Here is a 144,179-nt window from a genome sequence, read left to right as displayed (position 1 = left end):
AATGAGACTTTTGTTTTTAAAAGTCGACAATATAGATGGCGGGTACAAAAAATAGGATATACAACAAGTAAGAGTGTTATATTCGACTATGCAGAATCTTATATAAACATTATCAAACCAACATCCCTTTCGGATTTAATAAATATTAATTTTTTAAAACAAAATAATTGGGCTATACGAAAAGGTGGACCGACCGGTGAACCTTACATATAAGAAATGTTTGAGGAAATTTCAACTCTCTAGCACTTTTCGTTCGGACTCCATCGTGCTTTCACCAGACAGACAGGACAGACATGGCTGTCCCGGACAAAAAATATATATACTGTTGTGGGTCTATGATCAATATTTCGATGTATTACAAATCAGTATAACCCCCATCTTTTTGGTGGTGGGAATAAAAAGAAAACAAACAAAGTGTAGTAAAAATCTAGGTCTCCGCTGAAGTAATAATATTTGGCACAGACACACAACATGCAAACAAATAATATTGTAAAAACTTTTACAATAATTGTATTTTAAAATTTTTTAAATAAGTATTTGTTTATAAGTTATGTTTATAACTTTTTAATTAAAGTGACACACATTAAATTGCTTAGAATACAACTATTAACTTTTATTCACTTGCTTACTTTTTCAACTGCGAGATGTGAATGAAGAAGTGTGAAGAGTAGATATGTAGATACTTTCTAAACTAAAGTTAAGAGAAAAAACCTATATAAAATAAATAAATTAATTAAATGTAATTCACATTATTAAAACTCAATTCCTTAATCGATGCCGACGGATTACGTAAAAGCAATTATTTAGCAAAATATTAATGAAACATTTTCACAATTAAAAGAAATTCAATAAAAGTCTTAAAATTCATATTAAGTACCACTTGAACTTTAACGTCTATGATACAATACAGATGTGCTCAGCATAGCGTATGAGTAAATCAACCCTCTATTTAACATTATATGATTGGTATCAATAATATTAGACCATTTCGCTTGCAGCTTCTTCATTTTCATCGGTGTTAACAAAAATGTTATAACGTTAATCCTAAAATTATAACAAAATAATAAAAGTCGAAAAGAATAAAAATAAAAGGAAACAAATCAATACAATGTAATCAAAAAACTGAAAGAAACGAGATATCAAGTCGAAATACTTTTTATTAAAAATAAGTAGACAAAATAAAAGAAGTACATTGTACATATGTATATGTATGTATGTATGTATGTATGTATGTATGTATGTATGTATGTATGTATGTATGTGTCTATTGATCTTTAATTTTTCTTGCACTATGGCACTCCATCTTCATAACATGAATGTTGATTTCGTACTTGCACAAAAAATTTAATACAATAGAGTTTTTGTGAATGTATTCAACTGGAAGTACTTAATTCCGTTCATTAAAATCACTTTTCTACACACATATATACATGTAAGTATGAACATTGTTCATATATGTACATACATACTATATCTACGTATTCGTACAAACACGAATTAAGAGTTTTTGAATGGATGGATGAATGAATTGAAAACCCAGTTTATTTTTCAGTTGTTTCATAAATGTAGCATTTGTTTAAGAGCCTCAACATCTCAAGGATGTGTGTTTGTGCGTGTGTATGAGTTGAAGGGTATTTAAAACTGTAATTACATTTCTTCCTGTGGTGTTAAATACATAGTTTGATATCCTATAATTATAGTGTACAACGATCGTAATTACTTTTTAATAAATATTTCAATTTCAAAAAAATCAAAACTTTAATTTAGATTAAGATTTGTTTTTTAAAACTCTGCAGGATATTGTATTTTGATATTTATATACAATATGATTATTTTAGAATATTAAGAAAAATAAATATAATTAATTGCAGTATACTTTTTAGTAATATTGAGGCATAACTTTTAGCAATCTTACATACAATATACATATGTATGTCTGTACATCAGATCTGCTGCAGCTAAAAATATGTTTCTTTTATTTAGAAACAAATACAAAACTATATTAATATGATTATCATCGAGTGGAAAATAATAAAATATTAATCACATACTAGGTAGTTCAAAAAATCTGTAACTACATACTTATATTACAAATTTTCGCATTGCTAATCCGACTGTATTTTATTTTGTTGACATATCAAAACATTGAAACATTCCCAGTTTACATAGAAAATTTAGATTGATATAGAACCCTATTTTAGTTACATATCTTTATTAATATATATTACAACCATAACTAAAATTAGGGCATATCTGTAGTCGGTAATGTTCTAAAAACGTAAATCTTTTTTTTTAGACATTTTTACCTACTATGGAAGTGAGGTCGAATGACTTCCGAAGAATTGAATTTTATGATCTTTATTTTAATAAAATTACAAAAATGCTTGATAACAGCTGTGGACAATTTTTAATCAAAATTTTTGGTTGTTACGTCCTTTTACGTTTTTCTAATTAAGTTAGTTTGAAAGAAGATATATGTTACATCAGATTTATATGATTATATACAATTAAATTTGCGACCCCATAAAATATGTACATTTGGATGTCCCAAAATAAAAGTTGCCGATATTCCCGGCCAAAATTAAAATTTAGTTCATTCAAAGATAACATTTCTTAAAATTTGTGTACTGAGGTTTTTCAACCTTCATGGCACGATGTGATGGATAATTCGGCACTGCTTAACCCTAAAGCAAAATATTATTTGGCTTTGAATTTTCACAATTTTGCTCGCCTGTGTAATATTTGAAGATAAATTAACTAATATGTTCATATCTCCCCCTTGCAATCGAAACATGTGGTAAAAACGAGACTCTTCGTGATAAAGAATAAACTTTCGCTACCTTGAAGAAATCTGCACGAGATATGTAAAGTTATCATGATTATAAAATTAAACATTATATACATTCCATCAAATAAGTCGTTATATAGTCAAAATTTTATTCGACCTGGGGACTTATGAACATGGCCTATAGAAAAAATACAAGTTTTAGACTATCCATCATTTAGAACAATTAGATATCAAAATATGTATCTACGAGGGTCCATAAATAACTACACAAAGTGGTCTGTAAAGTAACAAATGGTTTTGTTCTGTTTATTGTGAAATATGTGTACATTGACTTTTTTATAACAAACCCGAAGTTAGTACTGTTACTTGTTTTTTAATAACTTCCTAATATTTAGTTGATCGTTTAATGTCGTTCAACAAATCATTCGTTAAATTAGATAGATACATTAAACTCCAATCGAAAAAATAATCGACCGGATTTCATTCATTACTGTTTATTGGTTTGTCAAAGTAACCTAATATATGAAGGTAACCAATTAGTTGCTGAAAAACGCATTATCTTCACTAAAATTAAAATGTAATACAATTTGTTTAAAATATTTTTTTCATATTTTTTATTAAACTTTTAAAATTATTTGATTTAATGTCTAAAAAAAAGCCATCTAAATGTATGTCTTTTATTTTATATTTTTAATATTTATGTAAGTATATTAATTAATTTTACAATACTTTTTCTTTTGGCAATTTTTATTGAAAATTCTACTATATAAAACGAAAATAATACTAGAATTATAATACAAATGTAAGGTATAAACAAATTGGATAATAAAAAAATATTTAAAAATTTATGCACAATAATTTGGGAAAAATCATTTAAAATAAAATTGTCAATGAAAAACAACTACTATATTATATCACTTTTATTTAATTGTTTATAGATGTAAAAATAAAATTAAAACTAAAATTTTATTTACATTTTTGTTTGTTCAGAGTCCTTGTACAAAATTATTTTACTCAGTTGTCGTTTGCATTTCTATTCGTTCTATCACGCATTGTACAATTTTAATGTTCAGTCTTCTGATTTGGTCACCACCGACACTGGCGTAGAATTTCCACTTATACTACCAGTAGCATGATTGTTCATGGGTGATTTCGGCGAAGCTGCTGCCGATGAGGTAACCGTTACGCCACCAGATGTCACCGCTGTAGAACCTTGCACAATTGTAGGACTCTCCCGCGGGCTGCTGTTGCTGCAAGGTGGACTGACTTGAGCTGCACTGTGTATTGACAAATTCTGAGGATAAGCAGATGCATTAAAGATGCCATTTAAATTGCTTAGACCCATGTATTGGGAGAGCAGAGTATGAAAGTTAGGTAACTTGTAATGGGGCATTAAACCCTGAGGCAACAGCGCTGGGTTGAATGGTTGGTGTAAGGCAAAGTGGGGTGGCCAAAACTCAGTTGGTAAACCAGCCGGATGTCCGGGAATTCCATGCGGCAAAGGTATACCCAAGGGGAATTCAGCCAAACCTAAAACAAAATAATAATATTAGTTAAACATTAACTCTATAACTTGTATGTAAATAATAGTAAATTTATATTAATTAATTTTGCATTAAATGTGTGGTTTTCCACAAATTGTTAAATAACGTGACATTAATCAAACAAAGCGCAAATGCCACGTAATGTTAAAGAAAATCAATTAAATGTTAAAGAGTGAAAAATAAAACTTACCTTGTTCGGGTAATAAATAACCATTCTTATCTTGATTCATGAATTTTTCACGTTTACGCCATTTGGCACGACGATTTTGAAACCAAACCTGCAAACATAAAAATACATTTAGAAATAAGAGTTTGAAATAATATTATATAAATTATATTGAAAAGTTCGCTTTAATCGTTACAAATGTTTTTAAGCCTATAATTTCCTCAATAATTGCCATAACCAATTATCTCAAACACCACCAGCACAGGCAATCAAACCCCATGGCTAATACTCAACACAACCGCCAACAATTTTCAATGAATAAACGCCCAATTAACCCCTTTAATCATCATTGTGCACTCTTCTCAATAAACAGCGTTTGCCCCATCTCCCTGCTCTTGTCTACATCTTCCTAACCATACATTTTAATACAGTTACTGACGACACCAACAGACAATAGAATCCAATCGGAAGTTAAATTCTCTGATTTGCCTTCTACAACTACAACCTCTGCTTTTCCCTCACTCTAAAAAAACAACACTCTCACTCACTCCTACCCACATGGCAAACAATAATATGAACAACAGTCGCCCACTATAGCAGTCATCTAGCCATCTACTGATAAACAATAAAAAGACACTTTTGATGAAGTAGAATCATCCTCCACCTCCTACACATTATAAGCATAATCACAGTCATATAAAGATGTTAGACTTTTATAAATGTTCTCATTCTTTCCTTTCCTCAGTTTCTCTCTTTCTGAATCTTTATCTGCATTGAAAATCCTTAGAGGGAATAAGCTTATTGAAAAACAACAAGGTATGATTGTATGATGAATAAATAGATGAATGTATGAATAATGGCCATGATGATACTTGTGTATGAAAGTGTATATATGTGTGTCTTATTAAATGTAATTTACAATTGTGTTGTTGATTTTCTAACAAGTGTAACCGAATTGAATCAATTGTCCAAACAAATACAAGGTCCTTAAAGAAAATAATCTATCCAACTACAATACAAAATATTTAATTTCAACATTTCTATTCCAATCCACTTAAACAGGCTGTATTTTAAATGTCTCTCTGCCACATTTCTCACACTTTCCACCTAACCCCTCTCACAGTCACATGATGGTTGTCGAACAATGGAATGCATCTGTGCGTATAGTAAATTAGTAATGATTTCCTGACAATAATTGTTACAAATTATTGTCATACTTTGTCGTCTGAAGAGTAGTTAAAGTTAAGTATAGAAAGACTGCAACATAAAAGCTGTAAATGGTTTACTTATTCGAACAGTGTTGAAACTCAGATTTTTCTGGATATTTCCAGGACACACAGCTAATGTATGTATGTATGTATGTATGTATGTATGTATGTATGTATGTATGTATGTATGTATGTATGTATGTATGTATGTATGTATGCTTATTTGAATGGATGAAGAAAATTTTAGAGAAATTGTAAAGAATACAGCCACTTAAACATATGCAATAAAATGAAAACAAAAAAAGTCATAGAAATTATCACCCATTTACAATGTAAGTAAAGAATTAAAAGAAGATTCAAAGAGAGAATGTGAAGGAAATAGAGAGAGATGATGATGATACGGCAATTTTAATTGTTACAAGGACAATTATAACATGTAATTTAACATGCAAAAGGATGCAGGATTTCAGGTTTTCATTTAGTTTTTTCCTTCGTAAATAATTGTAAATCAAGAGTTCATCAAATACATCAATTATAACAGTTTGTATAACAAAATATTTAATTTTTTTACTGTAGATTTAAATCACATAAATAATGGATTTTAAACAAATGTTTTACCAAAACCCACAATTATTTTTTCATAATTAGACTTATAAAAGCTTAATTAAATATAATTAAGTCATTATCTACATCATCAACAGAATGCGGGTGCAATTATTATTATTTTTTGATTTACATTCAAAAATAAAGAAACTACATTTTCTTGTTGCCTGTAAACAAAAGGATTTTTCATACAGAAGCTATTAAAGCGCTTAAAACATTGATAAATCAAAACACGAGTAAGTCCTTTTTATTTTGTTCTTCTCTTTGTTAAAGGAAATTTGCATAAGAAATACTTGAAACTTTAAAGGTACAACACACAAAGAGACCAGAACAAATTTCAATTTTCGAAAATAGTTTTAAACACTTTCACACACACTTTACTTAAGGGCTTCAGGGGAGGGGATGTGTTGGCTAGATGAGACCATGGTATTTAATAGAGATTTTCCAAACGATTAGATGATTGTTTTAGCCTAGTGTTAGTATTTTATTGAATTTTTTATTTTGTTATTATCTCGACTTTGTGAGCTTATTGTTTTCGGAATTAACTATTAAATAAAAAAATTCATTCGTAAAGATTTCCCAAAAAGGGTGTTTGCACTTTTTTCAAATTTTGTATCGCTTGTTAATGGACAGGAAGGGAGGGTTGTTTTAAGCGGCAACATTAATAACATTCGAAATATTCGTTAAAATTCACACATAATTAGGGTGTTTAAAATGGATAACAACAATACAATAAAAGCAAAGAAAATCAAACAATTAAATAAGAATTAAATAGCAAAATACAATAATGTGAATCAACCAACAACAATGACAACATTTGTTTGAAAACGAATTTAAAATTTTGTAAATAGTACTTGACCTATCAATACATAAATCTATTTCAACAGTTCATCATCATTATAATAGACATCATGAGTGCAAAAAACCTTCAACAATAATTTGTTATTTTTCCTCCAATCTACTTTTGCTTTAGATGATTGAAAAATCTATTTTATACGCGAGATGAACATTTAATTGGTCACTGATATTATCATCTCTGCTCTTCTCATCATTACCCACACTCGTACGTACTCTGGTCGCCTAAGAGTCCTTAAACATGTTATACATGCACGGAAAAAGGATGGGAATTAAGAAAATGTTACAAAAATCAACATCGCGTGTCATTTCGAACGAAAGTACGAAAGTAACAATGCTAATTCCCTGTTAGTATCATTTCAATTTTATAAAAAAGGTTATTTACTCAAACATACACATATTCACTTTTTGTGTTCAATTTAATCCTTGTCGATTGTTTGTATCAATTTGTTTATTTATTATTTGTTGTTGATTTTTTCGTTTAAATTTCATAAAAAACGTTTACGCGTATTTTGTATAGATCGTTGTAAAGGATTTTATACTCGTGTAGTTTTGCTTAATTTTTTAACAAGGCAATTATTTTCGGATTTATTTATTGCATTTGCTGAAGGACATACACAATACAAGCAAACGTACATAAATAACAATGTATGAGTATAAGGATATTTAAGCTTTTATTAGGGATTTATTTGTATCTATGAGTGGTAACACATGAATGTTTGTACAATGTATATTGTACATACATGTATATATGTATATGAATGTGTTTAAGTGTATTTGAATTAATGCTGGTCTTTTTTCCACATAACTGGTTTATATATTAAAAATATGTTGTTTGCAACATCAGAAGAGTTAAAAGAAATGGTTTATGTTATCCTTGTTTATTAGGCTGGTCATGCTTTGTTAAAAATTTATTGTGATTATAATCAGTTCTTTTTTTATTTTATACAATTTTTTGTATCAATTATACTTGCAAAAGTATAAAATAAAAGTCAGAGTTAGTTATAGAAATAGACGTGAAAATGTATTAATTTTTTTTATTACTTATTTCAGTAAAGTAATGATTTAAAACCTGGTTTTGATTTGCAAAGGATTATGTCAATTATACAACAAAAACATTAAAAGAAATAAAACTTTCTTTGATATACATACATATGTATATATGTACGTAGTTATATCAATTAATTTGATGTTTCAATCCCAAAATCCCACATTCAATGGCAATTATAGACTTAAGTTTTCGATCAATTGTACGAACGATATGTAGAATATTAATAAACTATTTACCTGTACACGTGCTTCACTTAAATCCAAACGCATCGCTAAATCTTCTCTGGTGAATACATCCGGATATTGAGTTTTTTCAAACGCTCTTTCCAATTGATGCAATTGAAATGTTGTAAAGGTGGTGCGGGATCTATGCCAAAATAAACAATAAATGAAATATTTGTATTACACAGACGTTTATAAGAGGATCAAAGATTATGCCATAAAAAAGAAACAACACTAAAATAAAATCTATTGATGTTTGGCGCTTTAGTTACCTTCTGACTTTTCTGGGCCTTTCCATATCCAAATCGTGGCCATTATTTAGACTGTTCGACAGATCATCATCGGTATTGTCAACATCTAAGCCATTGTCGGTATTGTCTGGAGAATCTTCTCTTTCGCGCTTTTCAGCATGTTGCTGCAGATGCTGATGATGTTGCTGCTGTTGTTGTTGCTGTTGTAGATGATGGTGGTGTTGATGATGATTGTTAAGATGCTGTTGCTGCAAGTGTTGCTGATGCAGAGCCAATTGATGCGGAGGTATTAAATGTAGTTGCGTATGTAATTGTGGCAATATGGAGTTTTGAATAGGACTTGTTGAATTGTTGCTATTGTTGTTGCTGCTATGTAAAGATTGTTGGTTTAATGATTCAGTTGAGTCTGCAAAGGTAAAAGGAAATTAATAGTTTCTTCTTACCAAATAAATAAAATATTATTAGTTTTATCTAACATCTAAACCCAATTCCTAAATTAATATTAATAATAATCAAATTTAAGATTAATTTAATTCATACTATCGTCATAATTTTTGAAAACATTTAAAATTAAATTTTCGAGTCATTATGTATGCAAACAAATCCAATAAGATTTAAATTAAAGCTTTTATATGTAAATTAGTTTTCAAATCACTTGTGTGTGTTTCAACGTTCGGATCACTAACATACGTCATGCTTGTTGCAACATGCCCCATGGTCTAAAAGGTAATTGAATTACAATGATGTTTTAGTATCATAGACGAGAGTACATTCAACACTATAGAGATTAGAAGCAATTGATTTTAGAGCAGGTGTTATAAAGCACAAAACCACATCTATTGAAACTGAAATTGATTGGGATGTACGTACATATGTATGTATCTATGTATGTGTTTAAATGTACTTATGTGAATAAAAACGATTATTATTATTTTCTGCTATAAATTCCAATCTATTAAATACCAACCACTTTTTGTTCTGCCAGAAAGTAAATCTTTACGAAACCATTTTTTCTACTAGTAAAATTTCAATTCTATTGAATTCAATATTTAAAGTAAACATACTACTTAATGTTAAGTGGGTAAACAATGGGTTAAAAATCAAACACACTTATTTTGAAAATGAAATTGCAAATTCTATATAAAAGAAAAGAAATTTCAATTGAATTTGATTTTGATTTTAGAGCCTCTATTGTAAATTTGTATGCATAAATACCAAAACAAAAAACCAAAAAAGCTTAAACTTTTAAAATTATTTGTTATTGTTGTTGGATGGCTTTTATTTGAAAACAAAGTGAAATAAATGTTTGTATGAATATGTGAGGATATTAAACTGAATGAATGAGTATAATACTTGAAACATTTAAATATTCTGTCAGAGAAAGGGAAGCAAAAAGGTAAGGATAAAAAAGCGCGAATTTCTAGACAATTGTAAAAAATTAAAATCAATAAATTCAGGTTTTCAAATACATTTATTTAATAAACAAACCCCCTTTTCATTTATAAAATTTTACACACACAGGCGCATTATTCATATAATTATTTTAGCACTCAAAACGATATGCACATACAAACATACGTATTCTTGCAAAAATTATAGCAGAGTTCATACCGTTATTTTTTTATTTGTAAACCTATAATCAAAATTTAATGAACCTCAAATTAATAATTTCATTTTTTTAATTTTTCTATTACAAACGATATGTCTGCTGCTTCTCTACTGGAAAAGCTTGTTTGACACAGCATGTCATCATTTATCCACTAAAATCGTAGCATTTACAAAAAACCCAATAACTAAATCACTTTTATATTTAACAGGATACAGGGAAATACGAGTCTCAAAATTCAAACAGCATTAATTTTTAGTTGGAAAGAAATAGAGATATTGTGCATCATGCTTCATCGCCATCAACAGGACTATATTGTATATACGTATGTATGTATGTATATATGTATTCGCAAATGTTCAAAAGAATATAAAATGAGGTAATTTTCTAAAATCAAGAAGAAGCATATATGAAATCAGCGAAAAATAGCAAATTACCCAGTTAGTCATTCTCTAGTATTGACAAATCTTAAATGTGAATGTGGTGATGATGTGTACATTTTCATTTGTACATATATATATTCATACATATAATGACTGACTGTAACGATGATGTCGGCGTTGACGTCTAAATCATAAGCAAATTATAAATTCACCATAAAACTGAATTCATAGAGTACGTCTTATACATAATGGGTTTATAACCCTCAAAAACAGTAAATATGAATTCAAAGTTTTTGAATTTTGTACTTGTATTGTTGTTGTTTTTAATAAACGTTTCATATTGCAGCGATGATCGTAAAATCATTATATCGAGCACGACTACGATGATGTCCTGTTGAGCTTTTATATTAGAAAAAAATTAACAAACTAAAAATGTACATATTTGTCAATAACAGCAGATGAAAAATGAAATGTTTTGATGTGAAGGCACAAAGGTTGGCAAATGGGTGATTTCCTTTTTAGGTGTCAATTTATTGAAACTGATACAGAGTTTTTTTATTATAAAAGTGTGTATGAGATTTCCAGCGTAGATTTATAGGTGTTAAATATTGACGCCCAATATTCGGTTTGCAATTAATATGTTTAATTCATATATTTGCTACAATTTTTCATTTCAAATCTAAATGGATGGCGGAAAACATAATTATCGAAAAATAGTAACTAGCTTATTAACCATATATTTTTACATTTACTACATATCCAATTTATATTGTATGTTTAAGAGTGTTGAGAAACACGATGTTTTTATATTGCGTTTGAATCGAAACAGTTTCAATGAATAGATTTATACATATATAACTCATAATTAATATATATTAATAATATAATTTAATATTAACACTAAGGTCTTCACAATATAATATTTAATGAAAAATATTATTGTTTACACCATAACGAACTAATTTCGTCAAGAGATGATTCTGGTGCTTTTAAAGCCTAAAATATAATAGATCCCAAACCAGTTGCGGATATACAAGTGTTAATATAAAATATATAAATTTGGAACCTTAATTAACTACATACTGTTTCTCTAAATCTTATTGGGGGTTGTAATAGATTCTAATAATTGTCGGAATTGGATTTGAAAGCTTCAAATAACATGAACAAATTTAATAAAACCTCGTATTATCAATTTTGTTTTCGATCTATAAACTGATTCGATATTTGCGAACAAAAAGCCGAAAACATAAAATTTCATGAAACCAATGTATTTTTTGGTCGTTTTTTTTTAAACAAATTCCGACAATTATTGGATTCCATGCTGAAAGCTGAATATTACTAAATATTTAAATATGAGTTTAACTATTGCGACGGGTTCTGAAAATATATGTTATTAAATGATAAACAATAATTATGTATGTAGTTAACTGTAGAAAATATAAAAATTCTTAAAATATCACATTAAATGCAATACTTCTAAATTATTCTACTACATAACTATTGATACATTTTTGTATTATAATGAAAAGTTTTTCAGAATACGCAGTATTCAGTCACAAAATTCCATTCCGATCAAAGCTGGAATTATTTTCGTTTAAAATGTTCCTTGTTTTGTGGTTTTGGTTCTTTGGATTTTTTATTATTTAAAATTGTATAATCTATAATTTTACTAAAAATAAATCCACTTTCAATCGGAATGGAATCATGTAGTAGTATTGTACACATCAATTGTATAACAATTTAAATATTGTGAATTTACGGAATTTAAATGTTTACCGTTGGTTGCTGTTGTTCAGAACTTACCACTACGCTTCGTTTGATTTCCCAATATTTGATCAATACTGTAGACTGCTCGTGGTCGAGAAACGGGACTTTCTTGAATAGGACGAATAACTGGAGCCATGATAGCATGTGATGTTGTGGTTGTCATCATTATATTTGGCGAAAATTGGAACAGAACACCTTAATTATTTTTGTTTTTAACTTGATTATTTTTTAAATTATTTTAAAAATCATCAAATTATTTTTTGTTAAATATTTCACTTATTTATTTAAAACACTTTAAATTTTCAATAATTGCACTTCTTTCATAAATCGTTTCGGTATGTGTATATAAATATTTTTCCGTAAGAAGAATTCTTCACATTAAATAAACATTTGTTTTTAATTAATTTAATTATATTTATATATGCATAAATTGTATTTTTTGTCAAGAGACGTGATGTACGTTACGACCATTAACCACCGACTAAGCAAGGAACTGTTAAAACATTAGCATTAAATACAATTATAACAGTTATTTTGTAAAGCCAACCAAGTGTCTGAATGAAATGGCAGATCTCGTGTCTACGTACTATTTGGCCTGCATACAACCCCTCTTTTAGTTCATTGAGTATTTTGTGTATCGTGCGTCTCTTTTACACTCTAATATATTTGTTGTTAGGAAATAATAGGAGGGTTGGTTTTCATACAGGTAGTTTTATTAAGTTCACTCACTCACCTTTAAACAAACACAGTGAGAGAGGGGTGTTTCATACCACAATGTAGTCTTTGGTTATAACGCGATTACTCGTCATATATTTTTAAGGATAATAAGAAGAGTGTTAAAAACTTATTAATAAAATATTGTCAATTTTATGTTTTATCTCGCTCTTGTTCTCCACAAATTAATTTACAAACCATTTTTAAACAATTATCACTCAATAATAATTTATTTATCTCTAAGCGAATACTTGTGATATATTTGAATTAATTATACATTAAGTCTCTTTGGTCGCAATTAAATAAAATATCAACTTTATCGCTCTCGCAGATTGTCTCACTCTCATATATCTTTTATTTGATTTGTCTATCATCGTTTGCCGTTTACCTGTCCTTAACGCCATCATAATTTTTGTTTTTGTTGTTTACTGTTTATGATTTCCATAATTTTTATATGATTTTTCCCTGTTGTTCTTCCTGTGGCTTTTATGATGATCTTTTTGTTCTCTCAAATTGTGTTTACCAATTATGGCGACCGCAAATATTTGTACATACACAAATTTGTACCTTTCCCTAGTGAATCATTCGACTAAACAACGATTGCGGTTTATCCTTTTGTCTCATTGATCCATTGATCAATTGTAAGTGTTCAATGAATCCTTTTACTTGTATTGGATTTACGGTTATTTTCGCCATTTAAATTCATTGATTAAACCTAATATATCACAGGATTCTTACTAATATCACAGATGTAATATAACGAAAAAGACAGGTGTATTATACACAATGTTAATGAACATTTTTACATGACTTTTTCACAGATCGATTAGAAAACATTTTTTTATAAAAGTGTAATTTTTTATATTATTATTTTTATTATTATTATTATTATTATTATTATATATTATATTTTGGTAACTTATAGTTTTGGGGCCTGTGAAGTTAAATATTGCATTTAAAATGCTTTTAGTTAAGTATTGAATTAATTAAATTATAGTATGGTCTTGTTCTAATTATTTCATATGTAACAAGATATTTGTAGTAGAGTTTAAGTATATACGCACTTTACATGGACTTAGATCATTAGAATAATAGATTTTCGCCAATAGACCACGAATGAGGAAAACAATTGAACATTAATGGAACTTTGGTTTTGATTCATAAAAATCTTTTTGTGTCGAACTTTATCATTACATCGCCATTTAGATACCTTTTTCTGAAGGCTAAGTCAATGGTATAATAATTATAATATAAAAGAACATACCATATAATACCCTACACCTGTTATAAAAATAAAATGTGATTTAGTTTTTATAATTAAACATTTATGTTGAATTGTACCTTGCCTCAGAAAATGATTCTGAACCGATTGGTATACTTTAACGTGGGACCAATATTATCGTGCATTACAAATATCTGGGTCTGTATACTGGCGCTATTGACCTTTAAAGTCATTTTCTGAAGAAGACCTTGTATGGTGGTTAGGTTATGGTCCGATCCTCATACATTTTTGTATAAAAGTTTTGGTTAATACTAAATATTAAAATAATTTTCTGAAGGGATCCTTATATAGGGTAGGGTCAAATATGCACTGATCGTAATAAAAATTTTGGTTCATATTAAACTCATTTATGTATATAAAATTTCATAGATACTTATACTAGCATTATTCGGGAATTAATTAATTAATTTAATTAATTCTTCTTGTATAGAGATTTCGATTAATATTAAACTTGTTTATGTCAAATTGTATTGCTATACTGAGTAGAAACAAGAGTACATTAATTAAGCCGATAACTTGTTCTTACTCACAGAGAATATACTATGAAAAATCTTGTATAAAAACATACCCAGTCACCTAATTCTCATTCATACGACATACTCATTGAGAAAAACTTGCGACACACTAACTCCAGGAATACGGATGGACACAGCACATATCCAGAATTAAAGATTTTAGATTTAAATTTAACCAATGCAACCACGTGCACCTCGAAGGGATGTCATCAATAAATAAGATAAAGTCCGAAACCGATTTCCGTGGTACTCTGGTTCTCTTGTTCGACCCTATATCAAATAATTTCCAGGAAAGTTAGTATTGATAAACTTGAGATACCAGCAGCATCTCTTTTCCCCGGGATTTGAATAACATCAATGTTAGGGCCTTTCATCATGTTAACATGCCCTAGGGGGATCAATTGAGACAATTTTTTATATTATCGAAAATAATGGCATTCAAAAAATATTTATTAATTTTTTTATATTATCTACAATAATGGCATTCAAATATATGTTATTTTAATATTTGAACGGAATTTTATCATTCCTTATTAAGAAATTCAAAAAATCCATACGGTGTTAAAAGCAATAAATCATTTTAGAATAACTTAATAGTAAAGATTTCACACTTTTAAATGTGAAAATATGCATTAAGTGTCAAAAATATGCACTAAACAAATATTTCCTCACGCAAAATCAGAAAGTATAGAGGACCACATGATACCCTACACCAGATACAAATATATTTAATTTGATTATAGTATTTTAATATATTTTTTAATTATCTGAAAGAGGATTTATATGTAAGCTGGTGTCAAAAATTGTGGACAGACTAAGAAACCGATTCGGAACCGATGCTTTAAGGTGGTCATATGAATTATTTTTGTAAGAGGAAAAAAAAAACATTTAATTTCATAATTTTAGAGATGAAAGTTTTTTTGTAAGAAGATTTTTGTTAAATAATTTTAAAAAAAATTTAATAAAGAATTTTACAAATTTGTTGTAAAAATATATAAAACAAAGAAACATTTAAAATATATTCAATTTAAATCAAAATATGCAATTTATGGATTCGAAAAGAAAATAGTTTAAAGTTATTTTGAGTTACTGACTATAAACATGCATTTACATAGAAATCCTTGCCCTGCTTATAACTAACATTCATACTAAACTTTCTGTGAGTAGGCATACGCCTCAACTGTACCAGTAATTTTAAGGAAAACGCCGAGGTTCTTGTTTAAGCCTAGTGCCAAATATCAGAAATATAATTCACAGATTTTCATTAGAGGGGATAAACCACTAGTAACTTAAAGGAAAGCATGATTTATAACTTTTTCTCTACTACAGATTACCTGTCCATGGCCTAAATACGTAGAGACATGGAATACTTATGTTTTTATCCATTGTTAAAATAACACGAATTAAATTATAAGAACTAGAATATTTCAATGTATTTAACAATTTCCTGAGAAGTCTGCTTACAGAATGAAAGCACAATGCTCTGCTTTAAATATATCAAACGTTGTTTGTTAAAATCCTCATACCTAAAAAACTTTAAGCAGGATCATTTGGCAACGATATATAATTTAAGTGATCAAATCAATTTTAATTTATATTTTAAAGAGGTTTAAACAAAATGTTAAGATAACAATTTAAAAATGAAAACAAAAAGTCATGATCGTTTAAAATATTTTTAAGTAATTTGATACTTACGTTAACTAAACTAGAACATCAGATCTTTAATTTGTGCGACCTGAAAAATGGAACGAAAATATCCGCTCGAATCGTATCTAAAATCTCTAAAATACTATTTTTTAATACCATCAAACTACATAATTTAATGAGGTAAATTAAAAGGACTTAAACAACAGACAAACCATTTAAATGTTGTTCATTTATTTTTCTAAACGTAAAAGAAATTGCTTAATCATTGTGAACTGAAACAGACATTTGACAGAGAAATCGAAAGTGATGATCTTCCAAAGAGAACATGGCTTACAACAGTACAAGATCTATAACTCATTAGCCAAAACTGGTATCCTTAGCGAGGAGAGAAGAGCTCAACTCATGCTTGCTTAGGTAGCTAAAGCCCACAGTTTTTCTAACGTACGTTGTTCAATCCTAACTAGGGCAGTAGTCTAAAATAAATGAATTCAGAGCTCTATATTAAAGATGCACATTACTACATTAAACTATTGATCAATCATCAAAAGAATGTTACTCAATAAAATCATCTACGATTTAACAACCTAAATAAATATACTTAGGTATCTTGGATCTACTTAGTAATTATGCCATACATTGATCCATGTAGCTAAGTACATATTTTAATCATGAATTTAAAATACAACAGCCACTTGTTATGAGTGCAGTTGAGTTCTAGCGCATGATTAGTCTTTTTTGAGGGCTTCCTTTTTCTATGGATATATAGATGGCTCTTGGTAGCGTCAGGATTAAGATGATTCTGTATATAATAAAGAATATTTGTTTTATTGTATGGTTGTGTTACTTGTCGTTCGTGCTGCCGTTGTTTATGGCGTCATTTTGTCAGCTGTCAAAAGTAATGATCGCACTTTCTATTGTTCTCGATGAGTGTCATTGTTTTACTTTCGGTTTGTTTGTGTTAAAAATACAAAGAAGTTGTGCAAGTTTTCACAAATTAGCGCCTTAAGTAACCAAAACAATTCCTTATGCAATCGATGTATACACATGTAATGTAACCTTTATTTCTTAAATTATGTTTCCGGGAAAAATTGGATTAATATGCAATAAAAACATACATACACACATATATACGTTTGAAAAGATTCTTAAATAAAATAAATATTATTATTCAATAAAACAAGTTGTATATTTTATGGAATCAACTGTATTTTTTATAAACGTTACATATAATTAATTTAAGAGCACTACTTTTGAATTTGATTAAAATTACTTTACATTTTAGATCTTGGTAACTAGATTTTTTATGTTTTAGCCACTTTCAATTATACCAATCCCGGGAATATTTTCTTTCTATTAATCCATATCATACCAAATTATGATGTTAGAATATTGAGCAATTATTGATTAATAACACTATGCAACAAATTGACAGTCTGGGGGGCGAAAAATTTCTATGATAACATAAAGTACAAGATTATAATATTGAAACCCCCAAATCGTTCTATATTATCGGTCATTAAAAGTTGCGCTTTTTAACACTAAATTTATTAAAACTTCACAAATACTTTCAGAATTCATTTTAATAATATATTTTTTGTTTAGCTATCTGCAAACAAAAAAATGCAAGGAATATTTATTAATGATTTTTATTACAACCCAGCTTTTATCAAATATTAAAATATCAATAAAAGATTTTATTTGACAAATTTTGCGAATTTTATTTAATTGGTCTGAAACAAAAGTCAAACATTTTGCTTTTTTTAAGTTATTTTATTTTAAAGTTTTTAAATTAACCATGTTTTAAGTATTTAAATATATTCAAACTTTCCGTTTAGTTTTTATGTTTTTATTTGGAGACCGCGAAAATTTCAGAATGGATGATTTAAATAACCCTTCGGATGAGTTTTCACATGATACCCTATTCATTAATAGTTTCATTAATTAATGTTTAAAATCACGTTAACCCACTACAAACTTTTAGTTAACGATAGCGATAAAAGTTTGATCTTGCAGCGAAAAATCCTTCAGGAGTTTGTACACACAAATGGTATCCTTTCAATTTGTGAAAATCATGTTGCACAGTGTAATTTATTATAAATTTGTGTTGAAAAAATATGTATGTATATAATTCTATTCTTTGTGAATTTGGATCCATTTTCGTATTGATTTTGACAATAACTTGATTGGCACAAGTTTTTTTAATATGTCAGCATGTAGTTATAAAAAGAACTGATCTTGGCTTAAACTTATTATTATTATTAATATAATTTAATTATTATTATAATTATTATTAATTTAATTATTATTATTATTACTATTATTATTATTATTAACGTTTAAAAACTATAATAGCTTAATGAAACTATCAATATTCCTATATTTGACCCCATTTCGGATCTAATATATTTTGTACGATTACAATATATGTCCTAAAATCTCTTTTATTCTCTAGTTCTCAATATTTCTCGTCGTGTAAAGAACATGCGCCTTTCAGCAAACATTTCATTGGGTACAAGTAGAAACCGCAAACCAATACCATAAAATTTTCGCAACAACAAGGACATAATGTTCCCCATAATGTGGAGGCATAATGATTTCTCTTATCGTTGTGTATGCGTGTATTGCACTAAAACAGATTGTTGCTGTTGTTTTGTTTTTTAAATAATAATTACGACAGTAATGAAGATGATAATGATGATTCAATGGTGGCAAAATTCTAGGAATACAAGTAGAAATAGTTAACATTCAACTCACCTTTTAATAAGGTTAACTAGGTACTGGTGAAGTTATTTTTTGTTGTTTGTTAACATGGAGAATGTTGGAAAGAAGTGAAGGGTTGGGGAACATACAAATATGTCAACATCATCGGTATCATAGTCTTCTTAGTTTGGATCACAATGTTTTCTTTTTGTTACTGTGAGTGGGTAATTTTCATACATAACTATAATATTTTCTACAATTATGTGTATGTGTGTGTGTGCTCTTACAATATAATTTACATACAATATAATTTTACTAATATTAACGCAACAGTAGCAACATTTTTCTTTGCTATTAAATTTAATATATTAAGGCAATAAAACGATTTTCATTTGTTGACTTTTACCACCATTCCCCTTCCTGGTTTCTTTTAATTCACCCAGGCATTTGGCTCGCTTTTGTTGTTTGCTTCATAAAGTTGAATCTCGTAGAAAACGATGGGGATGATGATGATATGATGTTAATGGTAAGGACTTGAGTATGGATGTGGGTGCAAATGAGGTTTTCTGTGGCATGTTTTCAGACCTTTGGCAAAATAGTTTTGTTGTCTTGTCTTATAAAGATTAAGTACTTTGATGTTGTTGTTATTGTTGCAGTTGTCGAGGAAACTGTAGTTTGAGTCTGGAAATGATTTTAAATTTGATTTTGATTCTTTTTATTTATTGTTTATTCTGTTTTTATTTTTTTATTTTGGTGTTAGTGCTGCTCTTTTCTATTAAATTCATTTAGTTTGTTTGCTCTTCTTCCATTATTTTTTGTTATTTTGCCATTTAACTTGGTATTCTTTTGTTATTTCAATTAAGTTGTCATTTTTTTTCTCCACATTAAGGAGGGTGACGCTAATAATGATGATAACGATTACAATGTCTATTGTAATTTAAAAACGGACAGACAGCAATTATGTATCTTAAATGTGATCTCTTCATTTTAATTAAAAATATGGATAAAATAAAATATTTTAGGTTAGTCTGTATAGTTATTAAATATTTTATAAATTGTAATTATTTAACCTCTCTAACTAAAATAAAAGGATGAACTTATTTAATCGTTATCATCATCAACGCTAAATTTATTTAATATTCTTACTTACAATAATTTGTCGTAATTGCTTGGTTTTAAATTACACATAAAATTTTTAGAAAAAAATATTTTTAATAAATAAGTATAATAAAATAAATTTTTAGGGTGATATTAATAAAAATTAAATATTAATTAAGATTGTTTAGATAATTTAAGTTTTAAATGAACGAAAAAAACAATCAAGAGTTTTATATTCGAATATGCTGAGTTTTTTATATCCACTATCGAATCATGTGTCTTAAATTTCAAGTGAATTTTGAAAAGTGAACCTATACTATATAATTCGGTACTTTTTATACCACAATTTAATAATTTATTGGATTTATTATAAACTTTTTTATAATATAGAAATAGTAATATAGTCAGGATGATGGATACTTCTTTTTAATATTTTTATAAGCTTTCGTCTTAATTTATCTATGGTCAATTTTGTACCTCTCCTATTAATATTTTACAAAGATTTTGGTTTCAATAAAACTTGTTATGGTATTTTTAAACCAGTTATGGCCGTTAATTTTATTCGATAAGAAAGGCCATTTATATGAGATATGGTAAATTATGGACCGATCCCCAAAAAAATTTACAGTTAGTATTATGTTGCAATAAAACTTGTTTATATCAAATTTCGTTGATTTACTATTATTTTCTTTATGTCGAATTTCGTTGCTATTCTCTTGATATTGGGCTTTACTTAAATTTTTAGAAGTCTTTACTTGTAACATTTTTTCATCATTTCAAGTTAAGTTTCCAATTAAATAAGTAAGAGTGTGGCAGACCATAAGATACATTACACTCAAAAATGTGGTTAGTTTTTCTAATAATAAAGCATTTAATTAGTTGGACAATTTTTACATTTCCAAGAAAAGCCTCTATTTATAGTTCCATTCTTAGGTGCCAAACTGTCTCAACTAAATATCAAATCTATTTTTGAATTTTTATCGAAATTCCAAGTATTAACCAAGATCTTTTGATATTTTTCTTTAAATAAGCAAACGTGTGTCCTTTATTAACCTCTATTTGCATGGATTTATCACATAAGAAGATCTAAGTGTCAAAATGCATGAATTTGATATTTGATACTTTCTACATATGAGTGTTTTATTTGACCAAAAGTAGAAAAGTACCACCGCAAATGTTGTTCCTTGTAATTTTATCAGAAAATTCGTGTTTAACAAGGATATAGAGATACAGAAGTGAAAAGAGATTTGTCAAGTAGTTGGTACAAGTAAACAGTAGCCATCTATTCAAGATCTCAATTTTCGTTTAGATAGGCGTTTCATATGTGGCATAAACATTAAAACACACATTCACACACAGCGATGAAAGTGAACTAGATTTACAATGAATGTGTCAATAAAGGATACAAAACTACATGTATGTATTTTATATTCACTTCTTTTATGTTTGTAGGCGTCAACACATTTGCCACTTTTTGCACTAATTTTTGCCCAAATACAAACTACTTCTATGCCGGCATTTTTCTTTCATTTCTTTTGAGAGTTTCAACAAAAAAATTCAGTAGAAATTATAGTATTGTGACCACTTGAATTACATAAAAATTGGCCATCTAACAAAAGGATATTTTGCATATATGTATGTACATACATATATGTATTAGACAGCAATAGGAGCAACAATAACAGCAAACAAAGCATCAATGTTTAAATAGCCAGGATAATAATGGATTATAAAGAGGAGTACGAGTTTGAAAAAAAGGCAAATAAATCACAACCTACACTGCAGGACAATTTTAAGTTATATCTACTTTTACCCATGTAAATTTTTTCTATAGTATATTTCACTATAGATATAGCGCATTTACTACAAAACTGGCATAAGCCAAAATTTAGTTTTTCGTTTTAAAGTCTTTCTTATAGTTTTGTCTATTTTTGAAAATGTCAATTACTTTCAGTGTGGGTTTCACATATATTTGATAAGTTAAAATTTACTTTAAATTTAGATAAGAAAGTTATAAAAACCAATTTTATTTATATGTGTATACATACAAGAGGTTTTATTACAAATCTGCTGATCTGTTGGAAAAAAATTTAAAATCTCATAAATCATTCCATGATGTTTTGCTCAATACGAAGTTTTTTATTTATGCCACTCTTATGGTGAATGGGTGATATCTATGTGCACTAGATCGACTCACAAAAAATGGTGTTTGAATTACCACTCTCAAAATATTCGCTGTAATATGATGTTACCCAAAATATTTTCGGTTAAGTATTGTTCATTCGTGAGCTTGACAGTTTTCAAGAAAATAACGTATGTAGGACACAATTTTTCCTGTTAAATTTAATATTTTACCCAGATTCACATCATTGGACGCGGCTTTAAAATCCCTTTCAAACGATACCCCATTATGGCAGTTTGTTTCAAAACATAACTAAAAATTTAAAAAATAATTCCAAAATACCTTTTCTTTATTCGGTCTAGAGTGAGTCGGTCTAATGTATATACAAACATATATTTGGCAAAAAAAAAAAATTAAAAAAAAATAATAATTCCAAAATACCTTTTTTAATTCGGTACAGAGTGAGTCGGTCTAATGTACATATATATATTGTGCTAAATATGTATGTAATTGTAAAAACACATCTACTCTAAAAGCAATACTTATAATATTCAAGTACAAAAAGCATACAATTAAGTAGAACAAATGACCGAAACTCAACTTAAAAGAACAACTATTTGCTTCTGCATTTTTTTGTCAGTAATTTAAAGGCTCCTTTTGCTTAGACCACTAAAGTGTTCATAATCGTCTATTGTTATTTTGAATTTTTACCTTTATTTTGCTCGAACAATTATTGTCCTTGTTTTGGACATTTATGTAAACACATACATATGGGTGCGGCAAGTAGGTTCTTACGCCTACACATACATCTAGTATGAAGCGTGCCGACAATTTTCCACAAAACGAAAATGAGTGTTTGATTATCTGATGGTTTGATAAGTTTATTGTTGCAATCATCTATGTGATTTACAAAAAAAAAATGCATTCATACAAAAACATATTTACTTACATACAAACATACATACAATCTGGTATGAGAAATAACTATTCTTTAAGAATTTTCACAGAATTTAACTCTTTCCTTCCGTCTCCAACAATAAACAAATTATAACACTTCCTGTTTGTGACTTTGCAAAAATTAAACTCGTTGTTTCCAAGAATTTTATAACATTCTGCAAATGGATATGTATTTATTTATTTTTTCCTTTCTTTAAATTATAAAACTTTATGTTTTAAATCACGATAGAAAGTTAGGCAGACCATCAAACTGTCCATTTTTATTGTTTTAAAGTTTTTTAATTTAATATTCTTCGACATTCTTAAGCTTTTAAAGGATCAATTAGTTTTAAGTTTGTATTTCATTGCTGCAACATGTTTGCAATACCACAAACATATTTATTACCAGCTGTGTGTACCCGGCATTGTTTATTCATAACACTGGTCTGCAAAAAATATTTTATTTGCTCCTTTGAATTTTATCGCATGACTATGACAGCCTATGTGCGAGATGCTGTATTTAGTTTCATGAAATATCAATTTTAAATAATTAGAACTCAGGCCGCGATGCTGGTGTAATAGTTATAATTTGCATTATTTATTATTAATCATTTAATAAAATAATATATATATATATATATATATATATATATATATATATATATATATATATATATATATATATATATATATATATATATATATATATATATATATATAACTTTTGACATTTTATTAGGTTGTTTTACAATTAATGTATTTTATGAACGTATTTTTTGGCATTCCGTTTCTAACACATAAAAATATTCATCCAAGACCTATAAAAGTATGTATTTATATTCTGGATCTATATTAAATTCTAAGGCAATCTAGTGAATATATATATATAAAAATTTATATATGTAGATGTTATAAATGAGAAAATTGTTTTCATAATAACAAAAGCATCGATTCATAAATATCAGATTATTTATAGAATAAAATGTCCGACTTATATAAAATTATTAATGGGAATATATAAATAATTTTAAATTGTTATTGTATATATAAATAAATATAAAAAAAATAATAATTAAGTATAAATACTTACTCGCTATTGACTCTCCCGGTAGTGCAGGGTATATGTGTGCAACTATAACCGCATACACGTTCAAACACAAATATCCTTCATATCTCAACTTGTTAACTACAATTTTCTGTGGATTTTATTATTGAGTTGAATATACCTATATATATGATATATGTACATTAGGGGAATAACCAAATGTTGTTTATATTACCACAGGATAATGAAATATAATGTAATTTACGGAAATTAGTTTTTTTTTTGGGCTCGATTCAAATCAAAAAACTTTACGCAAAATAAAAATTTTCTAAAATTGGTCATATAATATAAAAGTGTTTTTTATCAAAACTGCAAAAAATTTATTCTTGTCGAAGATTTTAAATTTGTGTTAGATTTTATTTCAATTATTATAAGTTACGATAACTATTTGCAGATTTTGCGAAAAAAAAATATGGGAAAAGTTTTGGCCCTAATATACATATGCATGAATAATTGTAGTTGTATGGCGTGTATCCTTAAATATATTAGTTATTGTATTTATATTTATTCGTCTAGTTATTACAACCTCAAGGCAAATGGCTGAGAAAAGTTACTAAATTAAACATATTATATAAATACTTAATATGTATGTATGTGTGTAACTGTGCAACTTTCCACAGGACTCTAAAGGACTAGAGTTGTAATATCTTTTGAGTTGAGTAAATCAAGATAAATACATAAGTACATACATATATCTTTTTTAAATAATATAATCAAAACCAGATTCTGGTTTTGTTGACATAAAAAAATCTATAACAAGCAAGTAATTAAATCTGTTTTTGTGTTTTCTTCGTTGTGCGTCTCGTTCAATATACAACAAATTATCCCACTGCGATGATCTGTAGTTGATGTGTTGTTGTTTTTATGATAATGAGAAAATTGTAATATAATATGGTTTATAAGACTAATAGCAACCGTTCCTGCAGTTTAATTCAAGACATGCAAATGTAAAATTTTGTATTTCATATTTATTCTATTATTTTATTAAAAATACTCACAACGTGAACACGAAAACATATAGAGTAGGGTGTAACCGTTTGTATGAAGATTTAATATGGTTTCCACCGAAAATGAAAGTTTGGTTCATTCTAAGACACCGTTTCTCATTATTATAATTATCCTGGTCAATATTTCGTTATCTGGGTTAAAGGATAAAAAGGTATTTTTTATGTTTTACCTTTTTTATATTTCATGATACATTTTTGTGCTTATTCAAAAATATTTTAATTTTATCATTTTCATCAAATTATTTAAAATGTTTACATACATGAATATATTTTTTAATGTAATCAAATAAAAATAATATATCACAAACCTCAACAGAGCGTTTTTTCAAGCTAAATCACATGTAATTTAAATTTTTAATATAAATAACAACATTAAAATGTTTCTTACAAAGAAATCTAAAAAACAAATACATTTTTAGGTAAAATTGTGGAAGTATGTATTTCTAAATTATTGTGATTTTGTTTGGTTATTTTAAGACTTAATTTTGTCACATGCTGCTAAAAGATATTTTGTGTGAAAAAAACTACTTAATGTATGAATATTTATTTTTCTCGCATTTCCAAAAAACAATAAGGCAATTTGGACAATTTGTATTGATATAAAGATTTTTAAAAGCTGTTGGATAGCTCAGAACTATATCAAATAACTTGTTTGGATATTATTGGGTATACTTACCTTCTTTGAAAAAATGTTAAAAAATACAAAAACCACAAATCTTTATACTTTGGTTCAATTTCCAAATGTTAAATGGACAAACAGTCAGTAACATCTATTTTAAGGCAACGCTAATAAATTTACAATTTATGGTTTAACCATTTTTAATTTGGGTTTAGTTTCTTACATGAGTTTATTCGACCGATTAATATATTGACTAAAATACCTTACAGCGGATATAAGCATTACATCCATAACTTTTGGGATAGATTGTAAATCCAATCTATCGAAATTTGCAGAAATTGATCAAAATAAAGTATTTAAGACGATAAAACTGGTATCTGGACAATCTAAATAAAGAACTAAAAGTCGCGGTCATAATGAGATAGTGAAATTCAAAGTTAAAAGGTATTAAATCTTTGCATATATCTCGATTATTGTTCTTAGATAGGTAGGTTGATAGGTACGTCAAATCCGAAGAAATTTGTCGGCCCCGTTGTGCGCACCTTTTCAGAAAAAAAATTTCACTGAGTATATTATTTTTCAATGTTCAGAAACTCAGTTTCCTGGACGTAATTCCTAAGAATTTTCCAATCAGTGTTATTTAGATGTGTTATTTCCGAAATAACATCACTTTCAACATAATTAGATCTATTTATTTGAGGAGATTTCTTATCTTGTTCTCATCAGAGTCACCCCATAAGATCTTTGTGGTTCTACCCTCCTTTTCATTATTCCAAGCGGCCTTATAGGATTCTTTCAGCCATATTTTTAATTCAGCTTTTGTCGCGTCGAATGGTTTAGTGATTGTCAGGTTAACTACCTCGAGCTCCATTCCCTTTAAAGCCTTTATATTTACCCTTTCGTTACATACTACTCCCGAGTGGAATGGTACCCATGTGATGTAAACCTTACCTTTGGGAGAGTATTCATTTAATTCTATCACCTAATAGATATAGAATCCCAGTCCCACTCTATCTCCCAATTTGGAGCCATTCGAGTAACAACGGATTCCTCTAGTTTTCCGCTTAACCAATACATTCTATCTGGGATCAGCATTTCAAAGTTTCCGACATTTTCTGTGTCTGGTATGCGATCAGACAAGTCCGATGATTGTGTATAACCCTTCAATGTGTCATCATCAATGTATACTGATGACGTGTCCTATAATAACTTTTGGCCAGTTCGCCTAAATCACTAAATGAACTACGAAAACTTCACCTGTCTTATAAAGAACTTTGTTTATAAGAAACAAATTTCACTTGTCCCGCGGAGTTCGTTATAAACGAGTTTGACTGTACTTTGTAAGTTACCGGTATTCACCTTGTTGCGAAATGTCCAAGGTTCCTGGATTAAAGTTATATTTATGTAGAGCTCTCTCTTCTCTTTTACCACTTTGTTTTTTACAAATATCATGCTGTACGCTTGAGGCATTGTCCGCCACGGAGACCAAGATACCCACCCCTGTAGTATTATTTTATGTCAACACTTGCCATCGGTACTGGGTTATTTAGGCCCTGCGCCGTATCTTTTATCTTTTTATTTTTCATGTTTGTTTTTTATAGTTTTTGTTCCGCGGCGAAAATAATATTCTAAGGTGCTGGGGAAGAACAAGATGGTCAATGTTGTGATTTACTATATATTTTTTTATAAATTAGCAGAAAATATCTTATTAATTCATATTTAATCATTTATGTAAGAATTTCGTCTTATTATCACAACATGGGTTTATGCGAAATTTCAAAAAGGTTTAGGTGTTGCAGTTATTTTTTCAATTTAAAATTACATTTGATGGATTAAAATTTACTAAATAAATTAAATACCGAAAATTGCACAGTAGTAGATGCATTTTATAATAATAAAAAAATCTAAAATATATAGTATTATAACTCGAAACGGTGACGATACGTGTTTACTTTCTTATTCTTTTAAATTAGACTGTCAACATTCATATGAATTCAATATACATATAACAATTAATGCTTTCATATTGATACGTTAATCTCTGTCTGAATATATGGAAAAGTTATAGTTTTTTTATTTTTGTTCTAAGTACACCCAGTAATTCGAGAAGATCATCCCATCCCATTGATTACTAATTGCATGTACCACCGATTCTGCAATAGGAAATAAAGGAACTATGGAATATATGGACTAGACTATTTACAAATTATGAATTGACTAGTTTATTTATCAAATAATGAACAACTCCGGTAGGTTAGTGGTTAGTGTTCTAGTCTGGTAGACCGGAGGTGGTGTGTTCGATTCCCACCCTGAGGAGGAGCGCACAACAGGCTCGATTGAGGCCTAGGTGTATTTCTTCGGATTTTATGTGTATACATCCTCCTTCAAACTAACTAACTAAACAACAATTTTTATATATAAAGAGGGTTAAATTTAACCAAGTAGTTAAAATTTTTGAAAACTTTCGTCTAAAAGAGATCTTTTGACTACTTATTAAACTACTGGGATGTATGACGACTATTTCTGCAACTATATTCACAAAAATACTCACTTTAGTATTTTCATTATGAAACTTGTTCAAAAATTTCATTAAAAATGGTTGCCATTGTTTATTCTTTTAACCCGAAACATTATAAAAGTATAAAATGAAACCAAAGCAAATGAAATAAAAGAGGGGACTGGATATTAACACATGAATAAAATATAAATTATGTGAAAATTGTTAACTCCCCACCTACGCGGATGGAAAATTGCAGAAAAAAAAGAAATAATGTAAAAAATATTTAATCCATCACCCATAAGCAAATTTTGTAGGAGACAAGGAATATGTCTCACAGTGAGACTATTTATGTATGGTAGGTGTAGGTGGATCGGTTATCTCTGTATGTTAGTTGGTATGAGAGAGCGTCGAAATGTTGATACAAAAAATAACAAATTTTTTAATATAGCGTTGAAAATTGCACTCAATTGCCTGGTAATACTTATTTGTTCATGTTTGTATGTGCGGATGTTTCAAAAAATCCTTACACACATGCCGCATGTTGCAGCCAACCAAATATTCATTCAACGAACGAATGAATGAAAAAACGAACCACTTTTGGAGAATATATTAAAATTATTTTTTGTTGATGAGTGAAATGTATAAAATAAAGAAAAACAAAACAAACTACATTAAACTTGACTTGGTTCTGGAGAATGAGAGCTGGAGATTAAGTGATGATGTTGGTGTCTGTAGTCGCATTTTGGACTTAATAAAATACATGAACAAATTAAAATGCCTTCAAATTCATTTTGTTATTTCTTATTTGCTCTGTAAATACACACACAGCCACACTCATAAGTAGATAGATTCTATCTCACACTTACCACTTGGTTGACTTTTTATTATTGCATACTATTAGATCTTTTTTAAAAATTTGTGGCAAATGCAATTTTTATTTGGCTTTTGCATTTTTCATGCCGTTGTACTCGTACGTCATAGAATCTTTTACATATGCTTTAAACACAAAAAAACAAGAAACAAAATTCAATTTTAACATTTGGAATATATATGTGTGTGTGTTTTTTTATACACACACACATTGTTGGGTGATTGGTTTGGGTGGTTGTGTGTGAGTTGTTAAATGCAATAAGCAGCAGTTGAGCCTAAAAGCTATGCTATGCAAATATTCCTTAACAAGCGTTTGTATAACTTTTTCTATGTATGTATTTTTCCAATTTTTGTTCATTTTTTCCGGTTAAATTTTGCGTTTTTCTTTTTTTATTTACAATTGTTGTTTTTTATTATTTTCTTTTTTTTAATGGCGAGGGAATTAAAACTTTGTCTGCAATTGGTATCTCTTTTTTGTATATTTTAACAACAACAAAAATTGTTTCAATTTTTAGTAAATTTTGGGGCGAATGCTTATGCAATTTTTTTCCATTGCATATATTTTTTTGTAATTCGTTCGTACTTGCATTCATGGATGGAACAGTCATGTGTGGTCGTTTGTACATACATATGTACATATGTATGTATATACTATATACCGTATGTATGGTTGAATGTGTGAAAGTAATTCATCTCACATAATGAAATTTTTTATGTGTTTGTTACATCAATTGCCAAAAAAAGAGATGCTAAAATAAAATCGAAAAAGGAAATAAAAATAGACCACAATATACACAAAATTTCATTTTTTTCATTTAAATTGTATATAATTGCCTATAAAATAGACTATGTTGCTGGGAGATTAAATTGCCCTTTTTGTTGCATGTTTCTCTATTAGAGGTATAACCTAGAGAAAACAATTTTATTCCTTTTGATTTTTCTAAAGGCAAATAATCATTTTATTTTATAGTTTTTAATGTTTTTTTTACACTATAGAGTGGGTGATATTATATTTTAATATTCTATATAAAATGTTATTTCCCTAATGATTGTAGAAATCTATTGAAAATTTTGATCATCATTGACTATTTGTAAGTACAAACATACACACACATACTCTCTGGTTCATTGTGCATTTCAAAATATATTCATACATACATAAATGTAAAAAATGTGTAATCAAGAATTTTTTTATTAAACATTTTAATTACTTTTATTGAGTCACAATTCAATTTAGATGACTACATTTTATTGCCAAATAATTTTGATCAGATATTAAAGAAATCCGAGGTACATGTAATCTTTTATTTTAAAACTAAACACTGTACTCAAAGAATTTAAGGTTTTAGTAAATTTGTAAAAGTTTTAAGTTTTTTCTATATCACAGTGCATCATTAAGTCGCTGGACAAATTTAGTTTTAGCATTTGTGCAGATGTTTGCAAATGTTTAGACCTGATTGAGCATTATTTCAGTATTAAAATGGCCAATGATGCGATTATTTTGCAATGATAGAAATCAACCATATGCCGGTTTTGAATTCAAAAACAACAAAAATTTACATGTTTTGTAAAATCGAACAACAATTTAAAATCTTTTACGATTTTCGGGGTTCATATATTAAAAATTCTTAATATGGTGATCTACTCAACAAGACCTACAAACCGCACATAGTTTGTATTATAACGGTGTAGGGTACAAAGAACTAGTGGTATTTTTTAAGCGGTAATTTACTATTATAATAATCTCATTTCTTTTTCAACTGACATTGGTTGCATTTAATTTAAATAATTGTTTTTATTTTCTTTGTTCAGCGAACAAATTTATATACATTTCCTTTTCCACTTAACATGGATCCTTCATAATGTCATTGATATTCAACTAAGAACCTCCCCAAAGAAATTTGGTTTCTGGCACATTTTATACATACATATATGTATGTACATATGTATGTTGTATTTCCTCTTCAATTCATTTGATTACAAAATAATTTTATACACAAAAATAATAAAAACATTAAAACGAATATATTACTATGTACCTACGGGTATACGGAACTGGTATATAAAGAATTAAATATCTAAATGAAATAAAATCAAATAAAAATATTTAGGGTTACCAAGGTTACATATTTTTAAATTTAAAAGTAGATCATGTAGGAAAATAATTTTAGTTACATAAGATTTCAGCAAAAGTTATATGTATGTAAAATTTTAAATGCGTTTTATCCAAACTATGTACGTCTTCTAATATAATATTTTTTTTGGCAACTCTTTTTTGGAAATTCTTCCTTAAGTCGTCGCTAAACGTAGATGGTTGTTTATATGGAAAGATAAATAGATGGTCTGACTGACTGGCTTGACAGACTTGGCTGGTTGACTTCAATGCATACTAATGACATCAAATCCACAAAATCAACAAACAAATGAAAAGAAAATTCAATAAAATTGTTACCAAAATAAAAAAGCACAACGTTAACAAACCAAAAAAAAGTAAGAAAAACAAATAAATCCAGGACCAACGGAAAGATGACAAAGAAAAAAGTCGTTACTTGAAAATTTTGTTTTCTGTTTGTGACTTTCTTTCACTTTTATTCTAATATATGTGTGTGTGTTTGTATCTTTTTGAACGAAAAAAGTGAAATTCAACAAAAATTAATTAAAAACATCTAGACGTCATTGATGTTATTGTAGAGGGTGGTTGAGGTTAGAATAGTACAAACAATCAGTTTCATCCAACTTCTGCAGCAACAAAAATAAAAAACATACAGGCCAAATAACGCCCTCTTTTCCCACTTAGTTAATGATGATTGAGATAAACATTGACTTGATTCAAACTTTTTGTAAAATAAAAAATTAAAAACAAAAATTTAATTTGAAACTGTTTGGCAAATAAAATAAGCGCAAAAAAGAAATTACAAATCTTAATAGATGTCAACGGAACAGCTTGTTTTAACATGTTTTGCACTTATTTTCCTGAGTTTTTTAAATGCCATTAAAACTCTTCAATTGGGGTTATTGATTTTTAAAGTGCGAATCCCTCTCCCACAGTTGCACACATAAAGTTAAACACAAAAAAAAACGAGTTAAACAGGCACTGCTAAGATGTATTGAAGTTTTGTGGAGATTTTCAAAATGGTTTTTCATTTGCTGTTTATCGAAGAATGTTTTATTTTACCATACGTTTTCATTTAGGGTACAATTGTATAAAAACATTTATGTATGTATATATTGTACAAGTTTGTATATTTATTGATATTGATTCAATACACACTCCCCATAACCCCTACAATTTGCAACATACATACAAAAGCATATAGAATGTATTTTCTTTATTCGTTAAGAGCTTATATTGCTAAGAAAATTTATTTCCTTTTCTTTGCAACTCTTGGAAAATAAATCCTATAATAGTTTGCAAAATGCATTAACTCGACAACTAGAAACCAACCCATTCGTTCCTTACACATAATAATAGGCTCTTTAAGTTCCCCTTTTCTACTTTCTCTCTGGCTTTACACATTTGATTTCTTGTTAAATACATATATTGGATCCATTATATTTATTGAAAAAAATCCATTATTTAAATATTTTTCATTCGTTATATACTCCCACACAAATATACATATATACATATGTATGTATTAAATTTTTGTACATAAATACACATTTTATTGTTTGTTAGAGGAATATAAAGAAATCGAACATTAATAACCTTTTCCCTCTTTTGTGCAGATTTAATGAATTTAAATAACCGAAATAAATGCATTGATTTTATATTTGTATTAAATATTAAAATTGTAATTTATTAATTAAAGGAAATTATTTTTATTAATCAAGCATGGCCGAAATTGTGATACCCTATACAAGTAATGAGTATATTAAAAATGTGATTTATTTCTTAAATTCCTTATATTTTTCCAATTCTCATATATTTAAACAATTCATCGGTGGAAAAGTTATTTTATAAAAGTGGGTTTATAGACTTTAGGTCAATAATGGTATGAACTATACTAAATTTACGAATGATTTATTTCTTATAATAAATTATTGCTTAAGAATTTTATCCTAACAACAAGGATGACAAAATTCCTTTCAGTCTGCATATGTTCTTAATCTCATTATCAAATTCAACACAAATATGTATTTATGTATGTTTCAAATACATACATACACAAAAATCAAGTATCTAAATTTTATTATAATCATTACATATTTAATTGCAAGTCTTTAACTGAAATGAACTGAATCGATAAGTTTAACACAAATCATGTGTTTGTAAAAATAAACTAATTTGTTCGACAACTTTATTTATCGCACAAATTTTTGTTGTTTTCTACGTATTATATTTGAATTAAATATTAAACTTAATTTATTACAATATTTTATTTTATACAGTATTTTTTACAAACAATAGATTTATATATTTGTATACATATCGTTTCTATATTATTACCTATAATAGGCTTTTACACCAATTGAATGTCAAGATAAGCAATAACTCAAATATATTTATTGTAATTAGATAATGAGTTATCTATTTCATTTAGTAGAAATATTTAACTTTATTTTGTATCAAAAATCTTTCAAATAAATAATATGGTCAAATCTGTTAAATATCTATTCTGAAATTTTGTTTTAATAAAATATTGTACAAAAAATATAATAATATATTAGAAAAAAATTAAAAATTTGACTGTTAGTCGCCAGATTTTTTATTCGTTTTCGAATGTAAAATAATCAGTTAGTGATTTTTTTATAAAAAAGCTGTCAATAGTAGAGCAGTTTGTGGGTTTTAATTTGTTTGTGTTTATGTTTTCAATTTTTATTCGACATACGAAAACAAATGTCAACGACGACGATAATTAAAGAATGAATAATAAAAGGATATTAATACAAGTTAATAGTGAAATAATGATGATAATATTGCTATATTAATGCTGATAATGACAATGGTGTGTTGTTATTGAATAAAATAAGATATTAATAATAATAAAGGGCGGTTATATTAAATTAGTGTTATAAACCACAGAACACAACAGCTTTTGTTAACATGAAAAATTCTCACAGTTAACAATCAATAAATATGTACATACATATATACATATGCTTGATTTGCATACATACATATTTATTTTATTAAACAAACATACTTATACACATATCTATGTACATACACATACAAATTTATTGGATTGATTTTTATTCACCATCATCGTAATCATATGGGTATGTAAGAGTATTAAAATGTATAGTTTACATACATATACGTATGTATATCTACATACTTGTGTACGCAAACAAAATATTGTTAAAAATAATAACAATTTATTAAACAATTTTATGGTGTTATCTTCTGTCATTTTTTACGTATTAAATTTATGTTTTTTATTTGATTATTTGTACATGTTTGTACAGACGTAGAATCGTACCTGTTGATTTGCTGTTGTTTATATATACAATCATTGGGCTAATGATCCTTCAAGATTGTGTGAGCGACCGTTTTAAACCTAATAGATTCTAGTTTTACTAGAAGGGGGATTAATTAGTACGCCACCATATGATATAACACTTGCTTCGAAATCTATGTGACTTCCTGACAAGCTCTTATGATCATATTTGAGAGAAGAGTGTATTCTATGTGAGTAAGAGAAAAGTCCTTGTCACTAGGTGCTTGCCGACTAAACTGATGACATCCATCAATGGGCAAAGTTATTGCATATAGACTTGGCACCTGTGTGTAATATTAACATTGAGACGTTGGTAAGTCGTCACAAAAGCTCACCCTGAGGGGTAAAAAAGACGTAAAGAACTTCAACATACATGTTAAGAGGTAAAACGGGATGAATTATCAATACATTAAATTCATTACAATTTTTAACGAAAACTCTTCTTAAATAATAAATGAAATTAAAAAATATAAATTTTTATTGATACCAAAGTTGTTTGTTTTTTACTTTCAATCTTCATTTATATGATTTATTAATGTTCATGAAAACGTATGGATACATACATATGTATGTATGTAAGTATGTTTGATTCATGTTAGCATTAATAAGTTACATAAAAAATCATAAAATCTAGTTTCAATCTCATTTTGACTTGGTAATATATGTTGTAAATGTGTCCTGGTTTTGAATGTTACAAGTATAAAATTGGCTCAAATTATAATGATTAAGGCACAACAACTGCCATAAATGATGAAATTATGAAGAGGCCTTAATACTAATGTTTGCAACAAAATGTAATTATCATACAATTGTATGCACAATGCAACATTGCACATCCATCCATACACACATTCCCACAACCACAAACGGCTGCAATTAATTCTAACAAAACGCACATTAGAAATAATGAATTATTAATAATCAGAGGCGCAACCAAAAAACTATGTGGGAAGAGAAAAAAGGCATATACCATACTGTTAAAAAATAATTTAGTTTTTTAATATAACAAAGACTCTAGATTGTTGCAAGATTTTATCATATATTCTTATTTATATTGACATTCTTATGTAAGCGTGCCTGCTAGTTATTAAATACTAATGTAAATGAATAGTCATGCTGGTTATGATGAATCCTATATGTACCTCGTAGAACTTGAAGTTTAATTTTTCAAATCAAAAAAAATATGTTATAGTTCTTTAAAAAATAGTAAAATAAATCGTTTAATCAAACAACTGTTTAAAAACCAAGACTACTGTTTTGTCCGTCGACTGCTAGTCCTTTCAATTTTAAACCCAGCCTGTAGTTAGTGTCCTAACAATACCCTCATGTACATGTGTATATCTAACGATCCGGCCATGTAACCGAAGATAAATAATATGTATTGTGTTTTAAAAAACATGGGCTTAAGATACATATCGCTCATTTACAACAAGACTGCCACAACTCAAAATTCGGGTTTTTTTGAACTGCGAATTAAAATAGTACTTCATATAGTTTTATATATTTATAATGTCTATTCATACGGATTTTTTGCTGTAAACATCTAAACTAAAATTAACGTAATGTCAAATATTTAATAAGTAAAATTTTTATATTAATATATTTGAAATCGGCTTATTAATTTTTTTTGCAGAAATATTAAAATATCGTAAAATATTCAAAGATTTTTTATTACGCCAGTCTTGTAGAAAATGAACCATTTGTACATACATACATGTATATACATATAAATATGTATGTAATTATGCACATGTAGATATGTAGAATATGAATATGCAAGGGGAATACATTTTTGTGGTAGTAAGCTAATAAGTAGTAGTAGTATTTAACAATGCGCTAATAACGTTTATTAAAACCAGATGAGATTTAAAACTCATGCTTGTTTGTTGTATGTTGTACATATTGTTAATACATACATAAACATTATGATGAATCCTGTAATGACAAATTACACATTTTCATACATACACATTTGAAAATAAAATTCAAGTACGTATTATTTGAATGTGAATGCTTAATATCCTTGTTAAAAAAAAGGAAAAACTCGAAGCGAAAAAAGTATTTCATAATATGAAACAATAATACGACAACAAACGTATTTTAATGTTCATTTAATTTTGTAATAATTATGTATTTATACGTATTTATATCTCATTAGTATCTAAAAAGTCACAACTCAAAATTATTTTTTATTAACTAAGAATAATGAGAAATAGTAACCCTTATTTTTTAAGCTTAATAGTTTTTAGAGATATTTTTGTATAAATATATAAATATCGAACTTAAAGATTTCTTCCTATATAGCAAATTGAAGGTCTCCTAAATATGTTTTTGTACACATACATATAACCTATCTATGAAATAATGGACCGATTTCAACCATTTACAACCATAGGCTTCGTCCCTGTGCCAAAAAGCATGCTTGGTCCAAATTTCATCAAATTGTCTTGAAAATTGCGACCTGTACCTTTCGCACAAGGTTTACATGGACAACCAGCCAGTGGACAGACGGACATGTCTTAATCGACTCAAAAAATGATTCTGAATCGATCGGTATACTTTAATAACCAATATTTTGTGTGTTACAAACATCAGCAAAAATGTATAATACCCTCCCCACTATAGTGTAGGATATAAAAAGACTGACATTAGATGTGAAAATAGTAAATAAATTTAAGTTAAATGAAGCTTTCAGTGCCGATTTACTTATTGAGTTATGGAATTTAAGTTGTAAATGAGTGATAAACATAAATATTTCAAGTCTTAAAAAAACCCATAATTTTCTTTAAAGCTCGAATATGTACATACATATAAGTATGTAAATATTTTTCAAAATTTAACTTTTAGAATTACAACAGTCTTCATATAAATGGGCGATATGTACATTTATTAAATCTTTTCTATTTTTAACAACAACAATATGAACATTAAACAATATAAAATAATTAAATATGTAATATCATGTAGTTGGCTTAATAAAGATACTATAAAGATATATAAATACTATAGAAATGCAAACATGTTTAATGTCCTTACATGTTTGGTGGTGCATTTTATGCAGGATAATTTATATTATGATCTCCATTTAATCTACCAACATCACGTAGCTGCTGCTCAGTTCTACGCTCTTCCTCGTGACCATCTTGACCCACCCCAATACGTTCAATAAATTTGGCCCCTCTAAAACCGTGAGTCTAAATGAAAAGCAAATACAATTAAAAAAAAAACACAGAAAACTTTTAAAATGTTAAACTTACTTCGTAAAACAGTGAACGTCTCTTTTGACTTATTTCCGGATCAAAATCCCATTCAGTTCTTTTGTGTGTTATGGGCTCTCCGGCAACATTATTTTGCAAAGTTTCAGTTATTAAACGATAAATAAAAGATTCGCTTTGTTGAAATTGAAAAAATAATATCACAAAAAACAACTAAAAAACAAGTGAAATTATATTACATTATATTCGTTTTAAATATTATTCAAACTTTGAGCTATTCTTACACTTGTACCAATTAAAAAATGTCTTTTTAACATTTTTATAGTGAAATTTTACTGCAAATCACAACAAGATAAATGAAATATTAAATAAATAAAATTTGTTTTGATCTCTTCGATCAACACCGAATCACTAAAACCACCATAAAGAAACATCAATTCCAAACTTGTTCAGACTACATTGCCGAATGTGTAGCCAGTCAGGCATTCAGTCATAGAGTTAGTAAGTCAGGTGTACACAAACCCAAACACACATAAAAACTTAACAAATAATACAAAAAACTTCAGTTTCATTCGATTTTTTTCAAAAATTGTAAACATACTCATATACTCATGTTGAATCAATAGAAATTGAGCAATAATTTTTGTAAGAGAAACGCCAGATTCAAGTCTCTGTAAATCAGAGAATAATTATTAAAAAAGGTATTTTTTATTTCTCAACGTTAAACAAGGAAGCTTAAAATTATTACTTCAAAAGAAGGCTGTATGAATGTATAATATTTGTGTTAAACACAAATCGCTTCAGTGATTTTTATTTTTTTCCAACATAATTTTTTATTACTATTTTATTAAATTACTTATATTGTTGTTAAAATAACCTAATGACAATTGTTATGATTAATAAGGCCTTACTTTATGTTTATATATAAATAAATTGTCTACAGCTCCACTTTGACTTTAATTATGTTGACATGAACACTGAGTAAAAAAGAATACACATACTATGTACATGTACATATGTATGTATATAGTGCTGAAAAATGCAATAAGAACGACCTAAAGTCCCTCGTTTTATGTCATGTATATCCTTGTATGTCACCGGTACGTAAGTGTTTTGTGTTCTACTCTGTCAGAGGATGTGGTTTCGATTCTATACATGATCCGTTACAACTAAACATTTCCCAAATCGAAAAACCTTATTTTCCCTATTATTTCTTTCAACACTGTATGTACTTTATTTATTACTTATAATACGAATGACATTGTTTTTGTTAGGTGATCTTTAGATGGGGCTTTCCAACAAACTCGTTCCCATCTCGGACTGTAGTGTATGAATGTATTAATACTGACGATTACATAAGTTCCAGACGACCGTACAGTTTACAAAACAAAACAAACAAACTGACGATAATAGTACATAAACAAATACACACAGACAATGAATATGTATGTTTTAAGCTTGGCCTCGTTTTTTAAGTTTGCAAAAAAAACACTGTGGTATTTATGCAGATTCCTTCCGTATATTTTTAACCAGAGCACTATGTGTGACTCACGTATTATTTGTTCGGATAACCAATTGACTCCGAAAAACTTTATTACTATTCTAAATGTAATTAATTTTTGTTTTAAATCTAATAGATTTATTGCACGAAAAATTGATACATTTAAATTTTAAAATAACAAGTAAAGTGGTTAAATTGTTTAAAACTAACCGAATGATCGACTTATGTATATACATACATATATATCTATGTACATACATATGCATATATTTTTCGTAAAAAGTTAAGATATTCGACTAATGACAACATCGTTAAAGTCAATTTTTCTTTTGTAAAATTTATTGAATAATTTTAAATTATAATATTATATTAACCGATGTGAAAGAAGAATAAAAACATTGAATAATAATTTAATACTTTCAACTTGAATTGTTTAAATGTAAACTGAAACATGCATTATTAAGGAACGTTTATGTTACTCTCTATTATTTTCCTAATGTATATGTATGTACATAAAAATGTTGCCAATAATTAACGCATGCATCTAGTATTGTTGTTGTACTCACTTACCTGTCTTTTGGAACGTGTAAATGATCACGTTATAATGCGTTGTTTACGTTAAAAATAATTTCCGTTTTTTGTTGTTTAATTGAAGAATTGTCTGGAACATGTTTAATTTTTTACAAAGCAGTTTAAAATTGTTTTGTTATTTTAGAAAGCCTCTGTACTAATAACTTTTTTCTTTAAGCCAAGTAGTAAAGACATAATTTTTTTGAGAATTCTTGAGTTATTAAGAGTTAAGAACTGTGAAACTATTACTGTTTTTTTTTTTTTCAAAAAAAATATACATATATTTATATTGTAAAAAATTTATCTGGCAGCCCTGTTGACAACGACTATAAAATTTTGTGTAATTTACTCTCTTTGGCGATGTTTCTCTTTCTTTTTGATAATTATTTCTTTGCTCTTTACCATAAACAAAGCGAAACACATACCTACTACGTACAAATGTACATAAAATTATAATAAAAAATTTTAAACTATTACAACTACAACCAGTTTCAATTACCTTCTTCTTTCTGTCTGTTTAAGCCACCAAAAGCCAACAATTGTCATAAACATCGACTAGTAACAAATTTAGTCACAATTTATACGGGAATAAAAGCGGTTACAAAACTTTAATAACGGATTAGGCGTTTCAAACAAGAAAACTAAAATTTTAAACTTGGTTTAGTTCAAAAAAAATCCAGGAAAAATTTTGTTATAAATTCTTAAACATTGTACCTATTGAAGATGTTCAAGTTGGGCATATTTCTTTTACCAGTAAGTAAAATCGAATAAAAAAGTCTTTATTGATTTTCTTAATTAACAACAAGATAAATGAAAATAGCAACACAACATATCAAATTGACACCTTATTTTCGTTTTGGCTTGATGACCTGTAAAATGGAAAAGAAAAAACTTTCTTAATGTAGAAATGTCTAGTGGCACCATTTTAAAATATTTTTTTTTTTTATTTTGCATTAACAACTCGTTGATCGTGCACTAAGTGTTCAAAAAAGTTTCTATTTTTTAAAAATATTGCGCTAAATGAATGAAACTTTCATAGTAAAACACAAAAAAAAACCTTTTTACTTTCAACTTCTACAACTTTCGTCTATTCTACACCCATTTAAGCATGCGCAGTGAATTTCAATTGCACCCAACAAAAACGTTATTTTATTTAAAAATTTTCTTATTAAAAAAAATCAAATAGAAATATAGGAAACAAGGTCATATTTCATAAAAATTAAAATGAACAAACGGGTGACTGACCTTCATTTTCATGTCAACAATAAAAAGTTTGAATTTCGTTTTAGTCATCATCTTAATGATGAATTGAACCGCTAATGAATTATTACAACATTTTTTTAAGTATTTCTTCTTGTTATTTACATTTTTGATGGTTAATTTTTTTATAAAAGACCTTGGTGATTTTTAGTTTTTTCATAATGTATCATCATGTGAGTGTGCATGTGTTTTAACTTGACCAACAAAAATTAGGTAGTTTCCAAAGAAACTGCTTAGGCATCTATTTATTACAGAAACAGACCCATTTTTTAATTTTATTATAAAATTCAAATTAAACAACTTATGTTTGTTGTTGTTGCTTTTATTTATGTAGTTTTTTTCAATCTGCACAATTGTGACACTGGTTTTAAAGCACTTTGTGCCAACAACAACAACAAATACAAAAAATGTGTGTCATAATGAATTTTTGTTATTCGCTTTCCCGTTCACTCTCTTCGTTTATCAAAAGATTACATAATATTTGCAACATTTCAGCTTAATTACAATTGGAACCGCTGTCGACAAATCACAAAAAAGAACGAGCGACGAATTAAAACTAAGCGACAGTCGTAGACTACAAAATGATTTTTATTGAAAACTATTTTTTATGAAATAAAAAGGAATGATTAAGAAATTATTCTGAATAAAATACGGGAACAGGCATATTATGTTTCTCTTTTTTTCTATTTCATTAATATCTTCCATTAATAATACCACATGCCGGAAAATGCGCATTATAACAGCCCCGAATGAAAAAAGATCGCCAGCGATCGCAATAAAAGTAAATTAGAATCTATCTCAACCACAATGTCGCCAACCACAAGACAATTTATTTTCATATAAAATTTATGAAAACTCATTGTCGACAGCGGTTGTGTGTTGTATTCCACAAGAGTACTTCTAATATTCCATGTGTTGATTATGGAATATTTTTACTTTCGAAATAGAAATAGGAATAAATGTTAGTATAGTGTTTAATATTTCGATATCAATTGTTTAATGTCGTAATAACTATTAACTGTTTGATTTTAGTTGAAAAATCTTTATGCCATACAACAATACAACACCGATTATGAATTGGACAATTGTAAATCTAATAATACTTAGCAAACTTACAAACCATATGAAAATATATATGTACAATAAAAGGGAGCAACCGTTTTGAAAAATTCAAAAAGTAACGATATTAAGCTTTAAATTTTATTAATTGTTTAAATATTATTAATTGCATAAAAGCACAGTAGAATCAAAATTTTGTAAATAAACATGGATTTTTTGCTAATCCGAATTTAATTCAATTTTTTGTATATTTAGTTTGAGCATAAAACAAATAAAATAAAGTATAAAAAAAATAAATTTCTTTCAATTCTGCTTTCAAATTTTATATCTGGCAATTCAATTTACAAACCAATTTTCAAATTCGCAAACTACGTGGAGTATCAATTTCAAATTTTCTAAATTAATTTTAAAAATTCGAACTTTACATTGTATTGTTATCTGTTGACTACATAAACATGCATAAGTAAAATTTCAATATATTTGAACTACGGGAAATAATTTAAAACATAACTCGGAATTCTCGAATTTAATTTTGATTTTTCGAACATAACATTGTCATCAAGTAAAAAATGTGAATGAAAACGTGGGTGAATTATTTCACAAAGTATAATATGCATAAAATTATATTTTTTAAATTCCGAATTAAACAAATCAAATATAAATAATTTTAATTATTAAATATTTTATTAAATCGTTTCTATTCTTTTAGGTTCTCCTAATTGTTGTTTGTCTGCTGCGACTAGCAAATGCCACTGTACAACCCAGAGCGCCAAATTTTCAATATTTTGAAAGGTAAAATAAAAATGACATTTAAAGACACATTGTTCTCCATTTGAATTTATTTATGATTTTATTATTATTTTAGACCAAAGTATCGCTACCCTTATTATGATTCCAACGGACGTGGTAAATTGTTATATGGATATGGTGGACCAGATCTATATCAGTACAAAACTTATACCCCACTTGAAGGCATACATTGAAATTCAGGCATTATAGTCAATATTTATTAATAAGTTAGTTAATTTATTTTATAAGATTTCAAGAAGTAAATTAAATATTTTTATACATGTTTATTAATTATATGTGTAGTTGCAATAAAAAAAATATATTTTTCGAATATCATTTCTATCATGTAAATACAGTTTTAAAATTCTCCGCTTTATGTTTTTCTGATATATTTCTAAAGTTGAAATTCTCTGCTTTATGTTTTTCTTAAATAGTTTTTTAATGTACAATATTATATATTCTACTCAATAGCAAAAAAAATAAGTTTTTACAAAACTACTTTTATGGCAAGCAATTTTTAAGTTTTAAAAAATTTCCTAACTTTTGAATTTTTTAGTTAGGCATGAAAAATTTTTTTTTAATATTTAACTTCGAAATACAAAAAGAATATTTTTTAACAATAATAAATCAATAACACTGTGCATAAGTGATTAAGATATGAGAAATTTGAAATTATAAAATTATAATTTATAATATAACGGAATTTTTGGTGAATTTATAAGCAAGAAATAATTTACTACCAAAAATTACAACCATGTTTGTCATAATAAACAGCCCACCGTCAACTGTCAAAAAATACTGATAAAAACTTTTAGGAAACAAATAAATACTGGGTAGGAAAATTTTGACATTTACCTTGTGGACAAACAAAACAATTCTTTGACAAATTAAATAAAAAAAGACCGCAAAGAATCCCAGGATTTTTTAAGAGAAAACAAAATGTCTCGTAAAGAAGCTCTATCACAATTTATAAATCAAATTCATGGACGTCCGGTTGTTGTAAAACTCAACAGTGGTGTTGATTATAGAGGTATGTAGGTGGTAGTAGCAAATTTGTACATAGAACATAAATTCTTGATTTGATTTACAGGCGTTTTGGCATGTTTGGATGGTTATATGAATATAGCTCTTGATCAAACTGAGGAATACGTCAATGGCCAACTAAAAAACAAATATGGAGATGCCTTTATACGTGGCAACAATGTTCTATACATATCCACACAAAAAAGAAGAGTATAATTTAAAATAAAACAAGTTTTTATATGGATCCAAATGAGTTTAATTTTTGTGTAGTTTCCTTATTTATTATCCTCAAAGTTCTGCTAATTTCATATAAAACTAAAACAAAAAGTTATTTTTAGTGAAGTGCGCTCTCTATATATTGATGTACCTTAGAGGAAAAAGGACCAGCCGAAGGCCATACAAATTAGGGATTTATGTTTGTTTCCGAAACCAATTTATTGATATTTTTAAGGTCACCAAGATTTTTACCAAGCTTTTTTTTTGTAGCGGTACATGTATTCATAGGACAAGTAAATCCACACTTCCTTAGGCCAAAATAATACATTTCAAGTTGTCTTGTACATAGGTAATTTGTTTTTAAACGTTTACTGAAGATAGTCGTTTTTTTCTATGAAAGTATTGATTTGGTATAAATATGTATGTAATATAACAAATCCACTGTGGCCAAAATATTAACAGATATTAAGAAAGTTTTTTAAAGAAACAAATTCGATTTAATAAATAAAGATTAAATTATGTAAGCAACCCTTTTTGGTTGTTTTTTTTACAGCACTTAATGAACAGCATTATTTCGTTTAATAAATACAATTTACTTTAAATAATAATAAATAGAATAAATACAAATTATATGAAATATTTTCAAGGTTTTTAGCTAGGATAATATCTGGAACCATAATCCTTAGGTATAGCTCCAAAATGCTTCAGTTGCTTAACGGAGTACCCCTTTCCCAAAGCATCGATAAGCCGTTCACCTTTCCAACCAAACTTACGTACGTAATAAGGACGCCAAGCTCGACCAAAATGGGGATCAAATGGAATTTCACTCTCTTGAGTAAAAGGCGAATTGCCCAAAAATAAATTTTCGAAATAATCTAAAACTGCCTTCTTCTTTTGAAAATGTTCCAGAAAGAGATTTGCTTGAGCTGCTCTTTTTGGATCTTGCGATGGCAAGTTCTTAAAATATTGAAAATTTATTAAATCTACATTAGACCAGCCAATCGCATCATGAATGTCGTTCAATATCGCCTGATCTTGTTGAAAAAATGATGCTAAAAGCAACTATAAATGTTAACAGTAATTAAACCCACACACAAATATGCGTTAGAAATTGTTCAAAAAGTTATAAACATAAATTTAATATTTACCACAAATAAAAAAATTTGAACCTTCATTGTACCAACTAATTTTATAATGTTTGCGGTTGAAATTATTTCTGAAGACTAATATAATTTTTGTTATTCGTGTGGAAACAAACTATCTTTAACCATTAAGTGTCCAAATATTGACCAATAAAAATTATTACAAATTAAAAGAAATAAATAATTGCTTAATTTTAATTGAAGCCACCGTTTAGTATTTGCTTGTTTTGTTTATAATACTTTTGTTTACGCGTCTTTTGTCACCCACCACACTGCTAAATCCTAATTAGTATTCATATCAGGTGCTCAGTGCAACTTCATGAATTATTACAAATTTATGTTTGTGCTCGTCGCATAAAGAGCTTATAAGAAAACTCCCGATTTTTTTTATTTAAAATAATTTACATGTGCGAGTACAGTCATCCAAGGTCGTTTAATTGAGCTTTATAAGAAATGTGTAATTAAGTGATGTACTACTGTTTATTCATTAAATTGCATTGTAACTTAATATCATTTTCATGTTATTTTTATTATGAATTTTGTTGTTGTGTATATTTAAACATAATTATTAGTAATTATTTATTCTATGATGATTATTTATATTATTATCAAAGTCCAAAGAAAATATTGAAATACGAAGAACTAAAAGAAATTTCCCTAAACAACATGCGCAACATCATTTGAGAATTCATTCGTTTAAATTAAAATAGAAAAAAATGTTAACTTTACGTTATCCTGTATTTATAGGGACAGAAGCGAATTGCAGTGCAATGAATTTTGATGGATTTTAAAATCAATCACAAATTATAATTCAAATTAGTTTTACTTAGACTTAGAGATAGATAAAAAGATGCTCAAGAGACTCGAGTAAAGAATATTCACTGTAATACCAGATAGTTGTTTAATTGGCCCATGCCAACAATTGCTTCATGTCGGGATCATCTAAAATAGAAACGGCTTAATGAAAAAAGGACACATCAAAATCTCAACAGTTTGAACTTTACCATCAGGGACATTTTCTACATTGTTGGAGATAGTGGCCTTCTTCTTTTCCTTTGCCTTTTCAGCAACTTCATCATCTGGTACTTCTGGCAGCGTAGTTGCAGGTTCTGGTATGCCAATTATCTCCTTATCGAAGTTCTCTTGTTCTAGTTCATCTAGTTCACGTTCCAAATCTTCATCGTCAATATCAGCACCAAATGCTACAGGATTTGAAATGGCATCCGAGATTTCACGCGCCACATCTTGTTGTTCAGCAATATCATCCATCATGTCATGGACCTTATCAACATCCCTGAAATTAATTAAAGTAGTTATAAATCACACAAATTATAATCTACATTCGGTTAAGAAAAACTCACATATTTTGATGGGCTGCTTTAAGCGCATCGGCGGCATTTTTCATTGTTGTCAAAACAGCAGTATTCGTGTTGGCACTTTCAAGTGCTTCGCGCTGCATTTCAATTGTAGATAAGGTGCCATCGATTTGTTGCAATTGTTTTTCCAAACGCTTCTTCTTTTTCAATGCTTGTAAGGCCACTAAAATTTATTATCAAATAAAGTTTTCATATCATTTTTGAAGTAATGTTAATAAAATTTATCAAATATTAGTTGAATAAATAAACTTAAAATTAATTTTGTTTCATTTTGAAATCACGGAGAAATAATTAATATTTTATTAATCATACCAAATTCTATCCATCCAAATGCGGAACTGTATTGAATTTGGGAGCGTAATTGATTTTTTGTAAAAACTATACAATTGTTTATTTTAGGAGCGCTAACATGTTAAATGTGATAATTAAAGATGAACTAAAGATTTATACATAAAACTTTATATTTGGTAAATATTAATCAAACCTAATTTTTTTCTACTTGAGCATTTAACCTAACCTTTCATTACACCAAAATCCCCAAAGTTTTGCAATTTTGCGGAAAATGTTCTCAATAAAATAAGTCAACATAGAAATTAGACAAATTTTAATAGTTCTGTGACAAAATAGAAAAAATACAATTCTCCAGTTATGAAAAAAAATAATTTTTTTTAAATCTCCACACTCCACTTCATATTTTGTCAATTTTTTCTTATAAAAATCGGATCAGCAGTGTTTAAATAACTAGACTATAACGAAAAATAACTACTTTTGTAGTTAAAAAATGTTCAAAAACTAGCAGTAAATCATTTACTATAGATGTAGCAAAAAATAATAGCAATTGATATTTAAATGTTTCAATGTTTCAAAGTTGAACACTTGAAATAGTAAATAGGAAATAGTTAAAGCAAAAATATATGTAATATTAGGTAGCAAACGTAGTTCTTCTAACACTGCGGATCAGACAAATTTACTTTTTGTAGTACTACTATATGTTTAAAAGTTTGAGGCCTGAAAAGTAGACAAAAATAATTTATGTACTTTTGCTTTTTTAACACAGAGTTGTTACTAAATATTCCAATTTAAATTTTCAAATTTTAATTTATCTAAAACGCATAATTTACATTTGCTGGATATCCCCTCATGGTCTCATTTTGATTTTTTTATAAACTACTGTTTCTGATAGGAATAATGAAAATTGGAAATTTTTAATATTATATATAAAAATTTTGCGAAAATAGCTATGTTTAGAATGCGTATAAATTAACAGAATAAAGTAAGTTATTTTAACCCTTTGAGGAATTTAGTGTACTAATTTTATACTTTCATTTCCCGTCTCAGGAAAAAAAACAATGACTCAAAATTTGTTGTATAGTGTAATAAAAAATTTATAATGAAATTTTAAATTATAAGATGAATTTGAAATAAAATTTTTCGATTGAAAATATGTAAAATATCATGTAAATTTGCAAGTAAATTTGACTGATGGCATGTGTTACGATTTTGAGATTTTAATCGCACAATCTTCTCTTAAATCGCTCTTGTCGTTGAAATCCATATTAGCCATTGTGGCTGCTTTTAAATCTTATGTGAATTTTTTGACGTCACAAATTCGACAGTTTTTCATTTAGAAATTTGACATTTCTTATAGTACCGCCGTGGACATATGAGTGATTTTACTTAATAAGTCAATTTCGATAGTTACAAAAATCATGTAAAGAAAACCCATTTTCAAAATTTTTCGTCAAAAGTTTGATAGGTGTAAAAGTAGCTTAAGGAATTACAAAATTTAAAAAGCTTTTCTTAAAATCATGCAAAATTTCTCATTTTTAAACACAAGAAAATATTTAATTGAATTTAATTAAAATTTTGGCCAATGGTTTCATTTAAAATGTAATATGAGAGATCAAAACAAAAAAGCATTAAATTATTAATATGTTTTTAACATTACGTTCTATTGGGACAATATTATCCAGAGATCGTCACATCACATCAGAAGCATGAGGCAGAAATTAAAAATAAATAACATCATTGGAAGATGAAATAGAAAACAAACAAAATTTTAATAAATTCTAGCAGTGATAATGGTTGTCAGTTTTGTGTAGACGAGATATTAAAAACAAACAGGAAAATGTAATTATGAGTCATAATTTACAATATAATAAATAAACATTGCAATCCAACGGCATCATTGGTGCTGTTGAAGATGAGTAGTTATTGTACAGAATCCCAAGTTTTTTTTTACCTCTTTTATTTTTGGATGCATTCTTTCTAGCTGTATTTAGTTCCTCTTCGATTTTGGATTCTAAAAATTCTTGTTTCTTGATAAGCATATTCTCGGTTTCTCGCAGTTTTTGTATTGCTTCGCCCGTAGTTGGAGCCTGTTCCTTTTTGCCACCAAACATTTTACCGAAAAAACTCATCGTGATTGTTTTTATATATCTCTTTGTCTAAAAGCACTATTAATATTTGAAATATTCACTTTCTATTAGAATTATTATTGCGATTTACAAATATATAGATGTAGATTCTATTTTTCTTCAACAGTGCGTCATCCAAAACTGACATCTGTTTTGACAACGGCAATTGTTTTGTTTTTACAAAAATAGTGGGAACAATTTGGAAGAAATATGCGGAAACAACTCTGCATAAAAATCTATTACAATTTTAGCAATTTCAACAAAAATACAATGACTTCATAACTCAACAAAATCTCCTTCGTAAAGATATTTATTCAAAATACAATACTTCAAATTAAAAATATTGTGAACATAATTCAGACTTTTATTCTAGTGTACACTTATGTTCACACTATAATTTTTGTAAATATTTTCAATGGCTTTTCGTAAATATTTTTAATATATATTTTATTTCTTATTCTATTATAATATACGCTACAAATAAAACGGTTTTGTATTGTATACGTTAAAAATAAAAAGGTTTTTTTATTGTTTTAAAAAATGCATGAATGCCAACCGTATGCCAAAAAGATCCGAAATATTTTTTGAAAATCAAATTGCAAATTATGTTTATACTAAACAATTGAATTTGATTGAAATACTAAACACGCAACTCTGCGTAAATAATCTATTACAATTTACACCGATGTTTAAACGTCAAAATCATAAAAGGCAAAAAGCGTTGTTTACATTTTGGATGAAGAAAATCGTGATTTTGAGGAAATATTTTTTTCATTTTTTAATGTTTTAAAAAAATCGTATTTAAATGGCTAATCGTACTGTTAAGGAAGCCAAAAATATACACGGCACAAATCCGCAGTATCTTATTGAAAAAATTATTCGATCTCGCATTTACGATTCGAAATATTGGAAGGAACAATGTTTTGCTTTGACTGCAGAACTATTAGTGGACAAAGCCATGGAATTGCGTTATATTGGCGGCGTTTACGGAGGTAACATAAAACCAACACAGTTTCTATGTCTAACATTAAAAATGTTGCAAATACAACCGGAGAAAGACATTGTGGTAGAGTTTATCAAAAATGAGGAATTTAAGTACGTTCGAGCTCTTGGTGCTTTTTACTTGCGTTTAACTGGCAGCGCGTTAGATTGTTACAAGTACTTGGAGCCTTTGTATATAGACAATCGTAAACTGCGAAGGCAAAATAGAGTGGGTCAATATGAAATTGTTTACATGGACGAATTTATTGATGAGCTGCTGAGAAGTGACCGAGTGTGTGATATTATTTTGCCGCGAATACAGAAACGATCTGTTTTGGAAGAAAATAATGAACTGGAACCAAAAGTGTCTGTACTGGATGAAGATCTGGACGAAGATTTAGTAAGCGAGGAAGAGAATGCGGAGGAAGAAAGTGAATCAAAAGGAAAATCACAAAAGAAATCAAGAAAAGAACGTTCAAAATCAAGATCCGTATCGCCTAATCGTCGTGATGGCAGTAGTGGTGCGGGACCAAGTCATAGTAGTCGGTCTCGAGACTACAACGAAGACCTCGAGCGCTATCAACGTGAGCGAGAAAGGGATCGTCGTGATTATGATAGGAACCGCAACGATCATCGTTATGATGAACGTGAACGAGACAGAGAAAGGGAACGTGATCGCGACAGAGACCGTGGTGACATTCGTCGTAGAGAGGATTATATAGATGATCGTTATGATCGTCGTGATGATTACCGTGGTGAACGCAGTCGGTACGACCGCGATCGTAGGGATCGACGTCATTAAATATGCTACTTAAATAATAATAAAAAATAATTGATTAATAAACAAGATTTTAATTTGTTTAAGAAAACAATTTTTTAACTTTTTATGAAACAAACCAAAATATCTAAACCATTTTTTAATTTTTGTAAATTCGCTGACTAAGGGAATTTTTTTTCGAATGTTTATTAAGTGTTTACATTCATAGGCGCACTATTTAAGTTCTAGTTTTGTACCCTTTTTATTAATAATATTTGAGAGGCTTTATTTTTAACTGTTCACAAAGAAATTTTCATTTTATTATAAAATAATGAAATAATCATTGTATGGAAAATACATTTTATAATACATAATTGCTTCTTGTTAATAGATATGTAAAATGTCGATATGTAGAAAATTTATTAATTATACTTCGATTTCAGGATTTCGACATTTTCATTTTTTTGCGGAGTCATTTCAATAAAGCTCGAATTTTCCTAAAAAAAATTTAAACAATTTACAAATTATAAATTGTTGATTATACCTATAGTTTTGAAGATAACTTTCAGTTTATTTAGTGTATTTTACTATAATTTTCAGTAGTTGTTCTAAAATGCCTGTTGTTGAAATGATGATTAACACTTAATATCTAAAAATATTAAAAAAAGTTGTTTTTATTATTTATCAATTTTTGGAACAATCTGTTCAATAAAAAAATTACAATATTTGAAAAATAACAACAATGGAATGAAGGAGAAAGCAAACAAATGTCAAAACAAAAGTCAGCTGTTTGTGCAGAATAAAGAAAGCTGTCAGACAAAACAGAATTACAAGACTATACCGTAATAGTTGGACGATTTTACGAATTTGATATTAGTAAGTTTTTACAAAAGTTTTAAAATTATATCGTAATTAAATAATTTAATGGCATAAACAATCCAACTTTTTTGAATCATTAATAACCTGTGTATGTATTTTGGATATTATTATATATTTTTTTTAAATACAACTGTTTTGACAATTTTTTGCACCACTTTTACTGTATACTAAAAGATTCACAACAGAATCGATAAAGGTCACCTTGAAACGCCAAACTCTAGTGTCACCTTGGCGGAACGCACTCATACACACATACGCTATTCTTTTCGTTCGTTTAACACAATTGGGAAGCCAGTTAATAATAAAGTTTTTAACAAAAATTACTTCATAAATTTCTCAAACAAATCAATCACTATTCCAGTGTAAACGATTGATACAAAAGTGCAAGTCAACAACAAAATTTGTTGAAATAAAAGCAAAAGTGTCGAAATTTATCATAGACATTTCAACGGTCTTTTTTTTGGTATACAGAAATAAAGTGCGTGTGTGTTGAAAAGAAATAAAAACCGTTTTGCTTTTTTGAAAAGTTAAAAAATATTAGATTTAACTTATTCTCGGAATTTAATAAGCATTAAAGATGACGACTACCAAAGTTAAACAACGCTTTATTGAACGTGGCTCCCATAAGGGAAAGGGCTTGGCCGTCTTCACTAGTGGTGGTGACTCCCAAGGTATGAATGCTGCCGTAAGAGCTTGCGTCCGGATGGCAATTTATTTGGGTTGCAAGGTTAGTAGTTAGTGTTAATAAATTATTTCTAATTTGAACAGACATTAACCTTTGAATTATTTTTATTACTCATGGTCGTGCGACAATTTTTTTCTTCACAAATTTAATTAAGAGATGATAAGAACCTCCTAATTTGTTTTCTTATTTGACATTCGACATCTATTTTTGGATTTTATTCTTAAGATTATTTGATTAGTTGAAGAAACGGGTGCCAAACAAATGAATTATTATCAATTTCTTTTTGCTGTAACTTTAGTTTCATTTCACTTTTTTTTATTTTTTAATGTCATTTATTTTGTTTATTGCACACTACTGCATCGTCTGCTGACAAGTGTCATAGCAATTTGAATTCATATGTTTTCTTTTTATTACTTAAATCTAATAGGTTTATTTTGCAAATTAATAATTATCTGTGTATGTATCTATCTACATTCATACGTACATGAAACAAAATTTCTTTAAAATATCCATTTACGTTGCGTCTGTAATATGTACATTGTATAAGTACATATACAAAATATGTATATATACATAAATATGTACCTATGTATGTATGTTTGTACATTAGGATCATAACCAAAATTAGGCCCTATCTTTACGCTATAGCTACATACATAGTAGTTTTCTAATGACGAAAATTAATTCGTTATCGATATACTTTTTTTACTCAATGAGAAATAGTTATGCCCGAATTGCCATTTTTAAAAATTGTATAAAAGTTACCACCCTAATGTATATACATACAGTTTCTCACATAAGTTATTATTCGAAGAATCCTTAATTTTAACTCATTGACGCTCACGCAGTAAAAATATGAAACTACCAAGATACACACTTAATTTTTGAGAAAATATAGGTCTTCATTAAATTCTACAAGAATTGCCATAAAATAAAATGTAAATCAAAAACTTTATTGATATATTTAAAGTAGAGAAATCGATATTAAAAAAATAACTATAAGACAGCTATAAAGCCCTTATTTACGGAAACAGTTTTTTTATCTAAGGAATCATTTTGCATTTTTTATATTTATAACTTGCTTACGTCAAAGATTTCTTCGTAATATCTACAAATAAAATTACCTCTTAAGAGCAGGTGCTTGAATTTTTAATATGTAATTCATATACATTTGAAATTCAGTTCTTAAATTAGACTAAATAATAGTTAGTAAGCATTTGTCAAAATTTTTGGGTATAAATTGCAAAATATATCCTGCAAAAATTGAGACTACTCTGCATATGCACGTAAATAGTACTATTTTAAGGACTGGTCCAAAACTAATCCAAATACCTATATGGAAAAAGCACTTAATTTATTCATTACTTTTGGTAATCGAAATTTCACATTTTGGGCTTTTGGTGCTTGTAGATAATCATAAAAGTATTAAATATTTTGTAAAGAAGTATATTGTGATGAAATCTCTCTTAATTAATGTAGTTTTTTGTTAATGAATTTGACATTGATCAATAGATGCGTCTGTAAACGTACTTAAACGTTAATACAACTATGTATGTGTGTATGTTTAATTGATAGAGTATTCAAACGATTCTTAAGCGAGAAGAAAAAAGTTCGGTCAAGTGTATGAAATTTATATCAAATCTTTATATAAATTGTAATTTTAACGGTTTTTATAATAGTTATTAATTTAAATTCAAAAATTTTAGCAGCACATAATTATAAACAAACAATTATTGGCAATCGACAAAAAATTGCATCAACGTTTCTCGTTCGGAAAAAAACGGTGTGTTTTTCTTTTAAGAAAAAGTATATAATAAAATTATATACTTTTAGACTGCTATTAATGAAGTTTATAGTAACATCTATAAGACGGGCGAAAAATTATAACTTTTAATTTATCAAACATAAATGCATAATTTGTTTAGTTAATGATAATTTGTAAATTAATGAATTAATTCATCATGTTAAATATTCTATAAAAAAAGTATTTAGTTTTATAAAAAATACTTTTAAAAGAGCTAGGAAAAAACGAATTTATCCACGATTATTTAAAATATTTGGATAAATTTAATTTGTACTTTTAGTCCTTCGTTTTGGGTTATATTCAGCTTATATTTTTGAGTTTCAGATTAAAGCGCCATTTTAGGATTTTTTTTAACTTTTAACTTTAAACCACTATAACTTTGGTGGCTCTCGATACCTTCTACCAACGATCAAACCGTATGTAGTAAATAGAATGCATACGGTGGACCGATATAGTCCATTTTCAATACCAAACAAACCTTATCAGTAGCGAATATTCGTCAATCCTCTAGCGTCTTCCATTCGGACTCTATCGAGCTTTCAACAGACAGATGACAGACATGGCTAGATATGCATATATACTTTTGTGGGCATATGATAAATATTTCGATGTGTTACAAATGGAATGACGAATTTTTTATGGCGGGTATAAACATATAATTCACATATACCTAAATATGTAGCGTTAATCTCAGTTTAAGAGCAAAAAATCTAAATATTACGTAAAATACAAGTATAATAATTTTGATATTCCTTTCAGGCCTACTTCATTCGTGAAGGCTACCAAGGAATGGTAGATGGCGGCGATAACATAGTCGAAGCTAATTGGGCTTCGGTATCGTCTATAATTCATCGTGGAGGTACTGTAATTGGTTCAGCAAGATGTACTGATTTTCGCCAACGTGCTGGTCGCCTAAAGGCAGCCCACAATCTTATTCAAAAAGGCATTTCTAACCTGGTTGTTATTGGTGGTGATGGTTCATTGACTGGTGCAAATTTATTCCGTCAAGAATGGTCATCATTGTTAGACGAATTATTGAAGGAGGGAAAAATAACTGAAGAGCAAAGGAAAAAATATGATGTTTTGCATATTGTCGGAATGGTAAGTACAAATATTTATATATGTTTAAATAACAAAATTGTTTTCTGATTTGGAAAACGTTAATTTATTATGTAAACATTCTTGTAAATAAATTTAAATAGGATTTGCAATTTTTCAAAAAACAAGAAATCATTCAATTATGCGAAAAGCCAAGAAATTTCTCGCATAATATTTTTTATCCGTTCCAATAACGTTATAACACTAATATTTTTTAGGTCGGATCAATCGACAACGATTTCTGTGGTACTGATATGACAATTGGTACTGACTCAGCTTTACATCGAATTATTGAAGCTATTGATGCTATCGTTAGTACTGCATATTCTCATCAACGTACATTTATTATGGAAGTTATGGGAAGACACTGTGGGTAAGTTTTTTCGAAAAGACAAACACACAAATTAATTTATTAAAGTTTACGATAGGATGTCTATGAAAGACGTAATAATTACAGCTTGTGGTGGCATCCGTTCGTAAATTGCAAACATAATACATATTTATACTTAATTTTAGTTCAAGTCAGGTACAAATTCTATACTAATCTCGAATTCGAAAACAAATCCAAATTAAACAAACATTCAATTGGCTAATAGTTTTTGTAGAATGATTTAAACTACACTCAATTTTGTATACATATTAAGCTATTAATTCCTTTGCATAAGTTATTTACCCGTAGTTACTGGCATTATATCAGAGGCTGACTACGTTTTTTGTCCTGAATCGCCACCACCACACGATTGGCCAGAAAAACTTTGCGATAAATTGATACAGGCAAGACTAATACACATATTAATAGGAGTATTATTATTTCTGTATAAACGAATCTTTCAATCTCACCATAATAATAATCATCATTTAAAGCATATATACTCAATGAATATAAACTAAGATAGTTTTCAATATATTTAGACAGATATTGCTTGATTTATTTATTTTAGTTAGACACACGTTTTTCTTAAAATTTCTTTATGGCTTTGGTTTCATTTAGTTAAGGATTCAAAAACAAAACAAATGATGAATTGGCTGAGATATATTGGTGATAATGGTTTAATGAAATCCTTTTTAATTAAAACTTATGTACAACTTTAATACTAACAGATATTAAGCTAGGTCCTTTAACGTTTGAATATATCAGATGTTTGCACGTAAACATCTAATTTCACATATCGGTCATACAATCTACATGATTGTTTGTAAAAAGAAATAATTATTACTATGTACGTATGTTTATGGAGTGTAACATCCCACCACCACCTCCCAAAACCACCAGAGATGGCTAATATCCATAGTTCGTTGTTGTGTGTCCTCTATCATCAATTTGTGTCTATCATTGTTTTTCTTTTGCAGCTATTTAGCTCTAGTAGCTGGTTTGTCATGTGAAGCTGATTACATTTTTATTCCTGAAGCTCCTCCAAAGTCCGATTGGCCTGAAAGGCTTTGCCAACAATTAAGCCAGGCAAGAAAAAACAAAATTTAGAAGTTGTTTCACGTTTGCCAAAATTTCAATGATTATATTTTATGTTGCTTTTTTATAAGATTTATTTTCATTATTATTTTTTTTTCGATTTAACAAAATTCAAAAATCAATATAATTTTGTTCACTTTGTTATTTTCGCTGTTGTTGACTTTAATTAGAGATTTATCACTTGCTGAGCTGAAAAGCAAAAACAATTTGCTTTTATAATTTTGTTGTGCATTACTTGAATGTGTATCCTGATCACTCACCTCATTAAATATATATATACATATATTCTTTATTTTGCACCATCTGATGTACATATTTTAAAGAAATATGTTTTTAATTTGCATTGCGAATCATCTCCAGCGAATAAACATACCTACATGCTTCATTGAAAACGTCTCAATCGCAGTACAAGTATTGTGCATATTTTTATTTAAATATACATAAATACATTACATTCATTGCATTCATATCTATCCTCATAATTATTTTGATTTTAACATTTTTAGTTATTTAGCCCTTCAAGCCGGTATGTCCTCCGGATCTGACGCTATATTTATACCCGAAGATCCGGCTCCAAAGGATTGGAACGATATTTTATGTGAAAAGTTGTTACAGGTTAGGTTTGTTTCCTTTCTTTTGGTTTTTATTTTTCTGAAATTTATTGTTATTTTTATGGAAATACATATTTTTATAAATTCTTATTTATATTTTCGGAAAATATAACGTAATTAGGGCTTTATAATAAGTATATACTTATATAATATGTACAAAACAGCTTAAAGTGCATATTACTCATGGTATACATTTTATGTTTTACTGTTAAATTGTTAAGTAAACTCATATTGTTTAAAACCTACGTACATACATATGTATTTCGTGATTTTTGTTTATATTTAAATACTAATGTGGGATTTATAAATTCGATACATATTGAAAATGTAGTATTTAATCGGTTATATAAGACGAATTGTTTTCTATTTTTATAAATACATAGTAAATTAGTTTTTAGGAAATGATATCGTCCATATATGCTTTTTTTAAATCATCTTATGCATTTTCATACATTTATGGTGTTGGTCTCATAATGTCACAGTTTGTAACTATAGAATGTAAAAGTAGTTAGTCTACACGATAATTGCATAATACATAATCACATTAATATCCAATCATCCTGCATAAGTAATCATATAGTAGTGTTTGCATTATTCATTCATTCATTATTTAAAAAAAAAAAATATATCAATGCAAAATACTCACATGTAATAAAAAAAATAATAATAACCTATTGTATTAACAATGGGTTTCTGCTTTTTTGCTAAAAATTTAAACACAAACTTGCATTGTATATGTATTTATTTCATAGTATATATGTATGTACTTTTTAATTTTTATGTAATCGAAATTTCCACTTTGGGAAAATATTAATTGATATTCGTTTGTCGGCCTCGTTGTATAGGAACGTAGTGCTGGTCAACGTTTGAACATTATTATTGTAGCAGAAGGTGCTATTGATCGCGATGGCAATGCTATTTCCGCTGAAGATATTAAAAAGGTTGTTGTAGATAAGCTACAACAAGACACCCGTATTACTGTTTTGGGTCATGTTCAACGCGGTGGTAATCCCAGTGCTTTTGATCGTGTTTTGGGTTGTCGTATGGGAGCTGAAGCGACATTGGCTTTGATGGAAGCTACAAACGAAACTGTGCCCGCTGTTGTCTCTCTAGATGGCAACCAAGCTGTTCGGGTCCCATTGATGGAGTGCGTTGAACGCACCCAAGCTGTTGCTAAGGCTATGTCCGAGAAAAATTGGGAATTGGCTGTTAAATTGCGTGGTCGTTCATTTGAACGTAACTTGGAAACCTATAAGATGTTGACTCGCTTGAAGCCACCTAAACATGAAGGACAGGTTAGTTCGGAATATAATTTTCTAAAAGGAAATTGGGTATTCATTTTTTCCCCTATTTAAACTTAGGGCTATCGTTTGGCTGTAATGCACATAGGTGCACCAGCTTGCGGTATGAATGCTGCTGTACGCAGTTTTGTGCGTAATTGCATTTATCGTGGTGATGTCGTGTTCGGCATTCATGATGGCATTGAAGGTCTTATTGCTGGCAATATTAAGGAAATGGGCTGGTCCGATGTAACTGGTTGGGTTGGCCAAGGTGGTGCTTTCTTGGGAACAAAACGTACTTTGCCCGAGTGTAAATTCAACGAAATCGCATCACGTCTCAGGGAATTTAAGATTCAGGGTCTATTGATTATCGGTGGTTTTGAAGCTTATCACGCATGTGGTCAAATCGCAGATCAACGTTCTAATTATCCTGAATTCTGTATACCATTGGCTGTTATACCCTCTACCATTTCCAACAATGTTCCTGGTACTGAATTTTCGTTGGGTGCCGATACTGGCCTTAATGAGATTACTGAGATTTGTGATCGCATCCGTCAATCGGCTCAAGGTACCAAGAGACGTGTTTTCGTCATTGAAACTATGGGTGGCTATTGTGGATACCTAGCTACACTAGCTGGCTTAGCTGGTGGCGCAGATGCTGCTTACATATTTGAGGAGAAGTTTTCAATTAAAGATTTGCAGCAGGATGTCTATCATATGGCTTCCAAAATGGCTGAAGGTGTACAGCGTGGTTTAATTTTACGCAATGAAAAAGCTTCCGACAATTATAACACCGATTTCATTTATCGTTTGTATTCGGAAGAAGGCAAAGGTTTATTTTCTTGCCGTATGAATATTTTGGGTAAGAACATATTGAAAACATTTTATGATTTTTTTTATATTAATTTAAATAAATTTTGCATTTAAGGCCACATGCAACAGGGTGGTTCTCCAACACCATTCGATCGTAATATGGGTACAAAAATGGCAGCTAAATGTGTAGAATGGTTTTCCGAACAATTCAAAAATAACAAGCAACCTGACGGTAGCATTAAATGTACTGACAAGGAATCTGCTGTTCTTTTGGGCATAGTAAGGCGTCAATACAGATTCACACCCTTGGCTGATTTGATTTCTGAAACCAATTTCGAGTATGTTCAAATTATTACAAAATATATGACATCTCCTTTATGATTTTATTATTTTAGGCAACGTATTCCTAAAAGCCAGTGGTGGTTAAAATTGCGTCCTTTGCTAAGAATATTGGCTAAGCATGATTCTGCCTATGAGGAGGAAGGTTTGTACATAACCGTTGAAGAAGAATGCTCCACCGATGCTGTGGCTTAAATGTAATACAAAACATTTTCAACAGCAGAGTCATTTTCATTTAAAAGATGATGTTTAGCTAGCCATCTAGCAAGCCAGTCTAAAATTCAATTGCTCTAAACTAAATTGAATATATATATTGCACAAAATCAGAAGCTTGATATTATAAGCTATCTTTTGTTAGTCAAGGCTTTTTTAATTTATAGGTTTTCATTTTACTTCGCCATCATTTCATTTTCAAAATATTTTATATTTTTTTGTTTACTTTTTATTTATAATTATGTCAATAATTTCACCATTAAACAAATACATTGCAAGTGTTTTTATTAAAGCTCAGGTCTCCAATTAAGTTAAAATGACCCCAGTGTATTCAATATTATAATTATCACCATCATTTCCATTATCTTTTTATTTATTTAGTTTCGTAGACACTATTTAGATCTATTCTCTAACACTCAAAGTTTATGAAATAAATTAAATAATTCTAAAAATTTTCAAGCTGCTACAATTCTTTGTAAAGGATTTTAAATAAATCTGAATCCTTCCTATTTTTAGATCTAAAAAAATTAAATGTGTTAAAAGTTATTCATAATGTTGTTTAAATTAAGTTGTAGGGAATCATCTATCAAACCGAATCTACATACAACAACCTACTACTAATTAATACGATATCAGGAGAATATAAATATATAATACACAATAATATACACATGTTGTTAAACGTTGTACTTTTGAAGTTTAAGAAAAATATTAAATAAATTATGACACATTGATACAAAAAAAGTAAACCCGTACTACACTACTTTTGCATATATGAATGTAAGTATGTATGTTGTATTTGTTTTCACTGCTGTCTATTTAAAAAGACAATTAGCAAACATTCGGAATGAGCGTACGACGATAATAGCCTCTTTATTAGTTGAAAATGTTTAGAATATTTTAAACAATCTATTCAATTTACTTATGAGGAGTTTTTTTCAAAGCCCCATCCAATAGTGTATTAAACAAACATAAGTAACTATATATGTATGTATGTCCTTATAATTCTGTGGTAAAAAGGCAGAAGTACACAAGTTATTTTTTGTACTTTTTAGGAGAACGTGTTAAAGTTTTAAAATCTAACACCAAACTATAGTAAAATACTATACTTACTTTAATAATAGTATTTGCATAAGGTAGTTAGCTTTTACAAAATTTATTTTTATTGTGAACATAGTGATTGCTAAGAATTTGAGTTTTTTGTTGCATATATGTATATTAAAAGGAAATACAAAAAAGATCCCCTCGATGATTCATTTAATTCCAACTAATAAGAATAAAATTCTTTGAGCACAAATAATGATAAAAAAGAATATACATACTGAGGGTTATTTATAAATTAATATTTATAACAAAGTCAGAGTGAATAAAATAGTATTGAGTGACTGACACTGATTCACGATGCTAAGCACATTGGATAATGAAAATCCAAACGAAGAAAGTACATTGCTGGCAAAATTCAGAAGAAGAAACACGGATTCTGTATCGACCACAGCCAGCGAATCTTTGCTAAATGGAATAGATATGTCGACTGATACAGAGTTCCGATGGAGATGGCATACAATACGTTTTTATTTAGTTGAACTAATGGTGTTGATATTGGTTTTTGCCTACAATTTATCTGGTATGTATTCTGAACGAAACCGTTCAAATTACATTTTCCAAAATGAACAAAATGTTTAAATATTTATCTGTTGTATTAGCTACGATTTTAAAAAATAGAATAATATTTCAAACATGTACTGTTGTATTCGATTATAACACAACAGATTGCCAAAAATTATCGACCAGAAACACTTCTCATTATATTATGGTATGTTTGTTAACAAATTTGCTTCACAAAAATAAAACATTTTACTTTATAATTACAAATGCAATTTTATTTTTTTTTCGGTTTTCGAACGCTGAAGGATATAGAAGAAAAAGTTCAGCCATATGTTGCCCGACTTTTCATGACCAGCTCTGTGATTCAAAGTATCGTACCAGCTTTTTGTGGGACATATGTTGGAGCTTGGTCAGATCGTTTTGGTCGTAAACCTTTGTTAATTGCATCGTTTTCTGGTAATATTGTTTAAGTATAGAAATAATCATAGAAATTATCAATATTACTATTTTAGGATATTTTTTATTTTATGCTATTACTTCTATTATAAGCCATTTTTCCGACGCTGGAGATGTCAGCCCTTGGTATTATTTATTGGCTTCTCTTCCTCTGTCTTTATTAGGAGATAGTGTTACATATTCTATTGCAACTCTATGTTATATTTCTGATGTATCCACAACGGAAGAACGACCTTACAGGTATTTATACAATAGGACTATTGGAAATAATAGGGAGAATTCATTTCAAAACGAACAGTTAAAATATCCAGTCATCTGGAGTGTCGGTGGCTAGGTATAACCCTTAATGGTAGGTTAAAAGGGAAGTTCGGGACCCTTTTAACTTACAACTTCGACTTTTAATCAAGACAACTAAGTTTTATACAAGAATAATGATACCTCTTTAAAAAATGACTTAAACGTCCAAAATTGACTTTTAACCAGTATCGCGATGAAATTCAACATTACTATCTTTAATATATTTTAAAAATATATCCTTCTTAAAAATTGTATGAGGATCTGCCCATGTTTGACCGTACTCCTATATAAAGACTTTAAGAATTGAAGTCGAAGTGCTTTTCGTGAGTATCTGGCGCGTAGCCCTATCTCACGGTGGTACTTTTACAACTCACCATTGGCCCCTTGTATATTCTACACGCAAGTCGCAATTTTTGTATATGGATGGCCCGATCCATGTACAAGCACTTTAAGAATATTAGTTTAGAATTAATGTGAAATTCAACATAAAAGATTATTTAGGAAAAATAAATAATATTTCAAATATAGCATCATATGGTCGGTCATGCTCGACTATACTTTCATACTTGTTATACCCTTCACCTTCGTGAAGGTGTCATTCCGTTTGTAATTTCTATAATATAATTTTCCGACCCTATAAAGTATATATATTCTGGATCCTTATAGGTAGCGGAGATGATTAAGCCATGTCCGTCTGTCTGTCTGTCTGTCTGTCTGTCCGTCTGTCTGTATGTTTGTTGAAAGTTTTTAGAAGACCCCAGATATCTGCGAGATCCGAATCTTCCATAATTCTATCAGACATACGACCGGCAAGAACGCTATTTAAAATCAGCAAAATCGGTCCATAAATAACGGAGATATGAGCAAAAAACCGAGACAACCTCTGAAAATTTCATATAAAATTTAGATTTTTTATTCATGCTCAGACAGAAACAGCAAAAAACAAAATACATAACAATACGGTAAATATTGTTATTGTAATTTGTTTATAAAAGCAAAGCAGAGCAAGAGCAGCAGAGCAAGAGTAGCAGAGCGAGAGCAGCACTAATGTTTTGTTATTGGCTAGAAATATGAAATTAAGTATATAGAGCCTGGATTAAGTGAGAACCTATAAAAGAGGACTTTCTGGTACTTTTTCGTTCTTCAAAAGGTATTTTTTGAAATTTCTATAATATTGAACCTAGAAACATGAAATTAAGTATGCATGGCCCGGATTAAGTGAGGACCCAAACAAGGGGAGTTTTTGGTACTTTTTCGTTTTTCAAAAGGTACTTTTTGCAATTTCTACAATATTGAACCTAGAAACATGTAATTAAGTATGTATGGCCCGGATTAAATGAGGACCCATAAAAGGGGACTTTTTGGTACTTTTTCGTTCTTCAAAAGGTACTTTTTGCAATTTCTACAATATTGAACCTAGAAACATGTAATTAAGTATGTATGGCCCGGATTAAGTGAGGACCCATACAAGGGGACTTTTTGGTACTTTTTCGTTTTTCAAAAGGTACTTTTTGCAATTTCTACGATATTAAACCTAGAAACATGTAATTATGTATGTATGGCCCGGATTAAGTAAGGACCCATAAAAGGGGACTTATTGGTACTTTTTCGTTTTTCAAAAGGTACTTTTGCAATTTCTACGATATTAAACCTAGAAACATGTAATTAAGTATGTATGGCCAGGATTAAGTGAGGACCCATGAAAGGGTACTTTTTGGTACTTTTTCATTCTTCAAAAGGTACTTTTTGAAATTTCTATAATATTGAACCTAGAAACATGTTATTAAGTTCGTATATCCCGGATTAAGTGAGAACCAGTAAAAGGGGACTTTTTGGTACTTTTTCGTTCTTCAAAAGGTATTTTTTACAATTTCTACAATATTGAACCTAGGAACATGTAATTAAGTTTGTATGGCCCGGATTAACTGAGGACCCATAGATGGGGACTTTTTGGTACTTTTTCGTTCTTCAAAAGGTACAAAAGGCTTTAAACACATCATGGTGAAGGGTATATAAGATTCGGCACAGCCGAATATAGAACTCTTACTTGTTTTTAATTTCAATTTAAAGCCAAATATAAAATCTTGCAAATAAAATATTTTACTTGCAGAATGCTAAATGTCTATTTTCATAGAGTATAGTTTAATGTCAAATATATCAGACAGCCCCGTAATGAAAACAATAAAAGCACATCATATGAGGATACCTTAACTTTCTTCTATATTCCAGTGAAAAATTTGTATGACAAAACAATAATGACCTTTTATATAATTGTCATTGGAAATAAAATATTTTATTTACACGATTTTAAAGATAACACATTTAGTTTAAAAGTAAAATCAAGAATAATGATAAACTTTAAGTAGTTCCAGATTTATAGGTATGTTATGTTAATATTTATTGAGCCTATTATGATACAATGAAAGTATTTTAAACAAATAATGTGTTTAAACAGAATGCCCTTAAGGCAATTTTAAAATATTTTTCAAAAAGCGACATTTTTAATTTATATTCATGTACTTATGTATGTATTTATTATATGTGTGATGAGTTTCATTCAAATCTGAGATGGTAAATCTGACATTATTAGGTCTATTACAACTCACGTGTAATTGTAATTCTAAATTAAATTAAAAATTTAAATTAAAATCGATTTAATAATCAGATAAAATAATCAAATAATACATTTCTATTTTGTAATAAAAATGATTAATATAATTGTTTGGACTTTAGAATGGTATTCTACGAAGCCGTAATATATATTGGGCTAATGACGGGATCCTTTACATCTGGCTACATATATCGAGATTACACTTCATCTACATTAATATTTTCAATATCTGCTTTGTGTTTATTGTTTGCAACGTTGTTTATTATATTTGTAATACCAGAAAGTCTACAAATTCAATCGACTGGAAATAATCCAAATAATGATGAAGGAAATCCTTTGGTGGAGGAGCAGAGTCTTAAAAATCTATTTGATATTAAAAATCTAAAGGACATGTATAAAACTTGTTTTAAATTCAGAGAATATGAAACCCGTACCGTAATTTTATTGATTGTATCTACTTTAGTAATTTGTGCATTTATAGTAGGTAAGAGTGTTGGTGATCACTTCATTCTATATTATATTTAAAAACTAATATTTCTATTTCATTAAAGATGGGTCGGTAACAGTATTTTATCTCTTTATACGTGAGAAGTTTCATTGGAACATTAGAGAATATACCACATATGAAACCCTTAGTATTTTAGTGCCCGTTTTAGGAAATATATTTGGAATATGGTTGCTAAGAAAAGTAAATAATATCTTGTAATGACGATGTTAATACCTTAAAACCAGCACCTAATATTGCTTATTAGCATGAGAATGTTGCTATATTAGTTACATGGTTTTTTCTCGATTTGCTGTTTAATTCTTTTTTTCTTTATTAGGTTATTCGAATTCCACTATTAAATCTTGCAATAGTGGGATTGTTATCAAATGTTTGTAATTGCTTGATGAAAGGTTTCGCAGCTATTAATTGGCAATTATATTTGGCCATCGTATTGGGTGCTTTAAAATCCATTGTCAATCCAATGCTTCGTACAGTTTTGACTAAAATTCTACCGTCAAATGAATTGGGTTTGTATTGAACTATAGAACAAAAAATGTATTTAATTTTAAAATTTATTTGAAATTTGCAGGCAAGATATTTTCCTTCATTAGTGCTTTGAACGCCTTTGTCCCATTTATTGCATCACCGTTATATACTATCGTGTATGGGTTTACGCTTAAAAGTTTTTCGGGTTTCTTCAATATTTTAAGTGCAAATTTTTATCTCTTGGCAATTGGTTTAATATTGTAAGTAATGAAATTTTAATGTTATTTTATAAAAAATAATTTTCATTTTTTATTTTAGGGTGGTTATTCGCAAAAAACAGAAATACATTTCATATTATGGTGTTAATTTAAATTAATTAACATTATAATTAAAATATGAATGATAGATACGTACATATTAGGATTCACGCAATATTTTAGAAATTTTTATATCATACCTTTTATTTAAGTTTTTGGATCAGCACTAATATTGGTGTAAGTTATTTTGTTAACATTTCCTCTCCATCATCTGCATATCTGCGGCCAGAACACAGATTTTGGGCGACATATTTTGATAGATCGCAAACTGGTAAACATATTTTAAATCCGACTTTAGTATACTATTCTACTGAAAAATTTAAAATATATAAACATATGTAATTTGAAAGAATTTGGATGCACTATAAATGTACCCAGCAAAAAAGTGTGAAAAGGAGTAGAATTTTCACCACAAATAACATACTTGAAGTATTTCCAATTTTGGTGAAAAACCTATGAATTTTACATTATCGTGTCATTGGAGGGATGTTGTTAATTTTTGACAACTATGAACTACATCTTATTAAGATTAGATGCAATAAAAATCCGATATTTGGATGTCAAAAATAAGCCGAATTCGTTCAATGACATCCTTATGTTAATTTCATTGGTTTTTCACCAAAGTTTGATGTACTTCGAATATTTAATTGTAGTGACTTTTCTACATCTCTTTCCTCACTTTTAACTGGGTTTTCATTTGTAAGGCAATATATTGTTTATAAGAGCGAAAAATATATTATCGCATTTTTAGATGTGATTAAGATGTTGTTTGTAAAGTATGACATCAATTATTTTTGCTGGGAATAAATGAAAAAATGTGATTTAAAAAACAAAATTTTTCAAAACTGGATTTAATTTCTTACAATCCGTTTAGGAGTAATGATGCTTATAATTTTAACTTGTGGGTTAATTATTTCCCATCAAACAAACATTTTTTGAAAAAAATTGCACCTTTAGATAATACTAAATGCTCTTTTGAAGCATTATATTAGCGTGAAATTATGCTTATTCTTATTTATTTTTCATATAAAATCAATTATTAAAAAAATCCTAACAAAATAAAACGAATTTACTTCCAAAAAAATAACATTTAATAGCACTAAGTAATTTGTTTACGTTATGTGGAGTTTATGTTTATTGAATCCAAAAAAGCGAAAAGAATCCATTTTTTTTTAATTGAAGGTACATATATTTTTTGTTCTGAAAAATTTTGAATTCAACTAATTTTATTTTGGAGTTGATTAATAATAACATAACATATAATTTATTTATTTATGTCAATAATTTTTGAGTAAAATATGTACATATGTAGCTGCTGGCAATGACTTTGCAAATTCAGCATTCAAATTTCTTTTTTATATTTTGTGATTAACATTGTGCACCGAAAACGTGATTTACATTTTTATCAATATTGTGCTAAAATTAAGAATGTTCGAATGACGATTCTCAATAACATTGTGGGTTTATTGCATAAATTTAAAATTTAAACTACCGTTTTATGTATTTTAAGATAATTTTCTTAAAAAAGTACGAAATATGTTTAATGGTGTAAGAAATTTATTAAAATAAATCAAGTTATCCTTGTAAAACAAAATCCTACTTAAAAAAATAAAAATTATTTACTATAAATGTTGTAGAACATACCCTATTTATTTATTTTTGTTATTATTTAATGCAAATTAAAACCAGTTTAAAAATGTTATTTTTTATTTTGTCATCATCAATAAGCAAGTGTGATTTCCCTCAAAATAACAGCCAATAGATATAAGTGGAGTCAAAGTTGTCAAATATATAATTGAAAACACGTAACCATTAACCAAGATGTATTTTGATTTATTTGTTTATAAAAATGTGAATTATTTAGAATAAAATCATCAATATTTATTCGTTTTATTTTATTTGTAATAATAAACTATTTTAAACAAATACTTTCAAGAAGTACTGATTTCACTTTTTCCGTAAATGTTTGCCTTGTCTGACAAACATTTACGCTAAAGAAGTAACAGAAATGGTAACTTCAGTTAAACAAATATTTTTTTAGTTGAATTAAGACTGTGCCTGGAAGATGACTTCTGAATTTTAGACATAGAAACATGTCTTATATGTACATATATCACATAAATAAATAAAAGTAAAAAAGAAATGTTTATCTCCCGTAACATAACACATACATATTAAAATATCGAAATATAAAAAAACTTTTAAATGTAAATAACATTGTATAACAAACCAAAAACAAAATAAAATTTATAAAAAAAACTACATGCGATCATTTATAATAATTGATATAAAACTGATTTCATCAAAAGCTTCATTGGAGAGAAGTTAACGAGAGAATTGATTATAGTGTAAACTTTAGTTTAAACACAAACTTTGATGCGAAAACTTAAAATAAGTACGAAAAATAAATAACAATAATTAGTTTAAATACAATTTTTGTCTAATTTTCGAATATATCAGTTTATTAAGTGTCGTTAAAAATGGTAGAATCATCAGCAAGATCAATGTGGAGACAAATACAGCAATATCAGTGGGGAAAGTTTTTTCATATGTTTTACATCGAACCCATTGTTTTTATTTTGGTATTTTCACACAGTTTATCAGGTATAAGCTCTAGAACTACGTTGTCGCACATATCAGCCTGCCCTCTCTCTGTTGACTCGACAATTAATATTTTCAAAATGTCTTTTTTTTCAATTAAATAAGGAACTATTATGAGAAATGAAGTTATATATCAAGCATGCACCACAATTTTTCGTTACAACGAAAGCGATTGCCTGCAATTAGGAACAAAAAATGTTACCGGATACTTGCAGGTGAACTTTTACTCTTTATTATTTTATGATAAAGAATTAAAATTAAATTGTTTGTTCTAGGAAATCGAAACTGAAATTCAACCATATGTAGCAAATTTATTTATGATACGAACTCTTTTGGAAAGTATAGTTCCAGCGATTTGTGGTGTATTTATTGGTTCATGGTCGGACCATTATGGTCGTAAGCCACTTTTGTTGGTATCAATGATAGGTAATTCGTAAATTCTATATTCCAATAGGGACAAACCTTATAGTTTAAAAAATCGTTAAATCATGAAAAAATTTGATATTTTTGGTTTAAGGTTTTTCTTGTACTTATGTTATTGCGGCAGTAATTTGCGAACTATCTCGATATTATCCTGTTAATCCTTGGTATTATATATTGGCCGTAATTCCCCACTCCATACTTGGTGGTAATTGTGTGTTTTCGGTAGCGGCGTTTTGTTTTATATCTGACGTGACAGATACTAAAACTAGGCCGTACAGGTAAGTGAAACAATGACAAAAATTAAATTTGTTTGAAATTAATTCGCTTTAAATTTGAACAAAATTTAATCATTCCGACGGAATTTACAAAATTCTTAGAAACAATTCATGCGAATGCTGTTGAAAAATTTATAATTCTTTAAAAGTGTTTGTTAAACTAGATTTTTTTAATTTAATTTTCAGAATGATTTCTTTGGAAGCGTTTTTATCAGTTGGTCTTATGGTGGGTTCATTACTCTCCAGTTTTGTGTATGCTGCCACAAGTGCCACCTTTACGTTCTCCTTATCTGGTATATTGATGTGTTTAGCTACTGCTTACATAGCATTATATGTTCCGGAAAGCCTACAATTCAAATCCAAAGAATCTGAATCGACTGAAGTGAAGACCTGTTGCAATGAACTTACGATGAAATGCACAATATTATCATATCCATTGGAATTGAAGCCAAGTTATAATGAACATGAAAAGAAAAATATCGACAATGATAATTTTCGCGATGTTGATCTACGAAGAGATGGTGAAGAAGTATCAAAAGTAGTAAAAAATTGTTCGTCGGAGAAGAAAAACAACGATGGCTATGAGGCGACTGTGGAACCAAAAACTCCTGGTTTGTTTAGCTACAGACATGTCAAGGATATGTGGATTACATGCTTTAAGACACGACCTTATTATGACCGCAGCATAATTTTATTAGTTACCGGCACAATGTTTTTGGCAATTTTCGTCTTGGATGGAGCAATGACAGTATTTTACTTATTTGTACGTGAAAAATTCCAGTGGACAATAAGAGAATTTACCTTCTATGAAACTATAAGTCACGTTACATCTGTGTTTGGTGCATTAATTGGATTTTTAATAATGCGAAAGGTCCAACATCACAATTACTTACATACATACATGCTAAAATCTACAGTTTTATTTATATAACGTTTATTTATTACTTTTTACAGGTATTTCATTTATCAGTGGTGACTTTAGCACTAATTGCCTTTTTAAGTGACATTATTCGTAGCGTTATACAAGGTATAGCAACGGAACCATGGCATTTATATGTCGGAATTGCTGCCGGAGCTTTGAAAGCCGTTGGTGGTCCAATGTGTCGTACAATTGTTTCAAATATTGTTCCAGCCACAGATTTAGGTGCTTATTCTTAAAATGATTAAAACTATTCAGAAAAAAAATAATTTATTTAACAATTTTTGTACTAATTCCAGGTAAAATCTTCTCAATTAAAAATATTCTACAGTCAATTGCTCCATTTTTGGCAGCCCCATTATACACAATCATTTATAAAGCATCTATAACATCATTTCCCGGTTTGTTTAATATATTCAGCGCAATACTATATTTCTTTGCATTTATATTTTTACTGTGAGTGTTTTTGTTATTTTATTATTGAAAGTGTGAACTATTAAATTATTTTTCGTTTTAGATTTGTTTTACGCTTTAAATTTAATAACAGAGAACATTATGGTCAAATATTAAAATAATAATCCGATATCACTGATGCACATCCGTTATTTATAGAACTTTGTTTTTAGTCAAATTACTATTTAGATTCCGCTTTAGTGAATAAAACACATACAAACAAATTACCAATTGTATATTTATTTAAACATTTTTCAATAACAAACATTAATTACAGTTATACATTTTAACGCGTCATAAAAAAACAAGAATTAAATATTTTCCGTACATTTAAAATATGTAGGTGTAATTGTAAGTATCCTACTTTGTGCGTTTGTTATTTATATGATTTATTATCAAATGTATTTGATATCACTCATTATTCTTAAAGATCACAAAATTATGCTAATATTCAATATTTATATATGTATAAAAATTATCTAGTTTATAATAATTAACTACCTATCGCTTGATATGTAGCGTTTTGTCCCATAGATTTCTGTATTCCATAAATTGTTCTGAAATAAATGTTATATTTTTAAAAGTGCAGGATTTTGGATTGAAAATCTTATTCTCAAAACTTACGATATGAAAGTAAAACATAACAGATATAAGCCAGCACTAATAAAATTAAATAAGCCTGGATAGTAAACTAATGTTGCATTATATACTAGTGTATATAAAGGAGCTGCTATTAGTGGTGATAACGACTCCATTGATGTTGTCAAAGCAAATATTTTACCTAAAAATACGTTATCAAATTATGCATTACTTCGGTTTTCTTTATGTAACTTACCAACTTCCGTAGAAGGCGCTACATGTGATAATATTGCTCTAGACATTGGTCCCATTATACCTCGCATAAAACCGAAGCATAAACCTAAATATAATTGCCACCAATATATTGCAGTAGCTCTTACCGTACTTTCGAGAACACAACTTGCCAAAGAAATCATAGTCATCGATACAATTGAAAATTTGAATATCTAGAGAAAAGTATAATATTTAAATGTTTGTTGTGCAACGCAGTTAAACCACGCATAATTTACCCTTCTTAAAATAAACATGCCAAGAATACTGCCAATAATTTGTACAACTATTCGAGCCGCATTAAATATACTGAAATCTTTTAATGTCCATTCGAACTGTTTGCGAACGAATAAATAAGTCACATTAGAATCGCCCTCTGAAAAGTACAACTTTTATTTATTATCTTGGTATTATTTACATATATTGTTTTGCATTTATATCTTACCCATGGTGAATATAGCTACTGTTAACGCCATCATAGTTAACCAAATAATAATACGATCATAATTGGGCCTTCTCTTTAAGCAAGTTTGTATTAAATCTTTTACCAAATCAAAGCGGAAGAACTCTCGTACTTTAGACTATGGATAGAGGTTTTAAAAGAATGTGTATTTATTATAATTAAGTTGATTAAAACTTACACCAGCATGTATTTGTTCAGGCTTCAAACTTTCCACTACAAATACAATGACATAAAGTAAAGCTAATAACATTAGAGACGACGATATGATAAACACTGTTACTGCGTCGGTGGCTGCATACAAATATCCACTAGCAACGTTTCCCACCATCATACCAGCACATAGGGAAGCCTCATTTAAAACCATTCTACAAAAGAACAACATCAAAAGAACTATTTGAGCCGTAAATAAATATATTATAATTTTACCTCAAAGCCCTGTTTTTTTCTTTTGCGACATCAGATATGTAACAATATATACCAGTTATTAATGCACATGTGCCCCCACTTAGCACAGAGGGTACAGAACATAACAAGAATACCCATGGGCTAACAGCAGTTTTAGTTGATATATATGTTAAAGTTGTTAAAATAACTGAACCCGTCAAATAGCCTTTAAGAAATAATACGATATAAATTGGCAATTTAAGCCTTGGAATTTTATTTGTATCTTACCGGTGAATGTGGTCAAAACAATTGGTCTGCGTCCGAACTTATCTGACCAGGGTCCTATAAATAAACTCACAATGGCTGGAATAATACTTTCCAACAATGAACGAGCCATTAGGATTTTAGCAACATACGGTTGCACTTCAATTTCAATGCGCTTAGAGTGTTAAAAAATAGATAAATAGATATTGTCAACCAATTAAATAGTCGACAATTATCAATTAGTTAAAAAAATTATAATGAATCATCAAGTTTTTAGTTTTTTTTTTTTTTTTGTTAATTACATTTAATTTGTACTTAAAATTTGTACTTTTTTGTTAATCACATTTAATTTATACTTAGAAATACTACAGAAGTATATACATTAGAGTATCTCGTGAAAAATTCATAATCTTATATTATTAAAGATTCTAATTCGAAATATATCATCTTCAATTTGTATTAAAATTAGCCCATTTTAAAATCAGAAAATAAAATTTTCCTATAGTCGGCAAAATAATTTAATTTAAATAATTGTATGATAAAAGACAATCGTTAGAGTACAGTTACACCTATCCAATTTTTTTCTAAAAAACCCTATCCATTATTTGCAAATTTTTTTGGCATATAATATATTTGTAATTGTAAATAATGTCGAAACAAATAAAAGAGATGTTAGTTCTAAAATAAATAAATATGTATCTATGTATTTTAAGAAATTAAAAGTTGCGATTTTTAGGGATCAAGTCATTTTGATAAATATGCGTTTAAAAATAAAAAGATATTAACTGTGATTTTTCGAACTTCGACTGCTTAATATAAATTAGTTAAAAAATGTTTCTTCACCAAAAAAAAAAGAAGAAAAATTTAAATTTTTAATTTGATTTAAACTAATTACAAGACTTTTCAAATACTCTATTAGCCCCGTTATCTCCACCTCTGATTAACGTTTAACCGAAAGTTATTTTGCCGATTATAATATTTTTTGTATGAAAACTTTCAATTTAACCTTAAGATAAAATATAACCAGAAATTGTGATAATGGGGATTAGAGTCATACGTCTTTTGAAGAGATATATGCATACATCAGTAAATTTATTGCTGTTAGCAATATACATACATATTTTGTTTTAATTTTTTATTGTTCTAATGCAAGTGATAAGAACTAAACAATTAAATGTAAGTGAAACAAAATGTATATTAAAATAAATGTACGCCCTGATTTTTGCTATTGTTTAGAGTTTAACAGTACAGATAACCATAATTCATAACACATGCATAAAATAACAATGAAATTTTAATAAATGTGTTATCATTGTTTGATTTTTTTAATATTTCCATCTTTTACATACATGTATGTAGGTACATTTTTCATTTATTTCATTTACCCTTATTTAAATGATTCTTTTTAAAACGTGTTTTTTTAAATAAATCTTAGTGGTTTAATTAATATGTAATTAATTTATCTAAATCTATTTTTCTAACCTTCTTATTGAACATATTTTGCGAATTGCTTTTGTATATTTTAAATTTACAGAATGTTTTTGTATATTTTATCCCAAGCATTTTAAACAAAGTTTATCTTGTATCATATATTATTTAATAATTTATCCATTATACTAATTAAACTTTGTTTGAATTTAATCATTTATTTCGAATTAAAGCACGTCAACCATTATTTTTCAATATTAAATTTAGTTTAAGTTTAATCTATTTATTAAAAAGAGTTTGAATAAAAGTGAATTAAAGCTGTAGTGTAGCAATTCGAAAGTATGAAATTTGATTAGAAATAATAATAGAATAAAAATAAGTGTTAAATGTTTAAAGTAGAAGTACTACACTAAAGAGCTAATTACAAAATTAGAATTATATTTCAAATAAATAAAGAAAGGTTTCATTTAGGATTTATTTACAAGATTTATAAAGTCTTGAATTATTTATAATGATTTTAATAAAACTACATGTTAAATAAAATGTAAATTTTTAAATGCATACCCAATGTACATACATACATATTTAAGCGTACGTATATTTTTGTTTTTGAAAAATATTTTTCGTTTTGAATATAATTTTTTTCAGTTGCTCTGATTATGACAAACGTAGGTAGGTACTTACTCGAACCTCTTCAGACTCAGGTTGAACACCTAAAAGCGGTTGGCATACGGTGTCGTTGTAGTGTTTAATATAAATACATGTCTGATACAATAATTGGTTTTGATAAACGGTGGCTGTAATGAGAAATAAATACCTATGCAATTTACAATTAATATTATTTATATATTTATACTTACAGGATAAATACATGGATAAAAAGACCAGGAAAACCGCCGGCTCCAAAATAAACCAACGATGTTTTACTCCATTTGCCTGTGAGGCAGCTTCTTCCTCATTATTATTGGAGTTTGTTGTAGTCGGGGAGGTAGAAGCGGCATCAATATTTTGTGTTGAATCATTCTCTTCATTTGCCTCTATGGGATCGTAAAGCCTTTCTTCATCACTTGCCATGGCCTTTATAATTGCTATTACTATTTAACAAAAGATGTTTGGTTGTGTATGCATTTATTTACAATACTTTTAATTTATTTTAAAACAAAGAAATATCACTTTTTAGCTACTCATACTTTTTGTACTTTAATGCAAAACTGTTATTACTGCGTTTATCTTAATTTCGTTAATGATATAAGTATTGTAATTTTAAATTAATCAATGTTATTTTATAAATACTACGTAAAATAATAGTTCGGCAAAAATAACTTTGCAATTTGCTGCAATACTTCCGTTTCCCACAATTTTTTCACTAAACTGAAGATTTTTTGTTTTTATTGTCATTTAGAAAATATTTATTGGACGATCATAACTAAATAAACACTTAACAAAAAGAGAAGCTTTTATGAATTTATAACAACAACAATGCAATATGTAAAAACTTGTTTTTAATAAGTTTTATTCTTAACAAAACGAACTTTCACTGTTTTTACACTCCCACTGTTTCACTTATAATATTTTACAGTAAAAACATTCACAAATTTATCTAATTTTTAAGAAAAATAAGTTATATATATGTATATACATTTTAATTATATTTCAACTAAAATTAAAAATAAAGCTTTTTATTCTCCTCTTTTTTAGTAATGTGTTCGTAGTCAGCTGTTGCATTTGTGACTTTTACATGATGAGAATATATGTGAAAAGTCGACTTTAAGAAGTAGAAGTACTAATGAGTAGATTTGCGGCAAGGTTGGCAACAGTTTGGAAACGGTGATAAGGTAGCGGTATCGGTATTTTTACATATTTCGGTATTGGTATTTTAGCATTATCAGTATTTTGGCTTATTTCGGTATTGGTATTTTATAGTTATCGGTATTTTAACTTATTTCGGTATTGATATTTTGGCTTTTAGACTTTTTTCCGACTAATTTTTACTTTTTTTTCCATTTTTTAAAGTTTTCGACTATTTTTAACTTGTTTCTACAATTTTCGAGTTTTCGACTTTTTTCAACCTTTACCGACTTTTCGACTTTTTACGATTTCCAGACTTTTCGACTTTTATTAACAAAGTCGACTTTGCAACTTTTTTCACAGACGATAGTCGAGTTATTGACTATTTTGGAACAAAATAGTCGAGTTATTGACTTTTTTGGAACAAAATAGTCGACTTAGACTTTTCGACTTTTTCGACAAAAATTCGATTGTTCGATTATTCGATTAATAGTTTTGCAATAAGGTTGCCAAACTTGTTAAATATAAATAGTTATTTTTAAAAATTGTTTTTTGTTTTATGAACAGACTAATACAAGATATGTATTTGTTAAATTTGACATTTTAAATAACTAAAAATAGTAGAATATAGTTTTAATATTTATAAATTTTATAAAATTAAAATTTTTTCACAAAATTTCAAAAAAATATCTTTAATGGCAAATACGGGCTGCCACATTTTATGTTGTTTGGAAAAAATGCAACCCTGTCGGTCGGTCACAGGTTGGTCTGGAAATCGAGTCTCGTTCCAGAGACTTGCGACGATTCGGCTTAAGCCGACTAAGCCTAGCCGCCGAACAAAATGTCAAAGCCACCGCCGCCGAAAATATTTGATTTTATTCAAGAAACACTAAATATGCTAATGGGGTGTTTTTCGAAACACCGGTACCAAGTGATATTTTTTGGTACTTTTCATTCTCCAACTGGTACTTTTTGAGTTTTCTATGATATTGAAATCGAAACATAAAATTGTACCACCAATATTTTTTATGAATTTTTTTGTAAAATGTCTTCTTAAACTTCTTTCATAACAATACAATTTAAATCTGCATAGTCCGATCTCCTAAAATACAATTTTTTTGGCCATTAAATGAAGCTGTTTTTTAAACGTTGTTAAAAAGTACTTTTTAAAAAGTAGTCATAAGTGACAATTTCTTAAAATATGATTTTTAAATACTTTAAAATACGGAAGATCTTTCAAAATCTCAATTATAAATATAATAAAGTCTTCATTTTAATCTAAAAGAAAAAAATTAAAACTATAGTTGAATATTATACCCAAAAAATGCTTAAAAACAGAGTCTATTGTAATGTCGAATATATTCGATAAAAGCACGGAAAGGGTTAAAATAGTTGATATATTAAAAACTAAACTTAGTTGAAAACTTAACCGGCTTAAGTAGATTTTAAGCCGCCGCCGACGTATTTATTGTCAGTCAACGCCTCCGTTAATATTTGTCGGCGCAGGGCTTTGTCTCCTTTTCAATCACATGACACTGTCATATGCAACAAGAAAAATTTTCATTATTTGACAGTAGTGGACAACGACGACGTATTTTCGTATGGAATAGTGAAAATTTGATTTATTTGGATAATATTTTCACTTTCCATTATTTTTTAAGCCTAATTTTGTTGTTGATTTCATTTTAAAGTTCTCATTTTTCACACAATTGTTTTAAATTTATTTTGCGAAGAAAAAAACAAGTGAAACAAAGGAAAAATGCAGGCGATAAGTTCGTTGATATTGGCGTTGTGTGTCATCGGTTTGGCTACAGCGGAACAGTCTCCAGTATTTTTATGGGGCGCCAGCAGGTATGTGTTTATACTAAAGTTATTGCTTAGGAAAATGTATAAAATATTTTTATATTAAAATCTCAGTGTGGCTAAACCTTCACTGGTAATAGTGCCTGGCGATGAATTTGCTAAACTCGTGACTCCTCTGCTGGCTGATAAGGCCTTGGTTGTGTTCATGGAAAAAGACGTAAGTTTATAAACCTAAATATCAAGATAACAATGATTATTGATTTGTATATATTATTTGCAGTTAACCAACAAAGATTTCCTGTGTACCAATGCCGCTGATGGAAAATCGTGCTATGCTCGTTTACAAGGAGTTAGTGATAAAACATTTTATGCCGCTGTTGAAAATCCCGTGGAAGCCTTGCGTCAACTCGATGGGGAAGCAGAGTACAATTCGGTAGACGCTTCTGGTAAATTCTCCACTCCCTTAAAAACCGCCGCTGGTAAAATCAATTTTGTAACATTCGAAGATGATCACACTGCAGTTCGTGGATCCAATTTGAAATCACATGGTATGTCAAATAATAAAAATACTTATATATATTTATATTTTGATGTTTTTCCTACTGCCTTTAGATTCTATTATTGCCTCGGTAACTTCCCAGCTTGGTGATAATGTTTTCTTCGTCTATACATCTACCCCCTCAACATCTGTGCTTAAACGTCAACGTCGCGAAACAGCAGGCAGTTCAGACGGTTATATCTTCCGTGATAGCTCCAAGCTTTTGCTTTATTTTACTTCATTGAGCATAATTGACGATTCAAATTCAGCTACTGTTTTAGATATTAATAGCATGACTGTTAAGGCTGATAACGCAACCGAAATGTCCGTAACCTTAACTCCAACAACTGGTTCGCCATTAACTTTTGATGTAACTCTCGCTGGTGGTTATTTCTTCATGAAGAATGTAATGTATAATAATATCAAGTTCCTTAGTTCAGAAGTGTATGCACCAACAGATTTTTCATATTTCTGCGGAAATTTGACTTTAAATAATATTCCTACTGATAAAGTACCTGCCTACACTTTAAAGTGGAATTCTTTGCAATTCCAAGCACCTTTCGGTTACACCGATAACGCAACTTTTGTATTTGGTGATGCCTGGCATTGTGTTGGTTTCTTCACAGGTGGTATTTTGTCGGGTCTTTTGATTGTTGCCCTATTACTGACCATCACATTTATTGGAGTTTGCTGGATGATGGATATTAATACCATGGATCGCTTCGATGATCCTAAGGGTAAAACAATCACAATTAACGCTAGTGATTAAAATTTCGACATATAAATCTTAAATTATATGTACATGTTATTTCTTATTAAACTAATTGCCTCCAATCAATCTTAAAATCCATTCCCTGATTTTAATTATACACAATTATATTGTTTTTGAAATATCTCTACTTTAAAAAATAACAAGTAAAATACTAAAATTGGAAATTTGAAATGAGTGTGTGCTGTTAAATTCATAATTAAGCCACCAATTTTCCTTTTCTTGGATTAGTTCAGCATCCGTATTCAAGTATAGGAAAATTGCTGCCTTTTTGTTGTGTATTTTATTGATTTTTTCTTCTACTCTAATCTACATTACTTCGTATTTGCTTAAATAGTATTGAAAATTCGCACAAACTGAACAGACTGTTTTGTGGTTGTGTAAGTGATTATCAACGAAAAGTTTGTATTTTATGTAAAAATATGTATTTTTATACACCCTTTATTGTAGACGGTTTAAAGTTTGTCAATAAAATGTTTATTATCTCGTTTGTTAAATTTACTGATTTCTTTAATGTTAAATATATATTTTTGTTTCATATCTGGAAATGTTGTCGAAAGAAAGACCCATTACATATTTTTATGAAAAAGAATTTCAAGGTAAGTATATACACGCATTTTATATTAAGGTTTGGTATAGAGTGCAATTGCTATAAATATCAGCTCGTTTGGGTTCATTAAAGTTGGTCCCGTTGTGCTACCCTTGTGGTCGCACGAGTGTGTTCTAATATAACTATGTTTCCAGAACTAAACCAACCGGATTCACTTGTAAAGCATAGGAGATAATAGTCACTTACCGTGATATGGGACCCATATAGCGTTATCCTAATATCTCATTAAGAGATCCCTGGCATTGTTTGATTAACATAGATGTTGTTAATATATCCGCGTATATATACATATGTATATAATACTACCTTAGTCAATTCGCTTCACGTTTGATTTCAGTCTGAAGAATACTATCGTAGTTAGGCAGTTTAAAGGATGATTTAATACCAACTCCTTCAATGAAGGAATCTCCACCCACATTCCCACTCCTCGGAGCGATCAGTGTAAATTCTCATTACACCTGGAGTTGGTTGAGGTTTTAATTCGGAATTCCTTTGTGGAATCCAGGTGCAAAAGCGATTATCAGAGTTGGGCTTCGAAATGCAATATAGTCAATATTTAAATGCAGTGATTCCAAGTGTTTTATAATTCTTGTGACCAGACCACGAACCACAGTCATTTAATCTGATCGCAGAGTAGAGGTTATCAGTGCTTTGGTTGGCGTTGTCTTCCTTGCTTCTGTAATAAGTATAGCAATATTTCTCATAGTGCACTCAATGGTTGCACAGTGTAAATTTTGCTCCAATAACTCCATAATACAATATGGGTTTAACTACTGCCTTGAAAATTCTTTCTGGTTCATTTCTCAGGTTGCATCAACTGCCTTCTTGCTGATTAAATAGATAGCTATTGCATATAGATACTGAATCAAGAATTTTAGCTGACATCAACACCGCTACGTCGGCATAAGCAACAGTCATAAACCTTCTATCCATTTCAGATAATAGCGTGTTCATAGCCACGTTCCACAGCAGAGGAGATGAAACTCCCCCTGAGGAGTGCCACGATTAGCAAGTCGCGTAACGCAGACCCTACCCACTGAGACGCTTATGACCCTGTTGCTCTATAGTTTCCCAATCTCAAACCTCATCCACGTACTGCAGCCATAGGATCACAAGATATTAGTTTTTCTAAAAAACTGCTGGGATAATTTCGTCAGAACTCGGTGATTTATATGGATAGAAACTGTTAGGAGTCCAACACATTCTTTCTATGCTGACAATAACAGAGCGAGGTTTTATCGTGTTATAATCAAGTTAGTCATTGTTATGCCATTATTTGCAATGGGTTGACATCCTGGAAAGTGCCTATCCAACAGGACTTCTAAAGATTACATGGTCTAACTACCACTGGATTTTTGAATGTAGCTCTGTACAGCCTGAGTAGTTGAAAAATTTTACAAAGTCTATTGGTTTCAGAAGATCTTTCTACATTAGAGCAGAAATCCCTCCATGTAGAGGACTTATAGGGAGACCAATTGTTTAATCTCTTTGCCTGATTAAATAACTTGCGACTCTCTTCTCTAGCGTGGCAATATTAAGATTACACCAAGGAGGCTCTGATTGTCCTCTATTAGTGGAGTGTTTACAGGCAATTTTAGTCGCTGATCGAAACACTTCCGTTAATTCTGTAACGAAAGCATCTATATCCTTACTTTCAATAGTAGGGGAAGACCGAAGTGACATGGGAAGCATATTAGTTTGAACCCTCCTATTAAGAATATTATTCCCTTTTATAGTATCAATTATAAAATTAATATATCGATGGTCCAATAGAGAACAGTCCAATTCGTAATACACCTGTGATGCTTAGAACTCACAAGCGTTATATCTAGTACCTCACTACTGTTAGTAAGTTCTGAAACCCTATATGCTACATCAAATTTTCTAATAAGTATGAAATTAAAAAGTTGCTCACCTCTAAATCGAACCTATTTCAATGAGTAAACAAAATAAAAGTGAAAAAATTGGGAAATATTTCAGGAAAAAAATGCATGTTGAAAACGTAGCGCGGTTAGTTTTTGAAGGATATTTAAAAGATTACATTTGCGCTGAATTATTTTATTTATATTTATTTTAATAAAACATATGTTGTTCTATATAAGAAATAATTCGTGATTAATATTTTATTAGTATCACTGTTATTTCTGTAAATAAATATATAAATATTCATTCCATTATTACTACTATTTGATAAAATAATATTTCATTTGAAATCGAGGTCGTGTCATAATATAAACATTGATAATTATTGTTTCTTATGTCAATTGCCATAATTTTTGTAAAGCATAAACTCTAATTGCACACTTGTTTCAATAGGTTACTTACTCCTTACTTGTTCGTTTATTTACATTGTTAGAAATATGTTATATCCTGAAAAGCAAAAACTAAATAAAATAAAATGTATATGGGCTTTTCCACCAAAAAGTATATTTTTTGTCACGTCACGCACATTAATTGACAATATCTTAGGGCCATACTTTTGGATTGGTATCCTCTTTATAATATGCATAAAGCTATTTTTAAAATATGTATATTGTTTCCCTAGACATAGGCATTTAATGTTGCGTGACGTGATGTGACAAAAGTTGACTTTTCGGTGGAAATGCCCATATGCTAATTTTTTTCTTAAACAAATATACAATAGAGTTGTAATTCAGGTCTGAGTTGGGGAACTACTCTCGCGTCATCGTTTTTATTTCTTAAGGACGGTCAGGCTTGTGCTTGTTGCTGGGCTTTCGACAGAATTACTCCTCACTCCGCACTAATTTAATGCACTACTTCGTATAACTGTTCTAAGTTATGCGTTGTCTTCATTAAACGCGTGCTTTGGCTTTACCTCAGAGAGAGGTTATGTATTTAACTGGTGGAGACCATAAAAAACTCACGATCTAACCTGGTGGAGACCATTTAAACTCAAATATATACTGGTGGAGACCATTAAAACTCTAAAACTTTTTTCTGGCGGAGGCCATTAATACTTTTGATGAAATTAAGTCCGGATGCTCCAACTTCCTATATGAAGGTATATGTCGTTTGTTGGGGTTTTCTCAGGACAAACGTGTGATAACCTGGCAGTATGAGTGCTTAATGCATCGCCATCCTAATTAAAACCAAAAAAATATATATATATACATATATACAATATGCGGTATTATGTGAAAGGTTTGTTGAAGTCGCGTGTAACTGAGTATAAATTTGTGCATTTTATTTGTGTAATTAGAAAACCAAACAATTAATTTTTTTATAATATGACAGTTAAGGGCCAAAAAGACTACACAATGATTAAGATGTCAATTTTGCTTAGAAATATACATTTTGTGAAAAAATTGGCATTAATATATATAAACCATACAAATAAGTATAAAAATCTGAAATTTTTAATGTTTGTCCAACCAAACCTTGTGTATTAAAAATTGCGGTTTATTTCGTAATTATTTAATTTAATTTATTGAGTCGTATTATTTTTTACAATCACATTTTTTCTAATTAGCATTTTATAACAATCTGTTGTTTTCATATTAATAATTGAATTCTAAAGAAATATAATATAAGAGTAATAATAATTTATTTACACAGATAACCTCAAGAAAATACAGAAAATATTTTTATTTTTACAGTAATTACATAAAGTTCTTTAACGTACACACCGAACATTTTTTTTTGGTAAAAACTATGTAATTTAGGTGCAATTACCAAATTTGTTTTATTATAAACATTAATCACATTGAATGTAGAATGTGCATTAACAAGATTATGGTAAAATACAAACTAGCTGATAACTGCAAGAGCCATTGATCGATCAACATCAAACTTCATCGAAAATTTCGCTCGATACGCGAAAATAAAATATTATATAAATAAATTCATAATTTGAATGCAAACTGAATTGAATTTTAAATTATTCAATTTGTTCTGGATCAAAAATAAATATTTTTTTCTTATTGCAGTTCAATGTTTAATGTCGATTGTCCCGAAAGAAATATTTGAATATAATATAGGTATTCATACTTATGTATACATATTACGTAGTTTAATATATTTATAACTTTAAATAAATTTCATCGTTTAATTTCGACTTTTTTTAAACAAAATTTGCAAGAAAACAAAAAGTATGTTGGGAAATCTTGAGATATATATATATATATATATATATATATATATATATATATATATATATATTATATATATATATATATATTATATATATATATATATATATAATATATATATATATATATATTAATATATATAATATATATAATATATATATTATATATATATATATATATATATATAGTATATGGTATTTATTTTTAAAGAAAGAAGGCGGTGCAGTATTTAGGACGAGAAAGAGGTGTAGCATTTTATTACTTATATTAAATATCTTGTGCTTTAAAGACAAACAGCTATATTTATATTTTTTGATTTAAAGTTTGAATTTTTAAATTAGATTTTTTTAACATTTAATATTTCTTATGCATACTGTATATAAATATGAATGTATGTATATACTCTAAGTTTGTAAATATGTATGTTTGTATTTCTTAATTATCATTTTGTTTTGGTAAATATAATTTAACAACTTTTGCTTTTGGAATTTATACAATTGTAGTAATAAAACTAAGTTAAACTAATTCATCATCTATCTATCGATATGAATAGTCAGATGTACATATTTAAACAACTATTCCTTAGAATGTTGAATAAATAGTCGATGATCGATTAATTCGGAAGATTCCATTAGTTCGGCCATTTTTATCAGCTACACTTCTTCATAACTACGACACTTGGGAACGGGACCAGACCAATTACCATCCGGTTGACATTTTGGACGTTCTGGTGGTCCATTTTCACTATACTGCACGTACCCGGGCCTACACTGTACACTAATGTAATCACCAGAGTCATAGTTAAATTTCAACGGCGCTAATAAGCCATTAGGTGGATCACCAGGATATGGGCATTGTGATTTACCTAAATCAAAAAAGTTTTATTATATTCAAAATATTGCTATAGTAGTATTTTAACATCCGATTCGCCAATGATCCCATGTACAACGCGGCTCGTTAGACGCCACTTATCTGTCTCTAATATATTTTTGTATATAGTGTCAACCGTGTTGTACAAGAGATTGGTGTATTTGTACCGAAAGGCTATGATAAACATATTCTATTTAAAAATTTTTAAAATACTAATTAATATTTGACTATATAGTAAGATCGAAAACCAATGTATATTATTAAATGAAAAATATTTGGAGAAGCGAAGACAATGATATTCATACATATAAGTAGTACAATACATAGAAACTGTCTCTAAATATAGTAAACTTTCCTATTTTATCTTTTTTTGCTTTTTTTAAATTAGTATTGATTAACGACTGAGCACTTACCCATTCACTGAGGGATTGGTGTGCATACAGTTGTTGCTGTTGTATATGTATTTACATACACATACATATATGTATGAATATGTTTTTAATTCTACTTACAGAATGGTGGAGGATGTGACCACAAACCACTTTCTGTGCAAATGATACTAGGCTCACCGACTAGCGTATGGCCCTCGTTGCAGCTGAAAGTGATTAAAGCGCCTACTGTAAGACGCCGCTGATTTATGTTAGTGCCACCTATGCGACCATTTAATGGTGGAATGGGTGTTGGGCATTGAATTGCTATAGTAACAGGTTGCAGAGAGAAAGGGGAAAAATAATATAATGTATTTGAATATGTACTTATATTTAGATTTGCGTATATTTATAAAGACTAACCTCTACATCTTGGGACTGGACCACTCCACACGCCCGTCGGATCACATTCCAAACCCGGTGGACCGGTCAATTTGAAGCCCCACTGGCATTTGAACACCGCCCGCCCCCAAGCAGATGTATTCAATTCGACTAAGCTTAGGTGAGGATCATCTAAAATCAAACGTGGACATTGTACAGCTTGACAAGTTGGTGGCGGCGATGACCAATTACCGGAAGCTAAACAAGTTGCATTGGCAATACCATCGACTCGGAAGCCTGGTGGGCAACGATACATTGCCCGCTGGCCAAGCTTATCGCCTTCCAATCGTAAGCTGAGCGGTAACGCCGGTTCTGGAAGCTGCGGGCAAGTGGATGTGGCCATGATTATAGCAACACTATTCGTTAGTCCGCGCGGTGAAGTGCAAGTAAATGTTCCCGAGTCTCCATTTCCCATGTACTTAATTGTTAAGCGGTAGCGAAAATTTTTATCCTCATTGGACCATCCTAAACAGAGGGAAGAAATGTTATTGACCATGGTATTAATATAATAGACTCGTATAGTTTTACCCGTTTCATACTGCATGTACCAACTAGTCCAACTCCAATCGGGAATACCTCTTGCTCGCGGATAAATACAGTCGAGCAATATGGTACTATTTGGCAAAACAGCCAGTATTCCTGATGGTTCAAAGGATCCTGAACCATTGATTATTCTATATTTAATGGATGGGGCGCTGTCATCCGAAAAATTCGTCAATAAAGTTGTCGGTACACACGATGGCATACGTGGTGCCCACAATCCGTTTGAACATAATACCCTCGATTCTCCCAACAGTTTGTACATACCCAGATCTTTACACCTAGCTTGCAGCGAATGTCCATGAGGCAGGTCCCAGCCCACATTCTAGTAAAAATCATTATTTCAACGCCAGTAATATAATTACATTTAGATCGTTTTAAGTCATTCGTATTCGGATGATATCATAGTTTTTTTAAGAATTGAATTCGAACATATACATACGAAGATATGTATGTATATATTTTTTGATACCATGCGTAATGTGCGTGTGTATGACATTTTGAATAAAAACATTGGTGATATATCATAAAAGATATAGAAATATTAATAGAGAAACAAAGATACAGAGCAGAGCAGAACAGAAATGAAGACGATGATGGTACATTGGCATACACATGTTTAGATTCAGAACAATGGATCCGAGAGAATAAATATAGAAAGAAAACGAGATAAAGGAGAAAGACACAAAATAAATTACATTTATTGCGATTAAGCGTGCATAATACTTTAGTGAATAGTGATAAGTAAATAGTAGTGAATAGTGAGATTTAACAAAAACAAGTATCATGTTCTTTCTTACTCTAAACGTTCTAATGTTGTGGTTCAAATAATACGAATGTATGTATGTATGTGTGGTATCATAAATATCTTCTAACTTTTGTTGTGCTGTAGTGTATGTGTAGACATATAAAACAGTGGCATTTTTTAATTCCTAATTACTCGTTTGTTACCTCTATACAAGTTTATTATCCATTAAGGGTGAGATTGAAAACTCAAGTTTTTATTGCAGAACATTTAGTTATTAATATTATGTACAATGGTATATAGAGAAAATTTGCACGATGTTAGAAAGGCATGTTAAATATTTTATAACTTTTAAACATTTACATCATTAAATTCAAAAAATTATTCTAAAATGTGTTTTTTTATAAATTGACTGCTAAATTAATTTGTATTTCATATTATTTACATGACTTTCATTCTTTGAATTATAGTCGTATAAAAATATTTTTTAATATAATTAATACATATTACTCATACGTACATACAAAGTAAAAAATTTTAGCAAAATTTTTGATTTCAAAAATGTTAATAGATTACGCTTGTTTATTTTTAACAAAGTAAACTAATGGACATTTTAAAGGGTCATTGGTCTATTTAAACTCCGTTAGTAAAAATGAAAATTTTAATTAAGAGTTAAATGAATAACTGACATGAAATTTTAAAAATTTACTTTAAAACTAAGTTAATTTAATTTTTGACAATTGCAATGATTTCGGTTTAGCGGTAATGATAGTATTGTTATTTTATAGGCTATGATAGCTTTACGAAAGTTTTTGCTAGATTTGGTCGTTTAATGACTAAAAATTTGCGTAATTTTATTACATTACATTTATACTTTTTTATTCCGGTTATTATAATTATTTTTGGGCCATTATTAAGAAACAATAAACGCCACTGTTTTGATGAAGAATGGTCCTATACTTTGTCTGATTATTTTTTATTAACAGAAAGTAGGAAATAAATTATTTATTTTTTATTATAATCAAAAGCTGCAATGTTTGTTTCGTAAAATTCAAATACAACTACAAAAAATGCTCTAAACATTATGCATATGAAAGTAAGTAAGTAAGTTAGTACATATTTTGGTGATAAATTTAAGTTAAAAATGTTTTAAAGAATTGAGATTTTTGTTAAGGTCCTATTTACTGTGTATTTTAAGTTTTGAAAGGACCATTAGTAAATAACTCACAATTTGTGTATTTGAAATTAAATTCGATTTAACCGTACGATAACGACGAGCACGGGTGATGGGGTTCTGTAAAAAAATTTAAAAAGAATAGAAAAAAGGAAAAAAAAATAAAAAAACAAAAATTATACAATTTTATTCTCTCTTCAGAAATATATCGGCCACTTTTTGATCAATTAGATAAGTAAGAACATTTGTGAGTCTACTACTAGAATTCTATTCAGGATTGTGAAACGAAATTCAATGAAATAATGAACACATTGGCTTTTAAAAAATAATTTATAATTATAGAAATACATGAGCTGCAGATTTCGATCGTATAATTATATTTTATATTCACTTATTTCAATGTGTTAAGTGGTTTTGTTAAATTAGTATTAAAATTTTATAAATGGATTATGTATATACATCTTATACACATTTGTAAGTATTAATGTATGTTTGTTTGTATGTGTATGAATGAATGTATGTATACATATATGTATAAGTATAAGAAACGGTGCATTATATATTTTATTTAATTCGTGTACATGTGAAAGAAATTTGTTTGGGATTGAAATTGAAAGAGAGTGTGTGTGAAAAATAGAGAATCAGAGAAAAACAGAAATTTTGATTGATTGATTGATTAACTTACCACTGAAATGTTTCGATAACTCAACAATAAATAAGGCGGTATTCTTTGAACGTGGCACGATTTGTATAACGGTTGAAATTTCACATTTCCATTTTCATCTAAAACAAGGTTTTCACAATTATATGTATTTTTATAAAGAAATATACAACTCTAAAATTATATACGATTAATATTACAAACCAAACAAGTAAGATTATTATATTCGACTATGCCGAATCTTTATACCCACCATCAAACCGTATGTAGTAAATGGAATGCTCTCCTATTAACATTAGGTTGATATTATTATGAGGCTTTGGCTTGTAAGAAACTTACTTTTGTGTATCGAATTTCATAACTATACTCACATTTTTAAGCCAGTAATGTGCGTTTAAGTCAATTTCTGAAGGGAGCCTTATATAAGGGTACGGCCAATTATGGACCGATTTTCATAAAAGTCGGTAAATAGATATGTACTCATAAGAAATTTACTTGTTTCAAAATTTCAGCGCTATACTCGTATTTTGAAGAAAGTAGTGAGCTTTAAAGTCATTTTCTTTTCATTTTGAACATAAGAAAATTACTTCTAATGGGCTTTAAAGTAATTTTTTTTTTGGAGAGAACCGTATATAAGGTGTTCCTCAATTATGAACCGATAATCTTAAAATTTGGAAATGAGAATTTGCCTGCTTATGTCCAATTTCATCGCTAACCTCGCATTTTTAAAACACACTGTTAGAGCTGTGTTTCGGGGGCCGAATGTAAGGGGGCTATACGAAAACATGGACCTATGTTGCTCAGTTTTAACACAAAACAAACCTTACTAATATGGAATATCTGTGTAAAATTTCAACCCTATAGCTCTTTCCGTTCAGACTCTATCGTGCTTTTATCAGACGGACAGACATGGCTAGATCATCTTAAGGACCCAGAATATTTATACTTTTGTGGATCTATGATCAATATTTCGATGTGTTACGAAAGGAATGACAAAATCAATATACCCCTCATCGTTTTTGATGGTGGGTATAGAAAGAAGAATGTAATTGTGTTAAATAAATGTGTGCAAGTAAATAAATAGTAATTGTATGATTTTTGATTCAAGTATTATTATTTTATTGCAATTAACCGCTATTTGTTGCTACAATTATAAAGTTTGTATTAGTGATGTAAGTATGTGTTTCTCTATTTGTTTATATACTAAGAAGCATTACATATTTGTGCGTGATTTTAATTTTTTTTTATTTTTAGTAAATATTATTGTATTTTTTGCATGTTTTTTTAGCTTTGTTTTTTACAATATAAAAGTGTTGTACAAATTTGGAATAAATAATATGGTGCCATAAATTATGTATCTACCGGATTGTATAGTATGTAATTATGAATGAGCCTTTTTATTTTTTTTTGTTTTCAAATTTTTATCGTTACACATGATGATTGGCAGTAAATTTTTGTTTAATCAATAAAAAACTTTGGTTTATTTTTTTCTTTGATTATTATGAATAGTTTTTACATTTATGTGGTATATTTGTCGTTTGAAACCAACAAAACTCATCCAAGATATTTTTGAGTTAGATAGATGTGTGTAATGATGAGCTTTCGGTTCACTTACCCTCCTCGTTTGTTGCACATAGTGGGCCCACCCATTTGCCTTTAATGCATCGAATTTTACATAGACGTCGGTCACCTAATGGACCTATTTCTCCGGGGAAACGTATTTCTGAAACTTCCGTAAATTGTTGTTGTATATCAATTTCATCTTCTTCTTCGTCCTCTTCATCTGATTCCCCCTCATCAGTGTGTACAGGATAATGGGTGCCCTCTTCGTCAAAAATGCCTAGAGGAAAGAAAAATATCAAATATAAATTACTTATATTAAAAAATATTAATGTTTAATACATTATTATGGAATAAATTTAATCGTCTCGATATGAATAAATAATTTAAATTTAAATACATAAGTATTTTTCTTAATTTTTTTTAATTTTTGTGTAATTTTGATTATTTGAAACAGGGATCAAGATATATTTCTTACCTTTATCTTTGCGACTTGTTGACTTTGAACTAGATTCGCCACCACCCTTGGGACGACTAAGAGCGCCGGTGGTTTTGCCTGATTTACGCTTAACGCGCTGTAATGCTTCATTGTGACTCATATTTGAGTACATTTGGGCATCATCCTCAACCTCTGTAGTTTGTTCCAATGGTGGTACGGTTTCATTGCCTTTGAACTCGTTCATTTCAATAGTTTTGGCAGACAAATGATTGCCAACGTTCTCGTAATGATGTCGCTCGTGAGGTTCATTGTCTAGATCACGTCTTTTACGCGGATTAATATTTGGTATAGGTTTCTGACTTTGATGTTGAGAATTTTTAACATCTTTTAGTTCATGGCTATCGCCGCGACGTCTACGATGATTTTTTGCAAATTGTTTAAATTTTGGCTTTTCCTCGAGTCCTGTACGCTTTTTCGTCAAAGATTGATCACGTTTGTTACAATGGTGTTCGGTACAATTTGACTTTTTGGGCTTCTTTACTTTTTGCTTCATTTTATACAATTTAAGCTTTAGATGTTCGTTGGGGGACTGGGATTTTAGAATATCGTCAATATGTATGTAATAAACATCCCCTTCAGCGGCTAATTTACTACCACTCCACTTGTCGGTGTCTGCTGATGCATCGGGATCGTGATGTATAACTTGCCGTTTATAACGACTTCCTCTGCCACGAGTTTGGCCGTTTTCATTTTCAATACGCCTTCTTCTACCCGAACCAGATCGTCTATTTTTGTCATTCATTTTACGGTTTTGGTTACTTTTTTTCTTTGCTACTCCGTCAGCATCAGTGAACTCCTCATTTTCATCTTCATCGTCGTCATCTTCGTCGTCCTCATCGTCTTGTTCATCACCTGCAGCCATATCATTAGCATGGTAGCCTGCACGATGATCATTGATATTGACCTGATAGGGATTCACAATGCCGCCCATTTGATTGCCGTTATGACGTCCTGTCAGATCAATATTGATCTTTTCAACATATTCCACATCTCCGGTTGTTAAATCGTCTGGAGGATAAACTTGCGTTGTTTCAAATTTAGCATAAGGCTGTTGGGTGGTTGTCTCGGGTTTAATCACGGTGAATCGTATATCCGGAGCTTTGCATCCCGGAGATGCATCTGAAATTCCACAATTAAACTATATTTAAAAGTGTTCACCTGCTTTGGTTCAGGGCTTAAGATATAAATACGTAGAATAAACATACATATGTATGTATATACAATCTTCATATATTTATATGTTTGTTTGTGTTTTTTATAATAAAAACAAATACTGCATACTACACATACTTCCTGGAGAAAAATTCCCCGCACAAACACTACTCCCTTTATCCTCCCTCCCACAACATATTTTCCTAGTTCCAGCACAATGTATTGTGCTGGTCCAAGAAAAAAAAAATTCCTTTAACCTGTTTTAAATGGTTTAAAAATTTCAAAAAATTACAACAAATTTGTTATTAGAACAATCTATATTATAATTTGAAAATAGTAGTGCAATGGAAAAATAATGCACTTTAGCTCGGGACACAGTATTAAGTAAATAAGTTAATAAATTTATTATAATATAAAATTATAACTCACCTGGTTCAGGGGTAGTAGTTTGGGGTTGTTCAGTTTCAGCATTAGCCGATGTCTTATCAAAGAATACAACAACAATTATTAGAAGAAATAGAAATGTCCACATTGGTTTGTGGCGCATATGCTGCAGATGATTGTACGGAACTTGCAGAAGTAACATTTTTTATTTAAAATAAAAATATATCGTTTTTTTGCAAAAAAATGTTTATGATTTTTTTCAGTTAACTAAAATTGCAAAGATTTAATTTTAAATATTTTGCCGTTTTTTATGTTATTATATTTATATTATTGATTTAATATGATTAAGATAAAACGACACGTTAGTGAAATATACAAACAACATCCTTCGTCAAGGACTCGCATATATAGTATAAATACGTATATACTACTTATACTAAGTATGTATGTTTGTATGTATATACTACACATTTGCACGAAAACAAACTTTTGCATATGCATGTAGATTTGATTAAATGATAATTAAATAGATAAATAAAAATTTAAATAATAACTAAAACGAAAATCAAAAACATAAAAAATAATACTAATTGAAAGAGAAAAGAAAAAATTGAGAACTGCATGACTCTATTGTTTAAAATCTGCTGTCGCCGTTGCTTAAAATGAAAGCAAAAGGATACTTTTATCATTATATAAAAATGATAAAACTCGTAAACATATACTAAAGTATTTATGTATGAACATAAGGGTCATAAACAAAATTAACCATTAATGTATTGATAATTATCCAGTAGTGTATTCATAACGAAAACAATTTATTTGTGTCATTTTGATGTAAAAACCTTCCGCGTTTAATCTATTTTCTAAAAAGACATTTACATAAAGTCTACATTATGGATACTAAATTTGCAAGAAGTATACAATGGCAGTAGTTTATGTTTATGAAAATTTATCAACATTTCTAACACAATTCTAAATGATATTATTGTTTGTGGTACCTTATGAAAATCTTAGTCTTACTTGTACTAAAGGTAATGAAACAATAAATAAAAAATTAAAAAGTTTTTAGAGCATATATTGTAAAATTTAAATCATTTTCCGCATAAACTTTTTTAATGCTCGTACTTTTTGATATCCATGTGTAATGGATAGGGTCGATTTGAAATTTTCTAAAAGTTATGTCCCTAATGTACATATGCATACACTCATACATATATGCACATATGCACATAATATATTCTCAATTATTCAAAAAACGGAAGTCAGTATAAGCACATACAAACATACATATCTAAATGTATTAAATATTTTTTTTATTTTTTATACACTCGATTATAACTCTAATCAGATTGAATTATAGAACATTTTTCACTGTTAATACTTAATGTTAATAATTTTTAAATAAATAAAATTAGGTGCGACTAATAAATAAAAATTTATGTATGTATTTTCACATTTATTTTATGTATCATTATTATTAATTTTTATTAGTAGTTTTAATTTTTTCTTCATCATTTAATAAATTTAAGAAAAAGTGTTTTATTAAACTCGTATTTAGAAATCGTTTTTTTATAATTTCTCTACACCAAATATATCTATATTGCTTGATTCGAGTATAAAGATGGAAATATTATGTGTGCTTCCTTGTCTATAGTGTTATCTAATTTATTTTGTGTGTGTGGAATTTAAATCAATACATTTAATCAAAAATACAATTATATTTAAAATATGTATTCATAATCGGTTTTTTATATTTCATAAAGTACTTTTATATTATGTACAATTAATTGTTTAAGATAATTATTTGTATTTAATTATTCACTTATAATTTTAAACCTTTTATTTCCGCTAAACTGTATTACCCGTCTAAAGAGTTCGAAGTTCAAAAACGAACTGAGGTCCTCTATGATTCTCTCGCAGTATTTATATATGTATCTATTTTCGTTAAAAGTTTGCTCTCATTCGTCAGGTCCTGCGTGTTATAAAACATCTATCTCATCTTAATTTGTTATTATTTGTATTGGCCGGCTTTTCTTATTATTTGTCCAAAATGTATGCAGAGTTTGTGCCATGTGCTTTTTGCTGTTTTGTTTTTGTTTTAAATTCTGAATGCATGCATAAGTTATGGAAATTGTCAAAAGGCGCCAAATCTTTGCTCATAGGTTACTTAAATGTATTATCATATTAACATTGTACATAACTTAAAAATAATGGCTACTGATAGAAAAAAGTAAAAAGCTTACCATTTCAGATTAAGATTTAAAGTAATAATTTTAAAAATTCCACTATGCCTTTAAAAATTTTAAATAATTCGCAAAATATACCCCGCATTGTGATATTATAAAATTTTGAGATACATATGTATGTATGCATATTAGGGTGGCACCGTTTGTTTGAAGAAAAACTATGGTGTCAATGTTCCCAACTACAATGTTTATTAATAGTTTAATTGATTCGAAGATACCGGTTTTTTTTTAATTTGTCCTGGTTTCAATATTTATTGAGCAAGATCATAATATAAAAGGTAACAAAATGTAATAATTTAGAGTCGTATAAGAAATTGTGATATGTCATTGAAATCGTCACTCAAGGGGATTAGGTACTATATTTGCTAGAAATATGAAAAAGTTATAAAAACCTTATTGCTACAGCTCACCAAATACATTTTGAGAAATGAAATCTTTTCGTTGGGAACATCAGCAACTTCCATTTTGAGGCCACGCTAATGTTTGTGTCTTTACTTGGGATACACATGTAATGTTCACCATTATGCATTAAGTATTTGGTAAATTAAATGCTACTAAATAACTGTAGCTAACCGAGCAGGAAAGTACATTTATTGCTACGTATAGAAATGCAAAACAAGTTCAACAAATAAATAACGACACATCCTCTGAAGTAGTGGAGTGGAGATGTCAACAAACGGATGCAAACACATGCCACCCGTGTATCTAAAAACACTTACTCAAACAAATGAAACAAAATTGCGCAAGTGCATGAAAATGGAAAAAAAAGCACTGAAAATAAAATTTGAGAGAAAACACGCAGTATTTTAGCACCAAACTGTACAAGTGAATTCTGCAGCTCCACGGAGGACAATTTGTCTACGGAAGAAATTTTAGTTGCTTTTTGTTCTCCTTTAGAATAACACTTATTAACGGCATAAAATCGCAGACTCACAGATTTTGCATAAAATATTTTAATTCAGCAGACAGACAGACAACATACACACTAACGACAAATATTCACTTGTGTATCCAATGGAGTAAATGAAAAAATAATTCCAAAACGCCTTAGTAAGCAAATTACACACATTTTATAAATTTTTTAAAATATTATATTTTGGTTTAATTCAATTCAAATTATAATTAAAATATCAAAGAAAATATTTGTGTAAAATAATCCTAATCATATACATAAGTATACATATTAATATGTACATGTATTTGCAAATTTTTTAAATCTAAAAAATTCTACGTCAATTACAACGGACGTGTCAGTGCTATTGTGAAATAAACAAAAACATTTTGGTGAACAGATATTAATAAAAAATTATACAATATAGTTATATAAAAATTATAGTCTGGAAAATAATCTTTAAGAAATTCCGACAGAATGAAATAAAATCGAATTAAAAGAAAAAAGAAACTTTAAACGTTTTTTCTTTTCTGTTAACCACCACCCACCCTTAAGTGCCAGACTTCCGGTTAATATTACATACAAAATATTGTAAGGACTACTCTCATCTCATCTCAACTTATTTCTTTTCATCTCATATCATCTCATCAACTTATTTCTCTCATATTGTAACTTTAAATTGTCCTTGCTCTTATTATTCCATTTACCGTTTCTATTTTCTAAGTATATATGTATGTGAGTGAGTGTATGTATGAGTATTTAGAAAAGCTATACCACATCTTAACATTAGTGTATGTAAACAAAGTAAAATAAAAACAAAACTAAAGAACACAGTAAACATTACATTACAGCACAATGGCAAACAACTACAATAACAGTAAACGTTATTTAAGTCATAAAAATAAGGAAACACGAGGATATCATATCTTCTTCCTCTTCTTTTAGCAAATAGAAGAAAACATACATACTTTCACACGTAAATATTTAAATAAACATGCATATTGTATCTACAAGCTAAATAAAAGTATCTTTATGAAACGAGTAAAAATGTTGGGTGATATTTATATTTGTGTTTGACGGAGAGGAGATTGAATTTTTTTCTTTTGGTTTAAATTGTTATTAGAACAATAAAAAGGAAATTGTGAAAAAGGTTATAAAACATTTCAATGTAGTTACATATTCTACTTTATGGTAAAAGTAGCAAATACTTATACATATGTATGTATGTAAGTATGAACGTTTTCATTTGAATAATGCATAGTCACATCAAAATCTGCGCTATGTATTTACAAGTATAGTACATAGTGAATGTAACAAACAAAAGAATTTAAGAAGTGATATTTTTAGGTTAACATAAAAGTTTTTGCATTTTATTATTAGTACCTATTTTGATGAAATCACAAACACTTTGTTTTTATGTTCGTCTCATTTCTGCTGCCACTTAATATCATAACTGATCCCTGGGGACATTTTGAATAAAATAGTATAAATGAAAAGATAACAAAAAAAAAAATAATAATAATAATAATAATGCTACATTACTACATTACTGCTTATACTAAAACATCTTTAAAGTTTATTTTTCTTTTATTCGACACAGCAGCTAAAAATTTTTACAAAATAAATGAAGGAATGCATTAAAACATATTACTTTATTACAGTGAAAAATAAAATGACCAATTATGTATATCCGCCCAATATTAAAAAAAGGAACCACCAGTATTTGAAGTGCCATACAATTTTCTAAAACGCTTAAAATTTGTTCATATTTGCATTAAAATAACTGTCAACGCAAATGATTCATATTTAGCATAAAATGTTCGGATCTAAAATAAAAACATGGATGGAAAACCATCTTGGTAGACCACGTAAAAAAAGCAATAAAAATAAGAATGTATCGCCTTCCGATCACGTACCGACTGGAGAACAGTTTAAACAAAAGCATGCGGCTACAGGATTCACCCTGTACAATAGCAATGGATGTTCATCACCATATAGGACCAATACGAATTCAAATAGTTCTAGTGCCAATCTTACAGGATGCAATAGTAGCGTTATTTCCAGTCCCAATAGGCGTAGAGAAGTATCGCCCATACAAAATCATGTGAGTGTAATATCACTAATAACAATTGATAACATTTAATTTGATCCTTAAATTTCTAGACTCAGAGTCGTTATGGTTGGCAGTCGCCAGATAGAGAAAATGTCATCTCCCCCAAATCAGAGAATTTCTTGTATGCACCTCAGCATCATAGTCAGCAGTATTTGCGCAATCATCACACTGCTCCTAATACTCGAGAAAATTCTTGCGAAGACAATAAAATTGTTTCTAAACAGCAACAACACCAACTCAATTGTTCTACTTCATCGTTTTCTTCATTATCTTGGTCGACGGGATCTAAAGAACCATCAATGCACTCCAATAATATACAAAATGCAGTTTGTCATTCTCTTGGTACAGCCGTTAATACCAATACTACTTTAAATTTATCTGACATGAAATCACATACTCTAGCAGACTCCAAACCATTAGACGAGGATCCTAATGCTGTACACTACGAAGAAATCGATGAACTTGGAACTTTAATAAGGCATCCCGAGAAGCTGCTTGCTAACACAATTAATGATTTTGAAAGACCAAAATCTGAACAATTTCCAAAACATAAACATACTACCACATTATTTTCCGACAATAAGCAGACGCAAGACGATGCTTCCACAAGATATGGGCGATTGTTGCCATCAAAAATGCCAAATCCTATAATAGTTAGTTTTCGTACAGGCAGCGAAGAATGTATTTCAAGAAATGGTTCACAGTTCGCGATGCAAAACCCCAAGGGAGATATAAAAAATTCCTCGTACTCACAAAATCGCAATGGTGGGAGAAGTAAATTAAGAACTGGTATTCATCCAAGTCCACTTCAAGGAAATCCTTCTGCACCTCTGGTGAGTCTGTCATCCCCAGAAAGTGCATATTCTACAGGTTACTCTACAGATGGGACATCGCCTGGTGCTGGATATACACCGCCAGAATATTATGTAAATATGCGAACTGGTACCCATTATTTCCCTAAAAGTGTCAACTCATTAGCTATAGAAGCTCAAAGATATAAATTTGGATTAAATAAAATTGAAGAGATGTCGCCCATTGATCCCCTGGTAAGTTCTGCTGCCTAATATACTACTATACTACAATTTCTTTCAATATTTGCTCATACATACACGCATTTTCAGCCGAAAACCTCATTTGCTCATCGTAATATTGAAGAAAATTATTCTGCATTAGCTAAACAAAATATTTTCACAGAACCATACGAAAAGTCATCGTCCACGTTTCAAGCGTGGGAAACGAGCGAAGTTAAAAGTCCACTGCCTATACGAAATACTATCGTCATACCGACTTTGAAAGGTTTTGAATGTAAGTTTAGCTAAAACAATTACATCGTACTCCAAATAAACTGTTTTTCCACTTCTCGCAGCTCCATCACCCCGACAAAGGTGTCGAATACGCACTAATCCATGGTATTCTACTACTGAAACCTCTTCATCAAGTTCTACAATAAACCCATTACATCAACAGCAGCAACAACCTCAACAAAATCTCCACCACCACTCTGGTGGATCGCTTATAAACACATCATTAACATCCTCAATGACGTTCTCATCTACATCATCACACTCGACGTCAGCCTTATCGACAATACATCTTGATCAAGACTTTCAACGTTCAGTCTCCCCGAGTATCAGGAATAGTACTTTAGGTGCAACTGTTTTGAGTATGAAAAATAATAATAACAACAAGTAAGTTACATAATGTGGCACTCAAAACAGCAATGTGCTCCCTTGTACTTTACAAATACTCATAATGAAGTGCAATTGAAAAACACACAATACTTTACATATTCCATATGTTTACATGTATGTATATTTTTCCTATGTATTTTCCAGCATTATGACATGTGTGTCTTCGGAGTCTTCATCCTCATTGACAGAAGTGGAAAATATGCATCGATGCTATACACCCAATACCATTAGAAAAAAGCGCTCCTTGCAGTTACATTATAATCAACATTCTGATCTCGTTGCCACCGGCAACAAGAAAAACCATGAACCTCCTTTGGCTGTGGCAAGTGACGACGATGCCACATTAAATGAAATGATGGGTAAATTTGACGAAAGTTATATTTACGAAAAGGAGACTGACATTTTAAGGTAAAATTCTGTTATATATACATATAAGTATGCATTTAAATGTTTTAAATTATTGCTATTCTTTGCAGCAGTGACTCTGATCCTACTGACTGCCCTACAGACATGGATACGGGACAAGATGCTGGTGACGAATGTGATACCGATGACTTATTAGATATCGATTTCATTGATACTTCCTCAATACAAGAGATTTATGAACATAAAGACCAACAAGTTAATTTGGGAAAATGTTATTATGTGCAAGGAAGTCCTATAATGGCCCATAGGAAGGCGTCTCTTAGATCACGCAATTCACGGAGTCTAAAGCTGTCGAATGAGCAATCGATGATCTCGGCAGCAGCAAATAGTGCTCAAAGAAGAAGGAAACGTTTTCATAAGACACGAAAGAAGAGTTCTGAAAGCAGGGATCATTGCAGATCTCCTCAACGTAAACCAAGGGAGACACGCAGTGTTGGTGGAACTCCTGTTTGTTTAAGAAAACGGATATCAATCAGCGAAAAGCAAAAGTAAGATATTATATACTATATAGTTATTGAATTATTTTGCTCTAATATTGAAATTTATTCTTTAATTTGATTTTAAATTCTACAGATTTAGTCACACTACACCTCATAGGCTATCCCACCGTTCGAGTTCCTTAGTATTTACTAGTGCACATGAAAATCGTTGTATGACTGTAGCAGAGAGCGAGAAAGCAATACTAAAGGCAGATTTTGAAGCGGATGTAAAATATCGACAACTAATAATGGAAGCCGAATCCATATTGCTTTCAATGAGAAATAGCTTACAGAGGTAAATGTTAACCTTTATAAATAGGCTGAATTTTTTCCATATTCCTAAAATTCGTGACTTGAATTAAGTAATTAATTTACATATATCCATATACAAATAAACCGTTAATTCTAAAAATAGTAACAGGTCAAATTAAAAAAATTGTTGAGGATGTGATCATTTTGTATAAAGATATTGCCTGTAACTTTGGAAAAAGTTAAAATTTAACAATTTAATACATATTTTTATAAACACAATTGTGCGTTTCACAATCGAAGTCATTAGCGTTGTATATCATAAAATTTTATCAAATGAAATTTTTTGAAACAAAGACAAGTCAATAATAAACAACAAGTATGAATGTATAGTCGGGCATGACCGACCATATGATTTTTATTTTTAAATAATAAAGCATTTGATTTGTTTTTTTTTACCTTAATTCCGAAATATTTTTAAGATAAGGTATTTTCTATAGGGGTAAGGGTAAATGTGGGCCTATGCTTATATATATTTGTAAAATCATTTTCGTATACTTTAAAGTTATTTATGTAGAATTGTTATTAGTGTTTATAAGTGAATTTGGACCTTCAAACCATTTTCTGAAGGAAAGTTTTTATGGGGGCTAGGGTTAAATGGGGCCCTATCATTACAAAAATCGCCAGTGACATTTAAACTTTTATAAAGCCAAGTTTTGTCAATTTTTGGTTGACACACTAGAACATTTAACATAATTTGGAGGTCGGGGGTGCGGTTATATGGGAGCTAGGCGAAATAATGGTCGAATCCAACAATTTACAATAGCCTTTTCCTTGGTTCAAAAGAAGAGTATGTACCATTAAATTATATTGAAAATTGTGACCTGTAGCATGTGCACAAGCTTTACATAAACACACAGACGGACATAGCTAAATCGACTCAGAAAGTGATTCAGATATCGGTGTTGTACGATATAAAAGTTTTTAAATATAACTCAAATATGTTGTAACCGATTTTAAGTTTGAAAATTTTCATACAACAAATCGGTTTATTAACATTTTTTGTGTAACTTTTAACAGCAAAAACCACGACGATATTGAAATAATGGACTTGTTCGTTAATGTATAACAAAAAATCGTCTTTAGAATTTCATTAATATTATATATTCACCATTTTAAGTCAGTTTGTTTGTTTCTTTACACCGGGGCTGTCACTACTCAAAGTTTCTGAGATATTAATATTATAATTTAATTGCTTTGTAGGCCTTAATAGTTAACATTTAAAATTATGAGATTATTTAGATTATTTAAAATGTTTTATTTAGTATATCCCGTGAAACTCCTGTAGCCAGTCCACGCAGACAAAATCCGTTAGCTAATAAACGTGTAGAAATGATTAAGAACTGTGAAATTGAACCGAAAAGAGATATTCAAAAACATCAACAACATTCACCAAAGAAACATATGTCATCCGAATTAAGCGAACAGGAATTAACAGCAGCTGTCAACAAACGTATTGAAATTTTAAAATTGGAAACTCTGTCACCACCTGGTAGTCCTAAATTGGGACAATGCAGTCCCCGGAAAACCCACTTGACCAATTTTATTAATCAAAATACACCCTCCGATGGAAACATAAGAAAAAATTCGATCAATTCTCCTTTAGTTCAAAGAAAAAATATAAGTCCTGTAGCATCACCCACGCCTCAACAGAGATGTTTAAAATTTCATGCAAATAATTTAAGGCCACCTTCTCGCACTCAGAATTTCCAGTTTAGTGATTCCGATCAAGATTTGGCCAAACCAGTTCAATTGTCATACAATTCTAAATGTGAAGAAAGTGTAATAAAAGAATCAAATGTCATTCCTCAACTTCCAAATAAAGCACTACCAATGTCTCTAAACTACTGTCCACAAAGTGAACCGCTAAAACGTAAAATATACAAAAATCACCATCCATCACTTGATCGATTGAGCAATTGCAAACCCATACAAAAAGGTATGTATACTTACTATTAAAAGCTTGAATAATTACAGTTTAATAATGAATTTTTTACTTATTTATACGTTAATACTACACTACATAGATTCAAGACAAGAACTTTTTAAACAACAATGTCTTAAAGCGTACAATACAGGAAGTGTGGAATTGCCCGCACACAATCGAAAGCTTCAACTCAAGTCGAATAGCCAAGATCTAAACCATTTGTCGTCATTTGGTGCAAAGACTGATTTCAATACTAACACGCCATCAGATAAAGCAGCTTTAATACTCAGCACAATAGAAGATTTAAAACGTAATTTAGAACATCAAACCATCGAGCTCAATGGATTACATGACTCGTAAAGTTAAACATTATTATACTTAATATTATTCCATCTTTTTACTATCTATATACATTTATTTTCGAAAGTTTAAAGTAAACGTTGAGCTTTTTGGCTCTAAACAGAATGATCAGATCATTAGCAAACAAAACTGATCCTATCGACGATTAACATATTTATTAACATTAATTTATTATTTCTTTCTATTTAATAATTTAGATGTAAACAAACATTACCAATATTAACAAGACACATTAAGAATTTGAAGGAGAAATTCGAAAATAGAATTCTTTACATGAAAAACCTTCTGTAAATCATTTCAGCTTACTTTTACAAAATTGTAATACGACATTTAAGACATAAATACATTTGTAATAAGCTGATGTGATCTATAAAATATTATAAAATATATATTATTTATACATCATATAATATTAGATAATAACAATAATACATTCAGCATCGATTACAACATTGGGTTTAAGTTCTATTTTTTTTATTTTGATTATATTTTCATGTCCTTTTTACCTTATGAAATCCCTCCATTTTATTATACAAATTATGATCAACATATGTTAAATGTTAATTATATTAATTTAAATTAGAAACATTTAGTCTTTTAAACAATACACAATAGCAAAGCAATATGTATATTGCTCCCAATAATAACTTTAGAATCCAATTTTCCATTTCAACCACCGAGATTGAATTCTGTTTTGAACTAAACATAATATTTGCAATATGTATTCTAAATATTAAAAATCTTACATTGGGAACATTCTTCAAATTCAATCCTTTGACAATATGAATTATTTTATTCTGTTTTAGATGTTTATGTATATCGAATATATTTTAGTTAAGTTACAATTAAAAAAAATCAAATCATCAAAAGGCTAAATGATAAATACTAATTTAGAAAAAAATCATAAATATTAATTAATTATATACACAATTATTATAATCTTTAAAATGTTATTTCATTTGTTTGTTTATATTGATTTTTTTATTAAATTAAAATTTAGTGTTATTAATAGTTAATTTGTAGTTCTAGTGAAAGTTCATAAACATTATTTAATAATCCTAATTTTATACGTACGTATGTATATTTTATATTTTTTTTTTTTTTACATTCGTATTTTAAATGAATTATATGTTCATGGTTTAACCACTCTTCACCGCATTGAGCTTTGAATTATATTTCTCAATAAATTGTTTTAATATTTTTCTAAATTCCGTAAGGATAGTTAGCGCTAGTTCTGCAAAGACGAATGCAATGTTTTTATAATGTTCCAAGAATTTAGATCAATTAAAATTAGTTCAATTTATTTTTTAATATTTAAGTTCCTTATTTGCCTACTATTTGTTTAATTAAATTTAATTTGTTATTTAATGTAGAAATCTAAAAAATATTATTACATTATCATTAAAAAAACCCATAAAATACTTATATGTAGACAAGTATCAATTAAACCATATCTTTAAGTACTAAAACTAATAAACTTATTGAAAATTAAATACATATTGTATGTTTTCAAACACAAATACATGTATTTATGTATGTAGTGGTAGGTGCTATTTTCAGTATTACCATAGTACGAATTACTAGTGATAATATACTATAGAGTGAATATGTCATATCGTAAAATGGCTAATGAATTACAAATAAGGATTAACAGCATCCTTAAAAATATAACAAAACAACTTATAAACGATAATAATAACAATTATAGATATGAATATGCCAAAACTTGTTTTATTGAACAATTATTTATTTAGTTATTGAAATTTAAAATAGTCTTTGTTCTTATACTGTATAACAGTGAAAATAGAAATTGATAACATCTTCGAAAATTATAAATGAGTTTTTATACCCTTCACCATTATATTTAATTGAATGTTTTTGTGCTAGTAACGCATATATTAAAATACATTTTTTTGGTTAAGGACTAAAATTGGTTACTTCAAATTAGCTCAAATAAATTATATAATATATATATATATATATATATATATATATATATATATATATATATATATATTATATATATATATATATTATATATATATATATATATATATATATTATATATTATATATATATATATATACATAATATATATATATATATAATTATATATATATATATTATATATATATATATTATATATATATATATATATATATATATTATATATATTATATATATTATATATATATATATATATATATATATATATATTATATATATATATATATATATATATATATATATATATATATATATATATATATAACCCCCATACAAGTTAACTCCAGAAAATTATTTTGAAACCAGATAATTTTTACAAGCATTAATTCATTCAGATAAATTTATAAATATCTGTACATATTTAGAAATATTTCCGAATATTTAGGAATTGTTGAAAATAAGACATAATATAAATAGTGTTCAAAGCAATATAAACGTTTATATAGTAAAAATAGACTTATAACTGGTGCTGGATATTATATGGTCGTACATGACCGATTACTCTTTCTTACTAGCTTTTAGTTGGGGAAAGAAGTACAGATTTCAAAATGAGTGATATTTTTTACTTTTTTTTACATATATCTATATATGTATGTACCAAATAAAGTTTATTAAAAAAATAAACCTTATTTCCATTAATTTCAATAAATAATAAATTTCTATAGTTGCTTTAACTAGTTGTTAGTTAATCTGCATGATCCTTAGTTTACACTTCCACTCACATCCCAAATTATTAGATTACTACTATATATTATAATTATATCTATAACCCCCATACAAGTTAACTCCAGAAAATTATTTTGAAACCAGATAATTTTTACAAGCATTAATTCATTCAGATAAATTTATAAATATCTGTACATATTTAGAAATATTTCCGAATATTTAGGAATTGTTGAAAATAAGACATAATATAAATAGTGTTCAAAGCAATATAAACGTTTATATAGTAAAAATAGACTTATAACTGGTGCTGGATATTATATGGTCGTACATGACCGATTACTCTTTCTTACTAGCTTTTAGTTGGGGAAAGAAGTACAGATTTCAAAATGAGTGATATTTTTTACTTTTTTTTACATATATCTATATATGTATGTACCAAATAAAGTTTATTAAAAAAATAAACCTTATTTCCATTAATTTCAATAAATAATAAATTTCTATAGTTGCTTTAACTAGTTGTTAGTTAATCTGCATGATCCTTAGTTTACACTTCCACTCACATCCCAAATTATTAGATTACTACTATATATTATAATTATATCTTCTTACTATACATACACACAATATATACAGACTTATACATATGTATAAATGTTTGTATTTTAAGAAAATCCCACCATCGGCCTTCATTTTGCATTTGATAAAGATGAAACATAAGACAATCTATTGAGCTTATTAGATTAAAAAAACATTATGTAACTACACAAGTACATTATACTAATACTTATTTTAACATTTTTTGAACTGAAAACACCAAATACAATAAAATATTGATTGCCTCTAATACATTACTTGGTAGTGTTCTACTTTGTGGCTTAAATTTACACCAGAGACTCTGGTAATGGAGGGTACTACCGGACTGATAGTGGCCTAAGTGACAATTGTGATCTTCCATTGCTGCATCAAAAAAGAACATTTAAAGATTTATAAAATAAGAAATTATAAACAGACGATTTTTACTTTTACATAAAAAATTAACTAAATACATTTCATTTTCATTCACATAATTACATACATACATATTATTGATAATAAGCTACTTAGGTATAAGAACTGTTACGATCATTTATATGTATATCACAATAAAGGCACAAAGAATTCTTTTCGTATGATTAAATTTAAGTACGCGTATTTAAATATTTATAACTAAATACATATTCATTTCTCCAATGCATACATAGATATGTTTACACAATATAAGGTGGTATTTACATATTCATACAATAATATTCATATCTTTTTATTTGTCTAAATAATTATTTGCCAACAATGTGTCTTGACGTCAATATGATCATTTTGAAAAATCCCCATAAAACACTAACAATTTTAGTAATTTTAGTATATTAAATAAATACATAATTGTACATGAATACATTACGCTACGTTTTCAGAATCGAAGATTTTTTATTTACTTATATTGAAGACAAACGTATGAATTAACTACGTTTTCGGCGTTAAAAGTTACTGACTAGAATTTTTGTTATTCTTTTAATTAATTTTTTTATCAGGCACCCTCATAATTTGATCTGATTTGTTATACTGTCTTGTAGGTATATTTAGTGGATCCAAAAGATGGAGACAATTTATATGTATATACATACATATAAAATGGAGTAATTACAAATGGTTACAGTTTATTCCATTCTATAGTATTATCTAAAAACTAGATTTAAGTCTAGTCTATAGCCTATTCTATAGTCTAATCTATAGTCTAGTTTATAGCCTAGTCTATAGTCTAGTCTATAGTCTAGTCTATAGTCTAGTCTATAGTCAAGTCTATAGTCTAGTCTATAGTCTAGTCTATAGTCTAGTCTATAGTCTAGTCTATAGACTAGTCTATAGTCTAGTCTATAGTCTAGTCTATAGTCTAGTCTATAGTCTATAGTCTTGTTCAGTTTCTAATCTAATATTGCTCATAGTCTAATCTACGTTGATGGACAATCGTTTGTACGCAACATGTTGTTTTTTGAACTGCGTAATACCAGTCTACATAAGTCCACATAAAATTTTATCAGAAAATTGAATATTGTTGACTTCGCTTTTATTTCTATTATTTAATCGCAGGTATGATTCCTAAATATTATTTTTGTCATAAGTGTTAATATTTATACATATTAGCTGTATACAATTGCATATTAGTAGTATATTTTCAAGTCGTTTTAAAATAATTTACACTTTTATATAGGAATTTAAAAAAAATGTTGGGAGAATTTAAATAAATAACGTCCACGCGTTAAAATTAAAAATACACCACTTGTGATACCAAAATTATAATAAATATCTTCATAGCATTAATTAATTTATATAGGAAACATTAGTTAAAATTTTTGGGAATAATAGTTACTAAATTGGTATTTAATATATTTACATATCTATATACATTAAGTATGTAACTAATTTTGGTAAAATTTTTGGCAACAACCGCAGAAAACAATAATTATATCCCTAATGTACATACATAAATATGTTTATGAAGTGAAAAGTATTAAAATGTTTAATATACTTTCTAAAATTCTAATTTTTAATTGCATAAAGACTTTTCAGTAAATACTTATTTCTCTTTTAATTTTTAAAAATGTTAAGGGCCTCATACGCAATATTTGCATGCTGGCACAATCATGCAATTTTGAGGATATTTGTTATTTGCTTACGTGTCAGTTTCATTTTTGCGGTAAACAAGTTCAGTTCTTCGTAATATTTGTATTATTCGCAACGACCTTTACCACTCAAAATGTCTGTCATATATGGGTCGAGCATGAAAGCACAATCAAATTATTGTGCCAACTTGCTTGGATTTGTGTTTACTTATTTATTTATTTTATTATTTAAATATTTGTTTGCGTTTTTGCGATCTGATCTCCAGGATCAAAAAAGTCACACAAATTAGATTATGTAGATGTTTTCTTGATCTTACCTGATTTTATTAATTGCGAATAATGTCGAAAATAACAATAACGATTATAAATTAATTACTTCAAACATACATACATATATACACATATATATTATGTCACGTGATTTTCGTAATGTATTTCAAACTTTAAAACGGTCATCTAAAAAGTATTAAAACGACGTATAAACTTTTTGAAATAATGTTAATAGAGATAATAGTTTATTTTGGATTTAAAGATATTATAAACAATAACAAAAATAAAAAAGCCTTATTGGGTTATTTCAAGAAATATTATTTGTGTGTTAATTAAAAATATCTCATAGATACATATAGTGTACACCTACGACAATAATAATGTTTAGGATGTTTAAATATGTATAATAAATATTGTTTTTGTTTTTATAATTCAAAAAAGAGCTAATATTCTTCTTAAGAATACACAAAGCGATTGTTACAAATATGGAACGCCTTTTTTATACATTCGTTTAAGAAGTTTCCAGAAACATTATTGTGCTCAAAATCTGATTAGTTTTTGCTTTATTTTTATTACGTATTTTTGCAATTTTGTTATTGGAAATTTCCGTGTTGGTAAATGAATGGAATTTACAAAGTCCTCAAGAAAATGTAAACAAAATATTCTTACAAGACATATGTATATATAATTACTCTGTGTTTAGCAAGCCAGTGATAAAGTATATTATACATTTACATGCTTATTTATAAAAAATATATATGTAAATACATATGTATGTGTGATTATTTATAGGACACTAGCTATACCCAGAGTGCTTTGCTACCCTAAAATCAATGTGAATGAAAAAACCGCTACGATTTTGAAAATTTTAACTAAAATAGTTTTCCTGATTTTCCAAATTCTATCTATGAAAAATTTTAATAATCTAACAGTTCCCAAGTATCTAGTGTCCTCCGGTAGGTTAGTGGTTAGTGATCTAGTCTGGTAGACCGGAGGTGGTGGGTTCGATTCCCACCTGTGGCACTGGTTAAGGAGCGCACAACAGGCCCGATAGAGGCCTAGGTTTATTTCTTCGGATTTGATGTGTATACATCCTCCTTTTAAACTAACTAACTAACTCACAGTTTCCAAGATATACGAAATTGTGCTTAGATAATGTACAGATGAATGTCAAAGTTTTTCATGCAAAATTTGAAGATTCTAGCTCTAATAGTTTCATAGATATACGAATTTTTGTATTTAATTCATATCAATGGCCCCTAATGAAATGTTCAGATGAACGTGCAAAATTAAATTTAGCACTAATACATAGTTTGCCAGACAAATAAATTGCATGTCCATGCCAACTTAACAGAGATATCAATTATAGTTTAAATTCATATAATAAACAATGACTTTATTATAATATGGGAGTAAGACTTTAATATCTCTATAAATTACTTGGGCCCAACATAAACAGTATTACGACGAAAGTCATATTATATATCAATTGGCATTTTGTCTTCTAGAATAGAAAATAAAGATGTCTTATGGGTAGTTATAATTGAATTTACCTCTTTCTAATATATTTTCATTACACCAGCGACCATACCTCAGTGGTTATTCCGGCGGTGTGCTAGTTACAGAGTATTTATAAGTAACTAGTGTACAGATCGTAGTAGCTAAAACTAAATTTTATTAATAAATAAATATGGCAAAAACCCTATGTATGTAAGTGTGAGTGTGTTGCTGACTAAATGACCAACAGACGGTTCAAATAACTAGTTGGCAGTCAATATGTTTTATATTATTATTATTTTTTTTGTTACTTTACTGGTTGTGTTGCTGTTTTTGGATGTTAACTTGGCATCGTCGTTGACTTCAAGGTCATCATTGACTGCAAATTGCTGTTATTGTTGTTACTGTTGGCTCTTCTGCTGCTTCTGATGTTGTCGTTACATTTGTGGCTGTACTTTTTTGATGTCTTGGCGTTTGTTTGGATATTTGATTCGACAAACAAAAAGATATACATACATACGTATAGATGTATTTTTGTACATACATATATAGTTTTTGTTTTGATTTTGTTGTTTTCGTTATGAAATTAGTCCAATGACTTGAATTTTACATACATACACACTTTGTTTTTGTATGTACGACGGCAAAAAATCAAAAATAAATAATATTATAAACAGACAAGAATTTAACAAAGTTTTGTCGTGCCTTCAAAATTTGTTTATACAGATATGTAGTACATATTAGGTTTTTTAATTTTAATTTTGAATTGCGTTTTAAATTAACCAAATTAATAGATAATTTAATCAAATAAAGCAAATACGAATCTCTTCCAATGTGAACTTTAACCAAAATAAAACAAAAATGTATTTTTGAATGTTTAATTTGTTTTGTTCTTTAAAACTTTCTATATATGTACATACATATGTATGTATATATCCTTTTCCCAACTCGTTTAAAAATAACCGTAATATTTAAATACATATCTTTAACAAATCATTGATAACTTTATTTATTATTTATAAATACAAGGTAAAGCTTAAAACAATCGGCGATAAAAAAAGAAGATTTTAGTAGGATGTGTAATTACTTTATTTATAGACCGAAATGTTACCTTTGTGGGTTAATAATTTCCCATCAAACAATGTTTTTTTTCATCATCACCTCCGAATTTAATAAACTTTACCCAATTAATGTTCCTTGGGCCTTAAATATAAATTTCATGGTTTTCGTAATATAGCAGTTAAAGTTTAAAATCTGAAAATTTACAATATTACTAAAGGTTAATGAAAGAATTTTTGTTTTTGCACCACAACATACATTGATAATGCGCAATGAAAAAAAATTTTGAAATATTTTTTGGATAATAATAAATGTACTTTTGAAGTATTATAAAAGTTTGAAATTATGATCATTCTTATTGTTTTTTCCTATAAAAGCATGATTTTTTATAAAATCTGCAGTTTTTGCAGATCACTAATATAAAAACATTCTAAAAAGTTATGATATCACAAAAACGGGAAATATTTTGTTTTTTGAAACGAAGCCCAATATGTATATTTTGTAATAATTTATCGCTGTGATGAAGGTCAATATATTGGTCATACGATACTTGTCATCTAATATGAGTTAATAAAACTCCGGTATAGTTAATTCACTTATACATGTACAGTTAAATGCTTACATATGTATGTATGTATATGATTGTTTACACTTAAATTCCGATGACCTTTAAAGGTTAAAGAACTTCAGTATTGTGAATCTAATACATATGTACATACATACATATGAATGTATGGTTATATGTAGGTAGGTTTTATGTTTAAATTTTTATTTTATTTTTGCCCTTTATGTGTTCATGTTCTCTACAAAAATACAAATAATTATTTTGGATAGAAATATTTTTTAGTTTTTAATTGCATTTGTCCAGGAATGTTCTCATTATTAGTATTAATTTTAACAAAGTTTCATATATAAAACTACTTCCCTAATACATGTTTTTAAACTCACCATCATAAAAGATGGGAGTATATTGATTTTGTCATTTCGTTTGTAACACATCGAAATATTGGGTCCTTATTTAATTCTAAGGAAATCAAGCCAAGTCTGCACTATGAAGTCTGAACGGATAGAGATAGAAGGTTGAAAATATACACATATATTTCCTATAGGTAAGGTTTATTTGGTATTGAAAATAGGTAATATTGGTCCACTTTTTAGTATAGCTTCCATACAAATGGCCACCCGAAAAAAGCTTTAACAATCATAACTGTTCTAAAAATGCGAGTATAGGTATGAAATTCGATAAACAAATGTAAGTTTCTTACAAGCCAAAATCTCATAATAATATCAACCTAATGATAATAGGAGAGTTTTCTATTTACTGAATACAATTTGATGATGGGTATATAAGATTCGGCATAGTCGAATGTAACACTCCTACTTGTAATATGTTATGTAATAGATTGCGCTGCAAAACAGCAAAATTAGAAATACTATAGTGTTCTATTTGAATTATACACCACAACCATACGTAACGTATGAGAATTTATTCCTGCAATATTTCTATTCATCATACGCTGCAGGCATTATAAACACAATAAATGTAATAACAAATTGATTTCTTCATCATTTAATTGTCGTTATTAAGTTCTCTGAATAAATTTCATAGAACTTTATTCAATAATTTTTGCCTATTAAATCTGTGAAATAAATAATATCATATATAATATATAATAGAATATATAATAATATAATATGGAACACTAAACAATACATATGTATGTATGTAATTAGTGATAAATCAAGGATTTTTTATTTAAACATCAATATGTATGTGACAAGATTGAAGTAAACTTTAGGAATTCCATTTTATTCCATTATTACAAATAATATTTTATACACATACTACCAAAGCTATTATTTATCATAAATATTTAAAATTTTTATATAATCATGATCTTTGTCTTTTTTTAAAGAATAAACACGTTTTGTAGAAAATACCAAAACAAACTTCAATTAACCTTTATTATTTTATTTAATATAATATTCATAATTAGTTTATATATTTCTCTATTTTAAAGAGTAAGAATTAAAAATTAACACAATGGAATTTTTAATGCAAATTACTCATGTAAAAGAAATTTTATATTAACTGTTGTTATAAAAAATAATAATAATCTTGGCTTTAAAATATGTATTGCACGTTTAGAAACGTGCGAATGATACGAAATATATGAACATACATATGTATATATTTTTATATTATATGTATATTTATATGAAAAGTGTATGTATGTATGTATGTATCGTTACTCAAAATGTTAAATGCTTAAAATATCTAACCTTGAAATAAATTGAGACTAGTAAAGAGTACTGTGCAGAGGACTACAACTAGTCCAAAACTAATGATAAATTTAATATAGCGATGTCCTAGGTGAGAACCACGTAATCAATACACGCATTACATCAGACTAATACCAAAACGACTCCTTTACTAAAATTATGGGAGTATGTATTTAAATTGTACATACATATGTATATGATTCACAACATGATTCTATGTAATGCATATTTTTGGTAATATAAGTTTAATACTTTTTATTACACAATATGCTATTCGAATTGGTTCATAATTATATAACATTGTTCTAAGTTCTAGCAGTGATAAAATTGGAAGTAAACTACGTGGAAAATCAGATGCGGCAATCTTTGTTGTTATTGTAATAAGAAAAATCTATATTGACTCTATTGCAACAAATAGTATAAAACAATCTGCAGTAACAAATTAGACCGATCTTACCTTAAAGTTAGATCTGTTTACTTTTTTGTTAACGATATATGTATTCTAATCTCTATAATGTTTTCTATTATTTTTTAGTATATGTGTCTATACGAATATCGATATTCATATGTCGTGGACACAAACTGGTATGGAATTTATTTCATTTTTTGAAACCTAACAAAAACAAAGTAAATTATTCATACAACACTTGTTTGGCTTTCACGAGATTTTTGGTTAAGGTTTAATTAAAATTTTATCTGTTTCTATTATTATTACAGTTTATGTATGTGTTTTTGTAAAGCTAATTTTCTAAAAATGCTAATATTTAAAGCAATATGAAATATTTAAATTAATATTAATTTAAATTTCTTTCTTCTTTTTTTAACGCACGTGTCTAACCAATTTAGAATAAGTCATAAATAATTATCAGTTTTTTAGTATTTTATTTAAAATTTCAAGTCATAGAAAAAGGAACTGGAGTAACAAGAGGGACCATATTATAGTACCACATATAGGTTTTGAGATTTTAATATTTATATGTATGTGTAATAAATAATTTTTTCTCAGTTATTTAAGTTTAAAAATATTTAGTTGTGTACTCTCTAATTCAATTATACGACGATGTATTATTAGTTAGTGTGGAAAAACACAACGTTGAATGTCTTTCTGGAATGATCTGAAAAAATAAAAAGCTTCACAAATTTTTGAATTATTGTTTAACGTTTAATTTAAATTTTTTTAAACATATTGGAATACAACATCTGCATAAACAGGTAAAACAACTTCATTGATCTCATCCCATAGTTTGAAAATGATGATGGTGGGGGAATGATATTTCTGTTCTTTTTTTTAATAAATCTAGTTTTTCAATTTTAGTATTTGTAATTGTTCTCCAGCAGTAGACTATTAACTATAAAGATGCTTATTATGGACTTTGTTCGACAGCCATGAACCGTATGTTTAACCGATGATGAAGTCAACAAAAAATAAAAATAAAACAATATTACTACTTACGAATTCAGTCACAAAGTGGGATTCTTTTCGTTTCCCATTTGATCAGTCTTTTCATCGACCGCTATTTATTATTAGTGTTGAAATTGTTTTTTAAGCATGACTTTAGAGATTTTTTGGACTTTAGACGAAAGATAGCCAAAATGACAGGTTTCTCTTCTGGCTCTTTTTTTTGTTTGTTTGTTTACATAGTAAACAAGAGTTAATGTAGTTCAAAGAAAAAAAACGTAAAATTTTGTTGATTCAATTAAACAGAAATCTAAAAGAACGTATTGCTGAAATAATTCAGAGTTTTTATTATGTATGTTTTATAAAAAAACTGAGTTTTGTTATTAAAAAAAAATCAAAAATTTATTTTTTATATAGGTATGTCTTGCCATCAATGAACGTGAGCAACAAATATAAATAAATACTTACATACATATGTATGTTTGTATGTACTCATAGTATTTTTTAACCGTATTACAAAATAAAGTCTTTAAACTTCTGTAACATAAAATGATGATTTGGAATTTTCTATGAATGTGAGTAATGATCGTATCGATCGTTCGATTGTCTATCTATAAACGTTATTCTGCTCAAAGATTTGTATGGGTAAGTATTTACTAATTGATTTAAGCTTTTAAGCTATTCGAGATGTTTTTGTTTTGTTTGTTAGGTATTTACGTTGAAAGTGTAAATGAGGAAATAGGAAGTTCCAACAAATGATTAAATGAATCTACATATTTAGAAGAATAGTTAAAAGAAAAAACTAAAAATAATATAAAATATGTATAAAGATACATATGTATATTGTTTATACGTATGTATGTATTTAAAAACTATTATAAATTCATGATACATGTATTATGTTAAAATTGATACTAATACAATTATTAATTTAAATAAACTTTCTGCTGTTCTTTGTTTCTAATTGTTAAAATATTTCCTATATTTAAGAATATGTATATATGTATGTCCTAGAGAAATAATTGAATTAACTAAGTCTTGGTTTTTTATTAATTTTATTTTATTTTATTTGGAGTGGGGAATGTCTCCAGTAATTTTCTTACATTTATATTAAAATGCTAAAAACCAGTAAAATAATTTCAATACCGTCTTACTCGAAATTGTGTTAAGTGGCAAATGCGCGATAGAAAACGCATTACTTTATAAAACATTATGCAACCGAAATGAAATATATAATAACTAGCTTAGACATATAAGCAGAACTTTGAATATTTATACATATGTATATATACATAGGTACGAAATATTATAACTAAAATATTTGAATACTATTTCCAGAATATCTAGATTATTTTTTAAATGTTTCAACAGTTGATTTTATTTATTGTTATATTTTCTAAAACTACTTTAATTAAAGAACCAGAATGAATATATGATCGACTGACTATATGATCATGGCCGACAATGTGATGCTTTACACAAAGGACCTAAAGACATACATACACACATACATACATACATACATACATACATACATACATACATACATACATACATACATACATACTAGTTTTAATTGTATAGAAAACGTTTCTATATAAATTCATTCACACTAAATATTTTGTTAACAAATTTAAATTAAACTTTATACTAATATTGTTAGTGTAAACAAAAAGATTGACAATCTATACAGCTTCGTCAAAGGAAATTTACTAGAACTTATTTCCAATTATTTTATAAATAAATACATATAAAATATACATCCATAACATATAATAATTAGTTGTTTGTAAATTTCTCTTTTAATTAGACATTTCATTCGATATTGAGTATTCAAATTAGATTTTTTTATTGCCTTAAAGAAATTTCAATAACATTTCATGTATTTTATTTTTATAATTATAAATTTCTAACTTTGATATATTTAAATTAAATACTTACTGCTTTATAAATGTTAACTTCCGTTTTAACTTTTAGAATATGTTTTATTTTCATTTTGCTTTGTTAAATTTTTCATAAACATTGATATTTTATCTACACTAATAAAAGTGTTTAAGGTTTTCCTTCAAACTTTTTAAAATTTAAATTTATTTATAAGTATACATTTTTTTAAAGAAGAAAAGATGGCGGAAGTTTTTTTTTTGTTTCTTTGCTAATGATTTATTAAAACAATTTTTTTTATTTCTATCCAATAAGAAGCAAACGATTTTAGACCTTCGCATATGAGGAAATTTTTTTTTGCAAATTAAAAACAAGTTAGAGGTTATTGTCGCCTAACAATATTTGCAATACAAAACTCGTGAAAGAATTTTCGTAGTTGCGAACTTGTGACACATTATGGAGCCATTCTAAACGTTATCAATATCACACGAAAACTATTTAAACGTTTTTATAACATTAAATGTATTAAAAAAACTTGTATTAACCGTTAATTATTAAAGTCATATAAACCCACTTTTTAAGAAAACTATTTCAAAATGAAGTACAATTAAGAAGTAATAGAAATGAAAAATTAAAAGAATTTTGTAATTACTAAACGGTCTATGCGATTCTTATGAAATTTTACAAAATGACCCATGGAGTTGGATTTTATTATTAGATAATTACTGAGTACAACGTTATGATAGGGCCTAATTTTGGTTATAATACAAAAGTTTTAAATATAGAAAGATTTTTTTTTTTTAAATTATGACTTTGTTGCTTTTTCAGTTATCAAATAAATTATATAGAAAATTTTAAAACAATTTATACTTTTTGAAAAGTGATAAACAACTATAAATTTCTAAAAAGACTTAATTTTCAATCCATTGATACTGGTCCTTTTTACATGTAAAATTAAGGAGGATATATTTAACATTGAAAATTGAATATTACGTATACGTCACGTATCCATGATATTGATGGATAGAGAAAGGAAAAATTGGTTAATTTGACAAAAAGAAGCTAAATATTTCCACCTTAATTATACCCTACACCTCTATAATGGGGAGGCTATTATGCGTTTGTGCTGATATTTGTCTTTCCTTCCGTCTGCCTGTGTGTCCACGTAAAGCACACACTACAGGTCACAAAAATATATGAATTGTAATTATGCACAATTTTTATCGAAATTTAACAGTTGTTGTTGTAACATGTTGGCTGTAACTGGATGTTCTTCCCTGGGGAAAAAAAACTTCCGGTTGATACAACTGTTGCTGAGTTGACAATCTTTGGCCGATTGAGAATCGGGTCGTTCTGGAGCGGAGATTCAATTGTCGTGGGAACGAAATTTAACAGTTAATTAGGCTTGCTATTGACAATGTTTTACTTAAAATAAATCTTGAAATTTATTATCACAAATCCATCAATTCCCAAAAAAAGGTTTTTAAAAATCCCACAAATGGATCTTTTTTTTCGTCGAAACCCTTAAAAGAATAATAAAGAACGTATTGGGCTATCTAAATTAGTTCTATCACACTTAGTTCTTTAAAAATTTAGAGGAAATGATTGGATAACGATTGAAAATGTTTATCTTATCATTGTGTTTTAATAAACTGCATATTCGGTTTACTTTAGAAATACAATATATTGTATATTTAGAAATTAATTAATGTTTTAAATACTTATATAAAAATCTATCTATATATACATACATGTATAAAAGAGTAGCGTTACTGACTGACTTAGAATCATGAAATTTTTACAGTAGATGAGTTTTTGGTTATGTATGTCCACTATGGAGGCATTTTTGGAAATTTTTACAAAGTAAAAAGGGGTGAAACAAAATATTTGCCTTTTCACTGGGAAAAATAATATCAAAAAGGAGTAAAATGGGAAATTTAAAATTCGAAAAAATAGTTAATTTACACACACAACATAAGCCTTTGTATATATGGGACTATATAGAATAAAATTCGGGTAAATTGTTTGGTACTTTTTGGAAGCACAATTTTTCCTACACAAATGAATGAAGATTTAAATCCTTTGAGTTTTATTTTTAATATATGATTTTAACACGGAAAATTGTGTAAGCTTAATTCTCGAAAAAGTCTATTCCTAGACTAAATAGAAAAGGTACTATTTTTATTAGTACTTTCCACAATGGTAGAATTTCTTCTACTCATGGTACTTTTTCATTCTTCAAATGATACTATTTGTATATTCTATGGTATGAGTTAAAACACATGATCATTAAACATACGTTGTTATAAATTACAGTCTCCTTATTGAATGCAAATTTAAGGAGTGAGATCGAAAAATTCTTAACATACATATATGTTTATAAAAAAGAAACCACTAAACTTACAGCTTTATTTTTTTTTTATTTGATTCAAATTATTATTACAATTTACAAAAAAAAAATATTTTTATAGTTTTAATCACTAGTGATGAAATTTTGAACCCTTTTCGGAAACCCTTCCATTAACGTTTTTATAGTGCTTTCTGTCACTTTGCTCGAACATGTAGTCCATCTCCGTTTAAAATCTACCACACTTTTGGACACCTTTTTTGTACTCTTCAATTCTCTTTTAGCAAGAGCCCAATATCTCTCCACTGGCCTTAGCTCCGGGCAGTTTGGAGGATTTGCCTCTCTTGGTACAAATACCACATTATTGTTCTGGTACCACTCAAGGGCTTGTTTACCATAGTGACAGGATGCCAAGTCAGGCCAAAAATAAGTGGACACATTATGAAGTCTTATGAATGGAAGCAGCCTTTTTTGTAAACATTCCTTGATGTAAATTTCGGTATTTATAGAGCCCGTTGTAACAAATGATTGGCTTCTTTTGCCGCAACTGCATATTGCTTGCCATACCAAGAACTTTCTGGGAAATTTTGTCTGCTTTTGGGTCCTAAACTTTTCTTCAACATTCCCTCGAGCATCAGCAACATAAAACTTTTGACCTGGAAGTTGCGAAAAATCTGCCAGAACATAAGTTTCGTCATCCATTATGCAGCAAGAATATTTTTTTATAAAACTTGACTTCAATTTCCGTGCTCTGTTTTTGGCCTCTAAATTTTTAGCAGCGTTCCTGTCAGGAACTTTTTGAGTTTTGTATGTTTTTAAACCTGCATTAGCTTTAACTTTTCGTACCAAATAGTCCGAGCACTGAGCTAACCGAGCTGCTTTCCTACCGGATGTGTTGGGAGCTCTTTTGAAAATGCGTTCTATTTTTTTGGCTTTAGAAACATCATGTGGACCATTCCTTCTACCTGAACCAGGTTTTCTATCAACTGACAAGTTCTCCCGGTACTGTTTAATAACATTGGAAACAGTTTGACGGCAGACCTTTGTATGCTTGGCCAACTTTTTGTAAGACCAAGTTGGGTTTAGTTGAAAATATTTAATAATTTCAGTACGCACTTTTTTCTGGTCACTCATTTTAATCAGATTAACAAAAAAATTAATATAATTGACATTACACATAATAACTGACATGTTTTTCAAAGGTAACTTGATCAAAATAAAATCAAATAATACTTTGGTTGAAAAATGTAATGAAAAACGTGTGTTAAGAATTTTTCGATCTCACTCCTTATTCACATGATAAATATCGTTAATATTGAATATAAAAAAACAGAAACATTAAAAAACGTTTAATCAATTAAAATTGTCTAAAAAATTAATAACAATTTTGTATGTATGTATTTATTTTGGTTAGGGTAGCGAAGCACCTGGGGTATGCTAGTGTGTTATAAAATGATAATAAAATTGACTACTTACTATTTGGTTTTCTTCCATACGGTCGGTCATAGTTTAAAAATTTTCTTGGCATAGAAACAAAATTAAAAAAGAACTTTGTTGGTTTCAAATATTTAAATTGTTATTTCTTTATTTTATATATATTTTGTTTTTGGAAAAGGAATTGTACATATGTATGTGTGTTGATAAGGGCTTTTAGAACTTTTTTAAATAAGTTTTATTTAGTATTTAATAATACATTTTTATACTTATGTACACTTAGTTCATTAAATATGTTAACATAAAGGAATAACTTAATATATTTTATTACGAGAACTTTTTATAAATCTACAAAAAATAAAAATTTTAATGCCAATTACAAAAAGTAAAATTGCAACTGTCGATGGTGCATTTTACTTTTAAAATTAAAATGGAATAGAAATTTGATTTCTTTTTCGTAAAAAAAATGTTTTTGTATTACAAAAACATTTTTAAATAAAATAAAAAAAACGTTGATGACTAATTGATCAAAATACACATTAGATAAAAACTAAAAAAAAACATTTTTTGTATAATTCAACAATAGAAAAAGGTGTGTTAAAGATTTAGAGGGCCTTTATCACATTGTTGTTGTTAGCAATTAAAAATATATACATATAAGTTTTTTTTAAACCATCAATAACAGACAACGATAAAAATGACACTTTAAAAAATTATAAATAATTTCTTTATAATTTGTTTAACAACAAGTATTCTTTAAAATCAAATAAAAAAATTGTGTTTTAAACATAAAAAACTAGATTTAAAAGTACCCAAAGCAAACTTTTTTTATAAAAATGTTTTCATTTAAATTAAATATAAAAAAACGTTGAAAATGTTTGAAAGATAATTAGTTTTCTTGTACACAAAATTTCGAATTCTATAGCATACAAAATATATTGAATTTGCATGATTGTAATAGACATATATTTTTTACAAACAAATTCAAGGTGTATGCAAAATTTTGTTAAATTATTAGAAATATGCATTGAGTAATACATATTTAGCTTTAAACATTAATGTGAAAAGCTTTTACACATTTCATCTCTGATTCTGTAAGCTTTTTCATTAGCTTATTTACAATCTATTAGTAAGTAGTAGATGTTTTTTATTCGTGTTATTTACTTCTTTTGTTCGCAACAGTTTCAAATTCATAACATTATAATTGTGTATTTTATTTAACTTATGTTTAGATGTGTATTTAGTTGAAACTCTAATAATATTAAAAAGCTTTCATAATTTTCGTAACATTTAGGTTTTTTTGGAATTTTAAAATCATGTTAATTTGTGCCATTTTACGCGGTTTTGTCAAGTTGTTGGGTTTTCTTGTGATTGTTTGTTTTTGTCTTTTCCAATACAACTAAAGTTTTTATCATTTTATACAATTTGTCTGTGTGTATGGTTTTCTTTCATATATAGCGTTTGCTTGTTTTGCTCTTTTTTTGTTTTTTTTTTTAATTGTTGTGATTTTAGTTTTAACATCAAACCTATTTTCTCTACCTAAATAATAATTATAATGGTCCTAACTCTAGAGAATAATATCCAAGTTTATATTATATTTTATACATTAACAGGCTTTTATACTTTCTTTTAATAGTTAGAATGACCTACAAAAAAAAAAACAATAAGCTAGTACCATTAACCCTCTGGCGAGTAATAAAAATCCCATGACCCAGCTGTGTTTTTACTTTACAGTTGTGTAGTACCCAATAGTTTAATGAAATTATTTAGTTCTATACAGGGCCACCAATATCGTTTTGGTATCGTGCAGTCAGATAATTGGCTGCCTCTGTCATTTGTTCAAGACACTGATATAAACCATTCAAATGTCTTCTGCAGCGCTTAGCGAGTTCAGTGGCTTTGTCAGCATTGTTTAATTTCTTACTTTGCATGTGGCCATCTTCACTGCTGCTGCTGGTCGAATCTGATCCACTGCCATTTTTGTTAAACTCTGACTCAACGCCAGAATCATTTTCTTGTGATATATCGCTTTCGGAATCACTCATTTGACTAACTGATGCAATTGAAGCCATAGAGGCTGTCGAAGGACGTCTTATGTGTCCTTTGATTATACTGTTGTTTGTGAGAGGGTTTGTATTGGTGCTCTGTGTTGCAATGTTTTCAGTCTTAATGTCATGATTTTCAATTGAGATTTGCTGTTCATCCAAATATTCTGAATCATCTTTACCAGTCCAGAGAAGATCGTTCTTCAAAGCATTTAACATGTTGTACAAATTAAAAAGTTCTGAAGAGTTAAGAAACTCATGTACATTTTTGGATTTAACAGGACTACGTTTTCCATTGGCATTAGGAATAAATGTATGCTGATTTGAGGTCACATCTTTACCAGGAGTTGGTATAATATCAGTACTATCACCCACCTGAAAATAAATATAGATAAACCTTTATAATATAAAGTTTATATGATTTGATAATACAGAAACTCGAACTGGTATAAATGATTAAAAAGTTAAATAATATGTTAAGGTGGTATTAGTCATGAATTTTACACATATACTGTCACTGTTTTTATTTTTTTTTTATACCCATTAAAACTTTTATACAATTTCTGGAAATTTCAAATCGGTCCTATCCATAGAGCATAAAATATATATGTCGTATAAGTATATTGCTTTTTCCCGAGCGTTGCAAAAGTTTCCGCGTCAAATTTCATGAAGTTTTCGATTTTTACTCTAAACAAAACTAATAAAAATTCATAAAAATTTGTTTGAGATTGGTTTTAGAAAATCGATTTGCAGTTGGTGCAAAAAAAATTACATGTCGTCTAATACCACCTTTAATATTATTTATATATTTAAAACAAAAAAGAATGATTTTTTGTTTGAATTTCAAAATTTACCTGTCGATCCATGAGCCTGCATGGAACTAATATGGTATCATCCATTACATTAACTGTTTTGACAAATTTCTCCATTACGTTGACAATACTGTCCTTTGAAAATTGCAGTTCATCATGGCGGGCAATACGTCGTAAACAATTTCTAAAATAAAGTTTTAAAAGAAAAATATTAGAAAATTCTTCGTTATACATATCAATCAAGTTATTCTTCTCACAATAAATATAAATATATAATAAAAGTTAAATGGATTGAAAAAAGCTAAAACCAGAATTAGAAACCTAACAAATTATTCAGTCGACTTGAAGTCTGGTTAGAGTGTAAAATTAAAAACTTCCGTGTTTTAAACAAAATCCCTAACACCATAAGCAACCAATAAGAATATTCTTTGTCATGATGATTTCTAATTCTATGATCTAAAGCAATATTTTATTTTATATCTTGTTTATTTTTATCTTATATTCATTTTTGATTATGAATAAATTAGAAATTAATAATATATTTAAAATATATTATTATAAAACAAAAATCAATTCGCCAAAATGTCAAACAGTTAACATTCAAATCAAAGACACCATTTAAATTTTTAAAAAAGACATGACTTGGCAAATGTATTAAATTTATATTTATTCTTTTTAAACGACCTGGACATTTTTCTAAATTTGTGTGTTTTTGAAGCCTTGTTATTGATGGTCTTTATTAAAATCAAAATATGTTTTTCATTTAAATGTATTAATTATAAATTCAAAAGCCGTTGCCAGCTTTAATAATGAATGAGGCACAAATATGTTTATACAACTTTGGTTTTCACTCATAGAAAAGGGGGCTTGGTTGACAAACTTTTAGCATAAATTAATAAATAAAAATAAGCATGTATGTGTACGCTAGTATGTATCTAATGCATACATACGTATTTTTCAATGAATGGCAACATGATTGAGTTTGAAACAAATTACATAGTTGTAATATTATTATATTCGGTTTAAGGGCCAAGTTCAAAACCAGTTTATTAAGTTTGCTTCAAAAATCACCATATTGTAAAAAGTTTAAGCTTGTTTGTTTTTGTTAATAAATTTATTTTGCTTTTGGAAATAGTTTTTGTCGTAGCTTTCAGTACAATTTCAAGTTAACCTTGCGAAGAGGAAAGAACTGAAAATCATATGTACCTAATACATAGTATATTAGTGGCAAGTGATGAAATATCAAATCTAAAGGAAAAAATCAAAATTTTTATGTTTCTACTATTATTCATACAACTATGATTGACTTGAATTAACTTGTTAATAAATATAAATATGTATGAGTGATTTAAATACACAATATAAGTAATAGCAGTTGCATACAAATATTTATTTATAGCACAATTATTTAAAAAGTTCTTTAAATATAAAATCACTTATAGTATTAATTGGCAAAAATTCAAATAAATTGTCGCACTCTTTAAGTGTTAGATTGTCAACAAGTGGTATGATTATCACCTGATTGTCTCATGGAGTGATTTCCCACTATTAAAATTTTTAGTTCAGTTTTTCCCAAGAAATTATTTAGAGTTAGTCATAAATTGAATTTATATTTAAAGAGATAAGATAACAAATAAACTATTTTTGTTTTTAAATTTAACCAAACATTTTTTATTCTTGGACAACGTTCTTGAAATGAACAATAACATAAAATGCCTTGACACTTATTAAAACAAATTTTATTAATGTTGGCCCAACTTACAGCCAATACATTTTAAATTCACATGAACATGTGTGTGTGTGTGGAACTTTTGACACACGCCAATGACAAAATTGGTGAGTGTCTACGCTTATTTAGTCAGTCATCCATTTAGGCAGCCAGCCAGCAAGCTAAACAGGCAAACGGCTAGAAGTTGACATTCAACTTACTGTACATATTTATATTCGTATCATAAACCACGCGTAGACATCGTGCCTGTGTTTGCTTATTTAGTAACCCATTTTATAATGTAATTTACTTTACACTTTAACCACCCCTTGATAATGAAAAGAAAACTTAATTGTTTATTACTTATGAATTTATTTCTGATATTACGATTTAGTTTTTCCCACATACATATGTATGTATGTATTAAAACTTTATTAGTCATGTACTACTAAAAATGTTACAGAATAATTTGTACTACGATTATTTTAATTAATTGTTATACTCAAAGTTTTATTTGAGGTTATATTTTTTGGGTATTTGACAAAGCCTCTGGTTTCAAAATGATGTTCAGGACTAAACACGGATAACTAAAAGAATATATTTTAAACGGCCATTAGCTTATTTGGATTTATTGGGAGAAAGATAATCATAAATAATTTTTAGCATACTATTAATTAAAGGTAAAATTTTATAAAATAACTAAACTAAATAAACAATTTTTGTAAATCAGTCTAATATACATCTTTGTGGTTCGCCGATTTATTTTTTAAATTTAAACAATGTATAGGGACAAAATTAAGTGTAGTGATTAGCACAAATTGTACTAATATTATAAGTATTCGTTGTATGAAATAATTAACTCTCTCTTTTATTATCTCTTAAGTAAATAAATGTATGGTATTTTATATATAAACATACCAACATAATAAAATCTATTTAAATATTAAATAAATAAAAAACACGCCACTTTAGTTAGGCCGATATAAAAGCATTAGAAAGTATCAACAGACATAATGGCGACTATTGATCTTCGCGCTAATTTTGTATGTGTCTAAATTTCATACATAATCTAAACTAAATTTAAACAGCATTTATGAACATGAATTAACAAATGGAAAGGAGAATAGAAACTTTGAATTGACTTATTATTATTTCATATTTTATTTCAAATAAAAGTGTGGCAAAAATTAAAAATTCTAAGAGATGCCACATTTCAAAATTTTCAAAGATATTTGCTGAATTGCTGACAAACATTGCATGATGAATAAAAAACGAAAATTAACTTGTGAAATTGGCAGCTGTTTAATATGGCACTTGCGCATAACATACTATGAATACCACATCAAAATCGGCTGATTTTAAGGTGGCACGTTCAACATCTACTGGCAACAAACAAACAAACACATACCTACATACACATGTATATGCAGGCTGAATTAAAGGAAATAATTGAAATAAACAGACACTTACATCCCCTAACTCACAAAATTAGACGGTGGTGTACGTAGTGGTGGTAAATGACCTGATTTTACAAACACACGCTCCACATCTTGGTAGTCTAGTTATAATGGTATAATGTGGTGTGATAGCAATGATGACGATGTTAATGGTTCGACATTGTTGAGTACATCGGTACTCGCATTTGTACTTTTGGTTGTGAGTGTAGGAATGATTTTTAAATTGACAATCATATAAGTGACATTTATTTTATGATCACATCTTTTTAATGCTTAACATAATATCATTTTAATTCTTAGTATGTTTTTTAGTAGAAAGATAGATAGATAGAGATAGATAGATAGTTTTGATTAACAAATTATTTTCTGCTTATTACACGTATTGCGATCAAACCATTAATATGAATATGAGGGCCTACCTTTTTAAGACAAATTATTATTATAAAATTCCTGCTGTGGGACGAACAGAGATTATTTTAATATAGATCTTCCTTATGTAATGCAAAATTTATTGAAAGGAAAAAGTTGTAATGAGTTACAAAGCAAATATTTTGCTATTATTTACCTTAAAACTAAAGTGGAAGACTCTCAATTGTCCTAATGGTGCCAATGAACATCTCAAAAATTTGTCTTCTTTTGTTAAAACAAAGATAGGTAGTTCGAAAATAAGTAGAATAAATAAAGTACTGCGAGAGGAGGGAATATTTTAAACTGATAAGTTTAAACTTCAAACATTTGAAACTTTGAACATAAGTAAATCGGCTAGAAAATATTAAGTTTTAGTTACATTAACTCTTAAAAAATATATATACAAAATTCTTAATAAACAATACATATATAAAATTATATGTATTGTAGATTGTTTTAGAGATGGACAAGAATGAATCAATTTTTTTGAGAAGCAATTGGAAAACCCCACTTTAAACCGCTTCATACGAAAATTTATATATGTATTTATGCATAAATATATATATATATATATATATATATATATAAATACTGTAGTATATACATTTATACATACATACATATTTTAAACAGTGGTCTGATACATTAATATATACAACGACAAAAAATGCTTATACTTTACTCCGCACCGTATCGTACGATATAAATGAATTTTAGTTTTTGTTGTTGTATATATACAACAAAAGACAAAACTACGTCATTCTTTGATAAAATTCAATAGATGGGTAGCGGTGTATTTTCATCAAAGGGAGGGGCGGGGGTTACTTTAAGTATTTTTGAGTTTTATTTCATAAAAAGCACATTAAATAATTGAATGTCGCTGTTATAGGTAGGTATGTAGTTGTCGTGTTAGCCATGTTTAAAAGTGTGGAATAGAGAGGTTGGCAAGTGCAGGGAAGAAATGATCAGATGTTTTTATTTTTTTTGGTTTTGTTAATGTGTATTGGTAACTGGCTAATTTGCTGACTTAATGACGGTAGTAAAAGCTTTAGAAAATAATTCTCGTCTGTGCCTATTCCGAGCTCGATGTTAAGGCCATTTAAAAAAAGAGAATCAGCTTTTGTAGGCAAACCCAAGTTTTTAATTTTAAATTAATGAGAAATGCTAAGCATGATTTAAAATTATGTACCTGTAAATATTTAATTAAACAAATTCCAATAAATCTTACCTAGTATTTTCTAGTTTTGTTAAATCTGTATATCCACTCATATTGTTTTATTTCAGTTTTGGTTTGAGGTCAAAATATAATAAAACTTTAATTATTTGAAGAATAAGTTGGAAATGTATTTTTTATTTGCGTCCGCTCGTATTGTGTTTTTTGAGTATTTTAGGATTTTTTTCACTTTCACTTTATCAATTAATTCAAATAATAATGTTTTCTTTATAATTTTTTTACATTGGTAAATTTTGTAATTTTTTGGTATATTTGCTTTTTGTAATATTACGAAATTTTGTAAATCAACAACAGCCTTGGGTAAATGAATATTTTTATCTAACGCCCCTTCTCCTTTATTAACAATTTTTAGTCTGTAGTTTAGAAAACACTAATTTCAATTCTATGTTTTGCTTTGGTTAACTTTAGTTTTGTGTCCAATTTTGTTTATGTTCTCGCTCTTCGCAATGTCTGTTTGCCTTTGATAAATACAGTTTTCCGAAAACGTTAAGATCCAATTTTTTTTAAGAAAAGAAGTTTAACACATTATCCAAATTTTCTTCGACACACCCACGACGCACGAACGCTTGTTACAAAATGACGTCTTTTGACAGCTGTGTTTGTTTTATATACAAAAGCTTTTTTCTTTTAATGATGCCACATTTTCAATTAATTGAAATGAAATGCCATATTTTAGTAAGATATAAATATGGCATTTATGTGTGGCTTTTAAAGTTGCAACAAAAGTCAACTATACAACATTTTTAATATTAAAAACTAACATCGTGATACATTCTTTCCCTTTATACCAACGTACCACAAAATAGGATACGTACTCTATCAAAAAATCAAATTAATCAAGTGGACATCGTGATAAATTATTTTACTTTTTACCAACGTACCACAAAATGGGATACGCACTAAATATTTTCAATATTCGTTTTGTATTTAAAAAAAATAACTAATATATTAGTGTTTGATTAGTACCACAATGCTCACAATATACATATACATGCAGCACAATCGAATACAGTAGAATAAAAATATTGAATAATCAATTTAATTAAATATTATACGAAATATGTAACTTTATAATTTGTATTAAGTCAATTTAAAAAAATTGGAGATGTTCATATTAATTTAATCAATCAAAAACAAAAAAAATAAAGAGAACCTATTGCTCAAAAGTTAATTCTTCGATTATTTAATGTTGTTTCATTCTATAATAATACGGCAACATCAACATAATAAATATGATGTTTAGTAATGGGCGTTTTTACACTATAAAAGTTGGCATCACTATTTGTTCGAATTAAAACAGCAATTTGAACGTTTTTATTAATTTAAATATTTATTTTCTTTTATTAATTATTTATTGGAATAGCAATTTTTCATTATTTAATTTTGCTTTTGCTTGCTGATGTATATAATAATTAATAATATTTGCTGTTGTAGAATGTTTGAATTGTAGTTTTATATAAATATATAAATAGAACATTATTATGTTTTATCTTATTTGTCCGATGATATATTAAAAAAATATTTCGTGTTATATTTGAAGAAAAATAAATAACAATATAAAATATTTTTTCTTCATTTGTGTTTTAAAAAATAAAACAAAAAAATTTTTTGAAACCATGCCTTAAAAACACAGAATTATATAATGTGTAATACATTTGCAGTCCAATTACACTATGCAACAAATTGAGGGTCATGGTCTGGGGGGTGAAAAATTCCCATGATAACTTAAAGTACTAGATTAGAGTATAAAAGTCCCCAAACCGTTCGGCGTTGATAGGTCAAACTTTTATGTTATCGGTCATTGAAAGTTGCGCTTTATAACACTAAGTTTATTAAAACTTTAAAAATACTTTCAGAATTCACTTAAAAAATATGTGTTTTGTTTAACTATCTACAGAACAACTTTGCAAGAAATATATCTTGCAGATTTCTTGCCACAAATATTGATTTTTAATGGGCCATTCGAGTCCATTTTTTAAACACTTGTTATGCAAAGATATAAATGTTTATTGGAGTAGGGCGACAGTGGTATCATTTAAAAGGTCTTTCGAAAGCGCATTATTAAATGTAAAAAGCTCCCATATTCATAATTCATAAAATTATAAATTATTAATAAAAGATTTAATTTTTTCGAAAAGTATACGGATTATTTTGACAAATTAATCAATTTTTATTTAATTTCTATGTGATTAAATTAATCTTGTATTTTATTATTTTTTATATTCGCATTTTTGTGTATTCTTCTACAATCTCAAAATTTATATCAAAAATATTCAATATATGTATCAAACTTTTACATTAGTCATTGACATTTCTAAAACATGCAATTATTTTCAAATTAAAATATTTTCCCCCACCTTTTTATATCAAATGTGCAAAAAATCAAAAATTTTCGTTTTTAAAAAAATATTATAATTTTAAGTTAAAAAAAAATATGTTATAAGTATTTAAATATATTCAATCTTTTCGCATTTAACTTATACACATTAAACAGGGCATTTCGCAGAAAAATTTTTAATGTGTGTCATTTAGTTTAAATACCATTTTTTCGTTTTTCCAAAAAATTTTTGTTTTTTTTTTGGAAACCGCGAAAATTTTGAATTCTTGATTTACATATTATTCAGTGGCACTTCGAAGAAGCTTTCATATGATACCCCATTCGTTAATAGTTTCGATTAATTAAAGTTGAAAATCCCGTTATAAACTTTCAACTAGAGATAGCGTAAAAGTTTGACCTAGCAGCGAAAAATGCTTCGGGGGTTTGAATACACTAATGGCATACCTTAATTTTGTGACGGAATTTTTCGCCCCCCAAAAATAGTGTTGCATAGTGTTATAAACAATAATTACCCTAGAAGTTTGTTCCCTTTGACATGCTCTATGTATAAGATAGGGTACAAACTTTAAGGGTGTTTATAATTCAGAATAAGCGTGTTTATGTAAATGATTCACAGAATTAATATGTAAGTGTTTTTTGTTATTTATTTAATTTCGCCTAACTACAATAATGGTATATCCAAAGAAATTAAATAGTTTTGTATTAAACGAATGATTGAAATAAACAAGCACTTTATACTTAATTTTTTCGATGTAATATATTATTAATTCATATTCCAAAGCGGTTTAAAAACATTGCCTTTCAATACCGTCAGCGAAATAATACAAAATCCATAATGTTACTTGAGAAATTGAATTTTTACATTACAATAACATATAATCATACTAAAATTTGTAACACTTAAATTACTAGTAATTTATCATTACGCAATTACAATTTAAAAGTAAATGTAATGGAAAAAATGGAATTACAATTACATGTTATTTATTTTTATGATAGTAATTATTGTTAATTACATATTAATCTAGTTTGATTAAAGTAAAAACTTTAAATCAATTTTAAATATGTCAAGAACGATTATAATGGAATGTTTCGATTTTATATCAGTAAATTTAATTAAAATTTAGGTTAGGGTACATATCATAAACTTTAAAGCATTTGCAGCCGAAGCTTTTTTATATAAAATTGTTTAAAAATTACCACTCCTAATGGAATAACGGATTTACAATCTAATGCAACTTACATTAAAAGGAAGGACGACACTTGGTCAGAATATTCGCAAAATCTCTTAACATCCTACTGGATACTCATTTCTCCGACTGCAAAGATGCTGTCAAGGAAATCGCTATTAAAAGTAAGACTTTCGAGAATAGACATTAATATCATTTCCCACGATAGAATTGTTTGGACGATTGATAGTTTTTCTCCATTCAAATCACCGGAGCCAGTAATGTTAAAAAGTACAAAAGAATATATCATCCCCTGGCTTCATAGAATATATACGCTGCTCAGCCTCTTTCTCATCAACGCCCCGGTAAATTGGAGAAATATTAAGGTCATTTTTATTCCCAAAGCAGGCAAAAGGAGTTAAGAGAATGCGAAAGACTTTCGTCCATTTAGTCTTTCATCTTTTCAGCGAATATACCACAATAATTTTTGAAGATGGTTCTAAAATGAACTGTTGTGTTGGTTCGGGTTTCTTCGGTGAAGACTATGGGGTGAGTATATCTCACCGTCTTCCCAAAAGCGGTAGTGTCTTTCAAGCTAAAACATTAGCGATAATGTCATCTTGAAGGGTACTACACGAGCTCAATATTCGCGACAACATAGGAATATTTGTCGATAGTCTAGCGGCACTTCTCTCACTAAATTCATATACTTCCATTTCCCTATTAGTTAGACAATGCAAGAAGGATCTATCAAGGCTGGGTCGCCTGTCTGACAATACCCTTGTTTGGAACTATTATGGAATTGAACAGGCTGATGAGCTTGCCAGAACTGGATTTGGTCTTAATATTTCCAATACCGCTCCAGTAGCACCCCCGTTAGGCTTCTGATGCAAACCTGCTAGGCAGACATGTAAATAGGCTTGGGCTATCCTTCAATGAATACTGTCGCAGTTGCAAAGACAGGGAAAATGAAGAAAAGGCCTTCCATCTTCTCTGCGAATGACCTGCTTTATCCGATAAAAGAACCTTCTTTCTTGGTAGTTACTTCGTACCTAACCTTGGTGAGGTATCTGGATCTATGCTTAATAATATCGTAAGATTTCTCATTGCATAGGCTGGATCTAAAACTATGAAATACTACATCTAGGTTAGGTACATCTAACGTGGAGTGGTCCAGTCAAAACCATCTAACGGATTTACTTTTTATTGGTAGAGAAATACATCTATTAGAATAAAATAAAAAGTGATCGTCTTGATATAAAGATGAAACAAAATTTTAAAAATATAATAATTTAAAATATATTAAGATTTGTTTATATTGAAACAATAATAAAAAGATTTTAAGATTATTTTTTTTTTAATTTGGTTATTAATCGAAAATAAATATTTTTTTATTTAATAAACGATTTGTGTCGAATATGGATATTTGTGTCTGTGTGTGTGTGTTTCAGTAGCATTTTAAAATAGATTCAAATAATGAGACAAAATTTTATATTTAAAATTGTTAGTATTCATAAACGTCTTTTAAAAATGTAATTATTGTTTTTGCATTTTCCATTTAAATTTATTTTTTGTATGAAGCTTAAATTTTTTATTTATTCTTAAACTGAGTTTTTGTTTTAATAAAAAATTATATTAAGTATTTGTTTACATTTATTTATTAATTAATTATTAGTTATAATTTTCATTTTATATTTGTTTGTTTTTGTAATAATATAATGTTAACATTGCATTTACTTTAACTTTTCTCCATAATAGAGTCAAAACTATTTTGGTTTGTAGTTTTTTTTCGCTTTGTATTCGTCTGTATATTTCAAAATTTATTTATTTATTTTAAGAAATGTTTTTTCTTTTGTAGTATTCGAAGCACTTTCTTATTAACTATTTTTGGTTTTCATTTTAACAGATAGAGAGAGAGGAAGAGAAAAGGAGTGAAATATAGATTTTTTATTTATTAGTTTTTGAGTTTAGAATATTACTATTATTTTATTTAAAAAGTTTTTTTTTACTTATTTTTGTTTGTAGAGAACAAATGTTGTTTTTATATCTTATTATAAATTTAAGAATTATTTTCATATTTAAAATATAAGGAGTTATTTAATAATCATATAAATAGTATGTACTCGTATGTATAGTATATGATTAAATCGACTTGTTATATTAATTTATAATTATCACTTAATATATGATCTATGTATGTATGTATGTATCTTGTTTGTATGTATGTCTTACACATTAATGTTTCAATTTAAAGTGATAAAAATGAAATTGCTTTTAAGTGTGAAAAGTTTTAATTGTTGTAATATTTTTAAGATGAAGTAAAATTTTCAATGCGTTCCTTTAATTATTTATTGTTTATTTCATTTGCTTATACTCTCAATCATTCTGAATAATCGATTTCCTAATTGTGTCTTGTCTGTGTATCTGTATGTACCCGAATCTGCATTTTCTGCATCATTTATTAAATCTTATTAATATTTCAATTTAACATTCCATTCAGTTGTCAATATTATGTTGTTAAAACTAGAGTATGTTGTTCTTCCGTAACTGTGTGATTTTATTGTTGTCTTTTGAATATACGTAATTAAAATGCATAAAAAAGTTTTTAGTAAAATCTAAAATTTAAAAAAAAATAAAAAAAAAACAATTTTGTTTGTCTTATGTGAAAGGTTTTTTTCTGGATTCATATAAAAAAGTAATTTTTTTCTTTTAAAGTCATTGGCCAATTGGAAAATGTCAATAAAGTTTTCAGTAAAATGTATTAAATTTCAATAAATATCATCAAAACATTAGTTTTGCAATTACTCCTCGATATGAATGTGTAAAAAAACAGAAATTGTTAAATGCCTTAGAAATAATAAAATTGTTGAATATTATTCTTTAAGGCTCGGTAAATATATAAATGTTTTAATAGTTTGTAGACCTTTTGTGTTTAAAATGTATTTTAAAGAAATATTTCCAATTTGTTGTAGTATTTTTGGAATGGTGCGTATTATTACTGTAATATTTAATTCTTAAATCTATTAACAAAAATATTTATTTTTTCATAACAAATTTCTTATTTCAATTACATATTAAAAATTATTAGTGATTATAAAACGATAGAGTAAATGTCTCGTGTAGTATTTTGTATCAATAAGTTAGTTTTTAAAAAATATAAAAAATAGAAAATTACACACATACAAATCGATAAATTTAATGTAAATTTGCTGTAAAATATGTTACTAGAAACAATGTTAACTTGATTTTTGTTTTTTTTTTCAATATTTGTTAAAAGGTTAAACTAGAGTTTTACAATAGAAACCTTAAAAATATGAAAACGATTTTAAATACTAAATGCTTAGATAAGTACATAATTAATAAATTTTAAAAATAGTTAATAACAAAAAAGGTTTATCAAGATTAAGCAAAAATACTCTATAAAACCAGATGAACGGACTTTAAAACATGAATATACTTTTTATTTCATTAAATTTTGTATTTAACATAATGGAGGGAGCTTGCAGGACCTTAAAAAATTATAAGATACACATATTTACCATATTAACAGGCATCAGTCTTTTTAACAATTTTATATATTTTAGCATTACGTGGGCTCTAGTGGGTTTTAGTAAACAAATATTTGCTCATGTTTTTGGAAAAAAAATAAATATACTAATTAATAATTTTGTATTTATTTTGGTTTTGTGTTTGCTATTGAAATGCGAGAAACTATATATAATGCTGCCTTCAAACTACATTCTTGGTTACTACTTTCAGTCTCTTTGAAATAATATTCGAATAAAATATTTATTCAAATGTTTTAACATATTTACATACACAAGTTATTAACAAAAACCAAAAGTCCGTTTTCTGATCTCTTACACATATAGAATACATAAATACATACATACATATGTAGGCATGTAAGTATATTTTTATTTTTCGTTCAATGTACATAAATTCATACATACATATGTAAGTATATTGTGCGAGATTAGGAATAAAAATTTCATAAATTATAGACAGATAAAGTTAGTATTAGTAATATATATTTTTTAAGGGTATAAATTGTAAAATATTTAAGATATTTAAAAATATATGTATAATTGATTTTAATTTTTAAATTAACATTCAAAATTCTAATTTAAATGTGTGATTTTTATTTTCGTACAATCTCGAGTATTTGGTCTTGTATTTTATATATTTTTTCTCCCGACATCAATTGATATAATAAAAATAGCTGTGAAAAACACACATATGTATGTGTTAAAAATTTATATAAAAATGCAATGATTTTGATTTTCCGCGAGAAAGACGAAACTTATAATTGTTTACAGTTTTCTGTGTTGACAAACTTCAACAAAACTAAGAACAATGTTTCAATTTATTTTTTTTTTGCTTCTTTTGTAAAATTATGAAAATGTTTTATTTTCTCAAATACAAAATAAGTTTTACCTGTAGCCTTAATTGTAATTTAAATTTCAATAAATGGGTCTTGCTTTATATCCATATCGAAGAGAACCACAGATAGAAGTTAACTTATATAAATGTTTGGCTGTCGTCCACACCCGGGGTCGTTGTGAATGAAATACGACTTAACAATAAATAATACATCGTGATATTCAAAAATATTGTAGCAATGCAACTTAATTGCTTGCTAATCCATTTATCACAGCCGGTGTTGCCGACAATTTCATGTTTAGATTTTCATTTCATTTGTGTTGCTAAATACTATTTTAAAATATCAAGCAAAGTATTTTGAATCAAATGAATGAAAATGTTCCGCCTGTAAACATTTGAAGTGATATTTTTGTGTTCTTTTTAAATAAATAGAACAAAAAATAAGTTTTTATTCACATACATATTCCTTTTTTTGCTGATGTTGTTTTAGTTTTATTATTCTTTAACTTTAAAGTGCGGTAGTCTTAATGTTGTTGGTAATTGTAATGTTAATTTTTTAATTTAGTATTAAAGTACATAAATTAAAATTTTCAATTAAATTTAACTAATAGTCACACTTTAAAAATATCTATTGGATGATATTATTTATTATTTTGTTGCGCCACAACATTTGGAGATTTATAGAAATTTTGAACAAACTCTGAAAGACTATAGACCGAACCAGGTCCTTTGCCGGGACTCATACAAATGAAATCACCCAAAGTGTGAGTATTACCTGCAACAAAAGATGAACAACATTAGTAAGTATTGGATAATTGTATAATTTTTCGTATATTTATTAGCAATTATTATTCTTACTGCAAGATTGTATGGGCGGATACGAAGGTGGAGGTTTTATCCAGCTACCATCTGGCCTTCTCATATGCCTTCGATCTGACGAGAATTCAGCAAGATATGTTTCAGCAGGTATTACACGAAAGAATCTAAAATAAATAAATAAATATGTTTAAAAACTAAAGCCCTGCACAAGTCAAAAAATGTGGTATTATTGTTTACGTGTGCATCCCTTTATTAAAAATTAATATGTATTCAAAACGTGACAAAAGCTTTTCTTACCTGTGATGTTCTTGCCTTAAAGCTAAATCGGAACGAAATGTTTCTGTAACATATTTATGAAAATATGTTGGAAAAGGAAGGGTCGTATCTAAATCGAATACCAGACATCTATTTGGGGAAGGATTATGCATAAAAAATACATGATAGTCCTGAAATGAAATAACAAAAACTATTTCAAAAATATGACATAATATAAAACGGCCAATAAAAGCGCCTTTGCCGGCAAATATTAAACCAGTACCCAGCAAAAAATAATTGATGTCATACTTTACAAACGACATCTTAATCACATCTAAAAATGCGATTACATATTTTTTGCTTTTATAAACCAAATAATTCCTTACAAATGAAAATACAGTTAAAAGTGAGGAAAAATATGTAGAAAAGACATAACAAATAACATATTTGAAGTACATCAAACTTTGGTAAAAACCAATAAAATTAACATAAGCTTGTCATTGAACGAATTCGGTTTATTTTTGACATCCAAATATCGGATTTTTATTGCATCTATGAATAAGATTAGATGTAGTTCATAGTTGCCAAAGATGAACAACATAACTCCAATGACACGCTAATGTAAAATTCATAGGTTTTTCACCAAAAATTGGAATGAATGTTATTTGTGGTGAAAATTCTACTTCTTTTTCCTCACTTCTTTTGCTGGGTAGCAAATTAATGTTTTTCGTCTAGCAAAGAAACATATTTATTCAATAGAAGACATATATAAATGTATTTCAACATTTAGTAATGTATTTGATCAAATACAACTTGTACAATATTGAAACTTTTTACATTTGATAGTGATGTAATGACTCTGAGAAAATTGTACATGTATACTCATGTAAATACGTACATACATACATACGTATTTAGTATAGAAATATGCGATTTAAAGATTAGTGGAAGAAAGTTTCTTTTACTTTAAATTAATTTAATGTCATGCTTTATTATGAAATATGTACAGATGTATGTATGGAAGTTTATAATTTTAAAATATACATTTTTGAAACCGACAACAAGTATTAAAACGAACATATGCAAATTGTTTGCGTGTTTAAGGCCATTAAGAGGGAAAACAGAAAAAATGATGTGGGAAAATTAAAAATGTATAGAGTTAGAAACAGGTACATACATACATACATACATACATACATACATACATACATACATACATACATACATACGTACATATATTGCGAGAAAATAATAATCTGCTTACCCATATCACAACTTGGTCATCTCCTCGTCCCGCCTTTTGGCGCCATAAGGGCACGGTGCGACCCTCATTTGATACAAACACAGCATAACATTTTGAAAGTTCGTCGTTACGGGTTTTCTTAACTTGTTCGCAAAGTTTCCAAACATTTTCTTCGCTAAAAAGAGGAAAGAAATAAAGGATTAGAAAAAATTTGGATGTATTGTAAAAATGTAATAAAATATAAAACTTGTAATTTTGGAGAATATTGAATAGTGCACATAAAACAATGTTTGCAACCGTATCGAAACTGTGAAAGGGTATTAGTAACATTATTAAAACGATATTTTAATAGGAACTGTAGTAGAGAAATAAGCTAATAAGTATAACTTCATTAGATTTTTTTAATTTGTCTGTTATATATGAACATTAACCCCTTATTTTTTCTTAATACAAACGGAGATACCCTAATGTAAATACATATTTATAATAATATTTATGTACATATGTATGTATATATTTAATCGAGTGTTTGTAGGTAGTAAAGTATTCTCACGTGACCACCAGGACAGGCAATGTTTTTGTGGTCAATCATATTAACCATCAAGCAGCAACAACGTGTTGGTTATCAAAGGATAAAACACAAACAACATGTTTACAAAAGCTTAAATAAAAACTAGAACAGTAAAATGACGAATAGTCTAAATACGTTGAGTGAATTTAAAATGAAGAAGTTTTTAGTTGCATTTTGATTAAATGAGAATTTTAAAATTAATACAATTTACATAAAATCAATGTAAATCGTCAATCGTAGTAGCCCCAGACATAGGCAAATGTTAACGTTTTTAAAATACATATGTACATATGTTATAGTTTTATATTTTTGGGTTATTTGAAACATATACATATGGGGATTTTGACGAAATTTGCATAAACGTTAGTACTATTGGATAGTACGTTAGAAACTACTTTTCAAATATATCGGATAAGTACTGCCGGACATAGAGAAGATCAAAGTTGGACAATTTGCTCATAGAGGGTTTTATTCAAATGAGTGTAATTTTTTACCTATTAGTCCTAGCAAAAAATTTACTAATAGAGTTCAGATAGCTATTTCTTCATTCTTTTTAATTTTTTATTTTTTTTTTTTTTTTTTTTTTAATTTTTGATCTTGATAATTTATTAATTGTTAATTGATCCCATTTTATGTTACTATATAATATAAACCTCACTTAACAAAACGTCGTTATAGTGTGATACTTTTTAAAAACCTAAAATTTCTTGAGCAAATGAATGCAGATTTATCTGTGATTTAAACACAAAAAAAAAAATTTTAAAAATAAATTTTCAAATAGTCTTTTCTTTGAAGACGCAGTTTACTAATAGAATAAGAATATCAAAGAGGGGACTATATCAGCAAGCGAAACAAATAACACACAATGAGAATTTATAAGATGTTAACTTTTGATACTTTATTACTTTTCTATAAAAGTAATCAAAATTTTGTTTTTAATTTTCATTTTGTAGAGAAGCGCCCATATACATACTTATGTTTATAATATTTACATTATATTTACATTCATTGATGGACCAGTTTTTAAGTGGTTTTGGTCATTAAATTTCATGATTTTAAATATTTGCACAATATAAATGCCGATGAACTGGCGATTTCGTTGTTAACCTCAACAACAATAATATTAAGAGAGTGAAAAAGGATTCTCGGACATTTTACACGTGATAATATTTTTCACAATACATTTGCAATAATTCATCAGTAACATTTGTTGTAATCAGAAGAGAAATTACAATAAATATTCTATAAAATACAGCAATATAAATTGGTTCTTCTTAAATAAAAATAAACATATAGACGTGAGTAAGAATTGAAAAAATATATCGTATACATACATCCACACATACATACATGCATACATATATATGTAAACATGTATTAAAATTTGATGGAACTCTCTTGTAACAGTATAAATTTTCTCAATAATAAAACGTCCTCTCCAAATAGAGTTAGAAATTGTAATTATTTTGTCACAGGACGAAATGAAATTTGAACAAGAGAGAAAAGTCTCCAAATCTTATTTTTTATATTACTCACAATGTTGCGAATATACATTTATATTTTCCGAGTTCTTTTTAATTTCTGGGATGATGCTGTTGTTTACCTTTTCAACTATGGAGTATCATAAACAAATTCTATACAAATGTACTTATAATTATGGTCATATCAGTGTTACCATTTGCCGCCAGTTTATTTTATTTAAAATATTTATTTTATGTATTTTCTTTTAATATATTATCAAATTAATTATTAAGATATTCATCGTTTATTACAGATTTAGAACAAAATTCCTTCAATGAACCATCTATACTTTATTAAGCATTTTTGAATATGGTGGTTAGTATTAAAATTTCTGGTAACACTGAACAGCCACTGAACGCAGACATCAGGCATCAACATACTGATATAATCTTATACTGTGAATTAATCAATGAAGATATCCCGCGGGACCAGAGAGCTAGAAAGTTTTTCTTCAAATTTTTGTTTTTATGCATTAATTACATATAACGATGTATGTACATTGTATAATATATGTATATATACTGTATACATTTGTATTTGTATACTTTTAAATTTAAAAACAAGTAAGAGTGTTATATTTGACTATGCCGAATCTTATATACCCACCATCAACACTAACACTAACTAACATAATATACCTTTATTATTTGTTTTGACATTATTAGCAATTTAAAAAATCATGGAAAATTGAAAATAAGTTTACAAAAAATAGTGGTTACGTCTTTTTCGTCAAATATTTTATAGGTCTGAACGTACCTTAAGAAACTTACTTCCGTGTCTCGAATTTCATAGCTATACTCGCATTTTATACTATATATGAGGGGTTGGATCAATTATGGGCCGATCTTTATAAAATTTGGTAGAGAAAATTTGGCTCAAATAAGTCTTTTTTATATCAAATTTCATCGTTATACTCGCATGTATAAAACAATTATGACTGTTTTTCGGAGGGGCTATATAAAAAGTGTGCCCATTTTCATTACCAAGCAAACATTACCTATAGGGAATATTTCTGTAAAATAAAATTATATATATATATATATGTATATATATATATATATTATATATATATATTATATATATAATATATATTATATATATATATATATATATATATATATATATATATATATATATATAATATATATATATATATATATATATATATATATTATATATATATATATATATTATATATTTATATATATTATATATATATATATATATTATATATATATATATATATATAATCCCATCTTTTTGATGGTGGGCATAATAGAAGAGTTAAAAAGAGTCCCCAGCAAACAAATCCTTGTTATATTACATATATTACAGAATGTGTTTACCTATCTTAAATAGAAATATAACACATGTTGGAAAAAGTGTCTTCGCTTAATGATGTAAAGCCTTCAATGAGCAAAAACTCACGAAATACTTTTGCCAAAAAAAAATTTATTGAAAATTAAAAAATAATTTGAAAATTAACCTATTGACAGAATCTCATAGACGTGTTAGGGCAATGTCACACGTTCAATATATATCGTGATTATGATATGTATTGAACGTGTAGCATGTAATATTGACAGATCGTGTTCCATATCACAGAAAACCCGAAAAATAAATATAATAAAACAAACAAAAATGAAATATCGTTTGAAAAGTTTTTAAAAAATATAAAAGAAAATAGCTTTTTTCTAAATTTGTGTTATTTTGGGATTTTCGCGGCATTTGTTTAATCATCCGCAGACCCGTATACCATAAAATATTCCAAATACTGACGTAAAAAATATTGAACGTGTAGCATACCGACGTATCCATCAATCCATTTAAATGCGTCGTGATCCAAATAGATCAATATATATTGAACGTGTGCCAGTACCCTTAGAGAAATTTTCGGTTACTATAAAATTAAGGATAATTATGGGATTTGAAATTTATTAAACCTAAATTAGACCATTTATCTAATTAGCTTAAAATTAAACATTATAGGTGATGTTGTTGATCATCAGACTTTTAATTCAATTCTTTAATACATTAACATAGTATTTATATCAAAGAAAGTGTTTCTTGGGCATTCATTATGTTTGTCTAGAAGAGTGAGTGCAGAGGATTCTGTTTGTGGGAGTACCGAGGACTCTTTATCATAAATATTTTTTTATATTTTAGTTACCATTATTCTGGTGTCATTTGTTATTGCAGGAATTTCATTTTCGTTATAGCGTGTGGTTGTTTGTTCGCTTTAAAATAATATGTGTATCTATGTAGTATGTACAAACAATAACGTATACATACACACATTCAACGCCAGTATACCCCAAAAGTGATTGCGTACGATTAAGTGACACAATATTTATCTTGTTGCTTGTGCCATTAATTATCAGAGACGTAGATAGGAAAACTTTGAGAGATGAAAAACTTTAACTGCCTTTATTGGATAAACCATTGATCAACCAAAAAACTCATTATAATACTGATTTTAATGACTTTATAGAATTATTGACCTATATCGAATCTTTTTTAACCACGGGGTGAGCTTCTTGGTCGACTCATCATCACCCATTGTGTTACTTACACGCAGGTGGCAATTTTTGTACATGGATTTGCTGGTTCATGTATCTATTGCAGTACCTTGCTTAACTTAAATGATGTAAAAACATCACTTCCGTTCACAACCACGGAGATGGGATGGCCTCTGTTGAGTCTTCGATAGACCGAAATCCATCAAAAAAAAAAAAAACCGAGGATATTATTCTTAATAACAATGAACAGAATTTCATATAGAACAAGATCCGACACACTCCCTCTAGATATACGGAATTATAGATTCCACCATACATTAGTCTTTTAACCGTCAATTTCTTTTTCTTCGAATTTGGGTTTAAAACACAGCCACAACATAGATCCCGAGGCAACCTCAACCATCTGACAAAATCCTGCCGCCAATTGCCCACTCGTAGTAACAGATTATGTAGTTCTCAGGTTCGACTCCATGTCAAATCATTCCAAGGAAAAGCGGAGGAAACATTTGATCATCACCTGTTTATAGACCAGGCAGACTAGAGGTATTGGTAGCACCCCTTTTCCCCGAAATTGCAATCACTCCAAGATAGGGTCTTGCATCAAGGTTACATTTACCATGGGAAAGTGCTCTTGTGTATGTCGAAATCTGTTTTTGGGGACCTCAGATATCTGCGATATCCGAATCTTCAATAATTCCTTCAGACTTGCTTTCGGAAAGAACGCTAAAGAATGCAAAATAAGTGCAGAAACGTAGATATGAGTAAAAATCCGAGACAACCTCTGATAATATTATCAAATTTGTTATTGTTTGTAATAAAATTCACAGTGACTGCTTTATTTAGTATAATATGGTGAAGGCACAGTAGAATATAAACCTCTTACTTGTTTTTATTAGAATTAATATCAAGTATTCTTTAAGATTAAGA

At 28.2% G+C, this 144,179-nt stretch overlaps 16 protein-coding genes and 1 long non-coding RNA gene across 28 annotated transcripts in view; 9 read left to right on the top strand and 8 right to left on the bottom strand.

Annotated features, from left to right (window-relative positions):
• Positions 1–3,463: 3,463 nt before the first annotated feature.
• Positions 3,464–12,913, bottom strand: LOC111690281 (homeobox protein orthopedia). The gene is made up of 5 exons (XM_023452743.2): positions 12,480–12,913; positions 8,709–9,093; positions 8,452–8,581; positions 4,523–4,610; positions 3,464–4,318 (listed from the first exon to the last, which is right to left on the bottom strand). The coding sequence occupies exons 1-5, from the start codon at positions 12,607–12,609 to the stop codon at positions 3,858–3,860; spliced, it is 1,194 nt and encodes a 397-aa protein (XP_023308511.2). The 5' UTR covers positions 12,610–12,913; the 3' UTR covers positions 3,464–3,857.
• A 24,955-nt stretch (positions 12,914–37,868) lies between these two features.
• LOC111690440 lies at positions 37,869–38,682 on the bottom strand. The gene is made up of 3 exons (XM_023452921.2): positions 38,502–38,682; positions 38,260–38,430; positions 37,869–38,196 (listed from the first exon to the last, which is right to left on the bottom strand). Exons 1-3 carry the CDS (start codon positions 38,532–38,534, stop codon positions 38,056–38,058), a joined length of 345 nt encoding a protein of 114 aa, XP_023308689.2. The 5' UTR covers positions 38,535–38,682; the 3' UTR covers positions 37,869–38,055.
• A 2,166-nt stretch (positions 38,683–40,848) lies between these two features.
• LOC111690391 lies at positions 40,849–43,727 on the top strand. Its single transcript, XM_023452865.2, has 3 exons — positions 40,849–41,041; positions 43,317–43,399; positions 43,473–43,727. The coding sequence occupies exons 1-3, from the start codon at positions 41,012–41,014 to the stop codon at positions 43,588–43,590; spliced, it is 231 nt and encodes a 76-aa protein (XP_023308633.1). The 5' UTR covers positions 40,849–41,011; the 3' UTR covers positions 43,591–43,727.
• Positions 43,728–44,222: 495 nt separating this feature from the next.
• Positions 44,223–44,663, top strand: LOC111690290 (U6 snRNA-associated Sm-like protein LSm6). The gene is made up of 2 exons (XM_023452755.2): positions 44,223–44,426; positions 44,487–44,663. The coding sequence occupies exons 1-2, from the start codon at positions 44,336–44,338 to the stop codon at positions 44,633–44,635; spliced, it is 240 nt and encodes a 79-aa protein (XP_023308523.1). The 5' UTR covers positions 44,223–44,335; the 3' UTR covers positions 44,636–44,663.
• On the bottom strand, positions 44,664–46,142 carry LOC111690383. The gene is made up of 2 exons (XM_046954593.1): positions 45,784–46,142; positions 44,664–45,697 (listed from the first exon to the last, which is right to left on the bottom strand). Exons 1-2 carry the CDS (start codon positions 45,808–45,810, stop codon positions 45,287–45,289), a joined length of 438 nt encoding a protein of 145 aa, XP_046810549.1. The 5' UTR covers positions 45,811–46,142; the 3' UTR covers positions 44,664–45,286.
• A 145-nt stretch (positions 46,143–46,287) lies between these two features.
• LOC111690234 (charged multivesicular body protein 4b) lies at positions 46,288–49,723 on the bottom strand. Of its 2 annotated transcripts, XM_046954592.1 has the most exons (5): positions 49,396–49,723; positions 49,102–49,104; positions 47,139–47,316; positions 46,782–47,071; positions 46,288–46,719 (listed from the first exon to the last, which is right to left on the bottom strand). In XM_046954592.1, the coding sequence occupies exons 1-5, from the start codon at positions 49,571–49,573 to the stop codon at positions 46,679–46,681; spliced, it is 690 nt and encodes a 229-aa protein (XP_046810548.1). In that variant the 5' UTR covers positions 49,574–49,723; the 3' UTR covers positions 46,288–46,678. The 2 variants fall into 2 exon arrangements, with proteins under 2 accessions (XP_046810548.1, XP_023308457.2); XM_023452689.2 differs by lacking the exon at positions 49,102–49,104 and having other exon boundaries at positions 49,396–49,722.
• Positions 49,724–50,260: 537 nt separating this feature from the next.
• On the top strand, positions 50,261–51,540 carry LOC111690273 (pre-mRNA-splicing factor 38). The gene has a single exon (XM_023452730.2). It carries the CDS (start codon positions 50,376–50,378, stop codon positions 51,351–51,353), a length of 978 nt encoding a protein of 325 aa, XP_023308498.1. The 5' UTR covers positions 50,261–50,375; the 3' UTR covers positions 51,354–51,540.
• Positions 51,541–52,386: 846 nt separating this feature from the next.
• Positions 52,387–61,242, top strand: LOC111687365 (ATP-dependent 6-phosphofructokinase). 3 transcript variants are annotated; one of them, XM_046954589.1, is made up of 8 exons: positions 52,387–52,914; positions 55,436–55,777; positions 55,993–56,147; positions 57,749–57,857; positions 58,699–59,148; positions 59,215–59,995; positions 60,062–60,284; positions 60,342–61,242. In XM_046954589.1, the coding sequence occupies exons 1-8, from the start codon at positions 52,765–52,767 to the stop codon at positions 60,478–60,480; spliced, it is 2,349 nt and encodes a 782-aa protein (XP_046810545.1). In that variant the 5' UTR covers positions 52,387–52,764; the 3' UTR covers positions 60,481–61,242. The 3 variants fall into 3 exon arrangements, with proteins under 3 accessions (XP_046810545.1, XP_046810544.1, XP_046810543.1); XM_046954588.1 differs by lacking the exon at positions 57,749–57,857 and adding an exon at positions 57,125–57,233; XM_046954587.1 differs by lacking the exon at positions 57,749–57,857 and adding an exon at positions 56,440–56,548 and having other exon boundaries at positions 52,392–52,914.
• Positions 61,243–61,838: 596 nt separating this feature from the next.
• LOC111687153 (proton-coupled folate transporter-like) lies at positions 61,839–67,253 on the top strand. Its single transcript, XM_023449575.2, has 9 exons — positions 61,839–62,122; positions 62,202–62,311; positions 62,409–62,559; positions 62,616–62,799; positions 65,590–65,951; positions 66,019–66,155; positions 66,292–66,481; positions 66,544–66,700; positions 66,759–67,253. Exons 1-9 carry the CDS (start codon positions 61,900–61,902, stop codon positions 66,814–66,816), a joined length of 1,572 nt encoding a protein of 523 aa, XP_023305343.2. The 5' UTR covers positions 61,839–61,899; the 3' UTR covers positions 66,817–67,253.
• Positions 67,254–67,479: 226 nt separating this feature from the next.
• Positions 67,480–71,665, top strand: LOC124420702. Its single transcript, XM_046954590.1, has 9 exons — positions 67,480–69,152; positions 69,218–69,361; positions 69,464–69,573; positions 69,634–69,784; positions 69,876–70,059; positions 70,243–70,927; positions 71,011–71,200; positions 71,275–71,431; positions 71,493–71,665. Exons 2-9 carry the CDS (start codon positions 69,238–69,240, stop codon positions 71,548–71,550), a joined length of 1,659 nt encoding a protein of 552 aa, XP_046810546.1. The 5' UTR covers positions 67,480–69,152; positions 69,218–69,237; the 3' UTR covers positions 71,551–71,665.
• LOC111687061 (proton-coupled folate transporter-like) lies at positions 71,649–76,396 on the bottom strand. Of its 2 annotated transcripts, XM_023449476.2 has the most exons (11): positions 76,007–76,393; positions 75,677–75,910; positions 75,501–75,613; positions 73,413–73,563; positions 73,167–73,350; positions 72,919–73,105; positions 72,723–72,858; positions 72,517–72,653; positions 72,264–72,453; positions 72,053–72,209; positions 71,649–71,985 (listed from the first exon to the last, which is right to left on the bottom strand). In XM_023449476.2, exons 2-11 carry the CDS (start codon positions 75,888–75,890, stop codon positions 71,922–71,924), a joined length of 1,533 nt encoding a protein of 510 aa, XP_023305244.2. In that variant the 5' UTR covers positions 75,891–75,910; positions 76,007–76,393; the 3' UTR covers positions 71,649–71,921. The 2 variants fall into 2 exon arrangements, with proteins under 2 accessions (XP_023305244.2, XP_046810547.1); XM_046954591.1 differs by having other exon boundaries at positions 75,677–76,396.
• Positions 76,397–78,121: 1,725 nt separating this feature from the next.
• Positions 78,122–80,211, top strand: LOC111687077 (V-type proton ATPase subunit S1). The gene is made up of 4 exons (XM_023449491.2): positions 78,122–78,455; positions 78,522–78,624; positions 78,688–78,955; positions 79,020–80,211. Exons 1-4 carry the CDS (start codon positions 78,364–78,366, stop codon positions 79,712–79,714), a joined length of 1,158 nt encoding a protein of 385 aa, XP_023305259.2. The 5' UTR covers positions 78,122–78,363; the 3' UTR covers positions 79,715–80,211.
• A 4,412-nt stretch (positions 80,212–84,623) lies between these two features.
• Positions 84,624–94,733, bottom strand: LOC111687375 (locomotion-related protein Hikaru genki). Of its 5 annotated transcripts, none has more exons than XM_023449809.2 (10): positions 94,664–94,733; positions 92,873–93,094; positions 91,271–92,410; positions 90,848–91,072; positions 89,257–89,354; positions 88,626–88,691; positions 86,641–86,977; positions 86,095–86,577; positions 85,816–85,998; positions 84,624–85,298 (listed from the first exon to the last, which is right to left on the bottom strand). In XM_023449809.2, the coding sequence occupies exons 2-10, from the start codon at positions 93,027–93,029 to the stop codon at positions 85,087–85,089; spliced, it is 2,901 nt and encodes a 966-aa protein (XP_023305577.2). In that variant the 5' UTR covers positions 93,030–93,094; positions 94,664–94,733; the 3' UTR covers positions 84,624–85,086. The 5 variants fall into 5 exon arrangements, 4 of the variants coding, with proteins under 4 accessions (XP_023305577.2, XP_046809518.1, XP_046809519.1 ...); XM_046953562.1 differs by having other exon boundaries at positions 94,594–94,681; XM_046953563.1 differs by lacking the exon at positions 94,664–94,733 and adding an exon at positions 94,609–94,624.
• Positions 94,734–95,888: 1,155 nt separating this feature from the next.
• On the top strand, positions 95,889–104,763 carry LOC111687164. Of its 2 annotated transcripts, none has more exons than XM_023449586.2 (10): positions 95,889–96,123; positions 97,627–98,069; positions 98,129–99,124; positions 99,200–99,383; positions 99,445–99,766; positions 99,914–100,177; positions 100,246–100,683; positions 100,769–100,969; positions 102,249–102,922; positions 103,011–104,763. In XM_023449586.2, exons 2-10 carry the CDS (start codon positions 97,782–97,784, stop codon positions 103,268–103,270), a joined length of 3,627 nt encoding a protein of 1,208 aa, XP_023305354.2. In that variant the 5' UTR covers positions 95,889–96,123; positions 97,627–97,781; the 3' UTR covers positions 103,271–104,763. The 2 variants fall into 2 exon arrangements, with proteins under 2 accessions (XP_023305354.2, XP_046810888.1); XM_046954932.1 differs by lacking the exon at positions 95,889–96,123 and adding an exon at positions 97,256–97,448.
• A 9,999-nt stretch (positions 104,764–114,762) lies between these two features.
• LOC124420932 lies at positions 114,763–115,658 on the top strand. The gene is made up of 3 exons (XR_006941441.1): positions 114,763–114,921; positions 115,025–115,460; positions 115,526–115,658. It is a non-coding gene; the product is annotated as an uncharacterized LOC124420932 (long non-coding RNA).
• Positions 115,659–121,006: 5,348 nt separating this feature from the next.
• Positions 121,007–129,021, bottom strand: LOC111687096. Its single transcript, XM_023449513.2, has 3 exons — positions 128,429–129,021; positions 123,670–123,811; positions 121,007–123,190 (listed from the first exon to the last, which is right to left on the bottom strand). The coding sequence occupies exons 1-3, from the start codon at positions 128,467–128,469 to the stop codon at positions 122,543–122,545; spliced, it is 831 nt and encodes a 276-aa protein (XP_023305281.2). The 5' UTR covers positions 128,470–129,021; the 3' UTR covers positions 121,007–122,542.
• A 5,419-nt stretch (positions 129,022–134,440) lies between these two features.
• LOC111687106 (protein N-terminal glutamine amidohydrolase) overlaps positions 134,441–144,179 on the bottom strand; it is a 16,874-nt gene continuing 7,135 nt past the window's right edge. For 2 of the 3 annotated variants that reach the window (XM_046955706.1, XM_023449524.2), the window contains exons 3-6: positions 138,663–138,816; positions 137,441–137,589; positions 137,183–137,307; positions 134,441–137,099 (exon numbers count right to left, since the gene is read on the bottom strand). In XM_046955706.1, coding sequence (XP_046811662.1) covers positions 136,966–137,099; positions 137,183–137,307; positions 137,441–137,589; positions 138,663–138,816 — 562 coding nt within the window. In that variant the 3' untranslated portion in view covers positions 134,441–136,965. The remainder of the gene's footprint in view (positions 137,100–137,182; positions 137,308–137,440; positions 137,590–138,662; positions 138,817–144,179) is intronic. The other variant, XR_006941482.1, reaches the window with a different exon arrangement.

Source organism: Lucilia cuprina, chromosome 6 (genome assembly GCF_022045245.1).
Source record: "Lucilia cuprina isolate Lc7/37 chromosome 6, ASM2204524v1, whole genome shotgun sequence".
Lineage (NCBI taxonomy): Eukaryota > Metazoa > Arthropoda > Insecta > Diptera > Calliphoridae > Lucilia > Lucilia cuprina.
The sequence above is the reverse complement of the archived record's forward strand: the minus strand, read 5'-3'. Positions and strand labels throughout refer to the sequence as shown.

Excerpts from the sequence above, each read along its gene's own strand:
- LOC111690281 (XM_023452743.2), bottom strand. The coding sequence starts at position 12,609 with ATGATGACAACCACAACATCACATGCTATCATGGCTCCAGTTATTCGT. Across the intron at positions 8,582-8,708 it reads AGGCCCAGAAAAGTCAGAAG|ATCCCGCACCACCTTTACAA; the intron begins GTAACTAAAGCG and ends ATTTTGGCATAG. Across the intron at positions 4,319-4,522 it reads TTATTTATTACCCGAACAAG|GTTTGGCTGAATTCCCCTTG; the intron begins GTAAGTTTTATT and ends ATTTTGTTTTAG.
- LOC111690440 (XM_023452921.2), bottom strand. The coding sequence starts at position 38,534 with ATGTTAAAAAGACATTTTTTAATTGGTACAAGT. Across the intron at positions 38,431-38,501 it reads ATTTTTTAATTGGTACAAGT|TTGTTTTTTGTGATATTATT; the intron begins GTAAGAATAGCT and ends CTTGTTTTTTAG. Across the intron at positions 38,197-38,259 it reads GACGTTCACTGTTTTACGAA|ACTCACGGTTTTAGAGGGGC; the intron begins GTAAGTTTAACA and ends CTTTTCATTTAG.
- LOC111690391 (XM_023452865.2), top strand. The coding sequence starts at position 41,012 with ATGTTCAAGTTGGGCATATTTCTTTTACCA. Across the intron at positions 41,042-43,316 it reads TGGGCATATTTCTTTTACCA|GTTCTCCTAATTGTTGTTTG; the intron begins GTAAGTAAAATC and ends CTATTCTTTTAG. Across the intron at positions 43,400-43,472 it reads AATTTTCAATATTTTGAAAG|ACCAAAGTATCGCTACCCTT; the intron begins GTAAAATAAAAA and ends TTATTATTTTAG.
- LOC111690290 (XM_023452755.2), top strand. The coding sequence starts at position 44,336 with ATGTCTCGTAAAGAAGCTCTATCACAATTTATAAATCAAATTCATGGA. Across the intron at positions 44,427-44,486 it reads CAGTGGTGTTGATTATAGAG|GCGTTTTGGCATGTTTGGAT; the intron begins GTATGTAGGTGG and ends TTTGATTTACAG.
- LOC111690383 (XM_046954593.1), bottom strand. The coding sequence starts at position 45,810 with ATGAAGGTTCAAATTTTTTTATTTGTG. Across the intron at positions 45,698-45,783 it reads TTCAAATTTTTTTATTTGTG|TTGCTTTTAGCATCATTTTT; the intron begins GTAAATATTAAA and ends TAACATTTATAG.
- LOC111690234 (XM_046954592.1), bottom strand. The coding sequence starts at position 49,573 with ATGAGTTTTTTCGGTAAAATGTTTGGTGGCAAAAAGGAACAGGCTCCA. Across the intron at positions 47,072-47,138 it reads AAAGCAGCCCATCAAAATAT|GGATGTTGATAAGGTCCATG; the intron begins GTGAGTTTTTCT and ends AATTAATTTCAG. Across the intron at positions 46,720-46,781 it reads TGTAGAAAATGTCCCTGATG|ATGATCCCGACATGAAGCAA; the intron begins GTAAAGTTCAAA and ends TTTCTATTTTAG.
- LOC111690273 (XM_023452730.2), top strand. The coding sequence starts at position 50,376 with ATGGCTAATCGTACTGTTAAGGAAGCCAAAAATATACACGGCACAAAT.
- LOC111687365 (XM_046954589.1), top strand. The coding sequence starts at position 52,765 with ATGACGACTACCAAAGTTAAACAACGCTTTATTGAACGTGGCTCCCAT. Across the intron at positions 55,778-55,992 it reads TTTTGCATATTGTCGGAATG|GTCGGATCAATCGACAACGA; the intron begins GTAAGTACAAAT and ends AATATTTTTTAG. Across the intron at positions 59,996-60,061 it reads TTGCCGTATGAATATTTTGG|GCCACATGCAACAGGGTGGT; the intron begins GTAAGAACATAT and ends TTTGCATTTAAG.
- LOC111687153 (XM_023449575.2), top strand. The coding sequence starts at position 61,900 with ATGCTAAGCACATTGGATAATGAAAATCCAAACGAAGAAAGTACATTG. Across the intron at positions 62,560-62,615 it reads GTTAATTGCATCGTTTTCTG|GATATTTTTTATTTTATGCT; the intron begins GTAATATTGTTT and ends TTACTATTTTAG. Across the intron at positions 66,701-66,758 it reads TTGGCAATTGGTTTAATATT|GGTGGTTATTCGCAAAAAAC; the intron begins GTAAGTAATGAA and ends TTTTTATTTTAG.
- LOC124420702 (XM_046954590.1), top strand. The coding sequence starts at position 69,238 with ATGGTAGAATCATCAGCAAGATCAATGTGGAGACAAATACAGCAATAT. Across the intron at positions 70,928-71,010 it reads GATTTTTAATAATGCGAAAG|GTATTTCATTTATCAGTGGT; the intron begins GTCCAACATCAC and ends TACTTTTTACAG. Across the intron at positions 71,432-71,492 it reads TTTGCATTTATATTTTTACT|ATTTGTTTTACGCTTTAAAT; the intron begins GTGAGTGTTTTT and ends TTTTCGTTTTAG.
- LOC111687061 (XM_046954591.1), bottom strand. The coding sequence starts at position 75,890 with ATGGCAAGTGATGAAGAAAGGCTTTACGATCCCATAGAGGCAAATGAA. Across the intron at positions 72,859-72,918 it reads CTGAACAAATACATGCTGGT|TCTAAAGTACGAGAGTTCTT; the intron begins GTAAGTTTTAAT and ends CTCTATCCATAG. Across the intron at positions 72,454-72,516 it reads GCATGTTTATTTTAAGAAGG|ATATTCAAATTTTCAATTGT; the intron begins GTAAATTATGCG and ends ACTTTTCTCTAG.
- LOC111687077 (XM_023449491.2), top strand. The coding sequence starts at position 78,364 with ATGCAGGCGATAAGTTCGTTGATATTGGCGTTGTGTGTCATCGGTTTG. Across the intron at positions 78,625-78,687 it reads TTGTGTTCATGGAAAAAGAC|TTAACCAACAAAGATTTCCT; the intron begins GTAAGTTTATAA and ends TATTATTTGCAG. Across the intron at positions 78,956-79,019 it reads ATCCAATTTGAAATCACATG|ATTCTATTATTGCCTCGGTA; the intron begins GTATGTCAAATA and ends TACTGCCTTTAG.
- LOC111687375 (XM_023449809.2), bottom strand. The coding sequence starts at position 93,029 with ATGTTACTTCTGCAAGTTCCGTACAATCATCTGCAGCATATGCGCCAC. Across the intron at positions 88,692-89,256 it reads GTTATCGAAACATTTCAGTG|AACCCCATCACCCGTGCTCG; the intron begins GTAAGTTAATCA and ends ATTTTTTTACAG. Across the intron at positions 86,978-88,625 it reads TAATTTCAAATACACAAATT|AATGTGGGCTGGGACCTGCC; the intron begins GTGAGTTATTTA and ends GATTTTTACTAG.
- LOC111687164 (XM_023449586.2), top strand. The coding sequence starts at position 97,782 with ATGTTCGGATCTAAAATAAAAACATGGATGGAAAACCATCTTGGTAGA. Across the intron at positions 99,767-99,913 it reads AAAAATAATAATAACAACAA|CATTATGACATGTGTGTCTT; the intron begins GTAAGTTACATA and ends TGTATTTTCCAG. Across the intron at positions 100,684-100,768 it reads TCAATCAGCGAAAAGCAAAA|ATTTAGTCACACTACACCTC; the intron begins GTAAGATATTAT and ends TAAATTCTACAG.
- LOC111687096 (XM_023449513.2), bottom strand. The coding sequence starts at position 128,469 with ATGAGTGGATATACAGATTTAACAAAACTAGAAAATACTAG. Across the intron at positions 123,812-128,428 it reads ACAAAACTAGAAAATACTAG|AAATTGTTTACGACGTATTG; the intron begins GTAAGATTTATT and ends ACTTTATTTTAG. Across the intron at positions 123,191-123,669 it reads GCAGGCTCATGGATCGACAG|GTGGGTGATAGTACTGATAT; the intron begins GTAAATTTTGAA and ends ATTTATTTTCAG.